The sequence below is a fragment of the Canis lupus genome, chromosome 24 (genome assembly GCF_003254725.2).
Source record: "Canis lupus dingo isolate Sandy chromosome 24, ASM325472v2, whole genome shotgun sequence".
Classification (NCBI taxonomy): domain Eukaryota; kingdom Metazoa; phylum Chordata; class Mammalia; order Carnivora; family Canidae; genus Canis; species Canis lupus.
The window spans coordinates 31229232-31352162 of record NC_064266.1 but is presented as its reverse complement, the minus strand read 5'-3'; the positions used below and the strand labels follow the sequence as shown (position 1 = coordinate 31352162).

The following is a 122931-nucleotide window of genomic DNA, read 5'->3' as shown; positions in this document are numbered from 1 at the left end:
GGACGCCCCAGCCTCGACCCCAAGAGCGCAGGCGCAGGCGCAGGCGTGGAGCGGTGGGGAGAACGGGGGGCGGGGAGGGGAAAGAGCGGAGAGGCGCAGGCGCAGAGCGGCGGGTCGAACGGAGGGGGAGGGGAGAGAATGGAGGGGCGCGGGCGCAGGCGCAGGCGCATGCGTAGAGCGGCGGGGCGAACCCGGGGGGAAGGGCGGAGCCTGCGGGTGCGACCGGCTGCACCCCGGACCCCGGGGGTGCAGTTCCACGCGTGGTGTGGGAGGGATTCGGCGTCTGGGAAGCCCAGGAAAGACTTCCCGGTTGGAGAGGGGGAGGTTTAGCGGTGCGAATGGTGGCTCCAGATAGTTCTTCCTGTGATTAGCCTCGCATCTGAGCGCCACCGTGCCGGCCTGGTGACCCCGCGGTGAGCGCGCTCCCTGGGCCTCCCCGACGGGGCGCTACACTTCGGCCAGATCCTACCGTGAAAATACAAACTGTGTCATTAAAGGAGCTGTGAGGGCCCAGAGCTGATGTAAAAGGCGCCCCGGATGAGCAGAGAGAGGGTATTCATTGAGGCGAGAGCTGGAGAAGGATCTGCTCTGCCACGTAAAGGTTGCCCTGCCCTCGCTATCAAAATGAAGAGCCGGGCGCTGGTACCCACAAACAGGCCTCCCTTCGCTCCAGGGGAGCGCCCTGCCTGCGCTCAGAGCCTGCGGACCGCAGTGCCATTCCCTCGCCCCCTGCAAACCCAGGAGCACACACATCCGGCAGCGCGGGTTCACACTTCTCTTTGTTCCAATCTTCAACACGGACACGGTAGTAGGAGTTTCAGGAGCTTGAAACATACAACTCTTGCTACCTGTACACAACTCCTGTCACTGCAAAGCTGAAAAGTGGAGAAGGGGGGTGAGAACTCTCTTCGAGAGGATGCTGTATTTTGGCCTAAAATCACTAAAAATGGAAATGATGTGTTCCCATTGCAGAGGGCGTGGGCTGTGCCACTTGAGGGTTTGGACAGGTCTGGAGTTCTTCTGCCTGATGTAGGGTCAGTGTTTGCTAGAAAATTAAAGGAGCATCTGCTCAGAGCACGTTTTCCACTACTGGAGCCTGTAGAAGAGCACCGGTTTTAAAATCAGCAGCTAATAAGTTCAATTCCCGGCTGTGCCTTGAACCAGCTGGGTGACCTTGGGCAAGTTGCTTAATCTCTCAGAATGAATGTTTCTTATCTGTAAAGTGAGGTTAATAATTTCTAAATGCTGATTTATTGTGAGGATTGTAGATAATGCATGTAAAGATCAGAACATGCTTAATAAACAGATGAAGTATGATCAATATCATAGTTCTTCTTCATTTTTATTTTCTATCCTGGTGAAAATTTTGTGACTTTAGTCTTAGAACAATAGAATCATTGGGTGTTTCACAACCCATAGTGGGTTGTGTACTTTTGACAGTACTATCATGTTTCTGACAATTACACTCTCGCTTTTTGCTTTGGGAATTTGGGGGGATTTGGGCCTCTCCTTCATCATGTTCCATATTTGTCAGTTAACAGATGCTGTTGTGATGGAAACCAAAGAAGAGTGTTTTGTTTTGTTTGTTTTGGTTTTTTGAAAGTTCTCAGCACATGCCAAAGCGTAACAGTAACTCTTCCTGACCCAGCTTGGATCTCCAGTTGGTCAGTATTAGTGCCACTGGTGTGTCTTCCATGGTCTTCCAGCTTCATCCCCCATTACTCCTGGGGCAGGGAGCTGAGAAAAAAAAAATGGAAGAGAAAGAGTGGGGTTAAAAGGAAAAGGCAATCAAATTGTCAGCACACACTGTTAAAGTTCTCTCCTTGTCCACAAGCCAAAAGCCACAAGCCTGCCATGAAGTAGCTAATGAACCACAGATTTTTTGGGGGGAAAAAAAACACTTTGGGATGCCTAGGTGGCTCAGTGGTTGAGTATCTGCCTTCAGCTCAGGGCGTGATCCTGGGGTCCTGGGATCGAGTTCTGCATTAGGCTCCCTACAGGAAGTCTGCTTCTCCCTCTGCCTATGTCTGTGCCTCTCTCTGTGTGTGTCTCATGAATAAATAAATAAAATCTTTAGGAAAAAAAAGACCACTTTGCCATTGAAATAAGGCCACATGATCCAACCTACTTGGTTTTGTGGGTACTGTTACACAGCTACCACATGAAAGCTTCTAGTCCCTTTCTTGAGTCAGAATCTGGTACAGGTGCATCCCTGGGCCACATGCCTGACCCTAGCAGCAGAGGATACTGGGAAAGTCAGTATCTAGCATTTTCAGCTACTGTAAGTAGAGGTAATTACTACCCCTCATTAAGGCCTCATGAGCTAGGAGATCCTCTGGTCATAGGAAAGGGTTCAGATGCCAGGCAAACAAACCTAATAACAAATGCCCAATACCACCCACAACAAAGAAAGATACCATCAACAGAGAAAAAGAAGAGCATGTTGGGTGAATAGCCTATAGGCTTATTACATCTCTCATTTTACACATTAAGATAAAAATCTAAACACCAAGAGGTCCTTTGGGAGAGAAATGCTGGTTGCCTACCCAACATTTTCCCCCTTCTCCTTTAATATAGAGCCCACGTTTTTAGGGGTAGTCATGTGTTCAGCTAATAAACCACATATCCCACCCTCCATCGCAGGTAGGGAGGGTGGCTAACAAGCAGAAGCCACTGGTGGGGGCTTCTGGGGAAGCTCTGTAAAGGTGCTACTTTGCTCTGTCCTCCTTGTGTCCTTTTTCCTCGCCCAGGACACAGAAGCAGTGGCTAGAGCTCCAGTAACCACTTTGTGGCAATGCAGCAATCCTAATATTGGAAACCAATTGCCAAGGATGGCAGAGCAGAGATATAGAAAGCCTCTGATTATCTGAAGACCTGTCGAACCAGCCTTGGACCACCTAACAACATTCTTCCTTTATGTACTGGAAAAATATATGCAACCTTATTAAGCCATTGTTACTTTGAGTCTCTGTTACTAGCAGCAGAGGGTAAGGAAGGTAATTCTTTAGGGATACCAGCTGTCTTCAGCAGTTACACGAGTGCTTCTCTTCTAGTAGTCCAAGATGGCCTCGTCCTCTGGTGCGTAGGAAAATCCCAGGAATGCACTTGAGGTGCCAGAGCTCCCGGCCACAGTGTCAGGAGTGCAGCCAATGGACTTTGAAACAGCTTCCTGGGTGAACTCTGGGTCAAAGTGTTTCAAGTCAGCAGGTCCTGCCTGTGAATAGAGACCAACGGTGAGATGGAAACATGGGAAGGGGGGTCAGAGCTACTGGAAGACCCCACAAATCCTGAGAGGGGTGTCAGGCCTCCCCTCCAAGTGCCTCGTGGGCACCTGCCTTTGGCTGCCACTTGCGCATGTGTTTACAGTAGTCATTTTATTCCATGTGGCCCACTAAACACATATCTAACCTTCTGGCACCCTGCCTGCACCATGCCAACCATCAAGCAAGCCTAGTCAACATACATTTTACTGAATGCCTACCAGGCACTGTTCATGGCACTGGGAATAAAGGAGAACAAAATAGAGTGAGTCCCGCTTTCAAGCAGCCTAAATTATGCAAAGGGTGAGAGGACTGATAATTAGACAAATAGACAATCCGGGGTGTTGATTCCTTATGAAGAAGATAAAATAGGGTAACTGGCTGGCTGCTTTCATGGTTTTGAAGTTTTGGAGGAAGACCTGTGTGTGAGGTTGTAAAAATGGTCACAAATCCTCCCTTGGCCATCGAGAGGTGGAATCTCTCTCCATACCTTTACTATGCTTTAGCCATCTGACTTGTTTAGGACAATGGGACATTACCAGATGTGAAGCAAAACAAAGGCTTGAAAAATACACATTGTGGGTGTTGTCTCCTCCTGCGCTTGGAACCCTAGGCCACCATGTGGCCAGGCAAGCCTGCTGGAGTATGAGAGGCCCCAGGAGGAGAACCCAGTTGCCCTGGCTGCTGGCCAACTGCCAGACATCTGAGTGAGGCAGTTCTATACCACTGACATGAGAGAACCCAGCAGAGACCAGCTGGCCTGGCCCAGGCCAAAAACCTCGCCCAACTGACCCATAGAACTGGGCTGAAATACAGAATTGTTTTTAAGCCACCCAGTTTGGGGCAGGGGTGGGGGGAGTGTTGTTATGTACCACAAGCTAACAGAATCAGCCTCTTTGTGAAGAAGGCAGAGTCTCTGGAGAATACTAGGCCACCTGGGTTTTCTGAAGTAAGCAGATGAGCAAATGGAAGCATCTGCTTATCAGCTTGAGTATGCAAGTCTTATGTTATATAACCAAACAGACCATGGTTTCTAGCTTCTCAAAAAGGTCACAGAGCATAGTGGTCCCAGCTCAGGGTTCAGAATTCTAAGACCATAGTATCTAGATCCTGGCCCTGGCTCTTGTTATCTGTGTGGTCCTAGACAAGACAAATCGATGCTAAAGATACTTATGCAAGATCTCACAGTGGTAGGTGGCAGAACCAGGAATCTACCCCCAGTATGTCTTTTTTTTTAAGATTTATTTATTTATTCATGAGAGAGAGAGAGAGAGAGAGAGAGGCAGAGACATAGGCAGAGGGAGAAGCCGGCTCAATCCCAGATCTCAGGATCATACCCCAAGCCAAAGGCAGATGCTCAACCACTGAGCCACCCAGGCGTCCCTACCCCCAGTGTGTCTGACTTTAAAGTCCACTCACTTCATTCTATTACCTCACTGTCTAGTATTTTTTGCATTATTCTCTCCTCAAGGGTGTACATTCAATATTATCCTCAGGGTCTTTTTTACACCCCCAGAGAAAGACACTTTTCAGCTACCTGGACTGAGTGTATCCTATCTGACAAGTATTGTCAAGAATCTGGTGCTCCAAGATGGGTCCACAAGCAGGTAATTGGCAAAAGTCAAGGTGTAAATAGCAAATATTGGCAGTGTTGAGATGTGCAGACTACATGGATGGGAGCAGCTTGACACTGCCACTCTGCAGGTTGGTGACAGTACCTCTAATGTCTGCTTCAAAGGGGGCTCCTTTCATGCATATACTCCCACTGCTAATTAATATTAGCACTCATTAACACCACTGATTAAACACTAACCACCTTCACCATAGAAGAAATAGAAGACTATATGAGATGCCATTTTTTACCTAAAAAATTTGCAGTTACAAACAGTAACAACTGCACAGGTTGCAGAGAGGAAGATGAAAAATCTCCAGCAGACCCTCCTGGCAGGAAGTTGATTTTACTCCCCACCACACAGTTAAGGCAGGAATCAAGAGCCTAGGGAGTGCCTGGCTGGCTCAGTCCGTGGCGGGGGGGGGGGGGGGGGTGACTCTTGACCCCAGGGTCTTGAGTTCAAGTCCCACACTGGGTGTGGAGAGTACTTAAAGTTGAAAAAAAAAAAAACTAAACTAAAAATGCTCACATTCTTAGACCTGGTAATTCCCTACCTGGGATCCATCTTAAGGAAATAATCAGAACTCTGGGCAAAGATACACACTTAAAGGTGTTCATTAGTACTTTTATGATAAAGAAAGAACGGTAATAACCTAAAGTGCACCATTAGGAGCATGATTGAATAAATTATGTCACTGACACAGAGGATTGAAATATTATATAGCCATTTAAAATGATACTTATAGGGGATCCCTGGGTGGCTCAGTGGTTTAGCACCTGCCTTCAGCCCAGGGTGTGATCCTGGAGTCTCAGAATCAAGTCCCACGTCAGGATCCCTGCATGGAGCCTGCTTCTCCCTCTGCCTATGTCTCTGCCTCTCTCTGTGTTTTTCATGAATAAATAAAATCTTTAAAAATAAATAAAACTCTGAGATCAAGAGTCTCCTGCTCCACTGCCTGAGCCAGCCAGGTGTCCCCAGGGAGTGCTTTAAAGAGTGTAAAGGACTCTGCAATAAGGGTTATTGGTGCTAAAAATGAAGGGGGTGGCCGGCAGCATGGCTCATCACACAGAGCTGGACTGGCAGTCAGGACTTCTGGGATCTAGACCCCATTCTGCCTCCAGCTTACCATGTGGCCCTTGGTTTTCCCACCTGTAGAAAGAGAGTTGGCCCAGATCCCCTCCAAGCTTCCACCAGCCCCGGAAATCCAGAATCTGGTACACAGTGAGTGACGTCTTACCACGTTTGGGTTGAAGGGTGGAGTCAGCCTCTTGTGGTACAAATCATCCCAGTTTATGGGGCTGAAGAATACATGGTTCTTTATCTCAAGCTGTTGGAAGAAGGTGCTGATCACAAGGAGCCCTCTCATAACACTCCTCCCCACCTCTTCACCCCCTGACCCCAATGTCTGCGAGCTCCAACTGTACTGCCAACTGGCTGTCAAGCCCTCAAACCTTTACTAGGAAAGTACTCCCAGCTGGTTTCTTGGAACAAAGAGCTGTTCTACAGCCAGGGCTCTTCCCTTCTCCATCACCTAGAACCCAAGCCCTTCTTCCCCATAGCATTCATTTATTCCTCAACTATTTACTGAGCGCCCATTCTTTACCAACACCATGGGACACTTTGGTGGCATACCAGTGAAGAAGATAGCAGAACCTGCCTTTGAGGTTCCCAGGGGATCTCCCCACCCCACCCACCTGCCTCAGTGCATCTTAATTCTTCTGGAATTCAAACCAGAGAAATAGACCACATCAACTCAATAAGGAAGATAAGGGAAGTAAACCTCCAAGAAGAGCTATAGGTTCCTGGAGACCCAAAATTTAGGACTCAGCCCTGGGCCTGATTCACTACTTCTTTCCTAATCTAAGCCAATGTCAGCATCAAGTTCCTCCTATTCCAGCAGGACCCTCTATCTGTGTTTTGCAAGGAATTATTCCCTAGCTCCCTACATCATAACCACCACCCTCCATGTCCTGAGCGCTTGTTGAAAAGCCAGATCCAAAATATCTTGAGTATCCAAGAAATGGATAACACTGGTTGCCTCTACATTAAGGATCTGAGTGACTAGAGGAACTTTTTCTTAATATCCCTTGAATTTTGATCTATAGGAATGTATATCTTATTTGAAAAACCATACATATGTTTTTGAGATGCAAATTTCCACTTGGAAGAAGGGGATTAGTCTTTTTTTTTTTTTTTTTTTTTTTTTTTTTTTAGAAGGGGACTAGTGTTCATGAAAGTTCCCCTCTTTAAGCTGGCCAGGGATGCATTGGATGTGCCAAATGTTGTTATACTTCATGGTTTCTGGCATGCGGGGCTGTAGGCACAAGCACTTAAAAAGCACTTACTATGTGCCAGGCACTGGCCTAAGTGTTTTGCATATATTAATTCATGTGATCTTTATGGCAGCTGTGAGCCAGGTGCTATTATTACAGAGGACATACTGAAGCTTACAGAGGTTATACAATTTGCCCAAATTTCTACAACTAGGAAGGACTAGTAAGGTGGAGGAAGGATCTGAACCTAGGTAGTCTGTCTCATAGTCTGTACATCACAGCCACTCTACAAGAAGAGAAAGCTAACTTCCAGGGAGAAACGTATTACGGTCTTCCTTTTATAAATTCAAATGTAAATAGTGAATGTAAGATTATTTTTCAAGTGCTACTTTAATTTTTATAAAATCATGAACTCATTACAGGAATGGACAGCGAATTATTCATCTCTTATGTCCCAAATGCCCAACCTGGTGCTGGCAAAAAACAAGTCCAGTCCTCTCTCTGCACAGAAACCAGAGGAACTTCTTCAGACTGAAATTGGGTCTTGCCACATCCCTGCTCAAAATCTGCCAAAATGTACCACTCTTCTTATTCCTGCCGCAGGGCTTTTGCACATGCTGTGTCCCCGCATTGTCATCTCCTCAGAGCGGACCTCCCTCACCACACCACTGTAAATTGACTCCCTCCCATTATTGTCTATTTTGGCTCATTGTTCACTTATTTCTTGATACCTGCAAAAATTATATACCATAATATTTGTTGACTGTCCTCCCCCAATCAACTTAATAAGGACAAAGACCCAGTGCATTGAATTGCTAGAACCCAGCTCAGTGCCTTGCTCAGTAAATATTGGTCGAATAAAAGAATTAGATTGAAGGCAGTAATTAAGCAGTAGCAGCTGCGAATTTCTAAGTAAAGGAGCTAGCAATGCCTGGTTTTAGAGGGCAGGGGGATACACATCACTGTGCCTCTAAGCTACGGCTGCAGGAAGCAGAGCGCCCCCATCAGGGACCAGGGCTCCACTGCCAGTTCACCTACAAAGTCTGATTTGGAGCCCAGCCGCTGCCTCTGGTCCTTGTGGAGAAGGCCTTGCAGGAGGTCGCAGGCAGCCACAGTCTGGCCCCCGGGGATCTGTAGTGGCTGGTACAGAATGTTCTCATACATCTGGGACACGTCTTGGCTGTAGAATGGTGGCTGATGAGAGAGAGAGAGAGAAGCTGGAGGCTCATTCATGCTAAAGGGGAGAAAGGTCTCAGGGAGACTTGGGAGCAAAGCCAGGTAATGGAAGATTCGGCCAGACGGCATCTTGTGCAATGGTTCACACTGCAGACTGGAGAGAGACAGAGACCTTGGCTTCCGGCACCCGGGAGAGGGCTGCTGGGAAGGCTGAGAAGGGACCTCCCAGGAGCATCCCCTCTCCCACCCCTCTTAACCCAGCTTGGGCACCAACTCATCACTTTACAAAGTAAACACTTTTCCCGTCACCATTCTAGCCCAGCCTCCCAGTTGTCCTCAAAGACGGGCAGTAATTTGTTGGATAAGACAAGGCTCAGAGGGATTAAGCCACATGGCCAGGAAGAGAACCAGGCCGCAAACCATGCCCAGAGCCCACTCTTTCCTGAGGCTCTTCATCCCACCTCTTCCTCTGGCTTTTCTTTTTCCTGACTCCACAGAGCCTGTTCTCTCATACCCCCCACACTCTGTTGGCAAAGCCACCCCAGAGCAACACCTATGCTGCGGTGAGTCTAACAAACCTCTGACTCAGCAGGCAGCCCAGGACTACCAGCACTGAGGCCTTTCTGGGCATCAGTTTCCCTCTCAGTAAATAAGAACAACTCCATTCCCCATAGTGGTAGCCTCCAAAAGCCATTTCTAGGTGTCAGAGGAGTAACATATGAGATGGTGTGTTGTAAAGCTGAACTAACATTATTTTAAAAATATACATAATCCTCACATCATCTTTTTGAGCTTGGGGTAGAGAAATGGCTCATTCAGTTCCTTGAGGAGTCTGAGGAGGCCACACAAGGGAGAGATCCACCCCCATCTCTTCCTAGAGCCACATGTCCCTTGCAGATGGCCACACCCCACTCACCAGGCCTTGCAGCATCTCGTAGAGAACTGCCCCCAAGCACCACCAGTCCACCGCCCGATCATAAGGCTCTTTACGAAGCACTTCTGGGGCCAAGTACTGTTGTGGAGAAACACACTTATCTGAAAGACACTCAGCCTCAGTCTTCCCATTTATAAACAGGGCACTCAGAAGAAAAGATCACCAGGGGTTTATTCTGCTGTGATATTCACTTGGCTGTGCATATGTTCAATCAGCATCCATTTGTAAAGGCCTGCTCTGTGCATGACCCTTTGCCAATGTGCTGGGGACATAGGGGAGATCAAGCAGGACTGCCTTGTACAGTTGTATATGTTGTGCACCATACAAAAGTACCAGCCAGGGCAGCCCTGGCGGTATAGCAGTTTAGTGCCACCTGCAGCCCAGGGTGTGATCCTGGAGACCTGGGATGGAGTCCCACGTCGGGCTCCCTGCATGGAGCCTGCTTCTCCCTCTGCCTGTGTCTCTGCCTCTCTCTCTCTCTCTCTTTCTCTCTCTCTCGTGAATAAACAAATGAAATCTTAAAACAACAACAAAAAAAAGTACCAGCCAAAAGGATATAGGGAGATGCAAGCCTGGCTGTGATCAACTCACCAAGCCATAACCCTAGTATAGGGCTATATCTGGCAACTTTATTCATGTTTAATAGAGTAACTTTTTCTACTTAATGTGCCCAAGGGAGTACCTTTATCTAATTTGGACAAAAGCATCCAATTGGTATCCTGGGAACAGGAAAGCCCTCTGAGTACTCACAGTGTACTGGGGAGACTAATGGTGAAGTGAAAGCAAATGTGGCACATACTTGTACTGGAAAGCTCAGTAACAGAAATGGATAGGGAATCAGGAATCAGGAAAGACAGTGACACCTGAGTTCATAATGACACATGAATGCATGCCACAGAGCTGTGCCTTCCAACAAAAAGAGGACCTGAGGCAGACCTGTGCTTCTGCCAAACCCAATGGCTTGGCGACCCCTGAGTCTGGCATCTCTGCCACTGAGGAAAGTAGTCATTTTGAGAGACTCTGTAGGTCTGAAGAAGGGCAGGAAGTTACCTAGACCTGAGCCCTATGTAGGGCTCATATGACCTTCCAGGACCTTGATTTCCTCCCCCATAAAATGGGGTTGCAGGATCCCTCCCTGGGGGCTATATTAAGTCTATGCGCTAACCTATGTGATTGTAATATGTGTGTAGGCCTGGAGCAATGGGAGCAGCCATGGGTACTCTTGTCTGTGCTTCCTGGCATGACAGGAGCTGAGTTATTGAAGAGCTGACATGTTGGGGACATATGTCTCCTACATAATCCAGAGTGTCATATGCCCCACTCCTCGCCCCCGGCAATGCCCAAGGAAGGGATGGCTGGGCTGTCAGGTTTTGGGACACCAGCTCTGTCCAGCGGACACCCTGCCATACACAGACATAGACAATGGCTCCTGCTCAGAGAGATCACCTGTCCATCCCAAAATCAGATGGAGGAGCCCCAGCTGAGATCTGAGATCCAGATTTTCAAATGTATGGAGAAGAGAGCAGCTAAAAGTCCTGTCTTAAGCCAGATCAGGAGCAGCTTCCCAGTCCTGCAACCTCTGCCTCCCAGCCCCCACCCAGATATCTGTGAACTGGGAACCCTTTGAGTCCAAGGTCCAAGAGTCGACACTGATGGGAGTCCAAGGAAAGGTTTTAACCACAAGGCTACAGGGAGGTCTTGGAAGGACACAGAGACATGTATGAATTACTGCTGAGACCCACACATTTTAGCCCTCCAGGCTCTTGGCAACTGGAAGAGGGGAGTGAACCAGTATTTTACACTTGCAAGCCCTCATCTTAACTGTCAGGCCAACCCCTTCTGTTGCACATGAACTTCACCCTGTAGGGCAGGCTGTCCAATATGGCAGCCATTCATCACAGGTGTCTACTGAACACTTGAAGTGAGATTGATCTCAGCTGAGGTGAATTATAAGTATAAAATATGCTCTGGATTTCAAAGACTTAATTAGAAAAAAAGACTAAACTATCTCAATAATTTTATATTGATTGTATGTTGAAATGACAATATTTTGGGCAGCCCAGGTGGCTCAGCAGTTTAGCGCCACCTTCAGCCAGGGGTGTGATCCTGGAGCCTCAGGATCGAGTCCCCACATCGGGCTCCCTGCATGGGGCCTGCTTCTCCCTCTGCCTGTGTCTCTGCCTCTCTCTCTCTCTCTTTCTCTCTGTCTCTCATGAATAAATAAAATAAAAAATCTTAAAAAAAAAAGAAATGACAATATTTGTATATATTGAGATAGTTAAAATATATTACTAAAATGCATTCCACCTGTTTCCTTTTACTTTTTTTTTTTTAAGATTTTATTTATTTATTCATGAGAGACAGAGAGAGAGAGAGAGGTGGAGACATAGAGGGAGAAGCAGTTTCCTCACAGGGAGCCCGATGTGGGACTCCATCCCCGGGCCTGGGATCATGCCCTGAGCTGAAGGCAATTGCTCAACCAGTGAGCTACCCAGATGTCCCTCTTTTCACTTTTTATATGTGGCTGCTGGGAAATTTTACATTGAATATATGGTCGGAATGACTATTTCTATTTCTATAGGATTGCATTGCTGCAGAGCTTTACCAGCTGCTGGCTGGCACCAGCCCCCAGAGCTGCTGCCCCCATTACACAGATGAGAAAACCAAGGTAGAGTGCACAGCCAGCTCAGGGCAAGGGCTTGGGGGACCGGAGTGAGCCTCCCCGACACTGGTGTAAGGGGTTGGCTCTAAGCAGGAGGTGAAGCTCAACCACTCATGGCCTGACCTCTGACCTCTCCTACAAGGTTTGGCTTACCTCAGGGGTGCCACAGAACGTGGATGTGGTCTCCTCAGGCTCTACACCCTCCTTGCAGAGGCCAAAGTCCGTCAGTACCACGTGTCCCTGCAGAGGAGGGTGGGCGGGGGCTGGAGGGTGGTCTAAGCTAAAGGTATGGCCAGGGCTAACCCCAAAGCCCAGATGCCACACTCCAGGGCAGCATCTGTGGAGCCTTAGGCCTTTGGCACAGGCTATAGGCTCCACTTAAGAGACCTCTAGCTCCTAGATGGGAAGCCAGGAGCAGAACAAATGACAAGGTGGGGAGAGGGCATTCCACTGTCTGCCCCACCCCCCACCCCCCCCCAGCTTATCACAGACTCAGACCCATGCCCTACAACAGTGGCAGCTCCATGAATGTCCTTGCTGGAGTGCCCTGGTGGTGATGGCTCCCTTGACAGAGGGCTGATATTTTAGAAAGCACCATATCTCGTGGCAGCTGAGCAGGAGGGTGGCTGGTAGAGGTCGTGGAGTGAGTGGATACTGTGGGGCTCTGCTCAGATCCCCTCTTTAGGAGCTGTCATGTCCATCCCCCCACTTCTGGGACATTACCCTCACTCAAAATTACGCCCCTCCCAAGGGGCAATCCACGACCAAGGACAGGTCAATGCGAGGGCACAAAAGCCTCACTTCCTTGCCTCAATTTGGAACAGTTCTGAAGAGTCATCCCAGCTTGAGCCCTCCTCATCCCTGGAAGATCAGCTGAGGCCTCCTCATTTGCAACCGCGATGCAGGTGGGCTCCCTCCTCTGCCGAATCCTGCCTCCTCACCCCCTTAAACTGGATCTTTTAAGAGTATTCCCCAATAACCATCTGCACTCAACACCCCATCTGTTTCCAGGGAACCCAGTGTAAGACATGGAGAGACTACAAAGTCCAAGAGCGTCCACTTGCCTCCACCCCTCCCCCACAGACCTCGTATACACACACATGCACACACATGGGCACATGATATACATTTACATGTGTGTGCATGGGCACATGGGCACACGCATATTTGAATGCATCCCTACCCATATGCATGCATGTACAATGCTTACACACTCACACTCATAAGCACATAGCACATACGTGCAGCCATGCATACACATACACCAACCTGGCAGTCCAAGAGAATGTTCTCTGGTTTTAGGTCTCTGCAGAAAACAAGAGAAAAGACGACTGTGCTGTCTCAGCCACTTAGTGAGAAGAGCGAGAACCCGGGGTCCTGGCAGGAGGACTATTCATGGAGGCTCACAGAAATGTAGAGGGAGAGCCCAGGGAGAATGGGCGCTCGATCCCAGAAAGGAAGCTCCCACTCTGCTCCCACTGCTGGGCTGTCCTCCTCAGACGAAGGACCAAGTTCACCAGGACCTAGAGGTCTGCACAACCCCTGGCATTTGTGGCAAAGGGCCAGGCCTGGCTCTGAGCCACAGGTGGGCCTCACCTGTAAATGACGTTGAGGGAGTGCAGGTAGCCGATGGCGCTGGCCACCTCAGCAGCGTAGAACCGGGCCCGGGGCTCCAGGAACCGGCGCTCCCGCTGCAGGTGGAAGAACAGCTGGAAGGGGGGAGGTGTATAAGAGAGGGTCTCAAGGTGGGGCACTCCAGCTCCCGGAGTGCAGGATATGGGGCAGCTGGCCAAGTCACCCCCTCTCTGAGCTGCAGTGTACTCAGATGGGAAGATCATGCTTGGGGTACCTGGGGAGCTCAGGCGGTTAAGCCTCTCTTTTTTTTTTTTTTAAAGTCTCTGACTCTTGATCTTAGCTCAAGCCTTGATCTTGGGATTGTGAGTTCAAGCCCCACATTGAGCTCTGTGCTAGGTGTGGAGCCTACTTTAAAAAAGAGGGGGGGGGATGCTGTCCCACACCCTACAGAGCAGTTGTGGGTGTCCAAAGTGTTAGCAGGAGAGATTGATTTGCATGGGTTGAGCAGCTACTGGGTTCCAGGCTCGAAGCAGACCCTTTCATATCTCTTATATCATTTAATCCTCATGACTACCTCTAAGGTATCAAATATGATGCCAGTTTCACGTAAGAAGAAACTGGGAGGGGCCAGGTGACTTGCCCAAGGCCATATAGCTCATAACTGGCAGAGCTGCCATTTGAACCCCGGTCATTCAATGATGTGTTTTGCCCACCTGGGCAATAAGATGCTCATAGTTGTCAAACCGAGCCCAGCCTTGATCTGCCAGTGGGCCAATTGTTTTGGTCTATTTTCTTATCCTTGGGAAGGCCTTTACCTCTACCAGGGGACTTAGGGATCCAGAGCAAAAACTCCCCTCTTGGCATCAGGCCAAATGTCACGAGGTCACATGAGTTCAATCTGTGGTCACTTGCCCAGAGAGACAGAGTGAATTCCAGAGTGGGACCCAGCTTATCCCCCTTGTGCTTCTAGTCAGCGGGAGGCCTCAGGTCTCTACCACAGGGACCCATCATCCCTACCCAATGGTATAAAATGGGAGCATTGGAAATCTTGACTGCAGAGCTCCACTAATACTGACCTTGCCCACGTGCACTGAAGTGAGTCTGGGCAGCTTTGCGTGGGGGGCAGTCAAGAAATGTTGTGGCCGGGAGCCAAATGGACTTGTATTCAAATCTTGGCTCTGTCAGGTACAGGCTGGATAGCCTCAAGCAAGTGAGTTACCTCCTGAGCCTTGGTGTTTCAGCTACAAAATGGGTCTGTTGTGAGGATGAGGTGCGATCAATCCAGAACCTGGCACACAATGGGCATGGAAGAGCCAGTTCAGGGGAGCCTCCCTATGGGTCCACCCACCTCTCCCCCGTTGACATAGTCGAGAACGAAGTAGAGCTTCTCAGGCGTCTGGAAGGAGTAACGCAGGCCCACAAGGAAGGGGTGCTGTACGTTCTTCAGCAGCACACTGCGCTCGGCCATGATGTGGTTCTGCTGTGGAGTCATAGGCAGGGGCCCACATCACAACCTGCGACAGCCCCTTTTACCCTGGCACAGCCCACATGGCCTCACTTGTGGGGGCTGTGCCTTGTTCAGGACCTTCTTGTGCCCCTGCCCAAATACCCACTGTGTCTCCTTATTGCCCTCAGAGCCAGGCTCCTTGCCCAGTGGCTAGGACAGTGAATGGTCAGCCTCATCCCCAGCCATGGAGATTCAGCTCTGGCCCCCAGGTCAGGAACCTCTGTTAGAAACCCCCGGAGTGATAAGAAAAGCATATGTGATTACTGCATAAAAGGAGCTACATTCGTGCTTTTGTTCATACTGTATTTCCTGACTGGATGCCCTACATTCAAGGCCAGCTGCCACGCCACCTCCTTCATAAAGACGTTCCCTATCTTCCCTCATGATGTCCTTGTTAACATTAATTCCCTAGCCTGAGTCCTCTGATTGATATTCATTTCTCTCTCAGGACCTGCTCTATCCCACCCTCCCCACCCAGGGGGTTGGAATTAAAGAGACTCAAGTCAGCTGAAGAATCTAGAACTCCAGCATGGCTGTGGCTTGAGGGGCCTTTGGAGAGTATGAAGTGTTCCTCCAACACCACACAGACAAGGGAGGCTGGCAGCTAGAAAGGGCAGAGGGTTTATCTGCCACAGAATCCTGAATTTTCCAGGGGAAGGCAGAAGGCTGGGATGGGGCCCTCCCAAAGGCCCAATGGGTGAGCTGGTTGGCCCAGTTTCTTTGAGAAGGCTCAGCTATGGTGAGCTGCCCCTGGCTTTCTGCTATGACCACTGTGACACCTGGCTCCAGGGGTCCTTCAGAGTTGGGAAACCACCTTAGGCTGGTGTCGAGAAGCAAGAGGGGAAATGCCTGAGCATAAACTCTGGTACCTCTTTCTTCTTTAAGATGGACTTTTTCTGCAGCACCTTCACTGCGTAGAACATCCCATCAGACTTGCGTTTGGCCAGTAGGACCTGAGCAGAAGCACAAATGCAAGGCCCCATAGGGGACAACTCCTCTGAGGTTCGGATTTCTCAATCAGCCCCTAGCTCTGCCCTGCATTCATGGTTTCACAGGTTGTGAGATCCCACTTTGCACATGCCAGTGACAGGCAAGGGGTAGAGGAGGCCAGAGAAGGGAAGATCCAGACCTCCCAACCTCACTGTGTCACTCACCTTCCCGTAGCTCCCTTTGCCAATGACTTTCAGGAAGTCAAAGTCGGTGGGCCGGGCACTGCAGGGAAGGGGTAAGAACACAGGTCAGCATTTGTGAACTTGAGAAACCTGGCTCCCGAGAGCAAATCCAGGCTTCTGTTTAACTTTGAAGCTGGGGAAGAGAGGGAGCTTTCCAAGAAACAAGCCTCCTCACCACCACTGAAGCATGCCATGTTCTCCCAGCCAAGAGGGCTTGTAGGACAGGCCCCTGCCCCTGGGGATCCACAGTTGAGTAACCAATGGGCAACTTGGGGAGAAGACAAGACACAATTGCATAAGAAGGCAAGAGATCTGGCTCCCAAGCCTGAGAAGGGCCTGAAGCGTGGGGAACACTAACAATGCAGACTTTGGAGGAGCATTTCAGGCATGTGGTTCAGCATGAGTAAAGGGGGGAGGAATTAGTGGGAGATAAAGTTGGGAGACCGTCCTGGGTCCTAGGTGGCAGAGAGCAGAGAACTTGGATTTTATTCCTAAGGAGAGGGGAGCCAGGTATGAGGGGAGCCAGGGAGGGAAGTTGTGTGAGAGACCAGAACTCACTTTGGGTTGGCTGAAGGTCCCAGGTTGATGTTCCCATTGGCCCTTGAGGGCTAAAGACATTTACAGAAAAGTTAGTAAAGATCAGCAGTAATGTGTGTTAGGATCCTCGGCAGCCCCCTATCCCCTGGCCTGGGTCCTGCTCCTTTCTCTACTAGCCTGTCTGCTTCCTCCTTCCTTCCTTCCACCTGTCTACCAACCTACCCAAACATCCACTGTCTCATCTGCTTCTCCTAACACCCCATTTTCTTGAAGTTCTTGCCCAACTCTGTGCCCTGTTTACCCTACAAACGGCCCACTGGCCCACTTCCATGAGCTCAGGGTCACCCCTATCCCTGTCCGCCCTCAAATCCTGTTCTAGGTGGGCCCACCAGGCTGGCCTGTGCTTCCAGATTTCCCCTGGTGGAGGAAGTGAGCCCCCTGGTGGTGGGTGGGGGAAGGAGACCCACTCACCTGAGGGCTAGGGGTCCCTGCCCGGCTAGAGTCCATTCTGTAACAGTGATCAGGTGAGCTGTAGGGACACAAGGGGGACCAGTCACGAGAGAGCTGCTGTTGGGGAAGGAAGGGCTTTAGACACACTCCTGCACTCTCTGCCCCCCCCCCAACCCCGTGCACCTGCCACGGTCTGCACATCTCCTACCCAAGGCCAGTGACCCCTGCATGGGACAAGAACTGGCACACCTTGGACCCAACCTCTCTAATCAAACATCTCAAGAGAGAACCAGCCAGCATGGCCAGGAGTATCCCTCCCAGGTTGAATCTTTTCAAGGGTTGGGGACAGCCAGGACAGCAAAACCCCTGTGAGCCAGGGCAGCTCGGGAGGTCCAGGGCTGGGAGGTTGGGCTCCACAGGCTCCCAGACAGGCATATTGCAACCTTGAATTCCTGTGGATAGCCCTGAGCTGGGATCCGTGTTGTACTGACTATTATCTCCCCGCCACAAGGACTTCCACTTAATGCTCCTGGAATGGCAGCTGCCCTGAAGCCTTGGGTCAGAGCCATGAAGAGATGACCCAAGCCTGGCTAGTGTCTGTGTGAGATCCAACAGTAAAAAAGTGTGACCAGCTGGTCTACGCAGCAAGGAGCACAGTGTCTCTCCTGCTCCTGGCCTGCAGGGTGAAGGAGGCTGGTGTGTCCAGGCCCTGGCTCAGGATACCTACAGCACACTCCTGCTTGGAAGGCCAAGGCTAAGAACTGAGATCCCACCTAAGAACCCAGTAAGCCAGTTGCTCATGGAGGCTGTGGTTACCGTACATTCCAAGACCGCAGCCTTGACCTGCTGTGGAGCCTGGGCTGCAGCCTCGCCTCTCGGGGTAAAAACCACCCATCTTTCCAAGGGAGGATCCTAGAGCAACCACCCCATGGCCTTCTCAGGTGCTGGCAAAGTGACACAGGGAAAAGGAGGGAATCCCCCATCCCCGGCTGCTCCAAGAGGCCCAGGCCTGTGGCGTCCTGAGAGAATGAGCTGCAGAACTGCCTGAGGAGGAAGTGCAGCCTGGCTTCAGGCAGTGCCCATGGTCTGTGGCCCCCAGAGGGCCCACAGCCTGCCACACCCCCTTGCGGGCTGACCCTGCAGACCCCTTCGCCAGGCCCTGGCCCCCCAGCCCCATGTACCTGCACAGCCTGAGGAGAGGCCACTGAAAGAACCAGCAGTTGGAGCCGGAGGGTCAGGCCGCGGACAAGAGAGCCTCTCTCTGTTCTCCCAACAAGGGCCGAAGTGTCTGTGCCTGGTGCCGGCCCGGCCCCAGCACCCAGCTCAGAACTCACAGCAGCAGCAGCAGCAGCAGCAGCAGCAGTAGCAGCAGTAGCAGCTAGGGGGGCCGGTGATGTCACGGGGACCCAGCAGAGCTTAAGACGGGACCAGAGACCTCTGTTCCCTCGGGGACATCGCCTGCCCCTGGGGGTGAGTGGAAGGGGGTGGGCGACAGCTGCAGGAATGCCCTGCTGACGCTTGGGGCGTGTCAGGATGTGTGCAAATGTGTGTGGCTCAGGCTGTGTGGGGGGCGTTGTGTGTACAGGTGTTGCGTGCACAGATGAGCTTCTGTGTGTTTGTCTGTTATAGCAGCGCGTCCCCACATGGCAAGGCTTTTGTGTCAGTGTGTGAGTCCATGTGCAGACAACTGCGTGTATTCTGCTTATTTGTGTGCCTCAGTGTGACCATGTATTTAATCTTTTTTTTTTTTAAGATTTTATTTATTTATTCATGAGAGACACAGAGAGAGAGGCAGAGACATAGACAGAGGGAGAAGCGGGCTCCCCACAAGGAGGCTCGGTCCCAGGATCACGCCCTGAGCTGAAGGCAGACAGACGCTCAACTGCTGAGCCACCCAGGTGTCCCCCGTGTATTTAATCTTGTCAGTGTGTCTATGCGTCTGTAACTGTTCTCACTGTGCGTACAGATGGGCTTCTGTGTACTGAGTCAACGTGCCAGTGTGTATCTTTATATATGTTCACGTGTTACATGCATTCGTGTGAGCCTGCGTGTGGGTGTCTACATGTGTGTCTGCAGATGAGTATAGGTGTCTGTTAATAAATGTGTAACCACATGTGTAGATATAGGTTGTTGTGTGTCTGTTAATATTGGTGTACTTCAGTGTGTGTATGTGTGTGGGGGCTTGCTCTCTAGGTCCTACCCAGGCCTGGTGTAGACAGACCACCATCAGGTTCCAGAGACTTCAACTGTAGCAGCCGAGAGCACTTTGTTTTCCAAGAATCTACAGGTGTTTCGGGGCACAGGTGTCCGGCCCAGTCCAGCCAGCCCTAGTCCTTGACTGCTGAGCACTTGGCCCTTGGGGCTCTCTTCCTTGCTGACCTCTCCAGGGCTCTGGCCCACTGTCTCCAGGGCAGGACTGGTGAGCCCACAGCTCTCCAACTGTGTAAGTGGCAGGAGTCAAGGTCCCGGCCAGCACCCTGGCTCATGAAGGCCTGGCTGCATGGTGCAATAATTAGGTACTCCCAGGGTCCCTTCCTCTCCCCAGGAGCTCGTGAGGGGTGTTCTGGGGAATGAATGAATTGAAAGGCCCTGACACAGTCCTTGCCTTTCTGGAACTTTCTGTATGGCTACCATATGCCACACTTAGACCTCTGCAATTCACCACAGTGGGGGGATCCGTGGGGGCTGGGGCTAGGAGGGTTGGCCAGGGAGGGACCTGAGCCCAGTGGCCTCAGGAGTTCTCTCTTGGCTCCGAAGAGCAGGAGACTTGGGGGTGGCAGCAGAACAAACCCAAGTGAACAAAATCAGAGCCTTCCATCTTCAACAAAATAGAAATGTTGAACCAACACACAGATGGGCAGGATGTCATGTTGACAAAACACATACCCAGAACAAGGACATTTCTTTTCAATAACAAGACCCTGATGGGGCCTTTATTCAGCAGCACTGCTTAGAACAGGAGAATAATAGTGACGGTAATCATCCCTGAAATGCCCCACTTGGCGCACTTCGGACCAAGGACACTGGCTGGCTGTGAGGCTCCCTCTCTTGACCTTACATCTCTCTGCAGGTACGGTTCCACTTCTCTGTCCCCCCTTTGAGTTAAACTCCTTGAAAAAGCTGTCTGGACTCAGTTTCCACTCCTTCTCCTTTTCTCTCTGGAACCCATTCCGAAGAGGCTTCAACCCCAGCACCCCACCAGGACCGTGGGCCTGTGACTCCCGCGTTCCCGAGCCAGCGATCCATTGCTTGGCCCCAGCTCGCTCCGTTGCTCACCCCCCCTCCCCCACCTCCTTCCTGCTTGGCTCCTGGGGCTCCTGGTTCTCCTTCCACCTCACCAACTGCTCTTTCTCCATCTCTTCTGCTGGATCTGCCTCTTCTTTTGTCACTAACTTCTGGGCCTGTGCCAGGGTTCAGTCCTCACACCCTGATCTACACTTGTTTCCGAGCCAATCACAGTGGGTCCATGGCTTTAAGTACCAGTAATGCTCGACAATTGCCAACCCTGCCTCCCTAGTTCTGACTCTGTCCTGCACTAAATCCGGGTTTATATATCTAACCACTCCCTCGGCAGTTCACTGGTTGGGTGCCTGGGAGCTCCTCACTCATAACGAGTCCAAAAGTCCAAAAAGCCCATTCCTCCCTCAGTCGTCTCTCTACCCCACGCTGAAAAGTTCAAGCTAGCAACTTGGAATTCAATCTAGAAACATGGCACCTTCACCCACCTCTAGTCCACCATGAAATCCCATGAGATTTCAAATTGAATCCAGAAAGCACTGCTACTCACCAGTGCTGCTACAATGTCCCTGCCTGAGCCACTGTCCCCACTTGCATGGGTTATTGCGATAGCTTCCCTACTGTCTGCTGATTTTTATCATAACCCTCTACAGTGTTCCTCCACTCAGGAAGTCGGATCATGTTACCTGGCTGCTCAAAAACTCCAGTTGCTTCCTATCACATCTAGGATTAAAATCCAAAGTCTACCACGGTCTGCAAGATTTCGTGTGACCTGACCCCTGTCACCGTCTCCACCTCAGTCCCTGTGCTCTCCCTCTTGCTACACTCCAACCTCTCTGGCATTTTTGCTGTCGCTCAAACACACAGGGTGCCCTCTAGCCTCCTGCTCCTGGCACTTGCTTTCCCCTTGGTCTAGAATGCTCTTCCCCAGACTTCTGCATGGCTGGCTTCCATGAACATTACAGAGGTCTCTGCTCGAATGTCACCTCTCAGAGAGGCCTTTTCTGATTCTGAGTGACTGACTGATCTGGTTTGTCTGGGACCGAGGGTTTCCTGGGATGTGAGACTCTCGGTCCCGAGGCAGAGCAGGATGGTTGATCACTGTGCAACACCACTCCTGCCCACTCCCTGTCCACTTTTTCCGCTTTGTGTCTTACTTTGTAACACATACCACTCTGGCACTTTATCAACTCTTTATTTTCTGTCTTAAACTAGAACATTGGCTTCACGAGGGCAAAGACTTTTCTTGTTCACTATTGAATCCCCAGCACCTAAAGACTTAGAATATGATTGGTGCTCAGTACATATTTGACTAATGAATCAGGAATGAGTTGATAAGATCAGTGATAGTACATATATAAAATGGAAAATTGCCCAATTGAAAAATGATTAATAAGGTTTTGTAAATCAGAATGGGACTATATGTGGGATATAATGTCAAGCAAAAAAAAAAAAAAAAGGACATTTCAAAATGGTAGGTGTACCAGGGATACCATCTTTATAAGAAAATTAAGACATCCATGCACATATACATTTGTGCATAGTCACCAAAAAGGGCTGGACAGTTATGACCCAAGGTGACAGTGGGTTAGACTAATTTTTATCTTTATACCTTTGTGTAAAATGTCTCAAGGTGTTAATGTTCACTTAATACTTAGGTACTAAGGCCTGGGGAGAACTTTGACATGTGCATTGCCCACCACCATATTCCCATCACCTCGGCTGGGACTCCTACACCTGAGAAGCTTGCAGCTCCTATGCTTCTTTTTGGCCTGTATCATTATCTTCTGATCTTCTGGCCAAAGGCTGGGCATCAATACCTTCTATTATTCAGACCCTACAGAGATCCCTGTGAACTCCCAGGATGTGGTTCAGGTTCCTCCCTGAGCCCAGAATCCTGACCCTCCTCCTGATTGCCCCAGTCTAGGCGTGCATGTCTCTGCCCCATCACGACCCAGACCTGCTCATACCTCCCTGGGCCTGCTGGATGCAGCAGGGGTTGGGGTTTCACAGTTCCCTCTCCTTGGAGCACTGACCTGACCATTCTGGTCTGCTCAGCTAGCTCTTTGCATCTGTCCTCATTTGCTTTCCCCACAAGCCTTGCTAGACCACTTCCTGCCCCCGATTCCATAAACTCATGTCCCCTTCTCCCCTTCTCTGTGTCCGCTGCTGCTGTATCACCGGTCTTCACCCTACTGTAATTTACTCATTTACATGCCTGCCTGCCTAGCTCACACCAATGACATACCAATGACAGAGCAACCAAGTGCCAGCTTGGTCTTATTTTGCTCCATAGCACCAGGGGTTAGAAGCCATCATTATACCTGCTTTAAGGGGGAAAAAACTGAGGCACAGAGAGGTGAAGTGGCTTAATCAAGACACCGAGCTAATAAACAATACAACTCGGATTTGAACCCAGGCAGTCTGACTCCAAAGGCCTGGAATTTCAGGAAGAGGTTAGAAATTTAGAAAAGGAAGGAATGAAGTTAGTGGGAAGAAAGAGAGGGTGTGAATGGCTTAGTTAGGAGGAAAGGAGATTAGGTGGCTCAGGAGGCAGAGTGGTAACTAAGAAGGAAGGATGGGAAGGAGGGAAAGAAGTCAGGAAGGGAGGGAGGGAGAGAGGGAAGCAGGAACGCTTAGGAAGGAAGAAGGAAGGAAGGGAATTAGGGAAGAGGGTACTAGGAAGGAAACGGAGGAGACTGGTAGCCAGAAAGGAAGGCAGTGTGGCAGCCCAACAGGCCGGCAGGCAGGGGTCCTGCTCATGCCTGAGCCTCTCACCTGAAAACTCTGGGTCCCAGCTCAGGCCCTGGGGAGCAACCCAGGGAACAGCTCTGCCTTCCTGCCTCTCTGCATGGTCCCTCTGAACCAAAACCCAGCACTGACGTGCAGGACAACCTTCCCAGTCAGGAGCGACCTGTCACCCACTCGCTTGGCTCCCAAATCAGCTGGGAGGTGGCTGCAGGGCCTTCTGGTTACTAATTAACCCTGGCCCTGAATCATGACGCCTGGCTGTCCCCACTGGCTTCTAGACGGGCCCTGCCCAGGGGACCCTCTGAACTTTAAGAGCTACTGCACAATTCAAGTTGTGTGACCTTGGGTGAGCGACTCCAGCTCCCCGAGCGTCACATGGGCTGGTGAGGATGGCAGGTGTCCTACCTCACAGGGAGGGTCTCTGAGGTCCCTGTCAACACTGTCACATTTCCATTCTCTGAAGTGCCTCCCACCCTGCCCCCCAGGCTCGGCCCCAGTGCTGATGTCCCACACGGCCTTCCCTGACTCCATCAGCTGAATCCCACCCCAATCCCAGAGTGCCCAGAGGACAGACCATGGAAAGGGCTTGTGTCCCACAACTGTCCCCTCTGGCCCTTCCAGGGGCAGCACCGCCTGCCTCTGAAGTTGGCACTTCCCTGGACACCTGAAGATGGACGGTTCCCTCTGTCCGGAGCCAGCCTCATTGCTTGACTCTCCGGCAAGCTCTTGTGCTGAGCTCTGCTCAGGGGAACCATCCTGGGAGGAGAACCACGGTTGAGCTGAGCCCTGTGCTCCTCGCTGCCCTCTACAGCCCTAGGCTCAGGAACCAGGGCTCAGCCCTGCCCGGCTCGCACAGAAGGAAGGCTTGCTCCTGGTTGACCCCAAGCTGTCCAGATGGAGAGTCCCTGCCTGCTGCATAGGGTCTGACTCTCACGCTGCCTCCTCCACTGCCTTTTCACTGGGACATCAGCAACTTCTCAATCATCCTAGTGTGCCCTGGAGGAGCCCTGCGTGCCCCACTCCCCACCTCCACCGACACACGCACACGGGCAAAGACTTGGCCTCTGTCCGAAGAAGGGCCCAGGCTGGCCAGAGTGCACAGAGCAAATCGGGGCCAAGCCCTGGGTCCTGCCCCTTTCCTGAGCTGCCCTGCTTCAGTCCACCAGGCTCCTCCTCCCCTGTGTTCCCAGAGCCAATCTTTAAACTCCGCCATGACGGTGTTGCATAAACCGTAGTGAAAAAGGCCAGTGTACAGAAGAATGTGGAATAAAAATGAAAGCTTCTCTTCTAATCCATCTTCAGTCTCATTGCCAGAAGTAACTGCCATTAACTAAACAGGGACCATCCTTCCAGACCTTTGTCTACCACCCAATCTACAGATCTCATACTGTTTCCCAGAAAAATGGGCCACACTATACCTATTGTTCAGCAACTCACTTTCTCTCATGCACATCTTTCCATGCCAACACGGAGAGATTCAGCTTTTTTTTTTTTTTAATATCTGCATCACATTATATAACATGGGATTAACTTCCCCGTCTCTGTTCCCTCTTTACTGTCCCTTTGCTTTTGGACATTTAGGCTGCTACCAATTTCACAATAATTCCAACAAGGCCGCGGAGAACATCATGGTATTAATATCCTGTGGCCTTGGGCTCCTGCTTCTGTCTGATAAACTCCTGCAGTGGGGAGCGCTGGGTTAATTTTGACCTATCTACCAAAGTACTATAAAAAGTTGTACCAACCAACATGGCTATCAGCAGTGCTTTAAATTTGCCCTTCCCCTCTGTGATGCTACAGAAAGCGAGGCCACCCTTGAAGCAAGGCTGCAGAGGTGCATCTCCTCCCCATCCTCCTCCTTCTCTTTTTCCTCTTCCTCCTTCTTCTCCAGCCACCCTCCTGGTCCCTTCCTCTCCCGCTGGCTGGCTGGACTCTGATGTTTGGGTGCAAAACATCTTACAAAAAGACATGTTCTCAGGGATGAGAAGGGGAGCCAGAGCCTGAAGCAATGGGAACCCACCTCCATGAATATTCCCTCCACCTTGACATTCAGCTCACTTTCTGTGCTTTGTTGGGTCCCCCGCTCACACTCCTACCATTTCCCCTACCTGCACACACCCTCCCTCTCACACCTGCAGGTCCATTCCCCCTCCTCCCAGCCCGTGGTAACCTCCAACCTCCTTTCTGTCTCTATGAACCTGCCTATTCTAAATATTTCTTATAAGTGGATTCATGCATTATTTGTCCTTTTGTGAGCCTGGCTTAGTCCACTTACCATCATGCCTTCAAGGTCTTTCAAGTTGTTTAATCCTTTTTTACGGCTGAATAATAATATTCTGTTGTATGGATAGACTACATTTTGTCTACCCAGTCATCTGTCGACGGACACTGGGTTCTTTCAACTTCTTGGCTATTGTGAATAACGCTGCAGTGAACACTGGCAACAAGTATCTGTTTTCACATCTTTCACATATATACTTAGGAGTGGGAATTCTGAGTAATGTGGTAATTCTAGGCTTAGCTTTTTGAGAAAGCAAACCTCTCAAGCAGCCAATCCGTTTTCCAGCCTGATACATTCCAACCAATGGTTTCTCCATACCCTTGCCAACAATGATTATTTTCCACTTTTGTGAGGACAGCTATCCTGGTGGGTGTGAGGTGCTAGCTCATTGTGGTTTTGATTGGCATTTCTCTAATGACAAATGCTGCTGAGCATCTTTTCATGTGTTTGTTGGCATCTGTACATCTTCTTCAGAGAAAGGTCTGGGCAAGTCCTCTGCCCATTTTGGTGGTGGTGGGGGGTTGTCTTTTTGTTGTTTGGTTTTTAAGAGCTATATATTCTGGATATTGAACCCTTGTCAGATAGACAATTTGCAAGTATTTCCTCTCTTTCTTACTTTTCAAAGTATTTTGCAAATACTTTGCAAGTATTTTCTCACTTTCTTGATAAAGTCCTTTGATTCACATTAGTTTTTAATTTTGATGAACTTCAACTTGGTTTTTTGTTGTTGTTGTTGTTGCTTGTGCTTTTGGTGTCACCTCAAGACTTCACTGTCAATTCCAAAGTCATAGAGATTTACTTGTATGTTTTATTCTTAGGGTTTTACAGTTTTAGCTCTTATATTTAGGTCATTGACTCATTTTGAGTTTGTTTTTTTATATGGTATAAAGAAGGGATCTAACTGCATTATTTTCACATGTGGAGATCCCAGCACCATTCGATGAAGAGACTGTTCTTTACCCATTAAATGAGCATTCTTTTCAAAAAGTCAATTGGCCATGGATGTTTGGGGTTATTTTTGGACTCTCAATTCTCTTCAGTTGCTTTTTATGTCTGTCCTTGGGCCGCTATCATACTGTTTTGATTACTTTGTATTTGTAGCAGGTTTTGAGGTTAAAAATCTCAGTCCTCCAACTTCATTCTTTTTCAAGACTGTTTTGGCTTTTGGGGTCCTTTTGCTATTTCATATGGATATGAGGATAAGCTTTTCCATTCCTGCAAAAAAGGCCATTGGCATTTTTATAGGGTTTGAATCTGTAGGTCACTTTGGGTAGTGTTAACATGTTAATCATCTTAAGTCTTCCTATTCATGAACACAGATGTCTTTCCATTTATTTACATCTTCTTTCTTTCAGTAATGGTTTATAGCTTTTAGTATATAAGCCCTTCACCTCCTTCTTTAAATTTATTCCTAGATATTTTATTCCTTTAGATGCTGTTGTAAGTAGAATTGCTTTCTTGCTTTCCTTTTTTTTTTTTTTTAAAGATTTTATTTATTTATTCATGATAGCAGGCAGAGGGAGAAGCAGGCTCCATGCAGGGAGCCCGACGTGGGATTCGATCCCAGGTCTCCAGGATCGCGCCCTGGGCCAAAGGCAGGCGCCAAACCGCTGCGCCACCCAGGGATCCCTCTTGCTTTCCTTTTTGGATTGTTTGTTGTGGGTATTATAGAAATACAAGTGACTTGATTTTTGTGTCTTAATCTTATACCCTGCAACTTTGCTTAAATTATTAGCATTAGCAGATTGTTCGTGGATTTTGTATATGAGATCATGCCATCCATGAATAGAGGTAGTTTTACTTATTCCATTCCCATTTGGGTGCCCTTTCTTTATTTCTCTTATCTAATTGCTCTGGCGAGAACTTCCAATACAATACTGAAAAGTAGTGGTGAAAGAGGGTTTCCATGTCTTGTTCCAATCTTAGGGAGAAAGTCTTTTACCATTGAGTATATTATTAGCTGTGGGTTTTTTGTAGATGCCTTTTATCATGTTGAGAAAGTTCCCTCTATTCTCTAGTTTTCTGTTTTTAAGATGAAATGGTTTTGGATTTTCATAGATGCTTTTTCTGCATCAATTGAGATCATCATGCCCCCCCCCCCCTTTCATTCTAGTGATGTGGTGCACTACATTTCTTTTCTTTTTTAAGGTTTTATTTATTTATTCATGAAAGACAGAGAGGCAGAGGGAGAAGCAGGCTCCCTGGAGGGAGCCCAATGCGGGACTCGATCCCAGTACTCTGGGACCACGCCCTGAGCCGAAGGCAGACGCTCAACCACTGAGCCACCCAGGTGCCCCCTGACTTTAAACTACCCTTACATTTTTAAGATCTTCCTCTTTTTTGACGTATTCTTTCATTTTGATGGAACACATCCTCCAGTGGCTTTCTGAGGAAAGGTTCACAGGTGATAAAATTTTGAAACTTTGTATGTTTGAAAATGTTCTCCCTTCACATTTGATTGACAATTTGGCTGGGTACAGAAGTCTAGCATGGAAATAATTTTCCTTTGCAATTGTGAAAGTGTTGCTCCACTCTCTTGCTTCTACTATTGCTATTGAGAAGCTCAGTGCTACTGATTCATGTTCTTTTGGATGAGACTTCCCTCTGGAAGCTTTTAAATCTTCTTTGTTCTCATTATTCTGATATTCATGATACTGTAGCTTGGTGTCATTCCTTCTACACCTATTATGTTGGGCAGTGTGTAGCCTTTTAGTTTAGAGACTAGTATCTTTCAACTCTGTGAAGTTTACTTTCTTTTAAGTTTTTGAAAAATATATAATTTCTCTGTTTTTTTTTTTTTAAAGATTTATTTATTCATGAGAGACACAGAGAGAGAGAGACAGGCAGAGACGCAGGCAGAGGGAGAAGCAGGCTCCATACAGGGAGCCTGATGTGGGACTCGATCCCGGGTCTCCAGGATCATGCCCTGTGCCAAAGGCAGGCGCTAAACTGCTGAGCCACCTGGGCTGCCCACTCTGTTCTCTCTTATTGGCATTTCTGTTAGTTGTATATTCGACCTCCAGCTGTCCTCTAATTTCTTATTCTTTCCTATTTTTCATTTGCTTGTTTTTATTCTACTTTCTGGGCAATATCCACATTATCTTTCAACCCATGTGTTGAATTATCTCTGCAATCAATTTTAAATTTCCAAAAGCCTTCTTGCCTCTCAGTTTCTTTTCCTTTTAGAACAGCCATAGCTGGGATCCCTGGGTGGCGCAGCGGTTTGGCGCCTGCCTTTGGCCCAGGGCGCGATCCTGGAGACCCGGGATCGAATCCCACATCAGGCTCCCCGTGCATGGAGTCTGCTTCTCCCTCTGCCTGTGTCTCTGCCAATCTCTCTCTCTCTTTGTGACTATCATAAAAAAAAAAAAAAAAAAAAAAAAAAAAGAACAGCCATAGCTGGTGGAGGAATAGCTTCTACAGGTGGAAGGATCAATGCCTCTACTGTGATGGGTAAGGAAAGAAGGAAGGATGGGATATGGGTGGGAGGAGGCTGGCGGATGAGGTGGCAGGAAGATGGGGGTATTCCTTCTGATGAGTTCCATTTTTCTTTGTGATATAGATGATGAACATGTATAGTGAGACAACACCGAAGGTAATAGGTCAGGAGGTTGGAGATGCGTGAAATGGGAAATCAGAGGTAACTCCTTAAAAAACACAGCTGCTTCCCAGGCAGCCCTGGGGGTCCACTCTGAAGCCAGAGACTCAATGAACCATAGCACGGATCCGCTTAGCCAGGTGAGCTTCTGGTAGAGGTGGAGAGGATGGGCTTGGACAGCTCCACGGTTGGTATTCTAGCTGAGTAGTCTGGAAGAGCAGGGCAAAGAAATGAAGCATATTGACAAGAAAGGGGTTTATGGGATCAAACAGCATTTCTGCCACTTTTCCATTTGCTCCCAATATCTGGGAAACTCGGAGTCTAACTGTTCAGCTTGACACTTCTCCACCTGAAAGTTTGATGTTATTTTAAAAACTGGAGGGCTTCATTTAATTTTCTGCCCCTGTCCATTTATAAATAGTCAAGGGTCAGGCCCTTTGCACACTGTTCTCAGGGGGTTCCCATTGTTTATATTTCTTAGCATAGACAAGTATACCCATTTATCTTTATCCTTTGTTTCTTATCTATAAAATAGAATAAGGACCCCCTTAACAACAAAAGAGAATGCTTTATTCTCTCCAGTAATGGCCCTATTGTTATTCATTTTGTGTTTTCTGGATGTTTTACCAAGAAAATAGAAACAGACTCTGACTGCATATCATCCAGATGTTCCAAGTTTATTTATGTTGTTTCAACACACTGACAAAACACCACAGTTTATAAATTTTTCTCCCTCAAGAGTCAAGAGTCACTTTACCTTAAGCCAGAGGATTCTCTGAAAGAACACACAGGCATCCCCACACGGAGAGTACAAAAACAATTCCACCAAAGTGCCATGTGAATGAAAGTGCAAACAGGCTTCATTTTCAAACTCTGGGATCATTCTCTCTGCTTCAGAAACTAAATAGAAAGGTCCTCACAGACCGAAGCCCTGGCCAGACAAGGCCTGGGCACAGCTCCAGGGCCAAAGTGTAAGCAGCGTCTGCTGCAGAGGGCAGGGTAGAGGCACATGGCGCATCGTTGGTGCCAAGTCCCTCCCTCCACTGTGCCCCCAGGTTCAGGTGTGGAGATCTCAGCTGCGGACAGGATGAACCTTTCTTATGGTTTCTTGCCACAGTTTGACATTGGTGCAGAAAGTGCTAAGGTGTCCAAGTTCGGAGGCCTGAGTGCCCTTCTCTCCAGGCCCTTAGTCCATCCTGCCTTTCCAGCAGGCCAGCATTAGAAGTGTGGCTGGCGGACCCACGCCACAAAGCTGTCCCTGCCTGGCTCCTTAGGCGTGGGGAGGTCCTGCAGCACAACCGCACATGCTTGCTGACTTCTCCTCACTCCACAAGGCCAGTTTCTCCTCGGTTTCCAAGAGGAACAGACAAGGCCAAGGAGCTGGTGAGTTTTGCCATCACCCCAGTGACCAAGTTGGAGAGGCTCATACTTGTTCCTCCTTACTCTTGGCCAAGGAGGCATCAAAGCAATCTCCGTAAACCCGAGCCTTTCTGCCCAGGGAGGTTGTGTGCTCAGAGCTGCCCCTACGGGCCAAAAGGGAAGGAACATTTGAAGCCCTGCAGGAGTTCAGCTCAGTGGGTAGATGGCTGCCCCTGCACAAAGCAAAGCTGTTTGGGCCCAGGTGAGACAGGGTCCCCTATTGGGCTGTGGCAGGAAATCAACAGAGCTTTGGGTATCCCACTTCTATGGGAAAGATAAAGCTTTGTATTTTAACAATAGCCCTTGACATTTTCCCAACACTGAGCCTCATGGATGCACCTGTCAAACACTTCTGAGGACACTGTGTGCACAAACACATCACGTGACTGAGGGAAGGGGCCTGGCTCTGCACCCTGTGGGCCTGTGTCAGCACCTGGGGCCACAGGGCCTTGGCAGCTGCTCTTCACCTCCACATGCAGCCAGCTGCTGCCGGGCCCTCTGCCTCAGCCCCACCCTGGCTGGTTAGGCAGTGGCTCGGTGAAGCCTAGGCCCCTACTTGGACAGAAAAGGTTGAAGTCCCAGAGCCCCAGCAGGCACCTGGCTGGCAGTGCAAGACAGATGGACAGTAGTTTAGAAAGGCTTACAGGACACAGCAAACTCAAAGATTGAAGAATTCACTTTCCCAACTCCCAATTTCAAGTGAGCTTCATAAGACTCCTCAAGAGCAAGACATTTAAGGGACAAGTCGAATGTGATGTTGTGAGGTACGTGTGCTGGACAGAGTAGCACATTCCCATGGCAAGAGGTCTGGCAGGCATGGGGTCCCCACCCCATGGGCACTACCTTGGCTGAGATCCATGGCTGCAGGGAAGGATGCTAAGCCCAGCTTTAAGGGCCACCATGCCTGCTGGAGCTGCCCCTCTGGCCAAAGATCCGAGATTGTCTGACATACCCTTTCCCCACACTTGATACAGGAAGGGTGGATGGGGATCTTCTCTGCATGGGTAAAACAGGCTCTCACCACCTACTCTGCTGGAAACAGGGCTTGGCATGGGCCACTAAAATGCTAGCTGATCCAGAATGGGGCATGCTTAGGAAGGCATCTTAGCTCAGAATCCCCCATTTTTGGGCAAAAGGGAGAACAGCAGCCAGAGACTCCCAGCGGATCCTACGACAACCTGTTTCTGAAGCTCACCCATCTAACGGGGAGGAGCCAGTGGGGTCTGGGTAGGCCATGGCTGGGGGCCCTGCCCAGGAAACCAGACATCAGAATGAGTAAATATGTTTGTGGCTGGGTCACTTCTGGGTCGGAACCAAGGAAAGAAAAGCACGGAGAGAGGCCCAAGAGAAATGAGCCTCCAACCGGAGGACTCCCATTCTACCAGACTGTCCTTAACCACTAAGAAAAAGACCCTTTGGTGATCAAACAGGTCAGCTGGGGATGTGAGGCTGCCAGAGGCAGGGCCCCTCCAATCCACTCCACCAGTAGTGTTCCCCCAGCCCAGTCACACCCTCACTGGTGTGCCTGGTGGCAGATGAGCCCCAGGACTCAGGAGGGGCGAGGACTCCCACGTACCTCGCAGGAAGGAGCCAAGAGGAGGAGGACCTCCCCCTGGTAAGATGTAGAGGGTGGTGGGGGTATGGGTGGGATATGAGGAACTCAAGTCAGGAAAGAAGCATCAGCTGCGGAGGGAGGCCCAGCTCGGGCTGGCAGTGAGCCCAGCCCTGAGCCACTCACTTTAAGGTGTCATCGGCGTTTTTGAACATGAGAATGGCGTTATAGATCTTCAAGGCTGGACCCAGCTTCACGCTCATGATCTTCACAATGTCCGCCTGTGTCAGCAAAAGGAAGGCCTCGCCGTCAATCATCTGAGGGGTCGGAGGAGGGAGGTGGAAAGCGGAGAAGGCGGAGAGGGCCATGGGAAGGGGTGACGGAGAGGAGAGGTGGGGTGTGCAGGGGAGCACGAGATCGGAGTCCAGGATGTGTGGGGGGAGGGGAGGAGGACAGAGATGGGAAGAGGAAGGAAAAGGAGAGAGGAGGCGGGAGAAAGGAAAAAAGGAAGATAGCGATGGGGACAGAGAAGGACAGAGAACTGGCTCCCCCATGTTCACACTCATGCTTTTTCTCTTTCTGCTGCCCAGTCTGACTTTGGTGGCAGGTGCATAATGTCTTGCAGGCCCTCCCTGACATTGGCCTCAATACCCCTGCCCTGGTGCTCCTCCACAGAGCCCTGGGGCAGGGCAGGGCAGGGCAGGGCAATGGCGTGGCAACGAGCAGCTGCTAGTGACAACCACACTATCACCTCTGAGCTATCCTTGACTGGGGTGGCAGGGAGAGAGGGCTGGACAGGGATTTCTTCTGAATCTAGGCAGACCTTCTTTAGGACCATCAGTGATGACCACCAGACTGGACAGACTGACGACCCACAAGGCCATCCATCCACTTTGCCCTAATTTCTCACTCGTGAGACATCCCCCTAATGACTGCCCAGTACCTGTGTGTCTGAATGCATCCATCCAGCCCGACAAAGGCCGCTCCCTGGAGCAGGGTTCATCCCAGGGGAGTGGATGCCCTGGAAAAGGTCATCCTCAGCCCTCACAAAGGTCCTGTTCCCCACCGAGACTGCATTTTATGCTGGCGGTCACCCTATGCCCTTTTTGGTCACTGCTCTTGTACCACAGACCATGGTGCATTGGGGATAAGCAGCAGATGCTCTGCCGGGGCGGCGGGGGGGGGGGGGGTGCCGGGGAGGGGGGGGGACACGATGCCCTTCTTCTGATACGGGGAGAGTGCTGGAGGGAAAAAGTGTCACGTGCTTCTGTGGCCGGCTGAACAACTGCACTCAGAGGGCACTGATCTATGACCGCTGTCATGGAGGGAGGACCTCTAACCGGCACCACATGGTTCTATCTCATTAAACATGTGCAGTGAAGGCGTGGCTTAGTTATCAAATGACAAGCTGTATGAGACTGGAAAGGCTTACTAATACCACAGATGACAGAATCAAGATTTAAAACAATGAGACTATGAAACCAACAAAATAACATTTAATAGGGATAAATGTAAAGTTTTACATTAGGTTAATAAAAAAAAATCCAGTGGTACAAGTAACAAACTGGAAAGTGTAATTAGACTGTAATGGATAATTGATATAAAAGGCACTTGGGGACTTCCCTGACCTCCAAACTGGTCTGATATGGCTATCATGAAGCTAGTGCAAACTTCATTTTTGCTGAGGAACAAAAATCTAGGGTTTGTATGTAGGGGAAGAGAAAAGAACCCAAATACCCATTAACAGAACCGTGGGCTCCTCATAAAATGGAGCACCACTCAGCAGTACAAATGAACGAGCTACTGGGATACACGACAACACAGACGGGCCTCGAAAACATGACACTGAGTGAAAAGAGACAGACACCGAAGAATAAAAGCTGCACTTCCATTTATGTCAAGTTCAAGAACAGGTAAAACAAACCTATGGTGCTAGAAATTAGGACAGGCTTGCCCATGAGGGCAGGGACTAACAAAGGTGCCAAGAAAGAACTTTCTGGTATGATGGACATGTTTTATATATTGGACAGGGTGTATATGTCTCACAGAACTTGTGGAACTGTACTTTTAAGATGTGGGCATTTTGCTCCATGTACATGTTCATCTCCGTTAAAAAACACTGGGGTGTCGATTCAACAGTTATAACAAATGTGCCACTCTGGTGAGTGCAATCGATAACCAGGGAGTGGGGGGCATATGGGAAATCCTGCACCTTCCTCTCAATTTTGCTGTGAATCTAAAACTGCTCTATAAAAATAAAGTCCTTTTATAAACAAAACCACAAAGAATGTAGGGGAGAACACAACCAGTGTGCTCTGTGCTGGTCAGAAGGCATCTGAAACCGGGGGACAGCTCTGAACACATATGTTACAGTAAGATCACCAGCCCAGGAGGCAAGTGCCCAGGATGGGGTAGAGACTGTGAGCGCCACCACACAAGGATACTAGGAAGAAATGGCTGTGCTGGGTCTGGAAAAAGAGAGTCTTCTAGGGGAAGAGGAACAGACTTCTTTCTCATGGGCACCTGACCTGTGGGGGCACGTAGGAGGAGCTGAGACTCTGCTCTCCTGGGTGAAGGGGGATGCATGCATGTATTCTTTGGAAGGAAGATCTAAGCAAACTCCAAGTTCCCTTCCACTTTCAAACTGTGTAAATTAGGAGAGTCACAATAAAGTTTTTTACTTAAGGATGACTGTTGAGAGTCAGAACCACCACTGAGCCCCCACTGTACCAGGCATTCTTATATAGCGATGTGATTTCTAGATTATTCTATGGTAGGCTAGTGATATAATTATCCTAGGCGTTCTGGCCCAATGAGCCATTCCTCATTTCCAATGCTCACAATGGCCCTGCAAGGTTGTCATCATTACAACCCTCATTCTACCTGTTTTATCTCCATTTTATAGATAAGAAGATGCAGACTAAGACATAGTAAAGAGCCCATAGTAAACTAGCAGAACTGGGAATCACACCCACACTGTATGTAAAGCTAGGGTTCTTTTATGTACAACTCACTGCTTCGTAACCTTGGTAACCTTCTGGGTCTTGGTATTAAGCATATGTTAGGATCCTGCAGTAAAAGCATTACTTGTGACATTCAAGACACACTTTAACTTACTGTCCCTAGTGAGCTAGGTTTGGAAAACAAGCTGGGTAGAGAGCAGAGGAGTGAATGGAGCCCTGTCTCCAAGAGGCATTTTCCTGCCTGAGGTGATCTGAACACAGAGGGTTAGCAAGCTGGGCCACGGTCCATACCAGATTTTTCCCAGAGACGTGGGTCACTGTGACCAGTCTCCCGCAGGCAAGACAAGAGAGGGCCCTCCCTAGCAGGGGGCAGCGCTGGCGAGGGCATCTGCTCCCTGTCGTCTCAGTGAGTGACCCTTCTGTCCCCACTCTGCACTTGCACCTCACCTCATCTTTGAAGAGTCGTGCCTGGTCCTCACAGCCGGTCAGGGTCTGAACGAAGCTGAAGACCTTGGAAACCAAAGAAGACATGTTGCCAAGGGGACAGGGGCTTGGGAGTGTAGGGGAAAGGTGGGCCCATGTGGCCTTGGTGCTCTCTAGGCTTTGACAGTGTTGCTTTTTCTTATTAGCCTAAGAGGATCCTTGTGTGTCTGCTGCTGGGTGAGCAAGGTGGGGCCCAGGTGAAGCATTTCTCCTGCTAGACTTTCATGCGAACTAGCAGCACGTCCCTCTCCCCATCCACCAGGGTAGGTCTATCGAACCGTCTCTCAGTCCCTGCTGGGCACCAAGAGGGACCGTGGATAGGAGGGATGAGCAGCAGATAGCATCAGGATCAGTGTCCACCTCTGCTTGAAGAGGGCCTTTCCTGAGCCCTCCCACCAGGGTGTGCTGAAAGAGGCAAAGTAGGGGAGAGGAAGGAGGACAGGTCCTCACTCTCACCTCATCAATGGTCCACTTGGCAACTGTTGAGGCCGAGATGCCCGCCACTCCCGGCAGGAGCTTGCAGTGCTGCTCCCAGCACACAGAGAGGGAACGGTCAGGGTGAGCCGACAGGGCTGACATGAAGAGGGACTGGTGCATGGCATCGGCAGTCAGTGCTGGAGGCAGAGGCAGAGGCAGAGGCTGGCACACTGATGTCGAGGACTAAGCTCAGACCCATGCCACTTGGGAGGACCAAGGCCCCCTTCTGAGAGTCTTGCAGAGCCAAGAGGGAGGGAGACGTGACTCCTTACCCATCACTCGCTCCTCCCGGTTAAGGGAGTCCCTTGCTTTACAGACTCTCAGGAGTTAGCTGTGAGGACAGACCCCAGCCCCATCTCTCTGAGGCCATATCACCCTGTTGCGTTCCTGACTATTCTCTAGATACCTTGCATCAGAATGGCCTCTAACAGGCAACAAGCTCAGCCCTGGCGGCAGAAGCCCATCCGGTTTGCCCTCCTTTTCTGTTGAGCCCTGACCAACTGTCATGGCATCAGGGTGATTCTGTGTGGGAACCCACCCTGCCAGTCGCTGCCACTGCCTCCAGCTCCATTCCTCTCCCCTGTTCCCACCCCAGCCTGGTCTGCTCCCCCTGGCATGTGGAAGGGGATCCCTGACCCGCTCGCCAACTCCACGCTGCCTGCCGCTCTGCTTCCTGACCTGTTCCTGCAGGCCTGGCTCCTGGCCTCCAGCCTCGGCTGCTCTATGATCTCATGAGTGACGCTGCTCTGCTGGGCCTTCCCCTTGGCCAGGCCTGGCACTCGCATGCCTGCAGGTCAACTACCTTTGGCTGCTGACAAGCCTGGCCCCTGCCTACCTTCCCAGCCTTGGCTGGCCTTGGGCCATGTGGTCACTGTCCCATGGGGCTTGCCCTGCCTCTATCTGCCAAGGGTCCAAGGGAGCTGCCTCTTTCTCTTCAGTGGGCATTAGTTCTAGACACATGGCTGCAGCTCACAGGCCCCTTGCCCCTCACCCCAGCTTGTCACAGACTGTCCTCCCCTGATCCTTTGGTCCATAGCTTCAGCCTTTTACCCTGCTGCCCTCAGAGCCTTGGGGATCCTAGTATTAGCAGCCCCATGTGTTATTCTCTGTAGTTCCTCCTACTTGCTGCCATCTCTGCTCATCAGACCCCAAAGAGCCCAGCCTTCAGCACCACAAGGAGCCTACTACTGTGCACAGCTCAGCTTGCTCTCAGCCTTGCCTGCGACACAGGCAAAATCTCCCCTAACAGCTTCCACCACTAGCACTTCATCTCCTGGCCACAGGTTTGGCCTCCTGTCTCTGAAGTCCAGGTTCCTAGTTCTCCATGTACCAGGTGAGAAGTCTCAGGGGACAAGGCCAGAAGGCTGTAGGAGCTTTGCTCCTTATCTTTCTTCCCCAGAGCACAGGATGGGAGCTCTCCTAGTCAGTATGTCTTATCGAACTTCAAGCCAACTAGGGGCAGGTCAGAAGCTGTTGGTTTTTTGTTTTGTTTCGGCTTATAAACAATGGAAATGTATTCCTCACAGTTCTGGAGGCTGGGAAGTCCAAGATCAAGGCACCAGCAGATTTGGTATATGGTGAAGGTCCACTTCCTGGTTAACAGACAGTCAATTTCTTGCTGGGTCCTCATTCGGTGGAAGGAGCTACGGAGCTCTCCAGGGTCTCTTTTAGAAGGGCACTAATCCTATTTGTGAAGGCTCCACACTCATGACCTCATCACCTCCCCAAAGCCACACCTCCAAATACCATTACGTTAGGGATTTGGTTTTACATGTGAATTTGTGGGGAGACACATTCCGTCTATAGCATTATTATTATCATTATCATCATCATCATCATCATCATCATCATCATCATCATCAGGTAAGTCGTTCCTCACCCTCTCTGGGCCACAGCCTCAGTCTCTGGAAAGACTTAATTTCTCAAGTTCTCAAGATACTTCTGGAATGAACACAGAGGCAGGCGCCCTCTGGTGGTTGGAATCTGGTCCTAGAAGGGAAGCTGGCCAGGTATCCCTGGGTAGGGTAGAAGAGGTGCCCACTGCAGTCCATCCCCAGGAGTCCTCATACTGAGGGCCCAGAGGTTGGCCAAGCACCTCCTCACTCAAGCCTGAAGCTTCAGGAAGTGCATTCTGTTTCCACCAAGAGGAGTACAGAATGGCAGCAAGAGCAGGTCAGCCACAGACAGGGCTCATAATACTAGTAGGTACTGGTACTAAGCCCTTTATCTGACTTTCTCATTTAAGCCTTTGGGAGGCTTATTTGAGGTGGACATATTATCAGTGTTGCACAGATGAGCAAGTGGAGGCTTAGAGAGGGGGTCACCTGCCTAAGGTCTCACAGTCCATAAAAGGCCATCTGACTTTGGGGCTGTGCTTTTAACCATCAAGCTATATACTGTCCAGGTTGCTGAGACTATTCCTGAAGAACTGGACTAGCTTAAGTCCTGCCCACAAACTATGCAATGAACCCGGTGATCTCTCATGGTCTCTTCCAGCCCTAAGACAATGTGCATTCAACTCAACTAAGGCAAGATCCCTAGCGTTCCTGCTGTGTATCAGGCCCTATACCAGGGGCTGAAGATGTGAGGCGAATGTCACCCAGTGGAGCCTCAGTCACTGTGTCCCTCCTTGGGAGCATGCTATGGGCTCAAATGGGTTCCCCCCAAATTCATATGTTGAAGCCGTAACCCTGAAAGTCTAGCAGGAGAGATGCTTCATCTGGGCCCCACCTTGCTCACCCATTCAGTACCTCTAAATGAGACTGTAGAGTCAATCTTTGATGTGGGGGTTAGGGACACCAATACCCAATGCAAGCAAAAATCTACGTATGACTTTGACTCCCCCCAAAACTTCACTCCTAGTAGCTGCCTGTTGACTAGAAGTCTTACCAATAACATAAACAGTCAATTAACATATATTTTGTATGTTATATGGGTTATATACTGTATTCCTAGAATAAAGCTAAAGAAACTGTTACAAGAAAAGCATAAAGAAAATACACTTATGGTACTGTGCTATAAAAAATCCACACATAAGTGGACACTTGTGGTTCAAATCCCTGTTGTTCAAGGGTCACCTGTATTGGGAGACAGGGTCTTTTAATAGGTAAGTAAGTTAAAATGAGGCTGTTAGGGTGGGCTCTCATCTAATCTGGTGTCCTTACAAGAAAAGGAATGTTGGAAAAAAAAAAAAAAAAAGGAATGTTGGACATGTGTAGAGAGACAGTGGGGGTACACATGCATAGGGGGCAGACCATGTGAGGACACTGCGAGAAAGCAGCCACCTGTAAGCCAAGGTGCAAGGTCTCAGAAGAAACCAACCCTGCGGATACCTTAATCTTGGACTTTCAGGAAGTGTGAGAAAAAAAATTGCTGTGGTTAAGCCACCAAGTCTGTGGTACTTGGTTGTGGCACCCGAGCTAAGACAAAGGAGATCGAGGGGTCAACTGACATTCAGGTTAGGCGTTTCCAGTCTGTTACACCAGCACAAGTCAGACCCCAGTCTGAATCCCAGCTCTGCCCCGTACTAGGCGAGTGACCATAGGCAAGTGACTTCACCCTCTGAGTTCCCATTCCTCTTCTCTCAGAAGAATAGAAGGGTATCCACATTACAGGATACCTGTGAGGGTTGGCAACAGTGTATGGAAAGCACCAGTAACACTGCTTGGCCCATGGTAGGTGCTCAGTAAACAGTATTGCTAAGTGCTAGTATTTCAGGTACTTGACATCTGACAGAAGTATTGTTCGTGTCTTCAAATGAGACTGAGACTCGGAGATATTAAGTGACTTGCTTAAGGTCACACAGCTGAAAAAAAAAAAAAAAAAAAAAAGGTCACACAGCTGAAAAATGAAAGCCAAGGCCTCCCTTCCAGGAGGCCAAGAATTGAGAGGAGCAGAGCTGGGGGGCACCCTCCTGCCGCAGAGCGGACAGCCCAAGCCCAAAGAGGCTCCATGTCTCCCGCAGGCTCACGACAGGGTCTCAGTGAAGTGGGACTGGAATCTGAGGTGGCTCCTGTGCTGTTGCCACTGCTCTATGTTCTACATATATGAAAAGAAGAGGCAGCCTCCCTTCTGACTGCCTCTCTGGGTCCCCCCAGTGACTCAATTCCACCAATTACTAAGCACTCACTGTGAACACTTGGTGGAGGGCACAGGATAGTAGATGAGTCAGGACTTACTGGGGAAATCTTCTTGTGGGATCTTCCGATACTTTGGAGGGCGTCCAATCCTGGAGAGAGAGGGACCGGGTCCGTGGCAGGGAATCAGTGCCTGGCCTGGCCCAAGAGGACACGAGGCCCTGCACCCTTGCCCTCCGCACCGGCCATGATGGCGAGGCTTCTTCCTTAGGGAGAAGCCCGAGAGGTTCCTCTTACGGGCCGAGGCCTCTGCGTCCGATAACTCCGCCTTCAGCCGACTCTGGTTCCTCTCAGCCAGCGGGCAGCCCGAGAGGCAATGGTGAGCTGTGAACTTGCCTGTGACATGGCCAGAGCCATCACAACCAGGAGTCGGGCACTTCCTAGGAAGAGGAAGAAGAAGAAGGCTTAAATTGGGCTGAATCTGCTTGTTCCCGATGGAGAACAAGCCCCATTCGGAGAGTGTGTTTTTGGGAAGCCTGACTGGCAGCACTCTGGAGCTGTGAAAGAGCATCCTGCACCCCCAGCAATGCCCAAGGGTCTCTCAGCAGGAGCCCTTCACTCACCGGTGGTGAAAGCTGTACTTGGAGGTCCTCGTCTGTGGCAGGCTTCGATAGCTGAGAGGGGGACAGCCCCCGGGCGAGGCAGAGCTGGGCTCTCTGGGTCCTGGGGGAGCAGGAAGGAGAGTTAGCATAGGGTCCTGGGTCAGGGTTTGAGGGGCGGGGTTGAGGGCAGGGAAGGTCAGTCGGTACTAGAAGCTAGCTCCCCAGCTAAAGGGGCCCTCACCTAGGCTGTGATAGTCATTTCTGGCTCCTGTGTATCTGCCCCTCTCTGGGGAATAAGGGCTTGGCTCTCATACCCTTTGCTGAAACCCCAGGCCGCCCTCTGTCTCTGAGAGGAAAACCCTCAGGGAGAAGATCAACTCAGAGTCGGTGTGGGCACAGCTGTAGCTTAGAAGCCTCATCAGCCACAAGTACGTTACTCTGTCTGCCTCCCTGTTTCTTTCTCTGGTAACTTTCTTTAGGCCTGACTCATGTTTGGAGAATAATCAAGAAGGATCAACACCCCATGTGACTTGGAGCTGAGTGGTCCAATGACCTGACTTCCCATCCCACCTCCAGGGACCAGGATTTTTTACTTAAGGGAACCCTGTTTCCTTAGCAAACATATTGTCTGCTCTGTGTAACTCTGCTAGATGCTGAGAGAACTCCCTCCCAGGCACATGCTAAGTGAGCCTACCCTTGCACATCTCAGCACTCTGAACCCAACAACTGGGGTAGCCAGAAGCACAGGTCAGTGTAGCAGAGAGCACTGAGGCAGGGGGATGGGGGATCCCAGAGCTCACGGTGGGCACTAGAGCCCACCTGTGCATGACAGTCAGAATTCCCTGGGCAAGCTAGAGGGGTGGGATGGTACGAACTCATGGGGCAGGGTCGGACATCAGTAGGGAAGGGTCAGAGTGCCCTAAGGGTACACACGGAGAGGAGGCTGCAGGGGATGCCCTGTCTTGGAGCACCAGCCTGCAGGGTGGATGTCTGGGTGGTCGGCGTCAATCCAGAAGTCATAGGCATGACTCCAGCCATCAAAGTGGAGCTGGGGAGGAAAGGTTGTTGGAGGTCAGGTGTTCCTCATGGAGCCCAGCTCAGCCAGGAGGTCCTCCAGACTCCAAGAGGCTCTCCCTATCCCTGGGGCCTGTCAGAAGCAACCTCCTGGACTGGAAGAACCAACACGCCAGCCTCATAATAATCCGCCTAAGCCACCATATTTTCTGAGAGCTTCACTCATTTAAGTTACTGGCATCTCCCATCAGTCCATGCACAGGACAAGGGTCATTAGGCCTATTTGATAGGCTCAGAGAGGAGAAATGACTGGTCCAAGCCCACAAAGATAAGTCACAGATGAGGCTAGAGCAAGACCCAAGATCTTCAGCTCCAAGTGCAGACCTTTCTTCCCTACAACCTGCAGCGAGTGTAGACTTCTCTTCCTTACAACCTTGGGCCTCCCTTATTTCTGGCTTATGCCATGCCCTTGACCTCTATCCAGTCTACAGAACTCGCTCCCAAACAGCCTGTCCACTCCCCCTGCCCAAGGGGCCCGGAGCCACCTTTATGCGATGGTCCTCCACATCCTCCACGCTGGCCACACGAATGAGGGCTGGGTTCCTGCGGTCCACGGCCTCCAGTTTCATGTTGACCAGGAAGCTGTGTGGGGGTCGCTGCAGGAGGACAGCAGCCTTCAGGCCAAGGCCCAGCTCAGTAGAACTGGGGCCCCAAGAAGAGAGCTCAAGTGCTGTGCCTCAGAAACTGTGGCCTGCCAAAGCGGGAGCACTCCATTTGGCCGGCTGAATGCTCCATGCCTTCCCAGAGGTCAGCTCTGGGAGCAGAGAGCTGACTCACCACCTTGAAGGCCCAGGTGGGCACAGCAGAGGCCCCAGTTTCCTCCAGGTATTTTTCCCAACAGAAGCTATCAGGGTCCGGGTAGTCTGGAGGAAAGGATGAGAACAATGTCTAGGCACCCCGGCACACTAGGGGAGCGCTCTCTGTCCCCAGACAGGATTGGGAGCCTGGAGAATCCCCAACCAGCACCACCAGAGCCAGCTGCTGGCAGAGGCACCTGAGGTGGAGGGGTGCTAGCCAGAGCCAAGCACATCACCCCCACACAGTTCACAGGGCTGTCTAGGAAGCCTGCCCCCATTCCCCTTCTTGGCCCTGCTACTCCAGCCCCAGCCCCAACCCCAGCCCCATCTGAAACAACTCTATATGGGCCGCTGTAACTCTCCAAAAGGAAAGGACAGGCTTTCTTTGCTTTGGACTCCTCCTGTGCTGAGTAGGGGTCCTTTAACTTTCTTCCTTTATACCTCAACACAGTCCTGGGTTGACAGGTCTCTCCTAACATCAAAGGTTCCTCAACTCCCAAGCCAAGATGAGGCTCTAGGACACATCTGTCCCCTTACCCAGATCCTAAGGACCCAGCTAACAAGGTAGTGGTAAGAGAAGGGAAGAGGGGCTGTGGGGCCAGGCCCAGGGAAGGGCATGTTGTCAGGTGCAGGGTCACCTTGTGGAGGGGTGAGGGGCTTTCCTTGCTTCTGGCACCAGCCCACCGGGTGGATGTAAGGGCTGCTGGGATCACACCTGAAACCAAGAACACTTCACTGTCTCGAGTGACACTGAGGACTATGACCGCATGGCTTCAGTGCCCACCCTCATTCTACTGCTTAGTGATTGCTACACAGACAGCTGATTAAAAAAAAAAAGTCAGAAAATAGCAGCATTAGCTAGACTCTAGGACTACCATAGTATCTGAGGGAAAATCATGAATCACGGGGGTCTGCTCGTCCTAATCCTAACCTTGGTACTTTTAGATGAAACATTTAATATTACATTGTGTTTCTTATGATACAGAGCAAAGCAACAGGACAGTCAGCAATGCCCTGGAGCAATTATCAACATCAGGACCAGGAAGGGGCTCCGTAGTGCCTGAGGTCTGAAAGTACTGCCTCCCGCTCCTGCCACCTCCTCTCCCCCTCAACCCCAGGCCAAGTCTGGGCCCATACACTACCAGTAGTCGTAAGTATCATCCCAGTTGTCAAAGTGCACCAGGAAGCGGCTGTCCACCACGTCTGTCACGCTGGCCACACAGACGAGGGATGGGTTCATGCGGTCAACAGCTTCCAGTTTCATGCCCACCTGGAAACCCAGGGGTGGAGGATTCTGGGGGCAAGAAGAGGGGCTGCCATGACCAGGCCCAGGCTGGCTAGCACTAACCCAGAACCCACTGGCACAGGAAGGAGTGGGTTCTCTAGAAAACATGCCTGTGGTGGGGGAGTCGAGCGGGGAGGATAGGGGAGAAAGAGGGTCTCTCCAGGACAGTGTCACAACACCCAACCCTGAGCCACTTGGGAACTTGTGACCTCCAAGGTGTGCTCAGAAGACACCTCACTGTGGTGGAAAATGAGTGACAAGTAAGAAGCTACACATTCACCCAGAGAGCCTCTCCTCCCCAGACAAGCCTGGCCTAGTGTACACTGAGGTAGCTGGGTTGATGGTGGGGCACTGGGGAAGGAGGAGCTGCCGTGAGGCGGCGAGAGGGGAGGAAGAGTGTCTGTCAGGCAAGAGCTTCAAAAGCTGTCACCGTTCATGACCTTGACTACGAAATGGAGAGGGTATGATCATCACCATTTTATAAAATAATTTGCCCAAGACCACAGTGCTAGTCAATGGTCAGGGTTTACACAGTTTGACTTAGAAGTCTGCATTTCCTGTCCCATGGGCAGATGGAACACCAGAATGCCACCAGCCACCTGGGAAGCTGTAGGTATGGTCCCTGGGGCCAGACGTCGGAGGGCGAGTAGGTGCCTCTGTTGGCACAGCATGGTGATGGTGGGCCAGGGACTCACAGGGGGTGCTCTGTGATAGGGTGGCGGGGAAAACTGGGAGGAACCTATAACCAGCTCCCCTCTGGCCCTTGGCCTGCCCAGAACGCCCCTCGCCTTTGGGATAAGAGATCAAAACAAAGCTGAGAGCTCTGATAGGTGATCTCTCTTCTGATGAGTCAGCCTGGCCAGCCACAGGGCTTCTGTCCTAGAAGGTGGGTGTCCACTCAGGGGCACTCACATGGCTCTGGCTCACAAACAGGTGCTTGGGGGCGGCCTGAGCTCTTGTGCTGCGCAGATACTGGCTCCAGCTGAACTCCTCCTCCTTGTAACCTAGGCCCCTCAGGGGGGAAGAAGAGAGTGCCGTGCAGACAGAGGCTGGACCATGGCCAGGACACCCCACACTGAGGAAGGCCCAAGGACCTCCCAACCCTCAAGAACCTGCCCAGGGAAACCTTGCAGAGGTGGGACCTAACTTTGGTAGACACTCAAAGGGCAAGGGCAAAGCAAAAGCCCTGGGGCCTAGTCATAGTGGGATTCAATGAAGAGAGGCTAGTCATGGAATGGGGAATAGGGAAGGGGACCCATGGGTAGGAAGGGAAGATCTTAGGGCTCGCTGCCTCACTTGAGCCACCCAGCTAGGCCTTACCTTTGGGGGGCTGCAGTTTGTGTCCAGTCTTCTCAAACCAGCCAGCGGGGTGAATGTCAGGGGAGTTGGCATTGATCCAGAAGTCATGACACTCAGAATACCCATCAAAGTGCAGACGTAGACGGTAGCCACACACCTAACCCCACGACAGGGGAATCACAGGGACTCTGATGCCAGCACACACCTACCCACTCCCTTTCCCCCACCTCTCCTGGCCCAGCACGGTGGTCTCAAGGGTCCTGAATGCTAGCAGGTTCCCTAACCCACCACTCTTCCCCCATCCTGCACCTGGCTCCATGCTCTCCCATCCTGCGCTGGGGACAGATCACATACTCCTGAGCCCTGAGTTCTGGGTCAGAACCCCATGGGCACCTACCAAGGATCAGACCTGGTCAGGGCCCCTGAGGACCTTTCCTTCTGCTACCATCTCTCAAGGCGCTCTACTCACACACTGCTCTGACCTCACCAAGCTGATGGCAGCTCCCTGAACTTGGTGCCTTGTTCCATGCCCCTGTACTTTTCTGCTTCTGCTTGGAATTCCCTACTTATCCACAACTTATCCCTCAAGACTTGGCAGGAGGCCTTTCCTCTAGAAGCTCCTCCTGCATCCTTGGTGCTGCTCTGCTCACACCTCTCCTCCTGCCCCCTCTCACCCCCCACCATGGAATGTCACTGATGTGTTTATCGCGCTGATTCTCACAGTGAGCCCCTAGGGGACAAGACCTTGGGTGGACACACACACCATCATCCCTGCCCTCAGGATCTCTCCTCCTCAGACTCCCTCAGCACTGAAGGATACGCCATTCCATAATGTCATCATGCCCAATACTTTGGTTTGAGTTCCTTTTTTTTTAGCTTTCTGTGTGTCTCACCATAACCCCCTACAGACTATGCACTTCCTGAGGGCAGGGCAGTGTCTCCCTCATCTAAGCCAGGCCCTCCGGCCCCCAGCCGTCCCCATTAGTCTACCAAGAGAGACAGTGCCGGGATGTGGGTGCACGCCTCAGCTCACCTCGGCCACGGTGAGGATGAAGTACATGGACGGGTGTTGAGGGTCGATGCCTTCCAACTTCATGCCCGGTCTGAAGCCATTCTTATTATGAGTGACTGCCTGGTACTGTCAACGCACAGATTGGAGAGGACCCAGCCTCCATCCAGCCTTATCCTTGCCTGGTGAGCTTGGGGTGAAGGAGCTGCCTTTAGGCCCCACCCGCCTGGTATGACCGAAGGGGTCACTTATTTGGGGATCTTTAGTGGAGGGATCCAGAACAGGACAGACTAGCTCCCAGGTCCTCTGAAAAATGTGGGCTAAGTCAGGGCTGGACTTAGGGCTCCCTCTCACCCAAGTCACGGGAAGATCAGCGTACAGAACGGAGTAGAAGGTACCAGGACTCACAACTCCCACCTCTTTACTTCCTCCTATCCTGAAAGCCTCTCAGAGTGGGCCCTTTTCTCTCTGGGACCCTAACCAGCCTCTCCCTCTTCCATTCTGCCAGGGTTTTGAGGGATATCAGACACACAATACACCAGAAGGCCTGAGTGTGGCGCTGAGTTCCTGGACTGGGTATACAAGCTCTTCCCAGGTAGAAATTATCCGACTCACGTCCTGGAAGAGGCTGACAGGGGCAGTGACAGCCTTCTGCTCCTCGAGGTAGGACTCCCATGACCAGCCTTCCTTCTTCTCCCCTGATGCTGTGGACAGGAGACAGACAGACTGACCCCAGGACTGCTCCTGATAGACTATTCTTCTCAGTGTCCCCTGACTCAACTCTACCTTACCTCCAAAACAAACCTTTGTCTATGATTGCATGCTGCCCCCGGACGCTCCCAGCCAAGATGGCACCAGACACAGGGGTTCTGACCTCCAGCGAGCCTCAGTCTCCAGTGAGGCCGCAGCAAATCCTGTCTACCCCACCCTCATCCCCAGGCCACTGTCAGCAAAATTTGTAGAGCGCATAACTGAGGTCACAAAATCTCAGCCACAGAGGGATCCTGTTCTCTGACAAAGCTGAATGACAAGTCCTGAGCCAGAGGACTTAATTGCAGTGCCAACCAAGCTCACGGGAGAGAAGAGGAAAAGAGAAATGAAAGAGAAAACATGGGAGGAGGAAGAAATGGAGGAGCAAGATCACAAAGAAATTAGAAACTCTTGTTTTTCAATTTTTATTCCTCTGAACACAGAGAGACATGAATATCTGTATGTGTGCCCAGCATGCCCACAGAATAGAGATGGATTCTATGGCCCTCCCAGACACACACACACACACACACACACATACACACACACACGTGTGCACACACTACAGTCAGGGCCTACAGCCCTGGGAGTCTCCAGGTCCTGGGGAAGGGGAGACCAATTCCCCTGCAGGAACTTCAGCTTAGCTGTGATGGAGACCTGGCCTCCAGCACTGAAGAGAATCATCCTTTAAAAACTAGAATACCTGGCAACATGTAAGGTTAGGCTCATAAGGTCAGCCTGAGCAGCCACAGATAATAAAGAGGCAACTTCTTGCAAAAGTCAATTCATATCCCTTGGGTAAACAGCTCCAGCTTCTTCTAGTAATTTCTATGCCTCAATTTTGTCATCTGCAGTATGCAGACAACTTCATCTACCAGAAAGTCATTGGGAGGAGTAAATGAGATGCTGTGAGTAAAAGATCCTCACACAATGCAAAGTACTGGTCTTGTGTTTCTGGTCTTTCTAGAGCTCTAACCAAGCCTGTCTTATCTGGAGTCTTCCTCAGCCATGCTGTGGCTCACTCAGCTACTGCCCTAGATCATTCAGATGTGGAGTGATCTGTCATTCAGGAAGACGCTTTTTTCTTTGGTTGGAACCTAAGTGGCTAGAAGCATCTTCCTAGGAGCTGCCTAAGTTCCCTGGTCACTGTACTGAGAGCCTCCAGAGCCCAATCATCTGACCCGGCTGGGCCAAAGCAAGGATTTTCTTCATTCACTTATCAACCAAGCCATCAGACTCTCTCAGAAACTTACACTGACACACCAACCTACACCACATGACTTCCCACTATCCTCTCTCCTGAGTGAAACCTGCATCCGAGCCACGTGGCTGAGTCTACTACAAAGAAAGGTTGCCTTTTTCTAATTGGGTCTACTCAGAAAGGGCACCTTTTTACAGTATGTCCCAAGGTACAGTATAGTCTCCCTGTGGACTGATCCTTTTTTTTTTTTTAAAGATTTTATTTATTTATGAGAGAGAGAGAGAGGGAGAGAGAGGCAGAGAACAGAGGCACAGGGAGAAGCAGGCTCTATGCAGGGAACCTAATGTGGGACCCGATCCCGGGACTCCAGGATCACGCCCTGAGCCGAAGACAGACGCTCAACCACTGAGCCACCCAAGGGTTCCCCTGATCCTCTCTTGACTTCCAGAAGTGTTCCTTTGCTTATTCCTGCTTCCTTAGACTAGAAGCTCTTGGCTAGCACTTTCTTCAGCTAGCTCAAGCTGTCCCAAACCAAACTTGTAACTTTTCCACCAAAGCTTGTGGCCTTCTCGGATAGTCTATTTCAGTCTCTGGTACCAGCATCTATTCAACCAGCCACATAGGCCAGGAATTTGGGAGGGATCCTTTATGTCTCATTTTTCACCCCTAGGATCCTTCAGTCCCTGAGTCCTGCTGACCCCAACTTCTAGCTGGCTCTTGAATCTATCCCCACCTCTCCATGCTCACTGTTCATTTTGCTTTGGGCCTGGTCCAAGAGCCTCTGGACTGAACTCTCTGCCTCAGATTCAGTCTATTACCAGAATAGCTCTAAAATAAAACTGGCTTATTTCTTTGCTTTAAAGTCTAGGATGGCTTCTGATTTACAATAAAAAAATACAAAAACTCAAACACCTTTCTGCAGCATACAAAGCTCTCCATGAACTAGCCTAATCATGCATTTCCATGACCCTGTGTGCTTCTGTGCCTTTGCACATTCTAAACCCTCTGCTTCAGAGATCCTGCCCCCACCCTGTCCCATCCTCCTATCCTCTTTCATCCTTCAAGACCCAGCTCTGGCACCTAGCACAAGGTTTTACACAGAAAGATGACCACCAAATGTTAAATAAATGACTAGAAGGATGGATATATGCATGCATGGATGTATGGATGCTTGGATGCATGGATGTGTGGGTGCATGCATAGATGGAATGTCACCACATCTACTCCATGAAGCCTTCCTCGGCTACATGAGGCAGAGTTTGTTCCGTGACAGTCCTTTGCACCTACATACCTTAAACAGAACACTTACTCTACCATTGCATAATAACTACCTGTTCATATATCTCCCTGACACCAGACTGTGAGCTCTCTAAAGGCTAGTATTGTGTTTTGCTTGTCTGAACTCTTATTTTTTTTTTAAAGATTTTATTTATTCATGAGAGACACAGAGAGAGACGCAGAGACACAGGCAGAGGGAGAAACAGGCTCCACGAAGGGGGCCCGATACGGGAATCGATCCCATGATTCCGGGATCACAACCTAAGCCAAAGGCAGACGCTCAACCACTGGGCCACCCAGGCGTCCCTGAACTCTTAGATCTCAATAAAGCTGGAAAGAAAAGAAACAGAGAAAGCACACATAGTAACAAGAGAAATAAAAAAGAGGATATCTACATATCCCACAGACTTTAAAAAGATAAGGGGAGTATTATGAACAACTTTACATCCTTCTGATACATTTCCTTCTTAATCACCCAGTTCATGCCTACGTCTGCACACCAGTGAAACTGTTCTCTTGAGACCCCAGGGCCACAGTCCAATGACTCATTCCTCAACTCTCTTGATCTCCATGTGCTACAACTCCCCTTCCAGCTGAGCTCTCTTAGCTGGATTTTCCTCCTCTTCTCTTGTTGGCAGTGATTCTTCTTTCCCTCCCCTAAACCCAGCTACTCAGTGGTGAATCCCTGGAATGACAGTCATTCCCTCCCATTTTCTCTTTTACTGTTCACTCTCTTAGGAAGTTCCTTCAGAAAAAAAAAAAAAAAAAAAAGGAAGTTCCTTCAGCATTGCTTCAGTCATTTAGGTAGAGATAATCTGCAAATTATTGGTTCTAGTCAGACTTTTCACTACAAGGTCAGAAAATGGAGAGCAGAAAATGTAAAGAGAAGAGCAGAATGCCATGGTTAGGGAATAACCAATCACAAACAGTCAGCAGGGTGCCAGCCATGTGCTGGGTCCTTTCCTACAGATATATGTCTGTCTTCACCTCTTCCACAGCATGGCTAGCCAATTCATAATTAGTTCATTTTAAAACAGAAAACTTAATCAAGAGACCGCTATTTGTGTTCAACATATACCTTATATGGATCCATGCCTGGGAACACCAAACTCACGAGGCTGGGCTCCATAATGCTATGGTCTACTCTTTACCTGGCCTTCAGTTTCTAGTAAGTATAAATGGACCTTTCTGAAAACCTAACAGAAGCCATGGACCATCTCCCCAGGAAAATAAACAGTTCACAGAATTTTGAATGTAAATTTAGATTAGGGACCTTGATTAAGAAGGCATTTATAAGGGATCCCTGGGTGGCACGGTAGTTTAGCGCCTGCCTTTGGCCCAGGGCGTGATCCTGGAGACCCGGGATCGAATCCCACGTTGGGTTCCGGTGCATGGAGCCTGCTTCTCCCTCTGCCTGTGCCTCTGCCTCTCTCTCTCTCTCTCTCTCTGTGACTATCATAAATAAATAAAAATTAAAAAAAGAAGGAATTTATAAGAGATATACTGATTAATGACTTATATTGAATCACACACACATTGAATCACAACAATTTGCTGCCCAATTCCATATGGCACTCCTCATATTTTAATATAAAATGTGTTTCTCATATATAATTAAAAATGGCACGGCTCTGAATAAATATTTTTCCAAAGAAAATACATAAATGGCCAATAAGCACATGAAAAGATGCTCAACATCATTAGCCATCAGGGAAATACAAATCAACAACCATAATGAGGGCCACCTGGGTAGCTCAGGAGTTAAGCATCTGCCTTTAGTTCTTTAGTTTAGGTCACAATCCCAGGGTCCTGGGATTGAGTCCCACACCAGGTTCCCCACAGAAGAAAAAAGTGGAAGCAACCCATACACCCACTGATTGATAAATAAAGTGTGATACATCCATACAATGCAATATCATTCAGCAATAAAAAGGAATGAGGTACTGATGCATGCTACAATGTGGATAAACCTTGAAAATGCTGTGCTAGGGCAGCCCTGGTGGCCCAGCGGTTTGGCGCTGCCTTCAGCCCAGGGCCTGATCCTGGAGACCCAGGATCAAGTCCCACGTCGGGCTCCCTGTGTGGAGCCTGCTTCTCCCTCTGCCTGTCTCTGCCTCTCTCTCATGAATAAATAAATAAAATCTTTAAAAAAAAATAAATAAAATGCTGTGCTAAGTGAAAGAAGCCAGTCACACATGGCCATGTATTATCTGATCCCATTTATGTGAAATATTCAAAATAGGCAAATCCATATCCACAAAAAATAAACCTGGGGTTGCCTAGGACTACAGGAAGATGGGTGGTCTGGAGGGAATAGGTACAGGGTTTCTTTTTGGAATGATGGAAATGTTTTAAAATTAATTGTGGTGATGGCTGCACAATTCTGTGAATACACTAAAAACCACTGAATCCTACAAGTCAAATGGGTGAATTACATGGTATATCACTTACAATTCCATAAAGCTGTTAAAAAACTGTACTTTGTAAAGATATGTAAGAATTACTAACTGCAAAAAATGGATAAAGTGGACATGATCAAAATGAAAACATTTTTCTCCTTAAAAAACACCATTTACAAAGGAAAAAGCAAGCCATAGACTAGGGGAAAATATTTGTAACACATACAACTAACAAAGGACTTATATGCAGAATATACAAAGAATTAACAATAAGAAGATAAACAACCCAATTAAGAATGGGTAAAAATGAAAAAAAAAAAAAAAGAATGGGTAAAATGTGGGGTGCCTGGGTGGCTCAGTTGGTTAAGCATCTGACTCTTGAATTCAGCTCAGGTCATGATCTCAGGGTCATAAGATCGAGCCCTGTATTGGGCTCTGCCCAATCTAAAGCAGGAAGTCTGCTTTAGATTCTTTCTGGCCTTCTCCCTCTGCCCCTCCCACTCTCTAAAATAAATAAATAAATCTTAAAAATAAAAAGAGAGAGAGAGAGAATGGGCAAAAATCTATGTCTAAGGTAACTATAGGGAGGCAGAACAGGATGCTTGGAGGACTGCTCTGAATCTGAAAAGGCTCTAACAAGTTGACCCTGAAGAATGCCACCACAGATACCTGATGTGGATGTGGGCAGAATGAGAGGTGACACAAGAATATCAGAATTGCTATTAATGACTAAATATATTGTGAAGACTTTTACCATGGTAAGAAAATTAATCCTCACACAAAGCGGTCATTGAAAAGACAAAGCAGATACATACGAGAGAGAGAGAGAGAGAGAGAGAGAGAGAGAGAGAGAGAGAGAGGGGCTGAGTACATACGTGAGTTATACAGCTCTAACTCTTTTTTTTTTTTTTTTTTGGAACAGCTCTAACTCTCAAACTATTGGAACATTCCATCAGAACTAGATATGTCCTCCCTTACAACATGAACCCAGTAGCTAGCCATCCAACTGCCAAACAGAGTATAACATAAACTATAAACACAGGTTTTCCACACAGAGGACACTAAAGCAACCGTGCTACCTCCATCCCTCATGCTAGATTCTTCTGCCAAAAGACCCCAAAAACAAGTGGAAAAAAAATTAGCCATAAATGCAAATTTCTGTCAACTGATAGAGTATCTTCCCTTGAAAAAAGGAAAAAAGACAAAAGGGGGAAATATCCAGAAACCAATGCCACACCTATGTTCACAGTTGAGATGGCAAAAGGTATGAATCAAAAGATAATTGTGTACTGGTCAACAGGACCCAGCTAAAAGAATGATGGTTCATGAATCTATTTCCCTAAGTAAGACAAAGCAGTTGAGTGGTTAGACACTGTCTCCTATGAGAGCTATACTTTTGCTTCTGATGTGAGAGCCTTGGGTGAGAGACAGTAATGAAAATCTGGTTTGGTTGTGATGAGCAAAATTTCTAACAGGCACTACAGAGTTTGAAGCCCAGGACACAGACTGGGTTCCTCTGGCTGGTACTGGATCCATCAAGGCAGAATGTCCTAGGAACTCACCTCACCCTCTGGCTCTCTCTAAGATTCTTGCAACTGAACCATGGTCCGAGAGGAATTACCAACATGCAACTCATGCATTCATGTACTGATCAAACATTTGAGAGTCTATTCAACACTAGTCGCTGAGCTAAGCACCATGGATGCAATGATTAATAAAATAAATTGTTTTGAGGGAGGAAGATAGACATTCAACAAGCTGTTATAGAGTACCTAGATGATTACAAGTGTGATAAACGTTACTTAGCAATAGTTGACTAGAATCGAGAAGGCCTGAGGGCCAGAGCTGACTATTGAATGGCCTCTGTTCCCTTTCTTAGAACCAAAAGGCCAGAATGGGGCCTCAAATAGCAAGGTCAGTCCAATGACCAGTACAAACTTGCTCATACCACCAAAGGGAAGCAATGCCATGTGCTACCAAAAACTGTTTTAATCTTTGGATTCTGAACCTGAGAGTGAGGCCTATTCACAACTGGATAACAGAGGATAAACAAATACATGATATATTTCCCCCAAATACACATATGCTAACGCATAAACCAGAAACATTGTCTCTCTCTCATTTTCTCTCGCTCACACGCAAATTTATACTCATCTATATATGTACCATCACATACATGACCCTTACTCCCAGCCTCACACCTCCAAAAGTGTATACACACATCACATCAACATACACACACACACACACACACACACACACACATACACAGAGGCCACCATACCAGGCTGGCTGTTGTTCCACTCCTCACTTTCTGGGGTGCTAGCAGTCGGTTGTCCCTCTGGATCCTTTCCTTCTTCTTGCTTCTCCTGTAGGAAGGTGAGCCCTGATTCGTGTCCTCATGGGTTGAGGTGAAGCCTCAGACTTTATTCCAGGCCCCTGCCTGGCTGTTTGGTCACATGGTGTACTGTCCCAACCAAGTGGAATTCCTTCTAGGCTACCAGCAGGAACACAGCTCCAGCAGACAACCTCCTACCACGTGGGTGCAAACTCACATGAGCATACAGCCCCTAGTTACATGGTCTGACTGTAATCCTCCTCATTCCTCAGACCTGCTGTGTGTTGATTTTACTTGCCCACTGGAACTTTCATGCTCTGCCTCTTCCAGCTTCTCTGCAACAGTCTCTGCCTCTGGCCTCGTGACTGGATCCAGTGATGGAGCTTTCCATCTGCCTACACATCTACTTGGGTACTGGTTTATGTGAATGTGATTTAGCCCTGACACTAGACAGAGATGGGAGCCCCAGAAAAGCAAAAGGGTGATTTAATCATTTTCCTCTAACCAAGTACAGGACCTGGATCAAAACGGGACCCTAAAATACGATGACTGACTCATCATGTATCTCCTCTTGCCTGGCCCTACCACCTGGATTAATGGAGAGGACAGTGGGCATTGGCATGTAGCCTCTAGCCTCCCCTTCCCCTCCCCACTGCCCTCTTCCTACCAGGGCCTCAGGCTCTGACTCCTCCTCTGATGGGCTGTGGTATTCCCTGCGCTTCCTCTTCTTCATGGGTTTGAGAAGCTCAGAAGTGCTGGTGCAGGAGTTCTGGCCTGAGGAGTTCTCCACGATGACTGACCTGAGGGACAGAAGGCCTGAGAGAAAGAACCTCCCACCCTGCACCACCCAGTCCCTCTCCTGAGCCCTGAGCAGGAATGGTGAATGCCCCCCCACCCCAAGGCAGAGCAAGCAGGGTTGCAATCCGCCCCCTCACCGCTCTTGGAACAGCTGGGGGCAGTCATCTTTGGAGGAAGCAGGATCTGGACCTGCACTTTGCTGAGGTCCACACTCCTGGCACTGACAGGTGCCATCCTCTTCCGGGGGGTTCTGCGGAGGGTCTTCTGGAGGATCCTGGGGGAGGTCCGCTGTGGGGGCCAGAGGGGCCTCAGGCCTCGCAGCCACACAGCCGCGCCCAGGCTCCGCCCCCCTCGGGCTCCCCTGGACGGGCGCCCCCACGGCCTTCTCCCCTCAGGACAGTCCCGGGGTGGACCTGCAGAACCCAGGCCAGCCACCCCATCCTCCCCTCCCCAACACGCCCCCCGCCCGTGAAGACCCCCCAGGGAGCTCCGGCCCGCCGCACCCGGGCAGGGCCCCAGCCTGGGGCCTGGAGGGTCCTACCCGGCGGCTGGGTGCCCGCATCGCCACCTCCCGCCGGGGCCTCGCGGTCTTCACAGTCGGCCACACCTTCCGGCCGCAGCTCGGGGCTCGGGGGCTGCTCCGCTCCCACCATGTTCAGCGGCGCGTACTCGCTTATCCGGAACTGGAGCGTGGGAGGGTCTGAGGCCGGGACTCCCGCCCCCTCCGGCCCGCCTCCGAGCGGCAGGGTCCCCGCCCGCCGCCTCACCCCGCAGGGCTCGGCTCGCGGTGCCTCGCGCAGGCCGCGCCCCCAGCAGCCCGCCAGGCTCCGAGCGCCTCCACGCAAGACACGCGGCTCGAGTCCCTCACCCGGAGCCGCCCCCGGGGGCCTCCTCGCGGGCGCCCCCCCGCCCCGCCCCCGGCCCCGCCCCCCGCCGCGAGCCCCGCCCCGGCCCCGCCCCCCCCGCCGCGAGCCCCGCCCCCCGCCAATCCCCGCAGACACCGACCCGCAGGCCGCTCCCAGGAGGCGGGGCCGTGGCCTCGGTCCACTCCAGGAGCCGCACGGTGGCGGCGCTGGCGCTGGCCGCAGGCTCCGCGCTCAACTGCGGCAGAACGGTGGCCGTGACAGGTAGGCTGCCGGCCACGCGCTCCGGGGCGCCCACATGGATCGGCTCCCGCGGAAAACAGGAAACATCCAGGGCACTGCTGGGCAGACCAAGGGTGGCTGAGCCGGCTGCGAACAAATAGACAGACATGGCACAGGTGAGCCTCGTGGCCCCGCCCCATGCATGTGTGTAGGCAGGTGAAAGTACGTCCTTCCCGGGATCCACACCCGCTCAGGCAGGTAGGTATGGGGATGCTCCCCCCACCCCGGGGGCCCCTGGCTTGGCCCACCTGGGATGATGAAGGCGGTAGCCGGCAGGTGAGAGCCGGAACCTGGGCTGTCTCTGGCCACCAGGTGCACGTTGACCTCTCCTGTGGAGGGCCCCTTCAGTGTCCTCAGCATCTCCATTTCAGCATTCCCCTCCATCCTGGTAGGCCTACAAGCTGAACACAACCCCCACGATGATCAAGGAGGAAGGGGGCTTTGAGGAGGAGCTGGTCACCCTCATGCTGGCAACCTGCAGAGGAAACCCTCAGCCCTAAGGAAAGCAGGGTGTCTTAGGAGAATAACATGAAGTCTGGCTCCTGGCTGTAACCAGGTCACCCAGGCAAGGGCTCTTGCCAGGCCCTGCATCTCCCCCAGACTCTGGAAGATGGGCATGGGTGAGGGTGCTCTGTAAACTGTGATATACAGAACTGACTCTGGGAGTACGTCTCAGGTCAAGGTTCCATCTGGCTAGCAGTCATGGCATAGCCCAGGCTAAGTCCAAATTCCTCTCTTCTGAACCCCTACCCCAGCTCCACGAGAATCAATCTCTTCTTCCTGTGGGGGTTTAGAGCCCTCAAGTATCAGGTCGGGTTCTCTCTCACTCGTAAGGTCCATTTTCCTGGGAGGTGATCCTCTCCGATCACATTCTTTTGTTTGAGAACCCAGGTAGTGCATGACTTTAGTATAATAAAGCAAGGGCAAAAGAGGTATTGAGCAAGTAAATACATGGGGAGAAAAAGAACTAATGACATAACAAGTATAGTTAATATTTATCATTTACTTAACTCCCTAAATGTATTGGCCACTGTCCTAATGCCTTACCAGCACTGTCCAGGAGAATTTTCTGTAATGATGGGAATGTCTCATGCCTACATTGCCCAACAGAGTAGCCACTAGCCACATGTGGTTACTGAAAAGTGGCTGGTGTAAAAGAGCTGAATTTTTCAATCTTAAATTTAAATAGTCATGGTGCCCATAGTCACTGTATTGGACGGTAAAACTTAACATATATTAAAATTGGCCTGTCGGCTGCATCTTCTTTTTTTTTTAATTTTTATTTATTTATGATAGTCACACACAGAGAGAGAGAGGGGCAGAGACACAGGCAGAGGGAGAAGCAGGCTCCATGCACCGGGAGCCGGATGTGGGATTCGATCCTGGGTCTCCAGGATCGCGCCCTGGGCCAAAGGCAGGCGCTAAACCACTGCGCCACCCAGGGATCCCTGCATCTTCAAAACACATCTCAAAGTCTGACTTCTGTCCAGCTCCTTGCTGCCATGCTAGTCCCAACTGCCATCAGCTCTCCTTGGACTTCAGAAACCACCTCCTACCTCATCAACCTTCTTCCTCTTTTGCCCCCGCCCCCAGTCTACTCTGGTAAGAGAAAGCTTAAAAAATGTAAACCAAATCACATAATTTCCCTATCTAGATTCTTTCATAGCTGTCCACTGCCCTTGTCAAAGTGCTTTACCCTATAGAATCTGATCCCTGGGGCAGCCCGGTGGCTTAGCGGTTTAGCACCTGCCTTTGGCCCAGGCGGGGATCCTGGAGACCCGAGATCGAGTCCCATGTCAGGTTCCCTGCATGGAGCCTGCTTCTCCCTCTGCCTGTGTCTCTGTGTCTGTCTCATAAATAAATAAGTAAAATCTTAAAAAAAAAAAAAAAAGAAGAATCTGTCCCCTGTCTTCCTCTTGGACTCCATTCTCCACCACTCTTCCTCTGTTCTCCACCCCCAACAAATACTAGTTTCCTTCTACTGATTAACAAACATATTCCCACCTCAGAGCCCTTGATCCTTGTTCCTCCCTCTGCTTAGAATGCTCCTCCCCAAGCTCTGGCCTGGCTGTCCACTTCTAATCCTCCACACCCCGGCTCAGTGGTCACCTCAGAAGAGGCCTTTCCTGGCCAGTCAGTTTAAAGCAGCACACCCTTCACCCACTCCACCACTGCTTATCCTACTACTGTGTTGATTTCCTTTGCATCCTTCATTATAACCAATAACAATCTTCATTTACTTAATAGAGTTTGATTGGTCATCCCCATTGAAATGGAAGTTCCATGAAGGCAAAGATTGTATCTGTCTTGTTCACTGCTATTCACTCAGTATTTGTTGGGCACACAGCAGGTGCTAAATAAATGTGTTGGATTTCAGTAATTTCAACTTAATAAAAAGCTCTGTATGTGTGATTGATACCTGGTTGCTTTAAGGTGTTAGCAATACTTGAAAATGGCTTCTGGCATACAGGTTAAAGGAAAACATGGCCTCTGCTCAAGACAGACTTAGGACAGTGTGAATCTCAGCTCCAGCACTTAACACCTCTGATGCTGAGTAAGTAGCTTACTCGACGTGAGCCTCAGTTTCCTTGTGTGTAAAATAAATGCAGTAATGATATCTACCTCAAAGCGTTCTGGTGAAGATCACATGGGAAAAACATGTGGTCTTGATAGCAGCAGGCCTTCAACAAACACCAATCTACTCCCGTTTAACAGAAATTCCAGGGGGTTTGGTAGCTTCCGGTGGGTAACGATAAAGTGGAAGCTGCTTGTTGGCAAAGTCGGCTTGGACAGGTTGCTATCTCTCCAACCCCCCTCCCTCCTGCTGGTCTTTCTTGTGCACATTTATTTTCCAGCTTTTCCTCCCTAAAATACAGAGTCCATCCTCTATATTATATATAATCAGGCAGGCAAAGGCTAAGTAGAAAACCTGATTAATGAAGGCAACACTCAAACCAAGGTGTTTCTCGTTAAAATTTTATAAAATAGAATTCCCTGAATTTCAATTCTAATTATTTTGCTTTGTTGACGTACTGACGTAAGTAACTGATGTACCACTTTAAGTTCTTTTAAATAGCCAATCTTTTTTTTTTTAAGATTTTTTATTTATTTATTCATGAGAGACACGCAGAGAGAGAGGCAGAGACACAGGCGGAGGGAGAAGCAGGCTCCTCACAGGGATCCTGATGTGGGACTAGATCCCTAAACTGGGATCATGCCCTGAGCCAAAGGCAGACGCCCAACCACTGAGCCACCCAGGCATCCCAGAATCAATCTCTTTATTCAAAACCTTGGCAGTCACTAAGAGTGAGTGTGTGGTTACTCCTGGAAGAACTCTGTTCCTGTTTCAAAACCTCTCTCATGTTTCAGGTGTGTCCAGGAAGGCTGGCTGAGGGGACTGCCCTGCTGTGCAAGTCTGTTGCTCTTGTTTCAGCAAACACTGGAGGGCCAACGAGGTGTCAGCTCCATTCTGTGCTCTGGGAATACAGTCTCAAACAAGACAGAGTGCTCTCGTGAAGCAAATATTGGAGAAATAAGGGGTAACGTTGGGCTGGAGATGTAAATTTGAGAGCCATCGTGTAAAGCTGGCTTTTAAATCCACAGAACTGAGTATAAAGAAAAAGGCAGGAGCTTTGGAGCTCACCAAGATTTATAGGTTGGGAAGAGGAAGATCTGGTAAAAGAGCCTGCTGTCAGGTCGGAGGGGATCCAGAAGAGTCTGAGCTTCTGGAGGACACATGACGGAAGTTTTCAGGACAGTGGGACTGCTCAATGGTGTGAAATGCCACTGACAGATCAAGTCAGGTGAGGGCTGAGAGCTGACCACTGGGGCAATAAGGAGGTCCTTAGAAACCCTAACAGGAGCCACTTCTGAGGAGCTGTGGATACAAAAAAAAAAAAAAAAAAAAACCGATCCGAGTAGGTTCTAGAGACAGATCATGGATTAGCTCAGTATTTGTTGGGCACCTGCTATGTGCTAGGTACTATTCTAGGCAATGCAGATTTGTCAGTGAACAAAACAAATACCTCTGCCACAGACTCTATGTTCTAGCAGGGGAAACTGACAAAAAGGATTGCTCCTCGTAGAGAATGGGAGGAAGGGAAGTGGAAACGATGGGATGAGCAACTCTCTCAAGGAGTTGTGCTGTGAAGGAGGAGAGCATGGAACTGGGGGACATGTTTGGAGAGTGATGTGGCCTCACATCACTGGAAGGGGTGTGGGTGTTTGTTGGTTTGTTTTTAAATAGGAGATGGTACAGCAAGTTTTTACCTGATGAAAATGAGCCTGTGGAGAGGAAAAAAACGGACAGTGCAGGGGGAAGAGAATAATTCTAGAAGACAAGTCCTTGAATATGCAGGAGGAAAGAGGATCCAGTGCATCTGTGATGTTGGGACCCAACACATGTACTTGCGGGCTTCTGACTAGCAGCACCTACTGTTTCTGTGCTCTTCCTCCCCAGCTAGACCATGCATTCTTCTGAGGCCTATAACTGCTTTCTCTGTGATTTGAATTCACTCTTCCTCTCCTGCTGCCTCCCCTTGTGTTTCCAGCTCAAGCAGCATTTTGATAAACATTGTCTCACTTGGTACACACACAGTGGCACAACCATTCTCAAATGGCTCCCAGGCCTAAGCCAGGTCCCAGGAATCCATCCACTCCTATCCCTACAACCTGGTCACACCCTCAGAAACCCACTAATGTGTCCTCTGCGTATATTGTTCCTTTCCACATCCCATAGGTCTGCAAAAATCCTAATCATCCTCCGAGATCCGCCTTGAGTGACACCTCTTCTTTGAAGCCTTCCCAGAATCCACCCCACCAAAGTTAATCATCCCCTGGGCTGTGCTCCACTCCACCACAGTCTAACTATGCATTAACTTGTCTGTCTCCCCCATGAGACCGAACAAAGCAGTTGATGTGCAAAAAGCCTGACAGAGAGGCTGCACTCAACAAATCGTCACCGTCACCAAATGAATGAATCAGAGAGCTGGGAGTAAAAAGTAGTCAACAAAATAAGAAACGATGGTTTTGAATCCATAAAAGGTCTAGCCATTCTTGCCTTTGGGATTAAAATACGATCTCCCCTGGCTGTGCTGCTCAGAGGCTAGGCGAGGAGGGGATAAAGTGGGACATCTCTGCTGCCCTGAAGGTTGTCAGCTTCCCTGGGAACTGCCCTCAGCCAGGGGAGCTGCCTCGCCCAAGTGCCCTCTCCTGGAAGCAGCCATCCTGTCAGACTAGTTGATAAGGGGAATAAAGGCCTCGCCCCCCTGGCCTCAATTTGGTGTATCTCAGCAGGGCCCTGTCGCCTCCAGAGCTTCCCTTGGGACTGGCTGAGGCCTCTGTTGGGACTACACTGGCTGTCCCAACCTCTGCCAACCACATTGCCATCTTCGCTGTCCTACAGGTGATATTCCCAAGGGCACTCCAGTAAACCTGCGCCCACATCTCCCTCTGGGAGTCTGGTTCCAGGGAACCTGACCTAAAACAGCCATTGGGTCCCGGGCCCAGCGCGGCTGTCGGGCACATAGCACTTGCTCAGTAAATATTTGTTGAATGAGCGTGTCCCCGTTTATCTTCCCGTCGTCTCTCCGCTAAGGTTCCTCCCAGCTGCTTGCGGTTCAAGGCCTCGAATACAGCAGACGCTCACCCAAAGCCCTGGCTCTCGGTGTCGGGGGTGGGGGGCTGGCGCCCCGGCACCTCCCCGCCCCGAGCGCACCCCAACACACGCAGACGCCCAGCGCCACGGAGCGCCACAAACTTGGGGCCTGCCCCCCGCGGCGGCGGCCGGGCGGCGGGAGCGGGCGGGCCGGCTCCGGGGTCGGCGCCCTCCGGGGACCAGCACCCAGGGCGGCGGGCGCGGCGCCCACGGGCCCGTCGGCTCCGCGCAACGGTTACTTTTTAAAAAACCCAAAATGGCGGAATTCTTTTTATTCTTTCTCTTTGTGGCAAAATAGTAATAATCCCATTTCCCGTTACAAAAATCGGAAATCAACGCTAGGAAAAAGAAAGTTTGCCAAATGACCCATTTCCCAAGAAACCCCGAAGCCCGCCCTCTACACCCTCCGTCGTATTAATGAAAAACTCTTAATTGACTGCATTTCGCTACCAGCAGAGCCGCCGCCTCCCCCGCCCGCGGTCGCCCCCGCAGCCCCCGCCCCCCGCCCGCGCCCCTCCGCGGACCCCCTCCGCCCCGCTCCCCGCGCCCCCTCCCCAGCCCGCGCCCCCCGCCGGCGGCGCTCGCCACGGGCCGCGCACCGGGCACCGCGCACCGGGCACCAGGCACGGGCGGCGGGCGGGCGGCGGGCGGCGGGCGGCGGGCGGCGGGCGGGCGGCCTTCCGCACCCCGGGCCGATCCCCGCCGCGGACTCCCTACCTGCGAGGCCCGCCCGCGGCCGCCCGGCGCCGAGCTGCCTCCCGAGCCCCGAGCCCCGCGCGCCGCGCGCCTGCGCGCACAGGGGGCGGGCCCGTCTCCCTGCAGGACGCGGGGCGCCGAGCGCGCGCCGAGCCGGGTCGCGGGGCGCGGGCCGGGCCGCGGGGGCCCGGGGGCTTCTCCCCCTGCAGCCGGGCCGCTGCGCGGGCGAGGCGGGTGGAGATGCATCCACGGCCTGCAGCGCGCAGCGGGGCGCGGGACCCGCCGAGCCGGAGGGAGCGCCCGCTGGGCCCCCGCTGCGTGCTCAGTGACAAAAGAGGGGGCCGCGCTCCCGCACGCACAGCGGCCGGGTCGCCTTCCCGCGGCGCCGCCACACCCCCCGCCCCCCGAGAAGGGGCTCCGATCCCGACCCCACCAGGCGTAAGGGGCAGCATTAGCCGCGCCTGCGTTTAGACGACCCTAGGGCACGGCTGCTGGGGTGACCCGGACATCACCGTATCCTCCTGGCGCTCCCATTTCTCCATTTGTAAAGACTTGCCTACTTCGTGGCACACGGTTCTCGTGTTGCCCTGAGCAAGTCACTGCTTCTCTGCGCTTCAGTCATTTCTCTGTTGCTGGTTCTTACAGCACAAAATACCTATTTACAAACATCACAAGCTGTAGCTTCACATAGATTTGTGTAATTGGAGAGGTTGAAAGACTGCAAGCTCCAAGAGTTTCTGTATCCTTAGTGCCTAGCTGGACACTGAGTGGGTGCTCAATAAATACCTGCTAATAATATCTTGCATGTGGATGAAAACAGGGCAACTCTTAGTATAGCTTAGACCCGAGGGCCCACCCCCTCCACCCGCACGAAAAGATTTAACCTAATCCCTTATTTTAACGGAAAAGGACACTGAGGTCCATTTGACCTAAGGTCATGGCCACGGGTCAGACCTCCAGGCTTCCGACTTCCAGTTCAGATGAAAAAAGGATTCCTAATTAATTGCAGGCAAATTCCCCCAAATTCTGATTGTCAGGTTTAAATTTATGCAGACTTTATTCTGGTTGCCACGCCAACGCATTACATGTGTTCTTCCTTGCTGCAATGTCAATTTTTAATCACGTCTCATATTATTGGGAACAGAACTGCATCAGTTGAGGACGCTGGTTGCCATAACAATGGAAGTCTCTTTATACACACCGATACACACACAACCATCCACTCTTTTTTTTCTCTCCTCTCTACCCAGACTGCTTGTTCTAGATTTTCCAAAAGGTTTATTTTAGGTATTCGGATTACAAGAAAGTGATGAAACTACACAAACACATGGCTTCTCAATTACAAATGCATCTTGCAGACAGTGATTCAGACAGACAAGTGGAATCTGAGCTAGCAGGATGTAGGAACCAACCAACATGAGTTGCTGAGACAGGATTGTTCTGCCGGTTAACAGTATGAACAGGTGGTCCTGATACTTTCGATGGTCTTGCTTGCCTGACGGGGACGTCAGGGATGGAGAGCTCCTCCCAAGCTGGTGTTTTCTGGGGGAAGTTGTCTCTCTCATAGCCAGCATTTGTTCTGCTGCTCCAGTATGCTCTCAGGAGCATGGGAGCAAGTCCAGTTCTTCCCTCTGGTGACAGACCCCTCTTGTGCAACTCAATAGCTCTCAGTTGTCTTCTCCAAGTTAATCTTCTACCTGAGTGGGCCTAAATTTGAAATGTTAATAGAAGCGCTGGGAAAACTGTTTTAAGCAGCCCACACCTATTTTTACAGAATTTAATTCACCATTGGGGCAGTCTATGTATTTTAGGAAAATCATAAAATGTGCCCTTTGTGTTCAGTGTGGAAACACTTCTGGTTCCAACATGACAGATTTTACTAATAGGGAGCCCCTTCTAGCATAAACACCCCCAAAATCCTGTGTAAAATATTACAAGAAAAAAGCAAGCAAAGGAAGAAGAGTAAAGTCATGTCTGAATTTGCAAGAAAAGGTAACCAGCAGGAGTCAGAAACAAAAAGAGGGAAACAGAGCAATAGGGAGGGAGGTGGCCTGGTGTCTGGCTTGTCCTGAAGTGGTCATAGGGACTTGGGTTTCATCGCACACTTAATGGCAGGAAATGGGATCTTAAGTCCAGTTGATACTGCGAATAGAAACTGAAACCAGTATAGACTGGACACCTCCAGGTGTGGGCTCCATAGGGGGAAAGGCAAGGGAGACCCAAGTTTCCAAATAGAATCAGCTTCAGGTCCTGCTCTCCCCCAGGGCATGGGTTTACATTACCCAGAACATCAGATATTGACAAAATTTTTATTTGATTTTGGGAATGAAACCTTATGTTTGTAACTGCTAGAATTTGTTTTCAGTGAGGGCCAGAGTCTCAGCTATTTCCCTTAACTCCAGGCTGCTAAATATCGGAACCTTGTCCTCAACATACTGGTAAAATTCCACTTAGGAAGACGCTGAGGAACCTAACAAAAAAGAATCACTCAATCACGGGTATCCCTGGGTGGCTCAGCGGTTTAGCGCCTGCCTTTGGCCCAGGGCGTGGTCCTGGAGTCCCGGGATCGAGCCCTACATTGGGCTCCCAGCATGGAGCCTGCTTCTCCCTCCTGTGTCTCTGCTTCTATGTCTATCATAAACAAATAAATAAATCTTTAAAGTCAAGATATGTTCATATTCTGTTGTTGGACAAATTAGTGACTTAAAACAGCATAAATTTATTACCTTGTAGTTCCGGAGGCCAGAAGCCCAAATTGGATCTCCAAGAAAGTCCAGTACCAAGGACTTTCTTCTGAAAGAATTAGCTTGTCAGTGGCTGGGGGGGGCGGGGGAACATCACTCAGGAAAGGTGGTCCAAGAACCTGAGGTCTCTGTACAAGCCATTATGTTGCTTTGCTTTGGCTCTATCTGCTTCAGGCCATCTTCTAATTTCATTTATCAGACACCTACATATCCTACTGCATTTGGGCTGCTAGAAGAGACCACCATAGACTAGACTAGATGGCTTACAACAGAAAGTTATTTCTCACAGTTCTGGAGGCCCGAAAATCCAGGATTAAGGTGCTGCAGATTTCATGTCTAGTGAAGGCCTACTTCTTGTCTTTACAGCCAGCCATCTCCTTGCTGTGTCCTCACATGGCAGAAGGGGCAAGGGAACTTTCTGGGGTCTTTTTTTTTTTTTTTTTTTCTGGGGTCTTTTATAAGAGTGCTAATTGATTCGTGAGGGCTCCACCTTCATGTCCTAATTACCTCCCAGAATCCCTGCCTCCAAATACTATCACACTGGAGATTGGCCTTCAACATGAATTTAGGGGGGAGATATGAACATTCAGTCCATAGCACTTCATATCCCATAATCAGCTGTTTAGAATGGGGTTGCTAGGGACTTCCTTCCAATCTCCCTTCTTCCACTTAAGGAACACATTACATTCATTGGCTTTCTGATACAAGGCAGGTACTTGGGCAATGTTGGCCATTATGGGGGTGGCAGAGTGCGTGGGTATCGCCCTTAGAAGTTTATCTACTGAGAGGCAAAAATAAAGTTCCTTGGTGTACTTGTTAACTCAAGAACCTCTTCCTGGCTTTGATGAGCAAATGAAAAAAGCCAACTTTTACAACTTTGCTTGAGCAACATCAAGTAAGTGTAAGGTTTTATACTTTATTGAAATAGGAAATACTTGTTATATTAGGGTCATGACAGGAAACATAGCACACACTTTGAAGATAATTTAATAGATGGTGTTTTTAAAGGTGTGGGCAGGTGGTTGGAAAATCACAATTGTTAGCAAAAGACCACGGGGGCTGGGGAGACAGTGCTTAAAGAGGAACAACATGTAGGGATCCCTGGGTGGTACAGCGGTTTAGCGCCTGCCTTTGGCCCGGGGCGCGATCCTGGAGACCCGGGATCGAATCTCACATCGGGCTCCCGGTGCATGGAGCCTGCTTCTCCCTCTATGTCTCTGCCTCTCTCTCTCTCTCTCTCATTAAAAAAAAAAAAAAAAAAAAGAGGAACAACATGTAGAAGGCACTATGCCCTTCCGATGAGAGCCACCACCCGCCTGAACTGCACAGGGAGTTGCTGAAAGTATTCCAATCTTTTGTTTATTAAAAAGATTTTATTTATTCATGAGAGACACAGGCAGAGGGAGAAGCAGGCTCCATGCAGGGAGCCCATATGGGACTCGATCCCAGGACCCCAGGATCACGCCCTGAGCTGAAGGCAGATGCTCAACCGCTGAGCCACCCCGGTGTCCCAAAGTAATCCAATCTTAATTTCTCCCATATCCTATTGCAGATCCCTAATGGCTGAACCTAATCAGAAATCAAAGGGCAAAGCAGTGTGTGGATAGAGCCAATGGAAGTTAGCTCCCTGGGGCTTAGAACAGGCAGAGAATGGAGGGGTGGTGGTGTGGGATGAGCCAAATGTCAAGTATCTATCTGTTAGGCAAACATGAAATAACCTCCTAAGTATTTCTTTTTCATACAACTGCAGGTTGGTGGATTTAGGCTGAGCTGTTTTAAGCTGTAGGTGGCCGAGGCTAACAGCCAGCTTGGCCCCACCTGTCTCATCTCCTAGGACTAACAGCCTGATAGATGCTATTATTCTCATGGTGATGGCTGAGATGCCAAAGACCAAGCCTAGTGTGCCAGTACTCCTTAAGCCTGTAGTCATGCTGCATGTCTCCCATGACTGCACTAATTTCCATAAATTTGGTGGCTTCAAATAAAAATGTACTTACAGTTGTAGAGGTCAGAAGTCCAAATGAGCTGAGGGGAGGTTTAGCCTGGAGAGGACCTTCACAAGGTCAAGCTGTGGGTAGATCTGTGCTTCCTCCAGAGGCTGTAGAGAATTTACTTTTATTGCCTAGCAGTCCCTTCTGTCTTCAAGGCTGGTAGGGTAGTATCTTCTAATCTGATTTTGCTGGTTTTCACATCAACTTTTTCTGATCTTTTTACCTCCCAAGCTTCCTATTGTGATTACACTGGGCCCACAAGGATAACCCAGGATAATCTTCCCATTTCCAGACTTTAATTTAGTCACATTTCAAAGTTCCTTTTACCATGAAAGGTAATATACTCCCAGGTTATAGGGTTGAAAGATAGGCATCTTTGGGGGAGGGGAGGGTAATATCTAGTCTACTAAACAGGTCATACCTGCCAAAGTTCTACTGGCCAAAATCAAGGGACAGTAGGTATTCTAATGAAGGGAGGATTGGGTATACAAATATATGTGGATCTACAAAAGAATCTGGCAAGGCATGCATGTATTTATTAGATTTTCTTCATTTGACAAAGAGAACACAAGCAGGGGGAGCAGCAGGTAGAGGGAGAGGAAGAAACAGGCTCCCTGGTGAGCAAGGAGCCTGATGCGGCGGGCGCTTCATCCCCAGACCCTGGGGTCATGACCTCAGCCAATGACACACTTAACCGACTGAGCCACTCAGGCGCCCCTGGCAAGGCCTTTAATAAGTGTTTATTGAATGTGAGTTTGGACATTATGACTCAGGGTATTACACTGATCAGCTTATTACTAAGTCACAGCCACAGCTATCCATGCTTGAGTTCTTACTAGGTCTGCAGGAGAATGTCATCCAAAGGTGGACGAAAGCTGTTAAGATCTTATTTCCTCATTCCAATTATAACGCTGTTGTGTACTCTACAATCACACTGCAATTTAGACTCTGAATTTCCCTCTATTCCTGTTATCCAGAGCAAGAGGCCACATTATTTGCTTTAAACTCTCTGAAGAAGCAGAAGAGGTTCTTATAGGGATGTTAAAGTTTCCTCACTCCTTTGCCAGAACTGACCCAGAATTCAGCTGAACATCTATTAGGGCAGGGTGTCCACACACTACTTGCTCTGCTGAGTAGATTAAAGTTTCTCTGTAATGCTGTCTCTTACTAGCAGGCTTCACTCTGTAAGAGGGACCCTGACCAACCAGAATACAGGAAGACGAGAGAGATGGCTAGTGGCTTCACTGCTGCACCAAGTCAGCTGAGGGGATTTTTAGCATGCAAGCCCTTCACAAGAGCAGAAAGTAGTCTGATCTGGAAGGGGACTGAGAAAGACCCAACTGGAAGCAATGAACACCCAAGGGCCCAGATTGCGTTTGCTAAATACCCTTTCAATACAGATAACCAGGGCTTGTTGGAGCAGGTCTGAGACTAGAAAGTTGAACCTGAAAATCCTACCATACTAAAAAAGCAAGGAAACTGTTAAGATTATTCAAGGGCTGCTCTGAAGGAACTCAGGAGGCAACTTGCATGGACTTCCACTGACTAAAGGTAGAACAAGGTAACACCAATAAGGAAAACTGCCATGGACTGAAAAATGTGTTTCAAATCATGGGTTATAGGGGTGGTGGAAGGGGAGGTGGGGTGGGGGGGTGGCGGTGGGCGTGACTGGGTGACGGGCACTGAGGTGGGCACTTGATGGGATGAGCACTGGGTGTTATTCTATATGTTGGCAAATTGAACAATAAAAAATAAATTTATATATAAAAAAAACAAATCATGGGTTCATGGTTTAATGAATCTAGGCAAAGATCATCAATGGCTGCCAATGACAAAAAATACCCATGTATGTATTTTTTGGGAAGAACATCTCCCCCCACCAGAATCTGATAAAAGCCTATAAAATGGGTCTCAAATTTGAGCATGCACCAGAATCACTTGGAACGCCTGTGGCTGGGCTCCACTTAAGTTTCTGATTCAGTGATCTAAGGTCAGGCTTAAGAAACTACATTTTAAACAAATTCCCAGATGATGCTGAGGTTACTGGTCCAGGCACAATTTGAGAAGCACTGTTCTCAGGTCTAGAACATGCTAAATGGTATCAGGAGGATGCAATGAGCAAAATCAAGACTGAGAAACTACTCATGACCTTCAACAAATATACTGCAAAGAACAAGAGATTAAGGAGACTTAAGATGTCTTTTAGAGGAGTACAGTGAACTACCTTCAGCTGGAGTGTCTAGGGTTCTTTCAAAATTACCTGGAGAGGAAGCATGTAGTATCCAGTAGGCTCATCATACTATTCTTCTAGCTGCTGTCTACAATCTTGTAAAATCAAAGGAACAGCAATGTATTTAAATAGCACACTCAAGACTGCTTAGAATAGTGATAGTAGTGGCCACTTTAATACTTGAGCACCATATTCAGCAATTCTGCTTTGTCTACCCTTTCCTCAACTGGCTAGAAGAGTTTTAAGGTTTGGCGATTTATAGAATGTTTTACTAAGAGCAGCTAATCTTTAAGGAGTGACTGCCAAGTGCTTTGATAACAGCATTTATCCCCACAATACTAGAGGGCGCTGTTTCCTGAATTAGGACAGAGTTCTATTTGATCTTTTATCTATCCACTCTCCTACTTTGAATGGTAATGGAGTACAATCTAGTGCCAACAGAACTCCCTTCAGCAGCTCTTAAATTTGGAAATGACTGGCTCTCTCCCTAAAAACAAGAACTTTAACCTTACGACTCTCACAGGAAACACGAATTTACAGGTTATTACAAAATGACTAGACATGATGCACTGACAGTCCTGTCTCATTCTCATGATATTCCTGCTAAAAATGCAGTAATGAGAAGACATCAGGCAAACCCAAATGAGGGAAATTCTCTAAATAATTGTCCTCTACTCTTCAAAAATGACACGGTCAAGAAAAAGGCTGAGGACCTGGTCCAGATTAAACGAGACCAAAGAACAGACAACAAAGTGTGGCAAATGATCCTGGCTCATATAAAGGACATTGATGGACAATTAATGAAACAGAACTATGGACCATGGGTTAGAAACTACTTTAATGATGCTATTTTCAGTAGGCACTGTAGTTACATGAAGAGAATGTCCCATTCCTAGGAAATAGTTTTTAGGGATAAAACAGCAAGACTTACTTTCATGATTGAGGAAAAAAATATGTAAATGAAACAATTACAGAAATAATTAAGAGAGTGTGAAGAGGATATACAGCTTTTTGTAAGGGATTTTCCTGTTATCAAAATAACACATTTTTTTTTAACGCTTTAGGACTGCTAGGAACTGAACCAGGATTTAAATCCTACCCCTGCTTAAAAATCTTAATTCTACGACTTCCTTAGAAATAATCAAAATAGGGACGCCTGGGTGGCTCAGAGGTTGAGCGTCTGCCTTTGGCTCAGAGCGTGATGGGAGTCCCGCATCAGGTTTCCTGCATGGAGCCTGCCTCTGTATGTCTCTCATGAATACATACATACGTTTTTTTAAAAAGAAATAATCAAAATAAGTATAAAGAGATGGACATTAACAGTAAACAAAAATTTAATTACAAATAGTTTCCTAGTGTTAAGAGCTGCAATACTATTACTTGCCTTTGTAAAATTCAAGTGAACTATGCTAAAACTACCTGGGGAGTATCTATTTTTCCCACATTGTCCTCTCCAGAAGGATGCACAAGAAACTAGCCATTTTGGCTTCCTCCAAGGGGTCAAAGGTGGAATTTTGCCTGTTAAAACCCTTTTATATTTTATATTTATTTATATATTTTATCTTCTGACTTTTGAAGGAACCAGGATTCCTTTTTTTTTTCTTTTAAAGATTTTATTTATCCATTCATGAGATAGAGGCAGACACAGGCAGAGGGAAAAGCAGGCCCCATGTAGGGAGCCCGATGTGGAACTCGATCCTGGGACTCCAGGATCATGCCCCAGGCCGAAGGCACACACCAAACCGCTGGGCCACCCAGGGATCCCCATTCTTTCTCTTTAAGCCCAGAAAGTTAATCACTGGGGTACCTGGATAGCTCAGTTAAGCGGCTGACTCAGGATTCGTTTTTTAATTTATTTATTCATGAGAGACACAGAGGCAGAAACAGAGGCAGAGGGAGAAGCAGGCTCCGTGCAGGGAGCCTGACACGGAACTCGATCCCAGGTCCCCAGGATCATGCCCTGGGCCGAAGGTGGCGCCAAACCACTAAGCCACCTGGGCCACCCTGACTCATGATTTTGGCTCAAGTCATGATCTCAGGTTCCTGGGATTGAGACTCAAATTGGGCTCTGTGCCCAGCAGGGAGTCTGCTTGGGGATTTTCTCTGCCCCTCACATATACGTGCATGCTCTAAAATAGATAATTCTTGGGGTCCCCGGATGGAGTGGTTTAGTGCCTGCCTTTGGCCCAGGGTGTGACCCTGGAGTCCCAGGATCGAGTCCCACATCAGGTTCCCTGCATGGAGCCTGTTTCTCCCTCTGCCTGGGTCTCTGCCTCTCTGTTGGTCTCTCATGAATGAATAAATAAAATCTTAAAAAATAAAATAGATAATTCTTAAAAAAAAAAAGCTGATCACTTATTAAGTTCTTTAATGGGGGCCCATCTGTGGGCTGTTATAACATCATCAAGCAAATCTAAACAAGCTATTGAGGACCTAGAAGATCAAATGCACAATCCCATCAACTCATCCTTTTAGCAAATAGAAGCATATGTAGTGCCTAACATAGATCCATCTTATTCAAGACTTTGTATTGCCTTAAATTCAAACTTTAATGTGTAAATTGAGAATCACAAGGTACTAAACTATGTAAAAACTCTATATTCTCATTGTTTGATAGGAATATTCAATGTAGTATTTTTAATTTCTGTTACAAGCCCAGAGATTACTTTGATAGAACAATGTTGGTACTGAAAAAATGTACCTACTATATATATATCCACTCAGGGGTATACTACTCAGGAATTTAAAATAGCACATTTCTAGGTTTTAAGTAAAAAGTTGCAGAACACCACTCATGGTAAGAACAGCTTGTTGGAAGGAATAGGTTTTAGGACCAAAAGTCTGGGCAGAAACAGGTACTGTTAACAGCAGCCACCTTAACCAGTGAGCTCTAAGGAAAGATACTTTGTTCCCAAGAATATATTACTTTCCTAATTAAAATTAAGTCAAAACCTAAGAACAAAACATTGAACTGCCATAGGACTGAAATTAGATAAAGTCGGATAAACATTTTCTGAAAGCAAGGTAAATACAAAATGTGAAGTTTCCTAAACGTGAACTGCCAAAGTTTAGAGTGCTCCAAGTCTAAATTAAGGAAATTAGGTGAAGGAAAAAGTGATTAAAGTTTCCTAGTTTTCCTGAGAAATAACTGTTATGGATAATGTTCAATTTGCTATAACAGGTAAATTGAATGTGAAAAAAAGCGGGACAAGACAAAAAAGATTTAGTATGCTTTATCCTTCACAGTAGCAGATAGTTCTTATTATGGCACTGTTCTAAGTACCTTCCACATATTAACCTTTATTTTTTGAAAACTACTGAAGTGTTCTCCACACCCAACCTGGGGCTCCAACCTACTACCTTGAGATCAAGAGTCACATGTTCCACTGAGCCAGCCAGGCACCCTACCATCACAACTCATGGCTCACTCTTACCGTTTAATGGGTAACATTCAAGCACAACAGTTAAGACTTGCCAAAGATAAACCATTCACTATGCTGATCCTCAACACAGGTCTTGAACTGAAAACAAGACCTTTTTCTCCTATGCAAGTCAGGAATGGCTTGCCAGTGGCAAGTTTAGTTCAAAAAACCATTTGCCAAATATCTGGCATTAAGTGGGAATACACAATAAATTCAAAACAAGCCTTTCCCTCAGTAAGCATTTTATTGAGGAAATAAAGCAAAAAATGGGTTAACAAAGTGGGGAAGATACCAAGATGAAGGTAATTAACAACACAGGACTGGAACATAAATCACAGGAACTGGTAGGACTCAAACTGGCCTTAAAGGCACTATGGCGTGTCAATCAACACTATCAGGTAAAGGAAGGGGAATCAAGATGCTGCTTGCTTCTTTTTGCTCTCAGTTTCATACTCTAGCCACAGATGTACACGTGGCATGTTGTAGACTCTCAGATTCTACTCCAAAGTTAGCAAGGAACTAAACATTTCAGTCAACTCTGTTCTCAAGTAGGCCGGTGTTCTAGTGTTTTAGCATATCTAATGATGTAGAGGTCCACAGGTAAGGACTAGGACTAGAATTTCAGTAAGTTGGTCTTTGCTATAATCAGAAAACTTATGGGTGCAGGCTTTTACCTACCAAATACCCACTTTGGGGGCAGCTAACAGAGTAGACAAAACCTGCCTATAATCATGTTATGTTACACTAACACAAGAAAACCCAGTTGAAGGATGATTACAAAGTCAAATTTCACACTGTGATATTCCCCCCTCTTCCTTTTTAAAAGGCTGTGGTTTTAAAAGCTTTTGTTTTTTCCCTGAAAACAAGAGAACTTTGGTCAAAGCCAATTCTCAAACCAAATTTTGAAAGGCAGCTGGAGATGCCCCTCTTCAGGTAAGAGTTGTTAATTTCTGTTCTTTCAAGTAAAGCAAAATAATGAACTAGGACTGCAGACACCAGTGTCTACTCTCAAATCCAAAAAACCCCATTTTTCAGATGAATATTTACATTTAGAAGAAAATAAGGTCATGGATGAAGCATCAACCTTTTGGGGCAATGTAGTCCTAACAGTAAGCTCTAAGATTTTATAATAGGAAGCCCAAAAATTTCTCAAAAACAAGTCTTTTCACTCATTATCAAGTACGCCAAACTACTCTGACACCTAAAATCTTTTACTCAATTTTTTTTTAAGCATCCTCATTTTATCAGGTATGCCTTCTGGAATACTTGAACCCACAAACCAACTCTAGATTACCATGCTTTCTAGTCACACCTGTGGCATGATGAACACCGTACCACCATGCCCTCCTATATAGTACAACCCAGCCCTTGATACCTCACAGTGACAGCTCCTAGAAAATAAAAAAGCTGAGTCAACCTACATCTTGGTTTCAAACCAAGGTTAATGAGTGCTTTTAAATGAAATTAAAGTACTTGAACAAAAGATAAAGTAATTCATTTCTTAAACTGCAATTTCCACTAATGAGGCCTATAGATATATGAACTAACTGGTTATCCAGTAATGCCTATGAATTTGCAGTGTAATTTGGCTTCCACAGCATATTATTACACTTCATAAGAAAGTACAGAAAGTTTAGGGTTTACCCATGTAAATTCTTTTCAAACCAACCATATGTTGGAAAAGTTACAAGAATGATCTAACCAATTATCACATAACCTCATCAACTACAAAGACTGATTGTTGGGTAGAATTTTAATCAGCAATTGATTTACCAAGCAACTTGTTAAGTGCCTGTTAAATGTAATGATCTGCCGGCTTAGAAAATGCAGTATTTGCTTTTCCACTTTGAACAAGAATATGCTAAATTTCCAATTGAAGAAAGGCTACTTCCATTTTTATATAACAAACATTAAAGACCATAGAACCATACTCTAACAAAAACACTTATCACACTAACCACTTCCAGAAAGTGGGATAACTAGGCTAAATGGGATCCCAAGTGGTAAGAACTACTTCAAGAGTTCAATCGAATTTGTTTGAAAAGTTTCATTTAAAATCTACTAATTTAGGCAAAATCATGTAATTAACTACAAAATATTTTTTATTTTTAACTTAACTCAAAGGGGCAGATAGGACTTTGGCAAATTTGATTAACAGCACAAAATGTTATCCAAATTGAATAATTTATTGCTGGTCTGAGGCTTGCCTTCTTTTACATTTACGTAGAATTTACATTTTGTTTTCACAAAAAGCAAATTATCAATATTTAAAGGAATTTGATAGTGACCTATTCAATAAGGCAATCATCTTGGTAGCAAATTTTTATTGAAATCTTACATAACTCAAGCTTTATAAAAAGCCAACATAATTGAAAATCGGGATCTCCCTCTAAAGCCTTAGGTATTCAAAGCTTGAAACGGTTAATTTAAAAGTAAGCAAACAAAACAACAAAACCCCTGCAGCAGATCCTGCTGAAATACTTAAAAAAAATCTAAATGAGCTTAATCTTTACAAAAGTTATTTTAGCTCAAACGCTATAAAATCAAAGTTATCTTAATTCTACAAAGAAGGGAGAGGGTCTTCATGCCACCATTTCCTTAGAACCTCATTTTTTTTCCATCAAATTTGGCCACAAATCAAATTTCTGTGTGCCCCCATTTTCAGGAGATTCCTCTTGCAGAAGAGGCCAAGTACAAACATGGAAGAGTAACTGCCTAAGCAAGTAGGAAAGTGTTCCATAATAGTGTGCAAAGAATGTAGAGTTCTAGGTTAATCTCTGGAACTCGATCTGGACCGTGACCTGGACTTTGAACGAGATCTAGAACGGGATCTTGAAGCTCTTTTTGGTGGAGGGGACACAGAACGTGCTTTTGAGGGTGGAGCAGGAAGGGGAGAATTTGAACGAGACTGGCTTCTTGACCTAGACTTTGACTTTATATCACCTTTTCCATTTTCTTTGGGGGAACGAGATCGAGAGCGAGACCTGCTTCGAGATTTCTCATACTCCTTAGATCTGCTTCGAGAGCGCGAACGGGAGCCCCGATCAGACTTGGGCTTAGATTTGCTTTTTGATCTAGATTTCCTGCCTTTTGATCGAGAACGTGATCGACCTTTGCTCCGAGACCTGGATCTGGACAAGAAGAGCCGGATTTTTTTTTCAGTACCTTGGCAGAACATACAAGTGCAGTAACATTCAGAAAAATGACCTAACAATTTATTACTTACCGGGAGCGACTTTTTGAGATACTTCGAGATCTACTGCGGCTGCTCCTACGACTCCTACTTCGTGACCTTCTTCTAGACCGTGACCTATAACCAGAAACAATACAAAAATCTTAATCTCAATACATCTCACAGCTCAAACTTTTATGTTGTTTACCAAAAAAATACACAAAATATAATTGCTTACTATAAAAAGAGACTAAATATTGAACTAATTTCAACTAAGAAGTCAAATACTGCCATTTGATTTTTCTTTGCTCTTGGCAGATACTGTTTCCTTCCTCTCCCAATTCTTCAATTACCTTGATCTGCTTCCAGAGTAAGACCGCCTATGGCTCGTTCGTGGTTTATCCTCAATGAGCCTAATATTTCTGCCATTTATTTCTGTACCATCCAGTTTGTCCAAAGCACGCTTCATGTCCGAGTAGGAACGGAATTCAATCACGCCCTCGTTTGTGCGTTCTTTGTGAGCATCCGCATAGGTTACTTCACCTGCTTGTCTCATGAAATCCTAAAAGAGCAACAAGAAGGGTTAAACCTAGAAATGTAAAGATCTACATACTGTACTTGATTCTTAGAGATAAAGTAAAACAAAGGCATAACTTTTAAACATCTGCCATATCATTTTTATCTCAAGTTACAGCACATACCTTTAAATCTTGCCAACTGCAACGACTAGAAAGATTTTCTACAATAAGCCTGAATTCTGTACGAACAGGTGGTCCATATTTGTCTCTGCCAGAGGTTCTCCGACTGCTGTATCCACCTCCACCACCTTTATCACATGAAGAGAATAATTAGATGCTTTGTAATGATAGGGATGCATGTTTTTTGAAAGTTAGTACAAACATATCAACTTTTATTTACTGGAGTAGGACTTTGCTATTATATTGCTAAACCTTCGATACAGTTGTGATTTGCCATAAATTAAATTAAGGGCAAGTCAAATAGACTAAATCCAACTAAACTTCTCCTACAATCTGTTAGAGAGTGACTGCTCCTTTATTCAATTTACCTCGCTAAGTTTTATTTTACAGAACATTGTAAAATATAAAACTTAACTGATTACATGCATTTCTACATTTTACAAAAATGTTTACTAGTTACACTAAGTACTTACATCACAGTGTGAGGTTTTTGGTGGTGGTTTGGCCACAAAACACGCAAGGTAACAGTCACCTAGTTCAGATTAACCAGTTTTGTCTAACCCTTGGAATCCTCACCATCACCCTGCGTCTAATGGCAAAAGGCTGCTGTCGTCATGGCTTCCGGTAAGGTCAGCCAAAGGGTCATAGGGCAAGGGTCACACAATGTATGGAAAAGCCAAGGCCAATCAGGAAAGGCAGTCATCTTAGCCTCAGTGGACACAGCCTCAGCCCCATTGGTCACTTTCAAATTGAAACATCAAGGACTTGTTAAAAAGTTTGAATTCAACATGCAACAATTTCAACATCAAACATTTCACATAACCAAACCCCTCCCGCCTCCTCCCAAGAACATGCCCCAACTATTTCAAATATAGCATGAAGCTTATTTAAGTATACTTTGTGGTACTATACCACATTGCTTCGAAATTTTCTTTGGCCCCCGCCAATTTTAATAACTAAACTTTAAATCCCTCCCCTGACCCTACCCAGCCCTCCACCCCGCCCCGCCCCACCCCACCCTCCACCCGGCCTGCCCTTACACTTCTACGCTAACGCATTCACATTTCTAGCTAAGGCACTGTCAGGTAAGCGAGGGAGATACAACAAATACAACCATGCCTCACTTCCTCCGTGGGCAGAGCCCACGACAGTGCTGACAGGGGCTCAAACCACCCCCCTCCCAACCTAGCAAAAACCAAAAACTAAAAGAATAAAATTAAAGAACCCTCCCCCCGCCAAACACCCCAACCCTGGCTAGGCAAAACCCACAACCCAATCCCCGCGCTCCGGCGTCCCGTGGCTGCCCCGGGCAGGCGTGAAGGCAGCGGGGCCCGGGGACACTGCAGTCAAAGGACCCGCGTCGCCACGCCTGCCCGGGTTGGGAGGCCCCACCCCGCCCACCCTGGCCTGCGCCCACCCCCCAGGGTCCCAAGGACGCGGAGCGCGCGGGGGGTGGGACTCACTGCGGCTTCCGTAGCTGTAGCCGTCGCGGTCACGGCGCGGGCCCCGGGCGTGCTCCACGATCACGCGCTCGCCGCAGAGCTCTTTGCCGTTCAGCTCGTAAACGGCGTCGTCGGCGTCGCGGGAGTCCTCGAACTCCACGAAGCCGTACCTGGGGGCGGTGCGAGGGCCGGGGCCCGGCGGGCGTCGTTAGGCCGGGGCCGCGCACGCTCCCACCCCCCCCGCGCGCGCTCCCGCGGCCCCGCGCCGCCGCCATCTTGGCGGCCCTGCCACGCGGCGCCGCGGCCTTGGCCCTCTTCCGTCCGGCGGGCCCCGCTGCCGCCAGACCCAGGGCGCTGCGGGCGGAAGCGGGCGCCCAGGCCCGACTCACCCATTTTTGAGGTCTATTTCGAGGAGGCGGCCATAGCCACTGAAAAAGCGCTGGATGTCCTTCTCCCGGACGTTGTAGCTCAGGCGTCCTATGTAGACGCGCGGCATGTTCGTGGCGGGCAGGGGCCCCGGGGGCTGGCTATCGAACGGCGGGCCGCAAGGCGAAAGCCGCGGTGCGGGTGCGGCGACGGCGAGAGCCCGAACACGCGCCTCACACCGCAGCGGCGGCCGAGTCCAGCCACACAATGGTGCGCGCGCGCCAGGGCTACGCTATAAGGGCGGGCGGGCGGGGGGCGGGGCCGGCGCGTGACGTCAGCGCGCAGCACGTACCCTCCCGCGCTGGAGCCCTGGGCTTGGGGGTGACTTGCGATCCCACCGCCCGCGAGTTTCGGGGAAGCGCGGTTCTGCTCGCTCACACGGTTCTCAACACCCATCTTAGTAAACGCAGCGCCCCGCCGCGGAGCCACGGACTTGTCTCCTAATTTGCACTTTCTAAAAAAGTTCTTCCGGTGATCCTCCCGGGACAGGCGCCCGGGAGGCAGGCTATGGGGGGGGGTCTCGCTTTTCATTGGTTCCTGAGGTTGTCGTAATAGGCCTCCGTGGCCTCTGATTGGCTCCTGAGAGCGGGGCAGCTCCTCCCCCCCTCCCCCCGGTGGGTTCACGCTCCGCTGGGCTGGGAGCGCGCGCTCCGGTACCGTTGGTTGGCTGCTTTCACCGGATCGCCGGCTCCAGCTCCGCGGTCGCGGTGGCCCGGCCGGGATGGCGTTGCGAGCGCGCAGCCCCACTGGCCTCCATCCCTGGTGGCTTCACTCAGAGTCGTTATCAGCCTCGACCGCCCCGCGGCACAGCCCCCCCCTCCCTCCGTGGGTCTCTCTGGGAGCGCTGGCCGCTGGGGTCACCTGTAGATTCCTGTGTACGTGGTCATTCCACGCTCGCCGTGCGTGCTCGCAGAGAGCCTCTGGCCCCAGAAGGTCGAGCAAGACCTGACAGCCCTCCAGCAGACGTGCGCTCTTTTTTCTCCCTGGGATGGAGAGTCCGGTGTGTCCCAGCGCCATCTCTTCCCCCAACAGGTTGGAAGGCACCTGTTCTATGTGGCAGAAATTTACATCTTTTTTTTTTTTTTTTGGTGTATCACTAGAGTTGCTTATTTATTTGTTTTTATTAAAGGTTATTTATTCAGAGAGAGAGAGAGAGACACGCAGAGGGAGAAGCAGGCTCCATGCAGGAAGCCCGAAGTGGGACTGGATCCTGAGTCTCCAGGATCACACCCCGGGCTAAAGGCGGCGCTAAACCGCTGGGCCACCGGGGCTGCCCTATTTATTTTTAAAGATTTTTATTTATTCATGAGAGATACAGAGACACAGGCAGAGGGAGAAGCAGGCTCCATGCAGGGAGCCTGATGTGGGATTGGATCCCGGGATCCAGGATCACGCTCTGAGCCAAAGGCAGGCGCCAAACCGCTGAGCCACCCAGGGATTCCCTAGAGAACTACATGAAAACTCCGAAGGAGTAAGTTTAAGTGGAGAGAAGGCCCTCGTGTATTCTGAGACTTGACTACAGGAAAGGAGACTGGGAATGAGGGAGCAGAGAGGTGGGGAAGGAACAGAGACCACGGGGTCACAGAAGCAAGAGAGGAGACAGTATCAGTGAGATAACACTGGCTGTTCAGGTATTTGCGAATATTCCAGCTCTTTTTGAGTGGTCCAACCTTAATATTCTTCAGCTGGTGGAAAGAGGGCGATTTTGCTCTCCAGGGGACTTTTGGCAAAGTCTCGAGACTAGCTGGTTGTCCAACCAGAGGAGAAGTGTTAATACTGGCATCTAGTGGTAAAGGTTATTAGGGTCTGTGCTTAAAGTTAGATAAATACAATGTAAGGTAGATCTTTAAAAATTCATGGGATATACTCAGGGAAAAGAGAATTGAATAGTGAGACTTTTTCACTCATCAAATTGTCAATGTTTTTTAAATTGTTAAAATTCATCATGGGCAAGAGGTGAATTAGGAAATGGCACTGATACCGTGCTGGTTGGACTGAACGTTACTTTTGGGAAAGTAATGGTGTAGTACTTATTAAAGGATGGGGAATGGGGTGTCGCCTCCACTCTTTGTAGTTCATGTGCCTGAAGAGAAAGATGCAGTGATGTCATCTCTGCTTCCTGTCACCTCTCTTCCCAGAGCCCAAAGGCCACTCTTTCTTCTTCTTCTTTTTTTGAAGTAACCTCTACGTCCAATGTGGAGCTCAAACTCAAGATCCTGAGATCGAGTCACACACTCCACTAACTGAGCCAGCCAGGCACCACCCCAGGCCCCATTGGCTACTCTTTTTTTTTTTTTTTTAAGATTTTATTTATTCATCACACACACACACACACACACACACACACACACACACACGGAGGCAGAGACACAGGCAGAGGGAGAAGCAGGCTCCATGCAGGGAGCCCAATGTGGGACTCGATCCCGGGACCCCAGGATCACGCCCTGGGCTGAAGGCAGGCGCTAAACTGCTGAGCCACGCAGGGATCCCCCCCATTGGCTACTCTTAACAAAAAAACCCTAATGCACCAGCTACAGAAGAGGAGACAGTCTCAGGTATCCTCATTGAAGGGAGCGTTGGGCCATCTGTGCCTTCTGTGGAGTCTTGATGTCCTAATTCACCTCTGTTGATATTTTGGAAGAACAACTCAAAGGAGAAATGATCGATGTATGTATAGCATAGGAGCTCATTTCTTTAGATATGTACAATTGTGGCAGATAAAGATCACTCTACTGCTCATTCTAAAATTGTGAAGGTAACTGCAGAAATCTGTTAGCAGGAGAAAGAGAGAGAGTGACCTTAGTCTACTCCAGAAGGGAGTTTATAACTTTGAATCCACAATTATTCAGATTGTAAAGGACAGTTTAGGGCACATACTGTGGTTTTCAGTTCCAAGTACTATGTGATTTGAAGTGGGTGTAAACTGGATTCTGATAAGTTTTGCTGTACAATGTCTGAAAATTTTAACATTCCAGAAGCTGTCATCCCAAATGGATTTGGGTGAACATGGCAACTCAAGTGTGTTTACATGGAGTGGAGTGAATGTAGCAGGGATTGCTGCAGAGATACAATTCAGGAATGGAAATTTTCAGGGGCGTAGTTTGAAAGAGATGGGAAGCAGAGGATTGAAAGAGCCTCAGAAGTGATGAGATTAAAGATACTTTCCAACTGCAATATTGAATTGAGTGTTGCCAAAATAATCCAAGCTCCCTTTTTAAAAAAAGATTTTATTTATTTATTCATGATAGACATAGAGAGAGAGAGAGAGGCAGAGACACAGGCAGAGACACAGGCAGAGGGAGAAGCAGGCTCCATGCAGGGAGCCTGATGTGGGACTCCATCCCGGATCTCCAGGATCAGGCCCTGGGCTGAAGGCAGGCGCTAAACCCCTGAACCACCCAGGTATCCCGCATAGAAATCTTTTTGATAAGAGGATTAGTTTGTAAAATCTTAGGCCCTAGGATGATAATCTAGCAATGAAATACTCTGTAACCACTAAAAAAATATTAGATTTATTCATTTAGCAAATATTTATTGGTTGCCTATATGTGCCAGCCACTGCTCTTGGCATTGGGAATATAACAGGGCAGCTACGTGTCAGAGTTTGTAAACCACCACCTTAGGCCAAATCTGGCCTGCCACCCATCTGGTAAGTAAAATTCTGTTGGAACATAGCCATACGCACTCAGTCAGGTGTAGTCCATGTCTGCTCTGGACTGAACAGCAGCAGTATTGAGCAGCTGCAACAGAGATTGTCTGCCCACAGAGTCTCAAATATTTACTAGCTGGATCTTCACAGGAAAAGTTTGCCTACCCCAATCCTTGTTACGGACTTACAAAGATAGCTATGTTAAGTAAGGCTAGTGATAATATATGGATGATTGCATTTTAATAAACAACAATAACCACCTCAACCCCTCAAGCCCCAACACTTTTTGAGTTTATATGTACATGTTGGGTTGGGTTTGTGGTTATCTTTGAACATCAGTGAGGGTAGGTCCTACATAATCATATTTCTGCTTTCTCCCAGCATTCCTAACTCCTTCTACCTGCTTCTTACTGTGCCTTGAATGTGCCAAGCACACACCCACCACGGGGCCTTTGCATTGAATGGCTCCCTGTACCTGCAGCTCTCTTTTCCTGTGGTTTGTTTCTTCATATCTGGTTTCTGTTCAAACTCAACTTATCATTCCTCTGACCACTTATTTTACTCTTTTATATTTTATTTTTCCCGAGCTTTATTGGGATATTATTAACAAACAGCATAAGTAAGTTTAAGGGAGAATATGTGATGCTTCAACACATATGTTGCAAAATGATTTCTGCAATAAGGTTAGTTAAGACCTCCATCCTCTCGTGTAATTACCATTTTTGTGTGTGGGGTGATAACACTTAAGATCCACTCTCAACATTTTTCCAGTTGTTAATACAATGTTAATACAGTGTTATTAATTGTTAATTATAGTCACCATGCTGTACATTAGATACCCAGGGCTTATTCATCTTATAGCTGTGAGTTTGTACCTTTGACCCAAATCTCTTCATTTTCTCACCGTCACAGCGGCTGCACCAATTTGCCTTCCCATCAACAGTGCAGAGAGTGCCCTATTGTCTGTGTCCTCACCAAGGCTTGTTGTCTCTTGTCTATCTGATGCAGACATCCTCATAGGGCTCAGGTGCATCACCTTGTAGTCTGCATTTTAAAATAGCACTCCTGGAGATGCCTGAGTGGCTCAGTGCTTTAGCACCTGCCTTTGGCCCAGGGCGTGATCTTGGAGTCCCAGGATCGAGTCCCATGTCGGGTTCCCTGCATGGAGCCTGCTTCTCCCTCTGCCTATGTCTCTGCCTCTCTCTGTGTTTCTCATGAATAAATAAGTAAAATATTTAAAAATAAAAAATAATAAAATAGCACTCCTCCTCTACACTCTCATTTTTCTTTACAGAACTTTCATTACATACATTTATTTACCGTCCATGCCCACCCCCGCTAGAACGTGAGCTTCATTAGTTAGCAAAGGGATGATGTCTGCTTCCTCTCTGTTCCATCCCCAGCGCTGAGGAAAGTGCCAGCCATGCGGTGAGGGCTCAGTGAGAACAGCACTGCTCTGGCAATTGTTCTGAGCTCAAGGAGTGAAGTTCTCCATTCCGCAGATACCATTGCTGAAGGGCTCATCAGGGAGTGCTGATGGGATAGACTCCTCTTCCTTCTGGCTCAAGCCCACTCACCTCTGCTGCCCAGATGCTCAGACCATCCGTGGGGATGCTCATTCCAGATCCCCCATTTCTTTCACCCAAACTTATGCAGATCAAGGATTCTGGTGTGGCCAGAGAGCCACAGGAATTCTCATACATTGTCAGTGGGAAGGTCAGTTGGTGCAGTCACTTTGAAAACTGTATGGTGATGTCTACTAAAGCTAAGGCTGAAAGTGTGCTAGCTAGCATCTAGCCTTGTGACCTAGCAATTCAGTAAGAAAATGTGTACATATGCTCTTCATAAGGAATGTACTAGAAATTCATAGCAGCATTATATATAGCAGCCCTCAAACTGTAAATCACTAAAATGCACATCAACAAGAGAATGAACAAATCAATTGCAGTTTATTCACACCACACACTACTGCACAGCAACAAGATGGAACTACAACACACAGCAAAATCAGTGGATCTCATCACGTAACCGTCTAAGCAAGACCCAGAGGAATCCATGCCATCTGATTCCCTGTCTGTAAAACTGAAAAACAAGTGAAACTAGTCTATGGATTTAGAAGTCAGATGGGGGGTGGTGACTAGAAAGGGGGCCTCTGGAGTTCTGATAATACTTTGTTTCTTGTTACACAGGTGTGCCCTGTTTATGAGAATTCATTGAGCTATACACTTATGATTTGTGTACCTTACTATATGTTTGTTGTACTTCAATGGAAATTTTTGTAAAAAAAGGATGCTCACTCTCAAAAAAATTTGTGACTTACTTGACCTGGAGCCCTCTGGGTTGTGTTGAGGACTAAAGCTTTTGAGAATTTGATTCATAATCTTTGCCTATGAATGTCATTTTGTCTAAATCAGTTAACTATTTATTTTGGTTTTGTTTTCCAATTAGGTTTCTGCAAACGAAGCGCTCCTTGACTGGGAAGATGGGGCTCTGTTGCCATCTGGTGGCCACTGGCTTGACTACAGTGATGGACAAATTCCACTTGATGCCTCATCCAGGTCTCAATGAAGCTCAGAGAGAGGTCTTTGAAGGTCCCGGAATCTAAATCTTCTGATTGTCAAGACCTATTCACCCAGAGGTTTTCTGGCCCTTACTTGAATGTCTCCTGTGGTGGAGAGTTCACTGCCTAACCAGACACCCAAGTCCATTCTCAGACATCTCTCATTTTGAGTAAATTCTTTATAGAGAATAAAATATTGCTCCCTTGAATTGTCTAGTCACTGGTCCTGGTTGTGTCCCTGAGGCTGTTCAAATGACCACCACACCTAGGTCTTCCAGATGTTCAAGTCCTCTCTTCTGGCTGAATGCCTGCAGTCCTCCAAACATCTCTCCTGGGAACTGCTTTCAAGTCTGTTTGTCACCCTGGCTGTTGCTGACCAGCCTGTGGTCAGACTCATTTGTGGCTTTCTTCAGCTGGGCCTTCAGAGCTAACCTTGCCCCCCTGGTCTTGCCTGAACTTGCCTGCTATTCTCCACACCAGTTAAGAGCTGTTGGCATAGATGGGGTGGCTGGTGTGTAATTCCTCACTCAGCCCTACCTCTCTTGCTGCATGGAACCAAATTGGGATTCTGGAATAGCCCATTTGTGGCAAATAATGTTTGCCTTGAGAATGGAAACAGATGAGGTAGCAGAATGGAAACCCAGTGCTTATAGGCAGATAGGCTCAGTTCCTGGGGCAGCTGGGAGACAGAAGTGTTGAGGAGGAAAGTCCTAGTTGGCCACAGGTCAGGTGAAGAGCATGAGGCCATGGGGAAACTCTGAAGACAAATACTGCAGAAACCATGGCATACTTTAGGTATACTGTGGTCTCGATGCTTGTCAGAGTCCAGTGGGAGGCAATGCTGGGCTCTCCTCCCAGATCTCCCCCCCCTGAGCTGGTGCCTGTGGGTTTCTGTTCTTTTGCCTGACACTGGGCTGTGGCTTGCAGACATTTTCCCATCATTAGTTCTACATGCTGTTATTTGGACAAGTTTAGGCTGAAACATATTCCTGAATGCTTTGCACACTCATGCTTATCACTACAGCCTTTATTCTGCAGCAAAAGCTGCATCATCAAATGGTGGCCCTCTAATATCATAGGACAGAGGGTCAGGTGGAACTGCAATATGCCAGAGAGCATCCAGGGGTGTGCCCAGGGTGTAGAACCCACATCCTAGCAGAGTAAGAGAAAATATGTCTTAAAACAAAACAAAACAAAACAAAAAAAAGGCATGGCCCAGGCACTGGGCTAGTCTCGGGGGCATAACCAGGAAGAAGACAGACCAATCAGCCCTTCTGAAAACTGTACACCCAAAGCAGTGGTCCTCAGACGTTGGTGAGCACCACTTAAATATGAAGGTATATGGGCTCCACCCCTCAGAGGATGCAGGGCAGGGCCTCAGAATGTGCATGTTCAGCATCTTCCAGTGTGACTGTGATGCAGATGGTCAGGTGACCATACTTTGAGAAATATTGGCTTGGGCCCTTCTATTACTCAAATTGTGGTCTGGGAGTCCCTGCCCCTGTCAGCATCCCTGAGAGCTTGTGAGACACACAGAATCTCAGTCTCTACCCCACCTTGTGAATCAAAATGAATAAACAAGATTCTCAAGAGGATTTGTGCGCATGTTAAAGTTTGGGAAGCATTGCCAATGCAAGATGTGAGGGAGCCTTGCTTTTTACCTTCTGTGTTGTTTTGTTTTTTTTAAGATTTTATTTTATTTTTTAAGGTTTTATTTATTTATTTACTCATGGAAGACACACACAGAGAGAGAGAGGCCTGAGAGACACAGGCAGAGGGAGAAGCAGGCTCCCTGCAAAGAGCCCGATGAGGGACTCCATCTCGGGTCTCCAGTATCATACCCTGGGCCCAAGGCAGCGCTAAACTGCTGAGCCGCCCAGGCTGCCTTACCTTCTGTATTGTTTTGATAAGAGAAGGAATGCTTTTGAGATGCCTGGGTGGCTCAGTTGGTTAAGCGTCTGACTCTTGGTTTTGGCTCAAGTCATAACCTTGGGATTGTGAGATAGAACACCATGTCAGGCCCCAGGCTGAGCTCCTTCCTCCTCTCCCTCTGCCCCTCCCTCTACTCACGCACTCTCTTTCTCAAATAAACTAAAAAAAAAAAAGAAAGAAAAGAAAGAAAATGCATTCATGTATTACTCAGTAATTAAAAATAAATTAATGAAAACCTTTGCACAAACCAGAAAAATCTTGGACAGGAATATTCATAGCAGCTCTAGCCATGAGTTCCAAACTGGAAACAGCCCAAATATCTAACAGGTGAATGGGTAAACAAAAGGTGGCATATTTGCAAAATGGACTACTACTCAGAACTACAAAGGAACAATCTGTAGCCTCACTTTCTGCCACAGGCACAGGTTAATGGAGGTGGTATTAAGTCAATTCAGCAGGAGTTTATGTTGGAAGTGGCTCTAAGGTTTTGGTGGCCTATGTGAGCAAACCAAAACCCAACCCTTTAAATACATTAAGGTTAAGAAATCGAAACCCAAAGGATAACCAACCACAGTCAAGAAGGCGTTCCCAAATGAGGTAAACACTAGGGAAAAGCTGTCTCAGAAAGCCAATCAGGCTTTAGGCTACAGTCCACCAAATAATTTCCTTTTTTGTTTCCCCACCTTTTCCGTATGTCTTCCAGTCTAACCTGTGGGAGGAGCACCCCTAACCACTGTTGGCTTCATGCTGCCAGACTCAAATAGGGTTTTACTCAAACTCTTACAGTGTTTAATATGCCTTCATTCGTTTTTTTACTCTTTTTTTTGAAAAATGGAATATAATTAACATACAATGTTCTATTAGTTTCTGCATTTGTCCATCTTTTAACAAGGATTAAAAGCGTATCTCTGGAGCCAGATTGCGTGGGTTCTGTTTCCAGTTCCATCACCTGCTCGCTGTGTGACCTTAGACACATTTCTTAACCTGTGCCTGGGTTTCCTTGTTTGTAAAATAGAAAAAAATAATAGTTTCTGTCTCAAAGAGTGAGCATTTTATTTATTTGACAGAGAGAGACCACAAGCAGGGGAGCATCAGGTGGAGGTAGAGGGAGAAGCAGACTCCCCATCGAGTAGGAAGCCCAAGGGGGAGTGAGGGGGCTTGATCCCAGGATCCTGAGATCATGGCCTGAGCCGAAGACAGATGCTCAACCAGCTGAACCACCAGGCACCCCAAGAGTGAGCATTTTAAAAAGTTATATTATTGTAAAGCTTTTAGAATAGCACCTAGCACATAGTAGGAATAGAGGCTGCTGTTAGGCAACAGACTTGAGCAATGAAGTATAGAACAAGACAAAAGGGCCCACAGTGACCCCCAGTGCTGAATCCAGACAGGACCATCAGGACCCACCTCACAATATCATCAGTTACGGCCCTAACTGACCAACGGGCTACTTACAACCAGGCACAGTACCAGAAAAGGGAAATTCCATGCATTCCCACACCTCCTCACCCTCCTTTAAAGACAGCCCCCATCCACTCCTTCCTTGTTGGGGCCTCTCCTCTGCTGGCCTGTCCCCACACCTCCATTGCCGAGTGTTCAGTAAACTTCTATCTCCTTTGTTCTGCTATGGGTGGCTTTCACTGCCCATGCCCTACATTTGGGAGTCCCCATCTGATTGGGAGAGGCACCACAGTAGGCACTAATAAATGTTGGCTATTACTGTTTAATAAATGCAAATTTAATCCACACCATTTATTCCCCCAAGGTAGCCATGGAGATCATTTTTATCGACTTGTTACAAGCTAAGAACTCTGAGTTCTCTATCTTTTATGACACGTTGATTCTAGAAGTAACTTCTGACTCCATTCCAGCTGTCTTCACTGATGGAGGATTCTGGGGGAATGGCTATAGGGGAGAGGTGAGCAGGAGCTGGAGTAGAATGGGCTGTAAAGTTGGGGCTCAGCCTGGGTCTGGGACAGTTTCAATCTGTGGTTGAGAAGACAAGCTCAAATCCATTCCCACCAGGAACCTTTGTTGAGCCTCTGGCTCTTGCCAGTCTCTGGCGGGTTGGGGTTCTGACTGCCTAATCTCTATGAGCACCTCAGTCTCCACCTCTGAAAAATGGGGCTGATCCTAGCTCCCAGCGCTGAGGTAGAGATCAGTCATATGAGAAGCTGAGGTGAGAAGGCATGACGAACTCTTGGGGCTTACTTTGGTTTGGATTCCTCTGGAAGCAGATCCTAAGACAGGATGAAAGTGCAAGTAGTTTATCTGGGAGGTGGTCGCAGGAAATCTTCCTGTCCTCTGGGAGAAGACATGGCGGGGAAGGGAAGAAAGCCAGGAAAGGGTGCATGATTGGGCTTATGACAGTGGTGACATCTGCAGTTTTAAGTCCCCTGGGGACTCTGGGAGCCAGCAGAACACACCTCAGACCAAGGGGGGAGGAAGCTGCATTATCTATGTATCAGTGGGCCAGCTGTGTTGGTCCAGGCTACTTCCAGCTTCGTGTGGCCAAGGTCTCCCACAGTTAGAAATCAAGCCCTGGGCGGAGAAATGCAGGTATTCCCAGCAAAGGTGTTCAACTTTGGCTTGTGGAGGGGAGTGTTGAGATAACAGAGCAGCAACTCAGCTCAACCTGCCTCTCCTTGCAATTCTGCTTTCACAGCATCTTCTCCTGATCAGAATTTATGGATACACGGCTTCTAGTCAACTGACCTGGGGCCGCTTCTGTTGCACAGCCCACTCCAGCTGGCCCCCCAGTCGTCTTCCCTCAGGGTTGTCACTCTGCCCTTCCCACAAAGGTTCGATAATATAACCAACAGAAATAATAACCCTGCCTCAGATTGCAGATTAGCACATGAATGCCTGTTTATCACATGAAAGGCCTCCTGATCCAGCTGGAGGAAAACATCCAATAGGAGACCAGACGGACTGCAGCTCTGAGATCAGTCTGGTGGAGTCTCCTGGCCCAGTGACTCACTCCTGATGTGGGGTTGTGGGCTGTTTCCAGTGTCAGTGTCAGTGTTTCAAAACTTTGACCATTAACATTTTGGACATGATTTGGAGCAGGGAAGGGACATCTACAAGGGGAGTGTGGAGGGCTTTGGGATTATCCAACTTTATACTTTTCCAGCAGTGTGACAAATCTCCTGTCCTTGAGCCTCATTCCTCATCTGTAAAATGGATGTAATCAATCGTAGGATGAGCCTCCTAGAGTTGAGTTGAGTTGAGTTGAGTAACTAAGTGTATCTTCAGTGCCTGGTGTGGTGTAGACCAGGGCAGGGCAACCTTTCTCTGTAAAGGGTCAGGCAGTCAATAGTCTGGCTTTGTGGGTACTTATTCAAATCTCCCCCTGTGGCTGTCTGTCAATACTATAAAAAAAGGCATTGACCCCTGGGGTAGGGAATGGGCAGAATAGGGGAAGATTTTATTTCTCCCTCTTAGAGGAAAAAAAAATTTTTTAAAGATTTTATTTATTCATTCATGAGAGACACAGAGAGAGGCAGAGACATGGGCAGAGGGGGAACAGGCTCCCTGTGGGGAGCCCAATGCAGAACTCGATCCCAGGACCCTGGGATCACGACCCAAGCCAAAGGCAGATGCTCAACCACCAAGCCACGCAGGGGTCCAGAAAAAAATATTTCTTACTATTTTTCTGTCTTCCTCGGGGCTCACCATAGGGCTTGTCGTGTAGTAGGTGCTCAAGAAATGTTTACTGAAGACAGACAACATATGACACAGGGAAGAAAAAGGCCTTTGGAATCAAAAACAGACCGGGGTCTAAATCAACATCTTCCTTACGTGACCTATTTGGAGGGAAAATTGTTCATGACATTTGTTAAGAACCCATAAGCAAACTTAATTCAGGGGGGGCATGGGGGTAGGTGTGGAGGTGACTGGTGTGGGGTGTGTGGTAGGGGAGGGAGAATGAGGTCACCTCCCAACACAACAAAGACAAGTAATTTATAGCTGAAGAGCAGGGGGTGGTCAGTGGATGGGATATTACTAAGAGGAAACACCAGGCAGAACGCCTGGGTGACTCAACAGTTGAGCGCCTGCCTTCAGCCCAGGGTGTGATCCTGGAGTCCCGGGATCGGGTCCCACATTGGGCTCCCTGCATGGAGCCTCCTTCTCTCTCTACCTCTCTCTGCCTCTCTCTCTCTCTGTCTCTCATGAATAAATAAATAAAATCTTAAAAAAAAAAAAAAAGGAAACACTAGGAGTAAGGGGGATTCTGGTTAAAGTGAGCTAACAGGACTCTTGCTGAAGGCAGGCCAGGGTGGCTAGCCAGACCTGAGGAGGGGGGTGGAGGATGGGGGATGTAGTTGGACATTGAGGAGGATCAGATATATTTTTTTAAATTTTCTTTTAATTTTTATTTATTTATGATAGTCAGAGAGAGAGATAGAGGCAGAGACACAGGCAGAGGGAGAAGCAGGCTCCATGCACTGGGAGCCCGATGTGGGATTCGATCCCGGGTCTCCAGGCTCGCGCCCTGGGCCAAAGGCAGGCGCTAAACCGCTGTGCCACCCAGGGTTCCCTGAGGAGGATCAGATATTAACGGTGAGGGATCCTGTTCAACTTTAGCAGGATTCTTGCTAAGATTGTATGTATCAACAGAAACGAACATAGAATCCCCGAAGTCAGGGCCTAGTTGGAAAAAGGGTCCGGAGGAGCCTGATTGCGGTTTGGACAAGGAGAAACTCTGTCACTTAACCTAAGCCACTTCCTCTCTCTGAGCCTCTGAGCCTATAAAACTGGCAGAGACATAGTACTTGGTGCACGAGATCGTTGTGAGTATTGCTGGTGATGGCAGGGAAAAGTGCAGAGGCTGGACAAATATTCTCTAAAAAGAAAGCATGAATCGTGTCTCCACTTTTCATGATTTTCACCACGGCTTTCAACCCTTAGTCCCATCCCTCTGGATTGAGGGCTAGCTCTTGTCTTCTCCTGTCTAGGCAAACAGCTTTTCTTGGGCTCCAGGGGTGGGTGGAGGAAAGAGAAGACTGTCTGTAGAGAGGGTGAGAGGAAAGTCATGCTCCTTGTTCTGAATTCAGGGCCAGGCTGGCAGTAACTGCAGACAATCAGTTTTTGCCCTAAGGGCTCAGTGTCTGCTGTAAAGAATTAATGGCCAGGAAAGGTGTCCGCCAATTATTTTTCAACTCTAGGTGCAGAGATTACAGAAACACAGACAGCCCATTTTAGATGGAGGCCTCCTAGTGCTGGCTGATAATTACCCCTACTGACTTCCCTCCAGGGAGAGTGCTGGAGTCAGGGGTTTCTCCTTCAAGGGCATGCTGAGACTTCTGAGTATGTGCAGAACATTCTATATTTCCACAGAGAAAAGGGCAAGGGAAGGAAAGACACACATTTGTCTTGGTTTCGTTGCCCTAGATGCAGGCCCTGAGAAAAAGATTGGAGTACATGAGATTTACTTGAGAGTTGATCCTGGGAAACATCAGTAGGAAGGTAGGGAAGTGAAGTGGGGGTAGGGACAGAGCTTAGAGGTGTGTTGTCAAGCCAGTAACACTGTGGGTGATGGAGCTTAATCTCCCCTGGGGACTCTGGAAATGGTGATCTATCTATCTATCTATCTATCTATCTATCTATCTAATCTCAAAATTAACACATCTAAGAGCCAAGGGACCTGGGATATCTACATATGGGCTCCAGTGGATGGTTGGTTAAGGGCTGCCATAGGGGTGTTCATTACCCAGGCCTCCTGCCATATCTTACATGGCGGCCAGGACAGTTCTCGGGCAGGAATGCAGGTGTTGACAGCTGGGGTCCCTGGAATGGTAAGGCCTTGGATGATTCAAGCCAGGCACCAACGGGTCCATTACAACATGTACTGAAGACCCACTCTGGTCCAGGCACTTAACATCTGCCATCCCATTTAATTCCAGCATGCATCCAAGACTGCATCTTAATTGACCTCTTCTCAGACCTGCTCCTCAGGGCTGGAACTAGAGCAAGTGAAGCCCTTGTACCTGGTTCAACATTTAAGAGGGCACCAAACTCCACAGGTGTCAAATAATTTTAATAAAGTATTTTTTTAAAAACGAAGTGAATGCAAACAAAAAAAAAAAATCCATGATGGACAAAGTACTTGAATTTTAAATTTTAAGCTGAGCCATATTGAAGCCCAAAGCAAAAGGAAAAATCAGTAATACTGATCGTGTTCATCATGGATTTTGTTTTGCATTAATTTTGATTAAAAATTACTGCATTAAAACATTTATCTTGATTACTGAGGGTTTTTGGCAACACCCTTGTGTGTGGTGGCTGAGGCAAGCACTTCATCTCACCGTAGCCCTGGCCCTACACGGGCCCCATCTTGGTAGATTGCACTTAGTCCACTCAGTGGCTCAAGCCAGGAATCTGGGGCTCCTTCTGGCACCATCCCCAGCTGCACCATTATGATCTTTCAGACCCACCTCCATGCATCTTTCAAATTTGCTCTCTTTTCTCCATCTTCATTGCCATGAATCCTGCACAAAAGAAGTCCCCATTTGTGGTCTCCCTTTGCAGACAAGAATGGTTTCTTGTATTTCTCTGCAAACTATGATATGTTTACTCAGGTCAGTGCTGTGGCAGATAAGATAGTGGCTATTTCTCTGGCCCTCTCCGTTCCTTTCCTTCCCGAGGTCCAGGTCCTCCCACATCCATGTAAGTTCTCCTTGAGCATGAAATGCCTTATTCCTGTAGAACTTGCAGAGGCTCTGCTTTTGTGATGGTGTTCTGACAGATACCCGAAGCCTCCTGCTATTTCTTTACTATCTTGGCTGGTCCAAGTGGGCATGGGGGAATCAAAAGGCACAGTGTCCTTTTAGAGCTTCAGTGAAGCAATGACCCCTCTGATCTTGTCTTTTTCCCTCCCCTACTGGGAGTGCAATTTCCTTACCTTCCCATTTTTGGGGCTGAGTTCGAGGGAGGTAGGGGCATGAGTCCCTGACACCAGGCAGTGTCTTTTTCTAATTCACATTCTCTCTGAGTCTCCTTCCTTCTTGTTTTCACCCCCAGGTCTGGAAGAGACCACTATCTTCTCACAGGATGGGCACCTCCCTGACCTCATTTCCCTAATCCTATCACATGACAGCTTATCTAACTTTGGGCTCAGACTTCCACACTTCCCTTAATTTGTAGGGTAGGTTCTGGAATTTTAGTATATGTGCTGCCGAAGCGAGCACGGTAGGTTCTGGAATTAAGAAACTTTTTTCTCTCAGGCTAGGTCTTAAGACTACTGTCTCTGTATAGCCTCAAAGCTAAACTACGATCTTTTGATTGCAGATGGTCTCTGCACTCCTCTTAAAAGTAATAAATGTCCTTGATCCAATGGGTCGAGGAGTGGTGGGGTAAGGAGACACAGAACATCATGATTCATGAAGATGCAGTATAGATGGATCCGTTTGATAGTTTCAAAAACATTATCTCTTTTATGCAGGCAAATAGGTTCCCCAGTTCTCAATACCTTTGCTCACCTCCTGGGCATTCACTATTTCTGGAGAGTTTTGGCACGTTCTCTCCTTTCACATTACCTCCCCACATCAGGCTTAAGGAACTGCTCTGCTCTTTTACTTAAGTTCTGAGTGGATAAAGTAGGTCCTTGAATCACTGGCAGTGAAATCCCAACTTCTGGTGGGAACTTGAGTGAGGAAGAGGGGGCCCTGGGTTCCACTCTTGGACTTGAGCCTAAAACCCTGGAGTGGAAACGGGGGAAATAGGACCCACATGAATTGTTGCGAGGATTCAATAGAATAATGGGGGTGCAGTGAGGCTTTGCAGAGCAGCTGGCGTAGACCGCAGGCTCACTCTGTGCCTGTTTCCTCCCCTCCCTCCTCCACTGCCCTGCCTCCCCAGCCTCCTGCTGTCCCCTGTCTTGTGAGCTGAGCCTCCTTGTTCCAGAGTTCTGGGCTTCCATAAACAGAACTTAGTACTAAATTGGAAGGGGAGGCGGGCGGGGGGTGGGGGTGAGTGGGTGACGGGCACTGAAGGGGGGCACTTGATGGGATGAGCACTGGGTGTTATTCTGTATGTTGGTAAATTGAACACCAATAAAAAATTAATTTATTAAAAAAAATAAATTTGTTAACCTGCTCAGCAAAGTTCACTCAGCTCTGGAGCACCAGCCCATCCTGCTGCTATTGAACAGCATAGCGATTAGGCATAAGTGGGCTGTGGCTACACAAATGAATTTTTTTTAAGTAGGCTCAGCACAAGCCCAATGCGACGCTTGAACTCACAACCATGAGATCATGACCTGAGCCAAGAGTCAGACGCTCAACTGCCTAAGCCACCCAAGTGCCCCACAAATGACTACTAATGCAAGTTTCTCAGCAACGAGCCAGGTGTTTTGGTTTCTAGTGCTGTGATTGATTTTGGAGCTGAAGATTTCCCCAATGCCATTTGACTATTTGGTAATCATTATTATTATACACCCACATATACATATATACACACATAAACACACTCATGAGTTTTGGGTCCTGGGTTCCGGCATCTGGGAATCCTGGGTTAGCAGACATGTTAAGGGTTAAGAAAGTTGGGTAGGAGAGCTCTTAGAATGTGCCAGACGGGTTAAGAAAGTTGGGTAAGAGAGCTCTTAGAATGTGCCAGATGCCAGTCTAGGTACCTACAGTTTCCCTCCCCCACACCCCAGGTCTATGTACTTGCTGAGTCCTCAGAGCTTGGGGCTTACTTTGTCAGACCTGTACTGATTCCTCCACACAGAAGGGTGGCTGGATCTGCTGATATCTAACTCTTAGGTCCTGAATTTCTCCTCCCTTCTGTCCTATGTGCCACAGTCACAGTGACCTCCTTTTGATGACTAGAACACATCAACCTATTTCCCTCCTCTGTCCCATCACCTCCTGCTAATCCCTCTGAATTGTTGCTTCTCCTCTCCTCTCTTCCCATGGCTGGCTTCTCATCTTTCAAGTCTTAGCTCACATGTCACCTCTTCAGGGAAGTCTTCCTTGACTACCCTATCTAAAGAAAGTCTTCCTAAAATTATTTATCATAGCATCTCACTTGCTTCCTTGATAGCATCTGTCATGAACTGTAATTTTTAAATCCATTTTAAAATTTATTTTTCTGTTCCTTCAGATTGTACACTCCATGAGAGCAAGAGCCACTATTGTTTTGTTCCCTATGCTATCCTCAGCACCTAGAGTAGTGCTGGCACATAGTAGATGTTTAATACATATTTGTGGCAGAGTGGTCCTCACCTCCCCTGTCCATTTTATTATCTTAAATGAACTTTGCAGGCAGCCCAGTGGGCCATCTGGTTGACTCACCTTGGGAATAATTTCTGGGGTCAAGTCTCCTTCTCTTTAGAAGCAGCTGGGCTTAGATCCTCCAACATATAGTGCTTGAGCCTCTGTGGGGCACCCATTGCCAAGACTAACCCCAGCAGGCTGCTTTCTTTCTAGTAAGCTCCTTTCCCTATATCTAGTGAGGCAGTAAGGGAGTAGAAATTAGAATTTGCAGATAATTTACTATATGATAGCTCTGTGAACTTGGGCACATTAATTTCTGTGGGCTGCAGTTTTCCTACCTCAAAAATGGGACTGATAGTAATGTAAGATCAAGATAATGCAAGATAAGTAATGCAAGATTTCTGAACTCCCCAGCACTAATGACATTTAGAGCTAGATAATTCTTTGTTGAGTGGTGTGTGTGTCCTATGCATTGTAGGTTAGTTAGCAGCATCTACCCACTAGATGCCAGCAGTGAACCCAGTTATGACAATCAAAAATGTCTTCAGATATTGCCAAATGTCCCCCAGGGGTAAAATCACATCTCCCTGCCTCCACTGAGAGCCTTAAAGGGTTGTTGATGGACTAAATAATGATATTGGTTATGTTAAGTGCTTAGACTAAGGATTTAATATATATATTTCAAATCTATTATTGTTATTATTGACATTACTATACCAAAGGCCAAAGGGAGTTTTAGGAAAGACAAGTACTTATAGGGAGGATGACTTATAGGGAGGATGACAAACCCAGGTAAACCCACTCCATTGCCAGTGGCGTGCTGGAGCCATCTTGTCCCTGCTTTTAAGCACCAATCATTAAATTTTCAGGAAATTTGCAAACCAATTGTTAAACATAGTCATCCTTGAAATTGGCAGTGGTAGGACTATTTACACCATGGGAATTAGCAAATGCTACACAGCAGAGCTTTATTTTCCGGGAGCCACCTGGCTACCACAACACTTCTTTGTGAACACATGAAATGACAAGATCTTGCAGTGGGTCTAATAACTACTGACATTTTCAAATTGTGATAAATATAAGTGACATTTTGAGATATCAGCAACATATGAAATATATGAAAATGTGATTCCATTGGTGACAAAGTCACAGGTACAGATTTGTTGCCCACATTCAGATTCGGAGGAAATGCTAAGTTTCGGTTAGAAGTAGGGAGAAAATAAAGATGCAAGTTTTTTTCATCCGTGGAGCTGCTGCATTCTATCCACCCACCTCAGTTAAGAACCTCTGCTCCAGGGATCCCTGGGTGGCGCAGCGGTTTGGCGCCTGCCTTTGGCCCAGGGCACGATCCTGGAGACCCGGGATCGAATCCCACATCGGGCTCCCGGTGCATGGAGCCTGCTTCTCCCTCTGCCTATGTCTCTGCCTCTCTCTCTTTCTCTCTCTGTGACTATCATAAATTAAAAAAAAAAAAAAAAGAACCTCTGCTCCAGTGGCCACATTCAGTGGTGAAATGTAAATGAGCCTGGGACTTAGAATCACGCAGACCTGGGTTTGAATCCCAGTTCTGTCAGTTGCTTAGCTAGGGGAGTCTTCATTTCCTCAATCTCTAAATGGGAATCTGAACTTCACAGGCTGTGGAGATTCGATAGAAATGACTTTAAGAGGGGCTGGGACCTGGTTGTGTGTGTGTGTGTGTGTGTGTGTGTGTGTGTGTGTGTATGCATGCATGTGTGCATGTAGGTAAGTGTGTGCATGTGCATGCACGTATATGTATGTGTGCAACTGTGCATGCACATATGTGTGGGTGTGCATATGTATGTGTGTATGGGTTGGAGGGGAGGAACTTCATACCATCTCTTCCATATCCCCACAGATCTGCAGAGATCTCTGAATCTGAGCAGCAGAGGTAGTGACAGACCTCACCCCAGATGGCGCTCCTGGTTCATCTTTATTTTTAGTTTCTGTCTGGATGAAAAATTTGCGATGTGCACACCGCGCAGAACACATAGAATTATGACTCACTTTTCACAAACTGTATTGTGGATTTCACATATTTTCATGCTTGATTTTCTACTATGTTGAAAACTGATACAAAAATGCTCTTTTCCTCTTCTCTGGGACATGGGGACATGTGTCCCAATGGGGAAGGGGCATCGGTTCCCCCTTCCTTCCCTTTTTGCCTTCCCGACCGCACAGTGAGGGAAGAACCACTGTCTTCCTTCCTCAGCCTGGAAGCTTCATTATTCCTCACACAGGACCATTTTTCCAGCTCATTAGAACCTGGAGCTAAGATAAAGGAGGGCAGAGCCATTAGGTAGCAATTTATATGTAAATGTGGAAGTTACTAGAGAAAGAGAATGGCCCACTGTTCTTTAGGAAGCATTCAAGTTGGGATCTTCTGGAAAGCTAGCATCACACAGGAGCCCGGTAATGCCCACCACCCATTTGCCAGGCTCTGGGTACATCTCCTTGTCTTCACACAGGAGGAGACTGAGGCCAAGGTGACACAGTGAGTGATGTGCAGGGCCAGGACCTAAGCTGCAGGTGGACCTCGAAGGTAGTGCATGGCCACTTTATGGGGTACCTCTAAGGGGAGTGGGCCTCTCTGACCAGCCTCACACTCTCCCTTCTCCTTACTTCAATTTTTGCAGCCTATTCAGACTCATCTGCTGGCTCATGAGCTCAGATCCAAGGGGGAAAGGTATTTTGTACACTCTGTTAAGATCTAATTAAACAGTTATCGTGCCCAGTGCTGTGCTGCGTATGTGTAGAGGACAGTCCCTAGCAAAGGAATACTCTGGGCTTGGTCCCAAGCTCTGATATTGAGGGGTCAGGAATTAAAATAGGGGATGCTAATAAGAAGGTGAGGGGGCGAAACTTTTGAAAGCTAAAGAAATTCTGGCTTTTCTCCAGGCTTTTCTTCACAATGGTCAATAGCCCAATCTCCACCCAAGCCCTGACCTTTTGGGAGTGACAGAGGGATGCGTGAGAGGGCAGGCTGTCACCCTAGGAGAAGCAGCCTGCCCTCTCTGACTTCTTTAGCCAGCTAGCAAATAGTTTTCTGAGGAGGGAAAGACATCCTCACTTCTGCCAAGGGTGAGTTTTCAATCTGCACCATCCACTAGCTTAGTCCCCTAGACTTTGAGCTTGACTCACAACAATACTCTCCCTCCTTAAGTATGAGGTGAAGACAGAGGCAAGGGGCTGGAAGTGGTGAGTTTTGGTGGAGGCTGAACATATACTTAAGCCAATATATCATTGAGCTTAGTCTTGAGAACAATGGGAAACCCTCAGAGTCTTAAGTAGAAAGCGATGTGGAAGTGATAGGATCAGATTTGTGGTTTAGAAAGATCTCTTTGGCTTCTCTGGAGGATGAATGGGAGGCAGTGAACAGAAAGTTAACAGGCAGCTTCAGCCATTTAGAAGAGAGATAAATGGTACTTGGACCAAGTGGAGGGGCAGACAGGAGGATGGATGGGATAGAAACCCAAGAGATAGACTTGATAGCACTTGGTGATTGATTGGCTGTGGGGCTGAGAGAGAGTGAGTAACACCCAAGCTTATGGCTTGAGCCACTGTATGGGCAGCCATGTCTGCTGTTTCCTGAGATCCACCTGCAGGATGAGAAGCAGTTTTTTATTGGGAAAGATGATAAAGTTAGTTTTGGCTGTGCTGAGTCTGATGAACCCATGGGACATCAAAATAGAGCTATCTTGTCAGAGCTCAAGAAGAATACTTCGGAGACATTGTTATATAGATGGCAATTAAATTGAGAAAAGGAAGGGTCTGAGGACAACATCCAGAGGAGGATGGTGGGAAGGATGGGAAAAGGAAGATTTCACAAAATTGATTGAGGAATGATGACCAAAGAGGCAGGAGTGGGGAGAAGGGTGTCATGGAGGTTGATGAAAGGGAGTGTTTCAAGGAGACAGGGTCAACAGTATAAAATGCTCAGGGAGGTCACATAATATGAGGACATGGCATGAGTAGGGGTTTGAGTGGTTTGAGGAGTGAATAGGAGGTGAGGATGTAGCAACAGTGTAGATAGCAAATTTCTCCTTCCCTCCCTGCTTTGCTTCCTTCCAACAAAAAGAAGGGAAGAAGAGTCATCTGGGGCCCTGCCACCCTGAAATGACCACTGCTAACATTGTGGTGCCCAGCCTTCTATGCATCACTTTAGGTATCACACACTGCATCCATAGAGAAACTTCAACTGAAATGGGATCACACACATGTTGTTTTTACCATAAATTTCCCCCTTTAACTCCACATCAGGACTCAAGTGCTTATTTTACTCTCTTTTCATAAGCTGTGTTAACCATTTAACATATGTTCTATATTTTTCTCTTTACATATGTAATCCCATGCAGGGTGTGTATGTGTGTGTGTGTGTATGTGTGTGTGATTGTTTTAAAAAGATCATATTCACACTTGCTTTTCTCCCTCAACTGTATCTCAGTGAAATTCCTTTACACTATCAGGAGGAGCTCTGATTCATTCTCTCTCTCTCTCTCTTTTTTTAAAAGTTTTATTTATTCTTGAGAGAGAGAGAGTTAGAGGCAGAGGGAGAAGCAGGCTTCCCACGGCCAGGGAGTCTGACTGGGGCTGCTTCCCAGGACTTTGGGATCATGACCTGAGCAGAAGGCAGATACTTAACTGACTGAGCTACTCAGGCACCATATATATATAATATATATGTATATATGTGTATACATATGTGTATATGTGTGTATATGTATACACATATATATACATATATATAAAATATTTATTTATTTTAGAGAGTGAGTAGGGGGAGGGGCAGAGGGAGAGAGAATCTTGAAGCAGTCTCCCTACTGAGTGTGGAGCCAGACATGAGACTTGACAAGGGGCTCAGTCCCAGGACCCTGGGATTGTGACCTGAGCTGAAGGCAGGTGCTTAACTGACTGATTCATTGTCACCTCTGATTCATTCTTTTTAATGGCCATGTAATAGTCCATGGTATGGATGTGCTGCACTTTATTGAGGTGAACCCCTACTGATGGATATTCATTTCTAGTTCTTGTTCACTAGAGACAACATTGCAATAAACATTCTTATACATATATTCTCATAGACTGGTATTTTTATTTCTATGGGATAGATTCCTGGGAATGAAATTGCTGAGTTGAAGAATATAAATATATGTATTTTTTCCCCTAAAACTTTATTATAAAAAGTTTCAAATATATGAACAAGTTGAAAGGATTATACATTTTACACTGATATTTCCATCACCTGTATTTACAATGAAACTTTGTTGTATTTGCCTATCATTTGCTAAATCATCTTTCATTAATCCATCTTATTTTTGGTGCATTTCAAAGGAAGTTATGGATATCAGTACACTTTACCTCTAAACATTTTAGCATGCATATTAACTTTAGCTTCAATATTTGTTTATAGATTTCTTTTCAGATACAACTTTTATAAAGTAGATTAATATGGTTAATTACATTGATTGGCTCTATGTAAGCTAAACCAAGTTTAGATTCCCAGAATACACCCAACTTGGTTATGATGTCTTTTGCTTTTGATATATGTTGTTGAATTCCATTTGCTAATATTTTATTAAGGATTTTGTGTCTGTATTCACGAAGGGGATTGGTCTGGATTTTTTTTCCCCATAGTTTTCTTTTAGGGTTTGTCACGAGGGTTGTGTTGGTCTCCTAAAATGAATTAGGAAGCGTTCTCTTTTTCCAATTTCTAAATTTTTCTAACTTTTTAATAAAACCCACTGGTGAAACCACATGCAGGTTTCTTTGTGGTTAGGCTTTAGATTATGGATTCAATTTATTATTAGCTCTCTGGCAATTTAGATTTTCTGTTTTATTATTTTTTAAATCAATTTTGGTAAGTCGTTTTTTTTCCAAGGACTTTGCCTATTTTATGTAGATTGTAAAAATAATTTTTAGCATAAACTTATTTATAATCCATTATTATTCCCTTAATATCTGTAAGATTTGTAAGGTTGTCTCCTCTTTCATTTCTGACATTGGTAACTTGTGTTCTTTTTCTTCTTTAGTCAAGCTAGGGCTTATTGATTTTTTTAAAGATTTGATTTTTAAGCCATCTCTACACCAAGTGTGGGGTTCAAACTTACACCCTGAGATCAAGAGTTGTAGTCTCCACTGACTGAGCCAGCCAGGTGCCCCCTAAGGTTGATCAATTTTATTAATCTTTTCAGAGAAATAGCTTTTGGCTTTGTTAATTTAACTCTATTGCTCATTTTCTATTTTGATGACTTCTGCAATGTTAAAAAAAATTCTGTTTCTACTACCTTTGAGTTTGCTTGGTTTTTCTTTTTCTAGCTTTTTTTTTTTTCTAGCTTCTTGAGGTGGAAACTTAGGTAATTTATTTTACATCTATTTTATTTTCTAGCATAAATATTTAGATTTTGAAAAACCGCCTAAACACTGCTTCAGCTGCATTCCACAAATTCTGATGTATTTTTATTATTTATATGAACATGTCTTAAAGTTCCCCTTATGATTTCTTCATTGACCCAATGATTATGAGTTTGTTGCTTCATATCCAAACATTTGTTTTTTTCTATATATCTAATTGCTAATAAGTTTATTCATTCATTCCCTCAGTCATTTAAATTGCTAATGATTTAAAATTTAAAAGTCATAGTCAGAAAAATGTATTCTGTGTTACTTCGATTTAATTTTATTGAGACTTGGTTAATGGCCCAGGATACAGTCTATCTTGGTAAATGTACCATGAGCATTTGAAAAAAATGTGTATTGTGCTATTGTTGGGTATAGTATTCTATTAATACAAATTAGATCAGGTGGTTTACATTATAGATTGTTCAAATCATCTACATTTTTAATGATTGAAAAAATTCAGTTGTTCCATCAGTCTCTGAGAGAGGAGTGTTAGATTTTGTTAATTTTTGATGCTTTTGGAAGCTCTAATATTAGGTGTAATTGTAATTTTTATGTCTTCCTGATGAAAATGGACAAAGGAAATTTTCTTCTGGTACTAAGTCCTTGAAATCCAGTATGTATGTGACACAGCACATCTCAACTCAGACTAACCACCTTTCAAATGCTCAGTAGCCACATAAAGCTAACGGCTACTGTACTGGACAGCACAGTCCCTAGAAAATCAGATAATGGGAGGTGAGGGAACTGCCTGGCAACACCCGCACTGAAGGAACACTGTAATTTCTTTGCCCCATTTCCAAGTGTTGGCCAATTTTTTGTAACATTACCCTCTGCTCATGATAGCCCTGAAAGCAACATTAGAAACTCGTAGGGAGGGAGAGGCTAATAAAGAGGTGATTGGGGATCCCTGGGTGGCTCAGCGGTTTAGCGCCTGCCTTTGGCCGAGGGCGCGGTCCTGGAGACCCGGGATCGAATCCCACGTCGGGCTCCCGGTGCATGGAGCCTGCTTCTCCATCTGCCTATGTCTCTGCGTGTGTCTCTCTCTCTCTCTCTCTGTGACTATCATAAATAAATAAAAATTAAAAAAAAAAAAAGAGGTGATTGGGTGAGAAAGGGCTCTGAAAGAGCAGGGGTATTGGTTTTGGGCTCAGGGGCAAGGTTCCCACTTGCCTATGTTATTTTTGTTCACATTTGAAAAGTGGGCCACTCTGGGTGGATGAATTAAAAAAGCCATGCCTATCTGGACATCTCATGCAAGGATGCGAGACTTGGAGAGGTGAGCTGGGTTTTACTTCATACTGGTACCTTGGCAGGAAGCTCTTGTGCGGTGCACAACCCACACAACTGTGGTATCAGGCCCTACCAGGGATGAGAACCAGCTTCAGATAGATAAATGATGGGATATTTTCCACTTTGGCAGGGAGGTGGGTGGGTAGGGGAGTTAGGGCACGTGGCCGGGGACAGGACAGGGTGAGGGGTATGGAAGGAGGTTGAGGGGGTTCTATTTGATGGCATTATTTTCATTACGAAGATGGAGAAATAGGCTGAGAGTGAGGGTCAGAGGTTTGGTGGGAGAGGTGGGTCTGAAATAGTCATTGTGGAAAAGATAAGAGGACAGACTAGAACAAGTCAAGTTTGTTGAGCCATGTCAAGGCCTGACAGACTTTTGTCTGGAGTGGAAGGCAGGAGAGGCTGAAAGTTAGAATGTGAGCAGTGAGCTCATCAGGGAAGTAGACTATCCTGAGGTACAGGTGTGTAGGAAGGCAGGTGTGCAGGAGGTACAGGTATGCAGGAGGTACAGGTGTGCAGAAGGGCAGGAGGTACAGGTGTGTAAGAGTGGAGGAGGTGCAGGAGGGCAGGAGGTGCAGGTGGACAGGAGGTCAGGAGGCACAGGTGTGCAGGAGGTACAGGTGTGCAAGTGTGTAGGCGTGGAGGAGGTGCAGGGTGGGCAGGAGGGCAGAAGGACAAGAATGGAGGGGCTGCATAAGGGCAGGAGGCCATCTTTTGGCCAAACACAAGACAAAACCCCAGCAGCTTTCTTTCACCCTTTAATGCATGCCTGCCCCTTTTCTAAGCACTTGACAAATATTGTCATTTGATTCTCAATTGTTACTTCCACTGGGCAGATGAGAAAAGCAAAGCACAGAAAGGGTAAGTGATTTGCTCAGAGTCACACAGCTAGTAAGTGGCAGAGCAAGGGTTGAACCTGGGCTAGATGGTTCTAGCAGCCTGCGGAAAGGATGATTTTGGTCCTGACTCCATCCCTCTCTACCTGTGGGAGGCCTTCCCTTCTACCAGAGGTGTGCTTGAGGTCATGGGATCAGTCTCAGGGATGAGGTAAAGCAATTTTTTAAAAGCCAAAAAGGAGTCGAACCATGCTTAGGTCATGATACCTTGTGCCCATAGGGAGGATCTGGGAACGGTGGGTCAGTCTGCTTTCTGCTCCAGGCTCAGAGACAGACCTGAGAGGCAAGGGAGCAGGGGTGTGAGGTCAGAAAGTGACACCCATCTTCTTCATTAGCTGGGGAGCAGGGCAGGTTAGGGGGAGTTTAGATCTCCAAGTCCTATCTCTACATGTAGAGCCCTCATGCAAGAGAAACCATTTTTTTCCATTTTCATTTTTTTTAATTTAGGAAAACATGCCAAAATCAGCTTTATAACAATCTCAGTGCTGGTTTTATGAAACGCAACATTTCCATTGAAGCCACCAGCAGAATCACTTCTGTCAGCCACCAGCCTTGTAAAAGGAATGAATGCATTTTCTGTGCCCATAATCATTCCTCTATGGGAATGAGGTCGATTTCAATGACTATCTAATAAAGGAATAACTTAGCATTCGAAAAAAAAAATCAGAATCTCAAGGAACCCTAGAGGCAAAAGGCAAAGGAAATTTGATCTGATGAAAACTGAGATCTTTTTTAAAGGAAAGCTTTATTTATTTATTTTTTTTTCAAAGGCAAAACTACATTTTAAAAACAGTAGGTTGGCTAATCAATAAATCTCTATTTAAGGAATTGAATACGGAACTGATTATACAGCTGGCAAAACCTCACTATTCCTACACATTCTGAGATGGTTTAATTTAGTGAAAGGTCTGAATCAGTTTGAAGCATGTGGTTTTGTAGCTCTGACGTGCTTAATTACCTTCAACTCAGACTAAGCTGAGAAACTCTTTTCTTTCAGATTCCAGCCTCCAGGGCCTGGGGGATCTTGCAGCAACAAGCTAATAAGGATGGTTTGTAATTAGCATATCAATTGTGCACTATTAATCACCCACTTCCTGATATTTGCACTGTTTATTGTACAGGAGGTATATTTTCATTTGTGGTCTGGTCCCTGTAGGTGTTTGTACACTTGGAGAAAGAGTCTTAACTCCCCTTCCCTCAACTCCAGGGTCACTAGTGCACCAGTAACATACAGAGAAGGAAACAAGCTTAGGGAAAAGAGGTGCCTTGTTCTGGGTTTCAAAGCTGAGCTGCTGCTAGAACACATCTCTTTCTGACTCCCAGTTCAGTGCTCTCTGTAATGAATGTCAAAGTACATGGTATAGGGTTATTAATAAGAGAATGTTAAAAAAAAGAAAGAGAATGGTTTGTTTGTGTTTTTGTCTTTTTTTAGAGAGGGAGAGAAGAGGGAAGGGAGAGGGGCAGAAGGAGAGAGAATCTCAAGCAGGGGCTGGATCTCACAATGCTGAGATCATGACCTGAGCCAAAATCAAGAGTCAGTTGCTTAACTGACTGAGCCACCTGGGCCCCCTCAAAGAAGAGAATCTTAGAAAATAGATTTCTGTTGGGTTTTAGACATTTCCCCTATAATCCTGCCAACTACTGATGTGGCCTATGTAATAATAACATGTATATAGCAGTTGTCACATACCAGCACCATTTCAAATACTGCATATAACCTCAATTAATCCTATCAACACCTTATATTATTGTGGTCCCCCATTTATACTTAGGGGAACTGAGGACCAAGTAAATTGCTTAACCCAGAGATTCCCACAATTTCTCTGTTCCCAGTATCTTAGCGTTTCAGTAAGTTTTTCAAGTGCCCAGAGGCCGAAAGAAACACCTAGTAGCCTTGTTTATGAAATAGTTAGGTCCAAACAACTTAAAAACAGTTATGTCATAGCAGCTTAGTAGCCATTTGAAAAAATAACTCCCATAAATTGAAAGACAACAATTTTATTCCATCTGAAATAATCGACATTATGTAGCAATGGGATATGTGTGCCTAACAGGCACTGCACAACTTTTCAGAACTTAGAATCAGATGGCATGTGGCTGTCCTCATTTCTTGTTCTACATTGATTTTCACATGGTGTTTGCTTTTTATCCCTGTAATCACTGAAAACTCAGCTCTGAAAAGATGTGATGTCATTAGAGGGAATGTAGCACAAATTAGTGTTGACACTGTGACCACCGTGAGCTGTAGTTAGTGGGTGTCCGACACACATTGCTGTGTTTCTCTCTAATGTGTAAATAACCCATTTACCTCTGTGCATTTGCCGCAGTGCCAAGGGGTGTCTTGGCATACTGTTTGGGAACTGTGGGCCTAAGTGGGGCGGGCCGGTGGACTAGAACCCAAGCAGTGAAGGTCCTAAGCCCGTATATTTAGGACTAGGCTGTTTTGCATGCTGGGATCCATCCAGTAGCCCTTACTCTCTAGGGAATAGGCTCAGTCATTCTGCAGACGTTTGATGAGCTGCCACCCTACTGCAGACCTCGTGCTGTGGGGTGGGGACAGAGATGAATTTGCTCTAGGGTATGTTTTTTAATCATCTTGTCACGTAGGAAAAGAATTGCAATTCAGCTATAATAGAAGGATATACAAACCCCCACCTTATCTGGAGAGGGGATCCTGGAGGCGATGGAGGGTGGACCGATGTGAGGGCCATGAAAGCTTATTTAGCTACACTGATAGAAATGTGGTTTGGGGATGAATAAGTGCTGCTCCTTCCCATCCTGTGCAAGTCAAATCCCTCCAGAATCATGTACAAGCTGGAGAAAAGACAAATGGGGTTTTGGGTAGGCATCTTGTCACCTCTGAAGGCTACTGTGGGCAGAGGCAGGAGGCATGAGTGTAACAAGCCTGAGATGAAGAACTTTGGGCAGGCAAAGTGCTGAGCACCCTGTCACTGAAGGTATGTAAAAAAGGGTGTGTGATAGGGACCTACTTCGGAGGGGGCTGGGCCAGTTGGCCCTCCAACTCCAAAAAGGAATGATTTTATGAAGCTGTGTTCTGTCTACAACTATCCCCCTGTCGCTGATTCTGAGACTCCTGTGTGCCTGTCACTAGCCTTGAAACAGCACTGCTGTTGTCTCAGACATGGAAATTAGTTTCCAGAAACTTCTTTTGGTTTATTTCAAATGAGTTTGTCTTGGGACCTCAGCAACAGCTCCTGTCTGAGGCCAGAGGTGTGGGGAGGAAGGAGGAATGGCTACTGCCTGACACCCTATAAAGGCTGGTGGTACTGGTGGTCCCTTGCTGGAAGTGGAAGGTGGGCATCTGATTCCCCTCATGGCTGCCAAAGTGACATTTGCAAAATACCTCACCTTGGCCTTCTCTTGCTCAGATTCCTCCAGTGCCTTCCCACTGTTTTCTGGAAAAAGTCCAAACTCCCACACTTAGCACTGAGGTCCCTTCAGCAAGGCGTCTGCGTAACTCTCCAGCCCCTTCTGTCCGGAGACCCTCTGACTAGTTACCCTTGGGAGACTCCCTTCTCTAAAGTCCTCCATGCCCACATACCTTTGCTTATGCTGTTCTCTTTGCCTGGTTTACCTTTTCTCATTTATCCACCTGGTAAATCCCACTCATCCTGCTATGTCTGGCTCAGCCCTCTCCTTTGCTGTGGAGGGCTGAAAACAACCATCATCCATTGAACTCAAGGTCTGTAGTTTGGCAGTTTGGGCAGAACTCAGCTGGGTGGTCTTCCGGACTAGGCTGGGCTCACCTGCGATCTGCAGCATGCCTGTGGCTAACCAGGGCTGGCTGGCTTATGATGGCCTCATTTGGGACGTCTGAGATGATGGTCAGGGCTCTCTCTCCCCATGGCCCTGGACCGTCTTTCATTCTCTGGCCTGCATGCTCACATGGTGTCTTCCAAGGGCTGCTAAAGAGGACAAGCCCCACCGCCCGAGAGCCTTTCAAACCTTTGCTTGCGTCATATTTGCTGATACCCTATAGGCCAAAACAAGTCATCTGACTGAGCCCAGCATCAGAGTGGGAGGGCATTCCAAGGAACAGAGCAAGAAGGTGCAGGTGTGAGATGGGAGGGGGCTTTGGTGCCATTTATATAATCTTTCACAGTTGGACAGCCTTCATGCCAAGAGGGTCTGAGCTCACTAGGCTTGAACTCCCCGAGGCCTTGGTTTGAAGTGCTTCCATTTCCCTAGAGGCTGGCACAGAGCAGGTGCTCGTAATGACAGACTTCAGTACCTGTGGGCCAACTTGAGACTTTGGCTCACAGAACCCACAGAACCCCAGGTGAAGCCAGTATAGGCAGGGAAAGGAGAGATAGATGATCCTTCACAAACTTGTGCTCAGCGGTTCAGGGTGCAATTTGTCCCAGAGAGCGATCAGATCTGATTCAGCCACAGTCTGGTCTCCACCTTTAAATGTTGGGAACTGCATAAATCAGCACATTTTCCCCAAAGCAGAGTCTATATACAGCACTACCAGGCTGCTTGCCATAATTAGGCCTCCAGCAATGATTGTTTTTGCTGCCCATGTTTTATCACCAACCCCACAGGGAAAGGGGAGGGGTAGGGATCAGTGTTATGATGTTTGTGTGCAAGCCCAGCATTTGAGAGGTCTGGGGCAAAATACAAATGGAGGCTCTGGTCTTAAGCCTCCTTTTCTCCTCCTAGCATCTGCTTTGACCCAGAGGGGTCTCCATGAGGGCAATCACTCCACTCTCCATGTCCCAATCTTCCCCACCTCCTCATCCCCCTGCAAATAACCTCCTTCTTGCCTTTTGAGGCTAAGAGTGCACACAATGGGGACAGTCCACCCCTAGGAGGAAGGACCCAGAGAAGAATTGCAGTAGGTCCTGGAAATAGGCATTTAGGCAGGGAATTCTGGGGTCTTGAGGAACTGTAGCCTGACCAAGGAAGGGGTGGGAGCTATAGGAGGCACATTTTCTTGCTCCTTTAGACTTATCCTGTGAGGGAGCATTGGCCATTGGAAGGCCAGAGAATGTCCCTCCAAAACAGGAGTACAAGGGGGTACCTGGGCAGCTCGGTTAAGCCTTCAACTCTTGATTTGGCTCAGGTGATGATCTTGGGATTGTGAGATTGAGCCCCATGTTGAGCTCCATGCTCAGCATAGAGTCTGCTTGAAATTCTCTCCCTCTGCCCCTCCCCCAGGTGTTCACTCACTCTCTCTCTAAATAAATTTTTAAAATCTTAAAAAAATATGGTAGGATACAAGGCATGGAGGTCCTGTTGCTAGAGTCTAAGGGTGATTTTCTGTGTGTGTATGCAAAGCTAGAGAGGCACGGAGGTCCTGAAATCTGACCCTGTCACACTGCTGGCAGGACAGGGCCTCCCCAAGTTCTAGGAATCATCTGCTTGGAGCCAGGCCTGTTCACTATTCTGGAAGTAGCAGCCATACCCTCCCCATGTTTACAAAAACCTCTATTGACATGAAAGTCTCTTACATCTGTTTCTATTTGGCTCTTACTGAAGACTGTAGGCCATGAGGAAAGGGAGCCTCATACTCCACTGAATGGATGAGTAATTGGGCCTCAGAGAGGTGACATGATTTGCTACAGGTGACACAACTATCAGTGGTATTGGAGGGGTTGAGTCTCAACAGTGGATTCCATGTGCAGTGCTCCTGCTACTCTACCTATCATGGAATTTAGAGTAGATCTTAGGTGTATCAGTCTATCACTCATACCTATAATTGTTTGAATGTTTCTTCAATGATTGCAATTTGGGCTATGTCCAGTTTTTCTGCTGTTGTGACAATATGGTAGTGAGCATCCTGGTACTGGCAATGCAGTGCTCGAGGTCTGAGCTAGAATCCCACCACCATTGTGAACAGTTACTAAAGCTTGCTAAACATCAATGTCCCCTTCATATAACAGGGTAATAATATCATCATCATGAGATACTAAGTAAATGATTGGATGGATGATAATGATGGTGGTGGTTGGTGATGATGATGATGGGATGGTGATGTTGGTGATGATGGTGATGGTGGTGATGATGGTGATGGTGGTGATGATGGTAATGGTGGTGATGATGATGGTAATCATGGTGATGATGGTGATGATGGTGATGATGGTGATGGTGATGGTAGTGATGAAAATGGTGATGATGGTGATGATGATGATGGCAATGACATCTGGTCCACCTGCCAATTATGTTCCCTGTTAGGTGTTCTGGTTTACATGCCAGGCTCTGGTGACTTTTGCTGGTCTGAGGCAGCATCTCTGCACATAGCACATCCTGGGACGTCCAAGAAATTTAACCAATTTAGGCTCAGAATTAAGTCTCTGGTGAACTCACCCAGGTCCTATGCTCTTCTCTATTTACACTTAGTTCTCTGAGTACCAGCTTTAAATATACTGATGGCTCCCTGGTTTATCTGTCTACTTATGAATTATCCCACTGAGTTCTAGATTCATACATCCATCCTATTCACTCAGTCTTTGAAAAATACCCCAAATCATCTCGGATTCTCTAGTCTGAGTTCTTACCATCTCTCTTGCTCTTCCAACTTGCTTATTGAACATTTAACTTGTTTGCATTAAATCTTCCTGTTTATGGTAAATACCTTTCTTTTTTCTGCTTTTTAAAAGTTTTTATTTAAATTCTAGTTAGTTAACATACAGTGTAATTTAGTTTCAGGTGTACAATTCAGTGATTCCACACTTATATACAACACCTGGTGCTCATCACAACAACTGCCCTCCTTAATCCCCATCACCTACTTCATCCTTCCCCCCACTGACCTCCCTTCTAGTAACCACCATGTGTTCTCTATAGTTAAGAGTCTATTTCTTGGTTGTTTCTTTTTTCCCCTATGATTGTTTGTTTTGTTTCTGATAAATACCTTTTAACCTATGCATTTCCCTCTAGATACGGCTATAGTTTATTCTCCCAAATTTTGACATGTTGTACTTAATTGCTTAGTTCCTGTAATTTCATCATTAAGCCATAGGTTACTGAGTAGTATATTAGTTTCCGGATATAAGAGAATTTGTCAGTTATCTTTGTTGATTTTATTGCATATGGTCAGAAAAAGAGCCTGATTGTTATTGATCTTTTGAAAATATTTGGTTTACTTTAAAGGTCAATTTTTATAAATATCCCACATGTGCTTGGAAATATTGGCTAATTATAAGATTAAGAGTTCTGTGTATGTGTATTAGCTTGCTGATTATTTGTCTGCTTGATCGGTTTTTGTGACAGATTAATTAAATAAAAAAGAAATCATTTATTTATTTCTCTAATTCTGCAAGTTGGCATTTTATGTATTTTGAAGTTACATTTTTTTTTAATGAAAATACATACTCCTGTGGTTACTTGAAAATATGTTATGGCACTGTGGTTTGCATTGGATTCTGTTTGTCAAATCCTAGGGCTGCTACTATTAGCGTTACTGTAGCTTTCTCTTGGTTCATATTTGTCTGATATATACTTTTTAATTATTTTATCTTTAATCTCTACATCCTTTTAAGTGTTTGCTTCTAAATAATATACTTCTGGATCTTGTTTTGCTTATCCAAGCTTAGATTCTCCATCTTTTGGTCTTTTGGTAACTTCAACCTATTTATCTTTATTATGAATAGTGTTATATTGGCCTCATTTTTTGCTGTCTTATTTCGTATTTTCCATTTATTGTGCCTTATTTTTGTTTCTCTTTTTCTCCTTTGTTGTTTCCTAATTTTCTTTTGTCCACCAGCTGGTGAATAAATAAACTGTGGTACATCTACACAGTGGAATTCTACTCAGCCATAAAAAGGAACAGACTACTGATAAATGCAAAAACCAAGCAACTTTTAAAAGTCTTGCTTTTAAGTGAAAAAAGCCAGACTCAAGTGTTTCCGTTTATAAGACATTCTGGAAAAGACCAGATTATAGGGACAGAAAATAGATAAGTAGTTGTTAGAGCTGGGAAGTAGGAGGAGAGGTTGACTTGAAAGTGCCAAGGGGGAATGTTTTTGGATGATGGAGATATTCTGTATCTTGATCTTCGTCATGGTTTCATGGTTCTATGTATTTGTCAAAATTCATAGAAATGTGTACTTCAAAAAAGGTAAATTTTACCAGCAGAAATTGTATCATAAATTTAAACCTTAAAAAAAAGAAAGATAAAACCTTATCAAAGTCCTTCCATTGGTTTTGCAAGATCTGTCCTTTCTCCTTCAAGGTCTGTCTGGACTTCTTTACACATATGTGCACAAAGGTCACTCTTTGTCTCTTTTGGTTTCGTGATCAAAGATCTCCTTAGCAGAAGGCTCCCCCTTAATCTCTCCTGACCTCAACAGGATTTTTTTTGCCACCCGATGTGCTTGAGATTTGCTAATTGTATGTTTCTTCCTTCTGAAATCCAAGCCCCATGAGGGCAGGAGCTTTGTCTATTTTGTTCACTGCCATATTTTCTGAACAGTGCCTGACACATAGGAAGAGCTCAAAGAAGAGTTAATGAATTCACCGAGACAACTAGATCCTAGACCAGCGCTATCAACAGAAATAGAACGTGAGCCATAAATGTGAGCTGTGTATATAATTTAAAATTTTCTAGGAGCCACATTCAAAAAGTAAAAAGGAACAGGTAAAATAAAATTTTTAATAACGTGTTTCATTCAACCCGATCTGTTCAAAATATTATTTCAACATTCAAATCATATAAAATTATGAATGGGATATTTAACATTACTTTTTCATACTGAGTCTTTGAAACTGGAAGTATATTCTACATGTATAGCACATCTCAAATTTGGACTGGCCACCTTTCAAGTGTTCAGTAGCCTCACTGGATGGTACAGTTCTAGAAAAAGAGGAAGACTTGTCCCAGGGTCCAAGAGTGGATTTTCTCCCAAGGAGCCCATTTCATTGTGGGGAGTAATTCTGAATCAATAATGAATTTTGGATTTAAAAGTAAACAGTGAATGATGGAATTAACATAACAGAGTTCTGCAATCTCCAGTGAAATAACAGACCTAGGTAATGATTATGAGTGGTTGCTGACATCATGAGATGAGAAATCATTTGATGCCACCTGCCTCCTGATAGCAGACTGAACAACAGATCAGGATAGAATCTGAATAAACCTCTGGATTCAATTTCAACTGACAAAATTTACAGCTCAGAAATCTGAGGAACATGTTAAATGACACCACAGAGGTGAAACCAACAAAATCCCAACTGTGGGAAATATTGGGACAAATGACTAGGTTCTTTCAACAAATGAACTTCAAGTAAAACAAACCAACCAAAACCTACCCTTCACTGCCCCCCCCCCCCCAAAAAAAAACCCACAAAAAACCCCGAATGGAGGAGAAACCTATAGATTAAAAAAAAAAAAAAAAAACCTCCCACTCACTATGCTGCTAAGGAGAAAAGCTAAATGGAGAGGCCCCAGGAAAGAGAACCCAGGTACCCCAGCTGAGTGTAGGGAAGTGTTCCAACCAAAACCATGTGGGGCAGAAGAACCACCTAGTCAAAACCCAAAGACTAGTGAGTGATAATAAATGGCGGCTGTTTGGGGGGAAAAAAAAAGACTCAAAAGACATTGAACCAGTTACAATATGTAGACTTTATTAGGATTCTGTTGAATACACTGTAGAAAAACATTTATGAATTCATGAGATAATTGGATATTTGCTATTAAGGAATTATATTACTTTTTTGTGAGATAGTGGTATTGCAGTTACGTTGTTAAAGTACTTAATTATTTTAGAGAGACATAAGAACACACTTGGGGTGAAATGATGTGTTGCTTGGAATTTGCTTTGAGATAATTTGGAAGGGGCAAATGGAAGAAGGGTGAAGAGGAAGTAAGATTTGGGGAAGTAGAGTGATGGGTATCTGGGACTTCGTGACTACAATCCTCGCTACTTTTGAATATGTTTGAGGTTTTCCATAATAACATGCAGAAAAAGGAACAGTAAACGGCGGCGGACATGCTCTTTGGGCGCAGCCTCGCCTCTGCCCCCAACCCCTACTGCCTGGGGCCAGAGGCTGGCTGGGCGTGAGCTGCACTCCCGGAAGGGGCCAGGAGATGGCGCTGCCACCCCTCTGCTTTTTGGCTGCTGCTCCAGGGCACTGGAAAGGCCCCCAACATCCCCAGCCTCCCAGAGGCCTCTGGGGTTTCTGCTCTTCCCTACAGGGCGAGGTGTGGGGAGGGTGGAGCCTGGGTCCAACGGGGATTTTCCCCTTTCCCTGCGTGTTCCCAGCAGCTCCTGACCTCCTGACCTCCATCGTTCAGGGCTGTGGCCACCCCTGGTCCATCTGCCTGGGCAGGGGGAGGGGGCCTTGTCCTGGCCTCGGGTCCCCTCCCACCCTACCTAGTCAAGGTTCCTGAGCTCTGCCTTGATCTCAGGTCCTGATCCCATCCCCTCTGGTCTTCGGCCACACCTGGAGGCCTCATTCCTACTCCCACTCTGCTCAGGAGTATCAGCCCTGCTGCCCCACACCTCCACTGCTGGCTGTTCCTCATCCCAGACTCTCCTCTCAGGGATGCAGGAAGTCCCCTATGTCTAGGCCTCCAGGTGCAAGACCCCCACTTAGAAGCAAACCCACATCTCTGAGTGGGCTTGGCTGTCCTATTGAGCTGAGTGAGCATTGGACCAGGAGTCAGTAAATCTAGGTTCCAGACCAGCCTCCCTGGAGTTAAGTCATACTCCCTCTAAAAAAATGCAGCAGTTGGAACTGTAGAATGATAGTTTTCCAACTTTTTAAAGAAGTGGAACTCCATTTCCAGAACCTCAATATGTTCCAGAACCTCAACAGTAGTGGAGCGTTGGTTCCATGGTTCCTGGTTCCATGTGGGAGAGGTTTAGTCCTCTGCCCTCCTTTCCCATTCCAGGGGGGAAAACACTGGGCTTCCTGACCTCTGGATTCCTTACATTTCTCACTGACTGTCAGCCCACGAGTTCCTACAAGTTGGCCTCAGGCTCTAGTAAGTCCCAGCATTCATTTCATCCATCACATTCATCCATCCATCTAACATTTATCAAGCTTGTACTCTTTGCTGAATCTCCAGTGAGACTAGTTGACCAGGATGGGGACTCTGTCCTCTATGGGCCCACAGCCTGGTGAGCAGACACTACACTCTGGGGCATGCCATGTAAGCAAGTAGTCCGAAGTTCAGGGAGCATAGAGGAGAGAATGCCTGCCAAATTGAGGAAGCCAGGGAAGGCTTCTTGGAGGAGGTGACACTTGAGTGATCTTGAGGAAGGACAGGTAGAGAATGAATTGGAAGGGAAGAGGAGTCTGGAAGACAACGGGAAACTTCCTTTCTTGATGCAGTCCCTTAGAAGGGACCCCCAAAAATGACAAGGAAGAGCAGCTACTCCAGACTATGGTTTGGGTGGAGACCAAGTGCTTCACTATAGATACCCCGCCTGACACTTCGGATGAGCATTTATCTAACGGGCCACCCACACAGATGAAGCAGTGATGAAGCGCCACTACAGCATGTCTGGAAGGAAATTCACTTCCCTCACACAGTGAAATTGCCAATAATTGGTGTTGCTGAGAACATGAATAGCTTCATGGGCCCCAAATGAAAGGCTGAAATCCCAAGTGTTCATTCCAAGTGCTGGGGGTGCATGGGTAAGAAGATGCCAAGATTTCAAAGCCCCCCTTCTTGGGCAGAATGCCTCTCCATCCACAAATAGAAACTTGCTGAGATTTTAATTAAGAACAGTGTACATAAAACTCACTGTTCCCAAGTAAACAAATATTAAGCAAGATACTTTGCTTTCATGTTATGGGCTCTTAAGAGATGGGAAAAATAGGGACAGGAGGGGTGGGTGGAAGATATTGAGGGGGAAGAGGAAGGAAGCCTGAGGAGAAAATAGATTCCAGGTCGGGGAGGGAAAGCAGACGAAAGGCAGACATGTACGCTCCAAAGGAAAGAGAGGAGGAGAGGAGGCAGATGGAAGGTTCTAGCTTCTCCTCTGCCCAGAGCTTCCTTTTGTCTCAGGGCCCTACTTTCTGGCTTAGTTTACATGAGGTTCTGATACCTGTTAATTTGTCAGTTGGAGACCAACCCTGCTGTTACGTGCAGTTCTTCCCTTGGGCTTTGTAGCAGACTGTGTGGATGACTCGTTCCCTGAGTACACTGAGGGTTGTCCTCCTGCAGGCACTGGCGTCTCTCCATTCAAGGGCTATCAGCCTGGATGCGTGGGCAGGCTGGAGATGCGGGGGGTAAATGCTCCTGGGAGCAGGCTTGGTGGATGGGAATTGGGGAATAACCACCCAGCTCCCTTTGCCCTTAGGTGGGTCAGTTCAGAGGTGAGTCTGTACTGTCTCCCAGAGGCCCCTGTAGGAGCAAGCTCTAGCTGTCCACAGTGACAACTGGATGGATAACACACTGTTCATTGGCTTCTGTCCCTTCACTGTCTTTCCTCTCCTGCCCCTACTGGTGCCTCCCGGGGCTGCCTCCCAAAAGAAACACTTGCACTTGAACCCAGGTCTCAGGGTCCCCTTCCGGGGGAACTCTACTCTAAAAAGACTTTATATGTTAAAACTTTATTTTGAGGATTTCATTAGCCCTCCAGAATTAGGCCAACTCTGTTTGCAATGTGGAGTGACTAATATCCTTTTATTGTCAAGCTTTTGAATGGAGGCTTATTTTCTTATTGCGTTTTGAAGGCCTCTTGTCTCAGAAGGATGGTTTAAGTTTTAAAAAGTTACTCTGAGATAGTTCAGTCAATTTGGGCTGCTATAATGAAGTACCATAGGCTGAACAGCATATAAACAACAGACATTTATTTCTCAGAGTTGTGGAAGCTGAGAAGTCTGAGATCAGGGTGCCAGCACGGTCAAGCTCTGGTGACGGGCCTCTTCTGGGTCGCAGACTGCCAGCTTCTCATTGTACCCTCTGGTGGTGGAGGAAGAACTAGCTAGCCATCAGCCCTCTTCTTATATGGACACCAATTCCATTCTTGAGAACTCCACCCTCATGCTCAAACCTCCCAAATGCCCCAGCTCCAAATGTCATCACATTAGGATTAGAATTTTAACATATGAATTTAGGGGTAAGGAGGCACAGACATGTAGCTTATAATAGGGACCTTAGAGTTAATGATCAATTTACTAGAAAGTACCTGATGTTTCCATTTCTAAATCCTATGATTGCATCTGGTTGCCTGATTCAATAGAATCAGTGTGTCAGTGCTCAGCCGTGCTCATCATTCATTTGTTCATTTTTCTTTCATCATGAAGTAAGTTGTTATGAGCAAGCACGTGCCATGTGCCAGGCCTCCCTGCCTTCGGAACTTGCTCTCCTGACTAGCTTGAAATTGGATTTCTGATAAGGTTTTTTGGTCCATTTGGTTCTTCATTCAATATCTGCTGAGACCTTCCATGTGCCTAGCACTGAGCTAGACCCTGGGCAAACAAACGGATAAGGCAAGGACCATACTTCCCGGAAGCTGGTGAGCCGGAAGGCTGAGATTGGCATACACACAATGGTGGAAATGTTTCCTGTGATAGGTGTACCTGCATGGCCAATGGGGTCATGCAGAATAGATAAGTTCATTTTACCTTGGGGGTTTGGAAGCGTGAAAAGGTCTTCATGGCAGAGGGGACCCATGAATAGAGCCTGCAGTATTTAGAGAAGACGAAAGGGAGTGAACAGAGGTATGGGGAGATGCTGAACTGCAAAGGGTTTAGTGAGGCTGCAGCTCTGGGCTGTGCTGGGAAGCAGTGTTGCTCAGTGGTCAGGGCACAAGGTCTGCATATGGACCAAAATTCTCATCTCAATCCTGCCACTGGTTCATGGTGTATCTTGGTCTGGTTAACAGCCTCTCTGAGCCTCAGTCTACTCTTCATTATTATACTGGGGAGAGACTGCCTCCTGCACAGTCACTGTGAGCATTAAATTGAAGAACACTGGCACAGCACCTAGGACATAGTGACTGGTGATAAAAGGAAATTATTTGTTAATGATCTGCACCAAGATGCTCTGGCTGGGTTTACAAGAGAATGTAGAATGTAGAATTGAGAGCCCCTCACCAGTATACATTTGTGTCAGCTGATTACATGGGGACTGAGGAATCTTTTTGTAAAAGAGACTTGATGGTGCCCTGGGCAGTGGGTAGCAGGAAGTACACTAAATTGGGACAAAGGGGTACTACCCCACAGGCTGTATGGTTGCACCATTTTCATCAACACCATCATTCCAATGGTTCTAGGAAGTATCCTTTGACACCTGGGCAGGGCAGGGCCCCCTCATCTCATGGAAAGACCCAGAACCCCCATGGGGAGTGATCAGTGCTTTGCATTCAGGGGATGGTGCCTGGCTGGTGAGCGTGGGGACAGGCAGGACCGAGTGGCAGCACTCCAAACTTCTCACTTGCTACAAGGCCCACGTCTCACCCTTTACAGAAGCATCTGCAGAGATGTTCTCAGAGAAGTTGGAGACCTCCCAACTGCCCACCCATCTTGGTGTCGCTCTGTAAACAGGACTGACAGATGGGCAGTGAGACCTGCTCTGCAGAGGGCCTGGAACATGCATCTGCTTTAACAGTTTGGGGACACCCCAACCTCATGAAGATTCCTCGGATCTGGGAGATGGAAGGAACCAGAGAGAGGGAGAGCGAGGACGGCCCTATATATTTGTGTTCATGGGGAAATGAGACTCAGTGAGATGCAGGAAGTGGCTCAGAGTCACACAGCAGGTCAGGGCAAAGGCCAGTCTTTGTCCTTCTATTCAGTATTCTCTCTACACCACTCACAGCCACTTGTTCCATTACCCAAGAGATCTATCTGCCTGATGTATTGTCTCACCTCAGCTGGGTGCTCTTAATTCTGCCTCTAGAGTTTTAACATGCCCTCATTCAGCATTTGTTCATCCATCTGTACATCCATCTTTCCACCCACCATTCCATCCATCATCCATGCATCCCTCCATCATCAATCCATCCATCTACCATCCATCCATCCATAATGCATGCATCTATCCATCATCAATCCATCCATCCACCATCCATCCATCTGTCCTCCATGGATCCATCCATCCATGCATCCATCCATCCACCCACCCTCCATCCATCCATCAATCTACCTATCCGTCCATCCTCCATCCCTTCATCCTACCATCTAGCAAAAATCACTGATGCCATGTCTCTGCCACAGACACTTTTGTTCTTGGCTATACAAATGTGCATATTGGATGTGGAGAGGGTGAATTTAGGCTTCCCACTGAAGCAGAGATGCCTGGAGTCATAGCTGTTGCAGCAAATATTTTGCTTCTGATTTCCCCATCACTCCTGTACTTCCTCATCTGTTGAACCAGCTTTCTTCCTTTTGTAACTTGTAGTCCCTTTGACTCATATTTTCCCTTCCTCCTTTCTATGTGAAATTTTGCTATCAGTTAAGTATCACTGCTGGGGTGTTGGGGAGATCCAAATAACTTTTGGGGCCAAGGGGTCTATCATGAGTCTGGTTTTTCCAGGAAGATCTGAACCATCTTCAGAAACCATAGGCCATGGACAATATAGGAGGGAAGTTTCCAGAACAAACCTCCCTGAATTACAGGTGAAGTTTACAGTAGTATGTTTCCCTTCTGTCTCCTGAATGTTGTGAAAAATATTATCCTCCCCTTTGGTTAGTCCTGGTTTTAAAAGGGATTTTCTCTTTTGTATTTAAGTCTTGCTTATTTGATTTAGGTCTCCTTGTTTGTAAGTGAATGACACCTACGTGCTAGTAATAGTGTAGTAGTAGAACACATGAAGCCCATTAGTTCTAGAACTTGAAATATCATTGCTTCAATCTCCAGGGAGGGGTAAATTCAATTCTCAGTTAGGGCCAAGTGCAAAATCTCAGGGAAGGGCTCAACTTAGGGCAAGTACCCAGCTGTGGTCAGGGGAGTGAGGTCACACTATATGAAATGTTTGCTTCTGCAGTAGCCAGGGGAATGGTGGCAAAGGCTCCCACAAAAGACCATTGGTGAGCTGGGTTGGTGAAATATATTTTCAACACAAGTTCGTTCAGAATGCTGACATGGGAGAGGGTCTGGAGATACCTGTCAGTGCCTTTCCTCCTCGGATGCTCAGTTTGGTCTCAGTAACTTTAGTCAGGTTTTACATGCCTCTCCAGGCTCTGACACTTGTCTTCATTGCCTTAGACCCCAAAGAACACAGCAACCACAAAGCGGTCTGGGGCTGGTGGCCTGGCCTTTGTGTTGCTCATGGTCTGAAAGAGACAGATGGCATCCTAATCCAGGCTTCTATCACTCCCTGCTGCCATCTTTAAGGAGACGTGCTAGAGCGGAAACAGTGATCCCTGGTGTCATACTGAGTGAGGTTCAAATCTCTCACTGCTGTTACTAAGTCAGGTGGAAATCAGAACCTGGGAGAGGCACAGGAGCTCTTCTGCCTCAGTTTCCTCATCTATGAAACAGGGACAAGGAAAACTTTCACTCCTAAAACTTTCATCTTGTGAAGGTAAGATACCATTGACACCACTGTCTCAAACTTGAAGGAGCATCAGAGCCTCCTAGAAATCTTACTACTAGTACCCTCCCCCGGAGTTTCTGAGTAAATGGGTTGAGGGTGGGGCCTCCCAAATTTGTATTTTTAGCAAGCTTCCAATGATGCTGATGCTGCTGGTTGGGGATCACACTTTGAGAACCACAGGTCTACATTCACAAAGGTTCTCAAGTAAGGGCGATTCTGCTCCCCTTCCCAATCCACCCTCACCCCAACCAGGGAACATTTGGCAATGTCTGGGGATAATCTGGTTGTCGTGATTGGGTGAGGGGCTGCTACTGACATCTAGTGGGTAGAGGCCAAGGATGCTAAACATCCTAGCCTCCACAACAAAGAATGATCTAAACCAGGATGCCTGGGTGGCTCAGTCGGTCAAGGATCTGACTTTTAGCTTTGGTTCAGGTCATGATCTCAGGGTTCTGGGATTGACCCCCAGGTCAGGTTAAGCCCCGTATTCAGCAGGAAGTCTGCTTGAGATTCTCTCCCTCTTCTGCTGCCCCTCCCCACTGCTTGCACTCTTTTTCTCTCTTTCAAAAAAATAAAAAATAAACCTTAAGAAAAAAAAAAAAGATCCAACCCAAAATGTCAGCAATGCTGAGGTTGAGAACTCATGTTCTAGAATGAGTCCCTGGTCCTAGTTCTACGTCACAGCTGTGCTACTCTGGCACAGAGTTCATTTTTCTGAGGCTTATGATCACACAGAATTAGTTCTGAGAACCTCTGTAGCTCTAACATTCAACAACTTTATTTAACAAACATTCATGGCATACCAACTGCATGTAAAATATGGTGGCATCTCCAGATATGGTACTTCTCCTATAGAAGATTGCACAGTTAGCAAACACTTTGAAAATGTGGTTGTGTTTCATGTCATAATGTGTAACAATTGCTTTTACAATTCCTCATAAATAGTACTGTATTGCCTTCCCTGTCCTTGGTGGAATTTAGAAAAGCAATGCCACAGCAGCATAGCTGTTTATTTTTGTTGATATGTCATCATTGCATGCGCTAATGAGTGCTTTTGGGGCACAAGCCTGCTAATTGGTGGTGGTGACTATGGGCGTATGTGCAAACCACAATAATCAACTTTTTCACACTTGGTTAATTGAAGACAACCTTTTGTTTGAGAATTAATAAAATATTGATTGCAATTAGTTCTGGTCTACAATACATTGTTAATTAACAGTAGCTCTCAGTGACTAGCTGATTGAGGTAGAAAGTGTGGAGAAACCGCAGGAGTGGAACAGGCAAGAGCCTTCACTCTTGGATCCTCAGAGGGCTGATCTTCAAGCTTGCAGAGCCCTTCCTCCAAACTAAGTTTTAATAATACCAACTTCTTCCCTTTGCTCTCCCAGGTAGATATTTGTTGTCCTTGGAATCTAAGCAGCTGTTGTGGAAAAAAAGGCATCTCAGCTGGGGTGACCAACTCAACCCAGTTGGCTTGGATCTTCCTGGTTTTAATGCTGTGAGTTTTGTGTCTCAAGAAACTCCTCATGCCTGGGCAAACCTAGATGGTTGGTCACCCAGGGGAAACGGAAGGATTAGCAGGAAAGGGGGGAAGATGATGGAGAGGACCCATAGTAAGAGGGGTAGCTTGTGCAAAGGACCCGAGGAAGGTTACAAAAATTCATGGTATATTCAAGGTAGCCTGGTAATGCTTCTGGTGATGGTGCAATCCTTGGTATTTCTTGGCTTACAGCTGCAGTCTGCCTCTGCCTTCATGTGACTTTCATCCCTTGTATGTCTGTGTCCTCATGTCCCCCCTCTTCTTTTAAGGACACCAGCCCTATTGGATTAAGAATCCACTCTACTCCAATATGATGTCATCTAACGAATCACATCTGCAATGACCCTATTTCCAAATAAAATCACTTTCTGAGGTATTAGAGATTAGGATTTCAACATATCTCTTTTTTGGGGGGAGGACACAATTTGATCCATAACAACTGTCTAGAGACATAAATTCCTTGCCATGTGGACCTGTTTGTAGGGTATCTTTCAACATGGCAATTGGCTTCTCTTAGAGAC

At 47.5% G+C, this 122931-nt stretch overlaps 3 protein-coding genes and 3 long non-coding RNA genes across 25 annotated transcripts; 3 read left to right on the top strand and 3 right to left on the bottom strand.

Moving 5' to 3' along the window:
• Positions 1 to 1323: 1323 nt before the first annotated feature.
• On the bottom strand, positions 1324 to 23349 carry SGK2 (serum/glucocorticoid regulated kinase 2). Of its 6 annotated transcripts, none has more exons than XM_035705840.2 (15): positions 23175 to 23349; positions 18341 to 18623; positions 17181 to 17238; positions 16731 to 16780; positions 16155 to 16212; positions 15870 to 15953; positions 14842 to 14970; positions 13515 to 13627; positions 13188 to 13224; positions 12072 to 12158; positions 9239 to 9334; positions 8185 to 8340; positions 6111 to 6200; positions 3015 to 3214; positions 1324 to 1737 (listed from the first exon to the last, which is right to left on the bottom strand). In XM_035705840.2, exons 3-14 carry the CDS (start codon positions 17214 to 17216, stop codon positions 3050 to 3052), a joined length of 1101 nt encoding a protein of 366 aa, XP_035561733.1. In that variant the 5' UTR covers positions 17217 to 17238; positions 18341 to 18623; positions 23175 to 23349; the 3' UTR covers positions 1324 to 1737; positions 3015 to 3049. The 6 variants fall into 6 exon arrangements, with proteins under 6 accessions (XP_035561733.1, XP_025325895.1, XP_025325896.1 ...); XM_025470110.3 differs by having other exon boundaries at positions 14842 to 14973; positions 23175 to 23348; XM_025470111.3 differs by having other exon boundaries at positions 14842 to 14973; positions 18341 to 18574; positions 23175 to 23348.
• Positions 23350 to 29682: 6333 nt separating this feature from the next.
• Positions 29683 to 62432, bottom strand: L3MBTL1 (L3MBTL histone methyl-lysine binding protein 1). Of its 11 annotated transcripts, none has more exons than XM_049100711.1 (22): positions 62345 to 62432; positions 56220 to 56372; positions 55832 to 56058; positions 55368 to 55509; positions 54964 to 55114; positions 54696 to 54828; positions 53975 to 54059; positions 46678 to 46766; positions 46087 to 46191; positions 45075 to 45210; positions 44667 to 44758; positions 43612 to 43763; positions 43108 to 43184; positions 42450 to 42535; positions 42158 to 42268; positions 41532 to 41646; positions 40620 to 40719; positions 40099 to 40436; positions 35900 to 36057; positions 35408 to 35470; positions 32184 to 32314; positions 29683 to 30549 (listed from the first exon to the last, which is right to left on the bottom strand). In XM_049100711.1, the coding sequence occupies exons 2-22, from the start codon at positions 56353 to 56355 to the stop codon at positions 30450 to 30452; spliced, it is 2727 nt and encodes a 908-aa protein (XP_048956668.1). In that variant the 5' UTR covers positions 56356 to 56372; positions 62345 to 62432; the 3' UTR covers positions 29683 to 30449. The 11 variants fall into 11 exon arrangements, with proteins under 11 accessions (XP_048956668.1, XP_048956669.1, XP_048956671.1 ...); XM_049100712.1 differs by having other exon boundaries at positions 32184 to 32278; XM_049100714.1 differs by having other exon boundaries at positions 29683 to 32314; positions 40099 to 40148; positions 40239 to 40436.
• Positions 55951 to 59471, top strand: LOC125753574 (uncharacterized). Its single transcript, XR_007405706.1, has 2 exons — positions 55951 to 56087; positions 59341 to 59471. It is a non-coding gene; the product is annotated as an uncharacterized LOC125753574 (long non-coding RNA).
• Positions 62433 to 72935: 10503 nt separating the features above from the next.
• On the bottom strand, positions 72936 to 78708 carry SRSF6 (serine and arginine rich splicing factor 6). 2 transcript variants are annotated; one of them, XM_025470101.3, is made up of 6 exons: positions 78412 to 78708; positions 78044 to 78192; positions 76584 to 76708; positions 76236 to 76444; positions 75937 to 76020; positions 72936 to 75841 (listed from the first exon to the last, which is right to left on the bottom strand). In XM_025470101.3, exons 1-6 carry the CDS (start codon positions 78516 to 78518, stop codon positions 75481 to 75483), a joined length of 1035 nt encoding a protein of 344 aa, XP_025325886.1. In that variant the 5' UTR covers positions 78519 to 78708; the 3' UTR covers positions 72936 to 75480. The 2 variants fall into 2 exon arrangements, with proteins under 2 accessions (XP_025325886.1, XP_048956667.1); XM_049100710.1 differs by lacking the exons at positions 72936 to 75841; positions 75937 to 76020 and adding an exon at positions 77054 to 77321 and having other exon boundaries at positions 76429 to 76444; positions 78412 to 78676.
• Positions 78709 to 78738: 30 nt separating this feature from the next.
• LOC112673972 (uncharacterized) lies at positions 78739 to 84866 on the top strand. Its single transcript, XR_003145167.2, has 2 exons — positions 78739 to 79480; positions 84546 to 84866. It is a non-coding gene; the product is annotated as an uncharacterized LOC112673972 (long non-coding RNA).
• Positions 84867 to 88366: 3500 nt separating this feature from the next.
• LOC112673970 (uncharacterized) lies at positions 88367 to 105783 on the top strand. 4 transcript variants are annotated; one of them, XR_007405633.1, is made up of 3 exons: positions 88514 to 88768; positions 89255 to 89390; positions 105408 to 105783. It is a non-coding gene; the product is annotated as an uncharacterized LOC112673970 (long non-coding RNA). The 4 variants fall into 4 exon arrangements; XR_007405632.1 differs by lacking the exon at positions 105408 to 105783 and adding an exon at positions 92496 to 92723; XR_004809146.2 differs by lacking the exons at positions 88514 to 88768; positions 105408 to 105783 and adding an exon at positions 88367 to 88507 and having other exon boundaries at positions 89255 to 89425.
• Positions 105784 to 122931: the final 17148 nt, after the last annotated feature.

What these genes read in the sequence shown, in the direction of transcription:
- SGK2 (XM_025470110.3), bottom strand. Translation starts at nt 17,216, where the DNA reads ATGGACTCTAGCCGGGCAGGGACCCCTAGCCCTCAG. An exon ending in CCATCTTAAAGAAGAAAGAG is followed by an intron (nt 14,974 to 15,869) that starts GTACCAGAGTTT and finishes ATGACTCCACAG; the next exon opens with CAGAACCACATCATGGCCGA. An exon ending in TGGGCTCCAAATCAGACTTT is followed by an intron (nt 6,201 to 8,184) that starts GTAGGTGAACTG and finishes TTCTTCCAACAG; the next exon opens with CTTGAGATAAAGAACCATGT.
- L3MBTL1 (XM_049100711.1), bottom strand. Translation starts at nt 56,355, where the DNA reads ATGGAGGGGAATGCTGAAATGGAGATGCTGAGGACACTGAAGGGGCCC. An exon ending in GTGGAACAACAGCCAGCCTG is followed by an intron (nt 46,767 to 53,974) that starts GTATGGTGGCCT and finishes TCCTGTCCACAG; the next exon opens with CATCAGGGGAGAAGAAGGAA. An exon ending in CCCACAAGAAGATTTCCCCA is followed by an intron (nt 36,058 to 40,098) that starts GTAAGTCCTGAC and finishes CTCTGCCTCCAG; the next exon opens with CACTGACTGCCGATGCCATG.
- SRSF6 (XM_025470101.3), bottom strand. Translation starts at nt 78,518, where the DNA reads ATGCCGCGCGTCTACATAGGACGCCTGAGCTACAACGTCCGGGAGAAG. An exon ending in GAAATAGACCTCAAAAATGG is followed by an intron (nt 78,193 to 78,411) that starts GTGAGTCGGGCC and finishes CACCGCCCCCAG; the next exon opens with GTACGGCTTCGTGGAGTTCG. An exon ending in ATCTCAAAAAGTCGCTCCCG is followed by an intron (nt 75,842 to 75,936) that starts GTAAGTAATAAA and finishes CTTCTTGTCCAG; the next exon opens with ATCCAGGTCTCGGAGCAAAG.